The sequence below is a fragment of the Micrasema longulum genome, unplaced genomic scaffold (genome assembly GCF_059751315.1).
Source record: "Micrasema longulum isolate JH-2025_06_02 unplaced genomic scaffold, ASM5975131v1 h1tg001341l, whole genome shotgun sequence".
Classification (NCBI taxonomy): Eukaryota; Metazoa; Arthropoda; class Insecta; order Trichoptera; family Brachycentridae; genus Micrasema; species Micrasema longulum.
In genome coordinates, this window is record NW_028278527.1 from 1 (window position 1) to 144,179 (window position 144,179).

Sequence of the window (144,179 nt, forward strand, 5' to 3'; positions counted from 1 at the left end):
TGCATCATTTTCCAGTTGAAATAAGTAGAACCTTATTTATCTCTTCAATCAATATTAAGGTTAAGGTGCCTACAAACAAACTCGACATTCATCAAGCTGTGACTAATGTCGATTGTCAAATGTACTAATAAATACATTTGATGGTCATTTATGTCGCCATCAAATCGTGGGTAAATTACATCTAGGTAACTTAGAAATAGCATTTATGAGTTACCCATTAAAACATATATTTTTAGCTTCTTCCATAAAAACTACAAATTGGCAAGTTGTGATTAATAAAAATCATCAAGCTGTGACTAATGTCGATTGTCAAATTAATGTACTAATGAATACATTTGATGGTCATTTATGTAGCCATCAAATCGTGGGTAAATTACATCTAGGTAACTTAGAAATCAGCATTTATGAGTTACCCATTAAAAAAAATATTTTTAGCTTCTTCCATAAAAACTACAAATTGGCAAGTTGTGATTAATTAAAATCATATTTTGCTGATTTTAATGCATGACTTGTTTTTTACCTATAGTCCTTAAAATATAGCTTGATTAGAATGACAGTTGTCAGCAAAACTGACGACATAACTTGGTAGTGATGTCTAAGGAGTGATTTATATTGACACACGAAAAATCATTCGTACTGGCATGTTAATTGATTTTTTTTACACTATGCTTGACATATAAATCAACATAAATATATAAAAGCAGCTTTAAAACTAAAATGTTTCGGGTTGTGGTCTCGTGGCAGTGTTGCGGACTCACGGGCCGGAGGTCCGAGGTTCGAACCCCACTCTACCCCAACTAGATTCCCATTTTCTAATAGTGAGTTATTTACAACTCGTTGAAAATGGCCACCAAAATTGAAATATTAGGGTAAATTATAAGAACGCTAATATTTTTTTTTATTCATAATTTTTTTTAAAAAAAAACTTTAAAAAAACCTAATTATTAACGACGTTCTTACAAGGTTACATCATTTTGCAAAAAAACGTTAGAGATGGGACAAATTGATCAATGTAAATTAATTGAATAAAAAAATAATTCATTTGATGTTGTTCATGAAAAAAGTATATTTGTCTTATTTTTTGGTGAATAATTGTCTAAACACACTAGAATAGGATTGTTTTTGTGTTTTTATATCAATTTTCGTAAACAGAGTTTCACATTTGCATGAAAAAACTGATAAAATTGATTTGATCGGTACATGATCAGTGATCAGTAATTTCTCATCACTATCGACATTAGTTTGGCAGCTGTGATTTTAATCAAGCTAAATTTTAAGGACTATAGTTGTAGTAATTACCCCGCGAAATATTGATCATCAAATGTTACGAGTTGGTACCAGATATGTTTGATTTTTGATGATCGTCAAATGTCACAGGTATGCAAGGTGTAAAGATGTCAGAGGGCGAAGACATTTCGATTATTAAATATATTATACTAAATATTGCGGGGTTATTACTACAACCAGGTAACTTCAAAATCAGTTTTTTGAGTTACTTACTAAAACACATTTTTTATCCTCTATGAATGCTATAAATAAACATGTCATGCATTCAAATCATCATAATTGTAATGAATTACGACTTGGCTATTTGTAGCATTCGTGGGTAAAGATATAAAAATGTGTGTGAGCAACTAAAAAATTAACGTATCTAACTTTGTATTTGACCAATTTCAATGATTTTTAAAGTACTGTCAGATTTTCCTAGTGCTGTGGGTGTTTTTAGCAAATTAAAAAATGCCGTTTTTGTGATCTACACTATTTTCAGAAGGTGATTAGTACAGTTTTTTGTATGAAAGCGGTCTGGCTGTTTTTAGCAGAACAGAGAATTGACCTTACTGTATCCTATAACATCAATATCTCATTTATTCAAAATTGTGGACTGGCTGCTTTCTGCATAACTACGTTCAAATGCTGATTTGAGGTTACCTGGTGATAGTTGATTACCCCATGATATTGTCGGGTTACTGGCACACGTTGCTCACTACATTTTACTAGTTGTGAGAGATTGCACTTGTAAGTTAAAAGCTCATCCCAAATCAACAATTCAAATAAAAATATATTATTTTAATTTAATGACAATTCTTGATGGAATTGCATTGTAATGATGTAATAAGTAATAACTTATATTTACATATAAGTTATTAATTTAAAAATACTTGGTACGCTTCCACTGTTTATTTGACCAATTAGCGCTTTCACCCTCAATGGGCATCTCCAGACTGGTGAATATTATACAGTGTAAGGATAATTTATGTTAAACTAAATATTATCTTAAGTGTAGGTACATTTAAAAATAAGATGAAAAAGATACAATACGCAATATTTCAATGGAACAGAGTGAGATAAATTATTGAAACATGTGTTGGCGGTGTACTTTAAGAGAAGATTCTATTATATGAAAAACTTGTAAATATTTTTTTTGTTTTTACAAAATATGAAGTACTTTATTTGCTTATTAAATAAAGATTATTTAATGCCATTTATGAAGATGTCTCATTTTTTCGAAAATTTCTAGTTACTAACTTGTGCCAGAAACCTGACGGTATTATACACCGGAACCTCTTTCTATACAGTGGATACGCTCCACGCAGTACCGCCTATAAAAAAAATCTTAAAAAAGTATTAAAGAAGATCAATGGTAGATGGGTTTCCTTGTATAAAAATTAATCCGGGATTTAAAAAAAAAAACAATTGTTTACTATTTATTGTACCTTAATTTTATTGACATTTGTCATATTTATGCCAACAAAATACTTGACACAATGTAACAAAGATTATTCACTATAGCTCTTCCCTTGTGCGTACCTTTTTGTGCCTAGTAAGTAAAAGAGTGATGTAGGGAATTCCAAAAACAAATATGTAGTATATTACTGTTACGCATTGTTAAATTAATGTTATTTTTTTTCAATTTTTAAAACCAGTGAAAGTACTCCCAACACACAAAAAAATGTTTTAAAGACCGTGGGTCTTCCTATCCATTTTGCTAATACAAAAGCAATGATTTTTTGTCAGTAAACGAGTTAATCTTTTAAATTTTTTTCAATTTCATAAATCGCCATTTCAATTAAATTTAACTCTACTACTTTCACTACCTCTTTGGAGGGCGTGTGTCGGATATGAGCATTCTACCAGATGACCATATTGCACACATGAACCGTAATAAAAATTATGTCAACTTGTACTGATACACAAAATGTACAAAAGTCTACATCCATTATATATTAGTATTTTTGTAAATTTAAAAACATCAATTTATCTTATTATCTTCTCTTCAAGACCGTCCAAATAAATCCAACCTTCTAATCCTATTTAAAATTCTCAACTCACTCTTTGATGCGCCTTAACTATTGAGGTTAATAAAATTAAATATCCTAACTAGAAACCTCAGACACAACTTACTTTTTCATACCAATAACCATAGTGGTTTTCATTCCCCTATGCCCAGAATTCTTAGGTCTGCTAACAAACATACCAGTCTTGATTTCTTTGTTAAAAAGTTGTCTTCTTTCATAAGATCATTGAATCCAATTAAATTATAAACACCTCTCTCCCGCTTCCACTCCCACCAAGTCTACTATATACTATTGTGTCTTTCTACTTTCTTTTATAATAATTTTCTATACTTTCTATACCGTGCCGGTCGCACCGCTTACCACTGTGCCATTCAATACAATTCAGTGCCGTGCTATGCCATTTAGTGCATTGTATTGTTTATTTATTATATTTATTTGTTTCCTTCTTCTTTATCTTTATATATATAAAAGAAAATTAGAAGAAAATATATATTTTCTTCTAATTTTCTGGACTGTGTTAATCCTAATTTAATGTGTTTAAAAATGTTTTAGTTGTTTATGTATACAATTTCATCTTACCTTCATGTAACAAAAATGATCAAGATATGCTTCGATTTGTATACCAATGTAGTGCCCTATGCGCCATTAGCTGCGGTAAGAGAATGATGCTGATGAAATATAAAAATAAAATAATACTAACTTATCAAAAAAAAACTAACAATGCCTTTTAAAAAACTTCATTCTACTGTCAGTTTTTCAAGGCCGTTAACGCGTAGACAATACAATGTTGTTCTGTCCCAGGACTTGATTGTTGCCCACGTGTAAACGGCGATTTGTATGACAGAAAATTGTTCTGAGACAATGTCATGGAGATAGGCGGTCAGGTTATCTCTGCGAAACAATGATTACTCCTACCACCGCCCACGGCCGCATTGTCCTCGTGTGAATGCGTACGGACTGTACTTAATAACAGTAGCGGTTTGCTCGACGTGTACGTGTCGCTCCCCCGAATTTTTTCTTCCGAAAATAGTGGCAGAATTTTTTTTTTTATTATTTAGTTTGACCTTTAACAATTTCAGTACATTTTGGCATAAAATGAATAGTATTTTTCGCAAATTCGCTCTTAATAAACGCCATTGTGTATTCATTTTCACAGCGCTCACATGTGAACTGCGGCTGAATTTTAATTTTTATATTGTCCCAATGTTCTGTCCTGTGCGGTCGATGCTGTTAACGGAGCTGGGACAAGACAATATTGTCTAATCTTTTGTATTGTACACATGTAAATGATACTTTACTGTTATATATATATATATGTAAACATATTACAACAGAGATGAAGAACATTTAAGAGAAGGTAATATAGAAGTCCAGGCATCTACAGGGCTTATGACCTGTCAATGGCTGGTTTAAGTGGCTACTTTACACACTGTGTAACATTCACCATTCTGCCTATATTTGAACATCTATATTCCTTCAATTCTTTCATCTGTTGATGTTTGTGAAGTTAAAGAGCTGAAACCTCTGTTGTAATATGTTAATATAAACAGCTCCCCAGGGAGTTGAATCCAGTCCTTGTCTACAAAAATTTGGACAAACTCAAAATATTGTTGATATATGTAAAGTTCTTTCAAAACTTGAATAAATCTTTGCTTATGTGTGCGTGGTGGAACATTTTCAAATGAAATATTCTAGTGTGCCTACTAACACTAATTAAATTTGTATGTTTATTTGGTTCACCGATGGCACTAACACATTAACATTTAACCGCACTGTACATAAATTTGAGTATGTATTTTTTCTTTTAAATGCTGTTTCGGAGCACTAAACCTTCAGAGTATGCAATATGTATGCTAGCATACTAAAACAGAGATGAAGAACATTTTAGAGAAGGGAATATAGAAGTCTAAGCATCTACAGGGCTTATGACATGTCATTAGCTAGTTTAAGTGACCACTTAACACACTGTGAAACATTCACCATTCTGCCTATATTTGAACATTTATATTTCTTTAATTCTTCCATCTGTTGATGTTTGTGAAGTTAAAGAGCCTAAACCTTTATTTATGCGGGTGAGATTCAATAATTCAATCAGATTAATCTCAGATATGTAATATGTTAATATTAACAGCTCGCAGGGGGTTGAATCCAGCACTTGTTTACAAAAATTTGGACGTGTCAATATATATGTAATTACAGATATAAAAGGGCGGAGTAAAATACCAGTATTTTTACCCAGGAATATAAAGACTTATTTTTTTAACTCGCATTAGTTTCTAAAATATATTTTAAAAAATAAAAATATTTTCATCGATCAAAGGATCGACATTGAATCGTCTTGAAAAATCGGGTCAGCGGTGTATTGAGTAATGTCCTCGGTTGTTAGAATAATTTGGTTTTCCAACACTTTTTTGTACTGGATAGGGGGCCCAAACGGTACGCTGTCACGCACCCCCATATCATGAAGTAGGGTGAGTGTTTAACAGTTCGAGTGACGCACGACGGATGTTATCTTTCTCCAGGTCTTCGTCTATCTTTCTCCCGTCTGGACCAAAAAGGTTGAATTTTGATTTATCGGAGAAATTAACATATTACCAATCCTCCAAGGCCCAATTCTTGTGCTCCTTCGCCCAATCCAGTCTAGCCTTCTTTATTTTGTCTGTGAGTAATGGTTTCTTTGCAGGACTTCGTGCTTAGAAACAATGCTCCGACAGCCGTCTGGACACTGTCTTCACTGAAAACGTTGATGTGCTGGTAGACTGCACATCTGCATGTATTTCAGGTGCCGTTAAAAATCGATCGTGCATAACAATTTTTTTTATTAAGCGATCATCTCGGGCAGATGTCACTCGCCCCTGTCCGCTTCCCTTTTTCCGTTCTATGGAACCAGTTACTTGAAATTTTTTAATAAATTCCTCACCGCACCGCACCTTCTGAATACCCAACTCGACGAGATATTTCACAATTAGATAACTTTTCTTGCGACAATGTGATTATTTTGGATTTTATCGCAATCAACATTTGCTTTGCACTTTCCACGGTTGTTCTGTTATGTTCACTCAAACGCTGGTAAAACAAGACTGTTGGGACATTTTAAAATGTAAATATTGTAGAAAGGTGACACATAGTGTCCTTAATTTGTCGTACAAAAGAAAGAAGTATGAATAAAGGATTTCTTAGAAAAAGGGTTCAGTAAAGTCAAGGGATGCGGTAGCATAGCAATAACCAACCTCTCGGTGGTTTTTTTTAATAACCATTCAAGAGCTTCTCGTCTTGCGAGTAGTTCAGCCTGAAAAACTGAGCAGAAATTGTCTTATTTAAATGTTCTGCCTGGTAATTCTTTATCACCCTCAAAAGGAATGAATGCCGCTCCCACTTTGCCGTCGAGCAGGCTACCATCCGTAATAATTCTGATTTCATTGGGAGCATAAGGAGCATAGGAGGAGGAGAAGATATTCTTACAAAGCCGACTTTAAGACCTCAGGGAGCTGACGCTGCTAGGGTCCGAGTGACGCCGCCCGGATTTTTCTCGACCGCGGGCACTGGTGTAGATTCCTCCCAATCCCTGATTCTGGAGCTGGGTCACAGTCTCCTTCCACTCGGTTTCTCTTTTTTCTCACTTTTCACTCCCCGATTTCTCTGCCGCCGTTTTTCAAAGCCCCGAATCTCGCCATCGCAATCAACGCCTTAAAATACTTACAATAAATTTAGAAAAGAGTGAAATCCAGCCTGTTAATTTTACCCTTAATTATTTTATTGACAAAAATTTTAACATTTTTTATTTGTTGCTTTACAGTGAGAAAGGTGATTTTATCTTTTGTATTTAATACTTAATATGAAGGGTAGTATTTATAAAATATGTATTTTTTCTGTGTCCAGGCAGACAAAGAATACAGTTCTGTGAGTACAATAGAACCAGATCCCTGGACGAGTGTTTTTGACTCGATGGCTGCTCCCAGGTAAAAATCCTGAATAAGGAAATCGAGTGGAGATGAGTCCGCCTTGTTGTGCAGTGGTGCATTCGCCTACCATTCTCGAGGTCCTGGGTTCAATTCTTGGCACGGTGGGCATGAAATATTGATTAAAAAAGTTATTTAAACTTCAATATTTGATCGTTCCTGGACTGGCACCTGAAGCGTAGGACTGATCACATGAACCTTCATGTAACAAATGATCGAAATACGCTGCATTTGGTTTACAAATGCAATGGCGCACCACTGGGTGTGGCAAGGGGAATGATGATGATAATATAAAATGTTTAAAATATCAAAAGGCTTGAGAAGGTTGATGGCTTTACTATGAGCTTATAATGAATTTGTGATATAAATTTAAATTACTAGCATAGTAATCCAAAATTACTAAATTAAAATAATGTACTGACTGGTTTCGGAACATAACGGTTTCTTTGTTAAGGCGTAAATACACATTTTTTAAAAATTCCAGCTAGCTAGCGCTTACGAGGAAATGCAGTCTGACTTTTCTTCATACAAAACGGAGTTCCGTATATTTTCCCTGGGTTATGGCACTAGAGCAATGTTTTTTATACTTCTATTGTCTTGTGTTCCTATTGCTTTTTTTTGTTATTAATATGTTTATTGTGGGAGCTAGGACATTAAAAAAAAACTCTTAAAAGCGGTCAGTTTTATCTCCGTCTTCGGACGAACGGTATTTGAATATGATAAATATTTTTGAAAAATGCAAAAGGTACCGACAACGAAAATTTAATTCTGATACGCTTTCTTAAAAAATAGCAAAATCTATTCAGTTTCGGAGTGTGGAAATCAGGAATACGAGACTTCGATTTTGTCAATTTGGTTAGGCATAGTCAGTCTGACAGTATGGGGTATCGGCAGTATTTTTTACACGGTATTGGGATGTTCAAATACCTATTTATCAAACTGCTCTTCCACCGCATATCCTCTCAAGTGCTACATATAAGCGCCTTCTTTTTTTAAAACTATAAAATGTATGGAAAATGGATTATGTTCTCAGAGTAATAATGCGTGAACCTATAGAGAAGCCCTATCACTATGTTTCATAGGATGCAAGCGATGTTGGTTAGCAACCAATTGGTGGCCATTTTGTTTTGCTTGACAACATAAACATATCGGTTCGATCGGATGCTTTTGTAGCTGTGCTTGGCTTTGTTTGTAAATAACTTGGATATTTACATTATAATAAATAAAAATCGACTATGGTGAATCGCAGTATGTTTGGTTGCAGCAGTAGGAGCGTCAAAGGTGTTAAAGAAGACAGTTTTCACAGGTAATTGATTTAGAATATTTTCCCATGATTTACATTGATTTTTAGCATTAATTGTCCCGACACGTATATTATGTTGCTTATATCAACATATTTACTTCAGATACTATTTTTTCTCAATTTAGGAGATAAATTTGTGAATTAAAGTATGTTTACTGTTGAAGATGACAGTTGATTACGGGCAATATGTCAGGGCCGCACTAGCCATCCATATAAAGTTTGAGTTTTTATCGAGTAGAGGTTGATTCAAATTTTACTAAAAAAAGCAATGTTAACCTTGAAATCGCATCTAAAATGACGTGTCCAAATTTCAGGCCGCTACGACTCGCCGTTTCGGAGATGTGACAGACAAACAAACAAACTCAACACAGGACTTTGGTTCCATGGAGGTGGGATTTATGTCTCAGTAAATGTAACATAAGTATATTGTGAATAAAATGAATAAATAAATAAAAAAATAAACACACGCATGTATTTTCAGTTTTATAAAATAAATATAGGCGAATTATAGAAAAATAAATTGGAATAACCCTGCAATAATAAATAAACAGGTATATATATATTTTTTATTTATTTACAATTTTAAAAAACCCGTTAGGGTTACATTAGTTTAAAAGTATTTACAATGCAAATTAATATCCATTTGGAAATTCTCGACCTGAGTACGGCCCATTGTTTTTTTGCGAACTGTAGCTAACTTAATACCCAATAGTCATAGAATGGTTTTCCTACGTTTGGGCTCCTCTATAGCTTGGCGCATTATTACTCTGGGGTTATGTTTGAATTTCGAGTATAACAACATATTTGTATATTATTAGTTTATTAAGGAAATTGAAGAATATAGTGCTTCTAATATTTTTTGAAATTATAATGTTAATTGTTGATTTTGTTTTGTGTAATTTCTTTACGCGCATGTTTTAAATATAAGATATTTCAAAGTGCCTTTATTGTTAAAAAATGTGATAAATATCCTCAGTGCTTGCCCATAGTGTAGAGCGTTCGTGTTTGCAACGTGGGCAAGGAATGCTGTTAGCGGGGAAGACTTACCAGTTTGATCTTGACACGCGCGACACGACGCGGGCCAGGTGTCCACAGTATGATCAAACTGGTTAGACTTCCCCCAGACCGCATGGCCAAATCGCGGACACCCAGCCCACCCCGCTTATGCTCTGCACTATGCCCAAGCTCTTAGTGTTCTGCAAAAGTCCATTACAGTACGATTTTTCGAATGTGGAACAAAATGGTCGCCTGATGTCCCTACTTTCAATTTGAATTCCCGAAATGTACATTTTAGTTCCGTAAATTGACTTCTCATAAAAGACAAAAGACAAATTCTTGAACTTGGTTATTATGAGGAAGACAGGACCGACTGAATTTGCTCGTTATAAGCATTACTCGTAATACTTGAGAAAGGTTTTTAAAATCCAATCGCCATTGCATATTGTCACTATTGAAAAGTATAATAAATGCTTACAAACATACCAGTTTCTAAATTTCAAATTCTGATAAATAAACATTTGTATTTTTTCACAATTTTGACAATGTGATGAGGATAGGGAAAACTTTTTACACACTTCAACATATTTCGCGCCACATTCTATTTTGTAAATAATTGCCACTTTTTCGCAAATCGAAACACTTCTGCTTGTAAATAGTCATGTTTATAATTCAAGCGTTAGGTTTTTTTTGCTTATCTGACATCACCCACCCATAATGTTCATTATGCATTGACCATAGAACATTTAAAAAACATTGTAAAAACCCCCGAAACAAGGATGTCATTCATAAACTACAAAAGAGGTTGTAAATTGTAATGAGTTGCTGAGCCTGTGCTTACTAAGTTCACAAAGCTTTTTTCAAAGTTCAGAAATTTTTACACGCAATTTTAACCATATGTGTGATACTTTGTCAATGTTGTCGGCATAACACCAATTAGGTACTTAGACACTTATATAATATCATGAACATAAACTGATCCCATCGCCCAGCAGCATCAGTAATAAGTTAGTTTAGTTTTCCATTTGGATTTTATTACTTAGGTTCTTATTTCGACAATGATGTTTTCAAACAATTGAAGAGTTTTTGCTCAGCTGTTGACAATATTGTTGTTCGGTATGCCCGAGAAGAAGCTCGTTATAAAAGTGAATACATGTATGGAGAAAACTACAAAATAAAATGTCAACTAATGTTTCCTCATTATTTCCGTTATCTTTATAACCAAGTTTGACTGTATTATACTTTCTCTGTGTTTTTCTTGAGTTCCTGGGTTCAATTCCTGGCAGGGTGGATTTGAAATATTAATTTTATAGGCTGTGCAAACTCTGTTGGTTTATGTATAAGTCACTGCACAACTCTGCTCCGAAATATCTAAGGGAACTATGCATTCCAGATGAACTAGCTGACAGGCGTCTCACGCTTAGATCAGCTACGTCTACAGCGAGAGGAAAAGTTATACCCCTACGTAAACAGCGCACTAAATTTAGTGTACGCGCATTTGCGGTCGCAGGCCCTATGGCATGGATTGCTCTCCCAGCAGAGGTGTGAGGCTGTAAAAGTGAAGTGATGTTTCGGAAAAAATTTAAAACCCACTTGTTCTCTAAATCATTTGAATAAATCCGTAGCATGTGTCAACAAAATAAATTGTTTCGATTAAATTACAAATTTTAAAGCTTCAATAAAAAAAAAATAACTATAGAATCACTATGTAAAGCGCCCTTGAGGTATTATATTACAAAAATGGCGCTGTATAAGTTATCCATAATAATAATAATATTTCGTTATTTCTGGACTAGCACTTGAAATCTAAGACTGATCAAACTACAGTGGATTTGGTTTACCAATGCAGTGCCCTATGCACCAGCAAGTGTGGAAAGGGGGATGACGATTAAGAATATACTTAGAAAAATCGTACTGTAAAAAAGACGGTTGTCGAATGTTTAAGTAGGAACATAACCGTTTTATTTGTAATGGATTTAATATCTCTTTCGGGAGACTTGTGTCAAATATTTGTAACAGTCGGTTCTTTTAAATAAAATTAGTCCCGAGTCAGAGGCGTGAATGTCACTGGATCACATCCCTTTTGGCTGCCCAATTGTCGTAAGGTGCGATCTTTACCATATTATACCAAAAATAAAATTACTACCTAATGCAACTTCCTCTTTTATCGTCAGTCACTCCAGAGATGATCCACCATGTTGAAAAATTTCTGAGTGAGAATGACGTAAACTTTTAGGAACTAGCCCCTTAGCTCGCGCAATAAAAAAAAAACAGCAATGGCAGATATCATCTATCGTATTGGATCGATGATGCATCAATGATAAAGATAACCCTTTCAGCCCTGGTGTTCATTCAAATAAACACAAAATTTAAGATATATTTACTCACATACCCACTTAAATTAAAATGTGGTGAGCTTTCTCTTTAAATCACTAATCTTTTTTTAAACTACTAACTGGTATATTTGAGGCATGTTTAAAAAATTTTTTTAATTTCCGGCAGAGCAAAAAAAAAAAAAAGCACATCTTAAAACCATGTATTTTTCATTGAGTCTTAAAAAATGCTACAATATTTTTTTTTGATTTCTGAGCTTAGGCTCAGAAATCAAAAAAAAAAAAAATTCGCGAGTTCCTGAGGGGGAGTACCAGGAATACCCCAGCTAAAATGCTATAAATACAAATTAAAAATAAATCAAAAACTTTCAAACAACGATATACAGAATAAGAAATGTTTTTTGTTTTTTTGGTTCCAAAAGTTTTAAAGATATATTATCTTGTTTCATCATTTGGTGTAAATATGGGAAAGCCATCTTTACAATTGGGCAAGTTGAATCTATCAAATATATATTTTTATGTTAATGTTCTATGATTTCTTAATTTATATAATATTTTGTATTTATAATAACCGTAAACAATAGAATGGATATAATGAGACTGTATTTTTATATGGACACTGTGTGTGTATGTATATGTATTAAAAACTATACTAATTTATATTTTAAGATATCTAATTTGATAAAATAAATACTTGAATAAAAATTTTGCTTTTTACTTCAGAATATTCTAGACTAATAATGAGGAAGTTCATTGCTGTGGGAAACTGGATATGAAAAATGTTTTCTTACGGGCAGTAAAAATTAGAGCATTAAATTGTACGGTGAAATTTCTTGAAAATGTATGAAAAAAATAATAATAACGAATTTGAATTACGTTACTAGTTCTTCCGAATCTATCAATGATGAAGGATTGATAGGTTTCCAGTTAACGGGAAGCCAATTCATCAATCGGCTGAACTCACCGAAGAGAACTCGTGACGTCACACGTGGAGTAATTTCAAAATTACAAAACTTTGAAAAATCATAGCGCTGATGCATAAAATTATTTGAAAAAAAATAGAGTTATTTTAATAGTCTATAACAAATAATAAAAAAAAAACTGGAGCTCCTCTTTCTAATCATTCGAACTTGGTTCAGTTTTTACTATGCGCGTATCTTCCAGTTATAAAATAAATTATTCTGTAAGCTTATAAAACATCTATATATGTAATTATTATTTTATAAAATACAGGCCCTGTCATTGTCTACAATGGTGACATATTTAAACGGTCCATTTTCTAAGTGATTTCTCACAGTTTTAGCTTTCATTTGCTTATGCTGCCGATTATTACTGCTTCAGGATTTGACGTCTGTAAGATCAGGGCTAGTAAAACTAGGGAGACGAAAATTAGAAAAATTGTTAAGGTCTTCTATAGAGATGTGTTGACCATTTTTACTGATTAGTCATTTTATGTACCCACCCACCAGGCGCGAGGGAGCGGTGTCTATATAAAGAAAATAATGCCCGTATTCAGAGACAAAACTACCATGAGGGAAGTACAGTAAAACTCCAACTATCCAGATTAATGGGTGCCAGACATTATCCGGATAATTGGATTAACCATTAAATTAAGGCAATGTTTTGAAGATCACTTTTGAAATAATATAGTGAATTGAAATCACATTGAAAACTTACTAAAACATTTCCAGCAAAGTTAATAGCTTTGACGAAGAAACTCGTTTACGAGCAACGGGGTCCTTATGTCGAGGTTTTATTTTCTGAGAACGATCTGGATATTTCCATAATGCATCCAGATGACTGGAGTTTGGATAAACGGAGTTCTATTGTACATTCTAATCTTCGTATGCCTGAAGGGTCGAATTCTTTTAGCATGTAACAGCCGGCAATTGTTATTTACTAGATACAAATAGGTCAAAGTTGGGTCCTACTAAATACCTATGTGTATATTTAAAAAAAAAAACTCTTATTTCTTAAAATATAAAATAAAACATAAACCCTTGTTTTATATTTGGTTTAATTTTCATAACTGTAAAATCATTGGAAATTATTTACAAGTGAAAGATACCATTAATTGATAAGGTTTATTAAAACCAGTTGCTGTTTTTCTAATATTCTGAGTTGGAATTCATAAATTTATATTATATTTAGAAACACACAGATAACAATTTTATCTCTAAAAGAGGAATAAAGAAATTAAATTAGATTCAAGAAAACACACGTTTTGACATTTCTGGAATACAAATAGTTAAAAACGGTAAGGTTTTGATCTGAAAAACATAATTGGCTTTTATGTCTCTGGAAAATGACATATTTTAACTTTTTTACAAGTAGAGATAAATTATTAGAATGAAAATAATCAAACGCATTGTTATTATATAAAAAAATTATATTAAAAAAACGGTACGAAGTCGTACTGAGCAATGGAAGATATCCAATAAAATTGTTCTAACTTTAAACCAAATGAATAGAATTGTTATTATAAATTCATTAATTCCAACGAAAACAGCCAACTTCAATCTCATAATTAATTATTTCAAGAACTGCTCCACTTTCAAACCGAATGAATTTATTCAAATGAAAATAAAGCTTTAGACAAATTCATTAGATTCATTGAATCATTTCGATGCAATGAACATTAAATTCACTCTAATAATTTAGTCTCTAAAAGAAACCTTAATTTATATTTTAATCTTATAATTAACATACTTACTGTTTGGCTGTGAGCAAACTGCCTTTTGTCATTCACCAACATTCACAAAATATTCAGAACACAATGGTACAGAGATAGTCTTCAGTTTTTATGTTGCAAATGATGTTATAATTCACAATAGTTATTGATTGCCAATTCACCAACTTTATTGCTTCTAATTGGCTCCGGATAAGAGCAACTGCAGAAGAAGGTTGTCGGACATGCGTAGTAATTTGAGTTGGAAAAATAAATTAATGTTTTAAGGTTTCCATAACTTGAGAAGTCCATCTTCGCTGTAAGTTGCTAGAAGATTCTGATGCGGGTGATGAGACAAACCTATGACCGATTTCTCGTGAACCTGAAAAGTGAAAAAAAATATACATTCATAACTCATAAAAAAACACATTATTTTATTTTCAAATAGGTTTAAACTTATATAAAGTTAATATTTGAAGCACTAACTTTGTGGTTATTTATTTTATTATATTGTTTTTAACCACTGATTTGTGGTTAAAAACAAAGTTGTTTTATTTATTTTATTATAGGTTTAAACTTGTTGGTAATTGATAAATTACTGAAACTGAAAATAAGCATATTTTTATGATTGGAATAAATTATGAAAAACCTTTGAGTTCATTTAACAAATACTTAGTTCATTCAACAAATGCTTAGCCTAGCACTTAAGCCTTAAAAAATAATTGCCTGGCGCTATTAAGCCACTTTGTGTATCTAGCATAAAAATCAGTTGTTATTCTGATTTTACTGTTTGCTATTTTTTGAAAGGCTGTAAATGGCGGATTCGCACAATGGTAGATTTTCATATTTTTGTAACCGTTGGAGATTGCCGAGATCCGTACATTATGCAAGGCTGAGACAAGCATTATTGACAAAACCAAGAAATGAGAGCTGCATTGGTTTGGACACGCGGAGCAAATGTACAGTTAAAGAACGGCTAAAAAGATTTATGATGCGAATGTTGATGGATGCATAAATCAAGAAAGACCAAAAATACATGGCACGAGCTAATCCAACAAATACTTTAATATGGACATGTCGACTGTCGGGAAAATTGGCATAGGTGCATCAGAAGATGTATGAATGTAGAGAAAGCGGGGATAGTGGTATGGCGTTCTGCCTATACGAGTATAATTACGTACAGTAAGGGTCCTCTCCAACTTCCCAGAGCTGGTGGAGAAGCAGTAAAGAACGAGGTCCTCTCCAGCGCAGTAGATGAACTCTCCACGCGGGGACAAGCATGCGCACATCAGGGCTCCCCCCTCTCGCTTACCCGTGGAGAACGATCGCACTATCTGGAAAGATGAAGAAACATTAATTTATTAATTATCTGTCGATCAATAGCGTGTATGGAGTCCTTATTTTAGCAAAAATATGAGCTGCTGAAGAAAGTCCAAATGTTTGTATGAGAATGTGCGAAGAAAAATGGGACCTGAACATTTCTATGTAAAAAGTGGGAAAATGTAAAATTGAGGAACGTAAAAATGAGGTTTTACTGTATATGAAAAATAAAATATTTTTTTAGAAAAAATAATGACAATTAACAATTTGAACCGCGACTAATGCAGCATGATTTTAATTTCATTTTACTCAGTTTATTGTGATTATATTTAAATGACTAGTAATCGATTATTTATGATCTCATTATGTAGAGAAAGGTGAGTTCATTTTTGTCTATCTCAATATGTCGCACCCTGGGAATGATAGTGGCACAACTCAAAAAACCCATTTTTACAGGGGAGCAGTTACACTCAGACATGCGTTATCGGTAAACTAACATTCATTCGCAAAAACCAAGACACAACTCACTCTCTTTTACCATCTAGTTTTAAATGATTTTCAGAAATATGGAAGTCTGGAGATTTACAGGGCTTATGATATGTCAATTGCTGATTTAAAAGGCCACTTTAAGCACTAACATTCACCATTCTGCCTGTTTAAACATCCGCATTTCCTCAATTCTTCCATCTGTCGACTTTTAACCGGAAATATTTTGATTTAAACATAGGCAAATGGTAAATGTTGGCAAAATGGTAAATAGTGTGTAAAGTAGCCACTTAAACCACCCAATGACCGCCCTTGAAGTATTATATTACGAAAATGGCGCTATGTAAATTATCCATAATAATAATGACAGGTCATAAGCCCTGGGAATGCCTAGACTTCCATAATCCCTTGTCCAAGATGTTTTCCCTCACTGTTGTAGTAAATTTCAATCTCAATAACTCCCTGAAAGTGAGTGAAATCCTGATGAAAAATGTACAATACTAACATTAATGTTTTTAAGGCCACAAACATTTTAAAGAATTGTGTGGATTGCAAATATGTTCAGGAACATTTCTGCATACTTTATCACTCATGTGCCATTATTATCACGCAGGTGCGATGTATATATGATATTCAGCGTACCTGTCCTTGCATGTTCATGATGACGATGGTGTTACTCCGATTGCAGACCACAAAGTGGTCGGGATTCTTGGGGACCAGGTGGAGGGAGTTCACAGCCAGGTCTGTAGCGCCCAGCGGCCGGAATGTGCTTGTACACTCCGTACTCTTCACCGACCACACTTTCACCGTTCCATCAGAGGAGGCACTGAAATATACCATCAGGGCGATTACAATGGGATGATACAAAAATTGTACCTGTATATGATGGCATCATTCCCTATCCCAGTGATGGGTAACGTATGACATGCTTGTCAGAGGTGACACGCCAAAACATTTTGGGTGACTCACATCATTTACGGACGATCTTCGCCCAAGAACGAGAGATGCAAAAAAAGTCACTAATGAAAATATTGATTTGTTTTTGGTTTCTAATAATAATAATAAATCAATAGTTCAAATACAAGAATCTTTCCTTTTCTAGAAACATTGATTACAGCCCTAGGGCTGCAATTTTTTTTTAAATTCCTAGATGTGACATGCCACCTGGGTCAAGTCAGGTTTTTTCAGAATTTGGACACGCCGAGCTAAAAAGGTTACAATACACCAAGAAACGATGATGAGTCTTACATTCTAGATTCAGTATAGAGACTATGATAATACGAGTATATTAGAGTGAAAATCAACCTTTTTAACATATCAAAGTTTTATGGCAATCTTGCAGGGAATCAAACAAATGCTAAACTAGCATACTCCTTAATAAGTGCAAATTCTGGCACCTTATTAAAAAATTAAAACACTAGAATTCCGAGGTTTGAGAGTAAGCGGTTAAGGAGAAAATCAGCATAAGATGATTTGATTTTAAAACCAGCATCGAAGTCCAAGAAAGGACAGAGCTTCCTATAGCAAGCGTCTTAGTGCGGAGGTTGATCTAGCTTAGACATGTGCTGCGGATGCCTCAGGAGAGCCTGAACCCGAGTTGTGGAAGTATTGGAAGGCTGTCGATGACAATTTTCTCGCCCTATTTGGCAGAACATAGAGATGCGGGATTGACGTAGAAGGAGGCGAGAGTGTTGGCTGGCAATAGGGTCTCTAATTAGGAGGGGATGTGAAAAACAAGTAATCCTTGATTCAAAGATACTCGTCAAGGGTCTACACACAAAACAGTATTCTGAAAATTTTCACCGGGACACAAAAATAATATAATTACCTGAGTAAATTGTGGCCATCGGATGTAAAAACAACTTCATTTACAAAGGAAGTATGACCACGGAACTCCTTCAACGTCTTGCCAGACTTAAGGCCGTGGATTCTGGAATGAAGAAAACATATTATGTATTAGGGTCAAGTATACAATTCACCGGCACTGCCCAGTTTTTCGGCACGCATTAATTTGAATGTAAAAAATAAGATTGTTTTACATCTGATAGTTTTGTGTTAAGTATAATGCATGTAGCCTACCGCCAGAGTGCAGTATAATCGTACTATGGAGAGTTTTATTGCCTACTGCAGTGCTAATCTAGAATCCGATGGTGTTGGTTGTGTTTTTCGTAAGAAACGAGGAAAAGTTTTCTGTCATTATCTTCTAAATCAAAATTCAATATTTTGTTAGTATTTATTTCAATAGTTGTCAATTGTAGAAAATTAAATTACTATACGACTTTTGTTTAAATTTAGCATTTGAAAATGATACCGAATATCTGAAAACAAAATAATGCTGTGAGTCAGTTTATCGGCGTTGGGTGCCGATAATTTTCTTTAGAAATTGTTATACGAGCATTAAAATATATTCATGCAAGTTTTTTGAACCGTTTTTGATATAAAAATATTTTTTTAATTAAAATATCATAAACACCTAATTTAGTACTTTACCTAAACAATACATCATCTCTTAAAGCGCAGACAACTGCATTCTTTACCCTATATTCTAATTTGGAAGCATTGTTTCTGAAACTTGTGTGAATACAAGTTTTAAACAAGAATAATAAATTAATCTCAACACACTACATAACTAGGACAACTTCGCTTGGCAGCTCATCTTGCAAGGGTAGAGGACAACCGATCACCTAAAAGGTCATTTTATAACCAACCAATAGTACGACTGGTGTGTCAGGGGGGGTCTTAACTGAGGTAGTTGGACTACATTATCGTAATTTGCATTGATTAATTCAATTAAAATAGTTTCACATTACAAGTAAGATTTCGGAACAAATTATGCTTGCTAAGAGAGGTTCTACTGTACACAGGAGATACTGTACATCTATATATTGAGTGTATTTTAATAAGTCATTGTTATTACCTGATAGAGTGGTCGAAGGATGCGGAGAGTACTTGTGAGTTGTCTCGACTGAATTGTAAACACGTCACACCCTTAGTGTGGGCTTTCTCAAATTTGCGTTGGCATTGTCCCGTACTTACTTTCCAAACCTACATAGGAGTTGTATAAATAATAATTATTAGTAATTAAGATCTCATAATAAATTTATTTAATAAAATGACTAATATTATTGGATTGTAGGCAAGCAGTCTTTGCTAGTGTGTCTAAATATAGAACACATTATTTTTATTTTTTTATTGATTAATATAATTACATAATTGATACATGTTTTTTTTTCTATACTTACAATCTACTTTTATAATTTTTTTATGTTACAGCTGTAACTTTCCAAAAAAGAGAGTAGCTCTTGTGCTTGGAGAGCGACTTATACTTTTATATTTATTTTGTAATTTGAAGTTACATAATATCGAATATACATGAGAAAAAAAATTAAAATTATACAAAATAAAAAGAAAAACAGAAAATAATAATTATTATTTATTTATTTATTTAAATTTTTATTCCAGTAAAATGGCTATAAAGTGCAGAGCCAATTCTACCATATGAACATATAAACATGAACATAAATATAAATATAAACAAAAATATAACAATAAACATAAATATAACAATAAACATAAATATAACAATAAACATAGATATAAACATAAAATAAAATTTTATATTGCAGCACTTATGGTGGTCTTAACATATCGCGCCATCGCTTCAACAGCGGTGATTGGATCCACTCTGCAGTGGCTTGGAGAATTTCGTTATTAGATTTTTTTAGGCGTTCCCATAGGCTCCAGGCTCTTTGGCGAAGCAGGGCAGCGAAGGTGTTTATTCGTCCAGCTGTAAACATTTCAGAGGCACTGCAGTACCTGGGCAATCCGAATAATTGTCGGTATGAGTTGTTATATGTGATCCTTAATTTGTTCCACGCTCCTTGCGTATAGTTGTTCCAAAGTTCACCTGTATACATGGACGTCAAATACGAAGTAAATATGATTTTCTTCACTTCGTTACTGCATTGAAAGAAGCGTCTCGCTAGCATAGAGGCCCTGACATTAATGGCTCTTCTCTGTCTCTCTATGTCCTGATCGTCTTTACAATTATCAGTCAGTATGTGCCCTAGATATTTGACTTTTGCAGTTACCATTAAACTGTTGTTGTCTAGGAATACAGGTGGTGATGGGTTCACGAACTCAGAAAGTGACGTCTTGTGTTTAAATATAAGTACGGCAGATTTTTTTGCATTGTATATCATATTGTGGTCAATTGCATATTTTTCGCAAATATTGAGCAACAATCTCATACTATTAATAGATGGAGTCAATAATACCATATCATCTGCATAACTAATATTGTTAGCGCAGACGCCGTTAACATGACATCCGACTTTGGATAAATTAAGAAGCACGGTGAGATCATCCATATATAAATTAAAAAGTGCCGGAGACAGACAACCTCCTTGTCGGACTCCACATTTCAAATAAAAAGGCGAAGATGTAGCATCTCCCCATTTTACAATATTTTCCTGTTGTGTGTGCCAGGCTGCCAACGTATTAATAATACAAGATGGAATTCCTTTCTTCTCCATTTTATTCCATAATATTTTATGATTTACGCGGTCAAATGCTTTACTCAAATCCAGAAAGCATGCGTATGTATTTGTTTTTCTTGATTTATAGTAGGCCACTGTTTGTTTTAAGGCAAATATTGCCATATCTGTTGACAAAGCTGCTTTAAATCCGAATTGGTTTCCGCAAGTATTTAATTTCTCCGAAATAATTCTTAACACCAATTTTTCGAAGATTCTGGATATCATGGTTGTTAGTGATATTGGCCTGTAATTTTGTTTTTCCGACAAGTTTACCTGCCCAGATTTAACTAAAGGTATCACCAATGTTTTTGTCATATCTCTCGGTAGGTGTGTATGGTTTAGTATCGCCGTAAAAAGAACACAAAGATATTGTGATATGTTTGAGCCGGCGTAACGTATATGTTCTATTTTGATACCGTCGTGTCCAGCAGTTTTTCCTGGTGAAATTTGTTTTATGGCAACATCAATGTCTTTACTATTGATTGCAGCGAGGCTACCAAATTTAGCTGACAGATAAATCGAGTCTGGTTTTGTATTATCATTACAGCCGGAAGTTTCAGAGAAGTATTCTCTGAATAAACCGGCTATAATTCCATCACCAGTAGTTCCGTTAACACAAAGAGGCATTTTTGTTTTATTGTTAAGTATTGCTGATGATTTTCTCCAAAACTTTTTGAAATCTTTATTTTGTAAGGCAATTGTCATACTGTCCATTTGAATTTGATTAGAGTTACGTTGGCATTGTTTGAGAGATTTTTTAAATATTTTTTTTAATCTTTTTCTGGATTCGAAAATTTCTCCTGATCTTGGTTTTCCTGCTTCTATCCATTTAATAAATGCACTTCTAGATTCTGAGTAGTCATTTGAAACTCTGTCGTTCCATCCCGGGACTATGTACCTCGGTTGATTGACACGGTCCCTTTTGAATGCTGTTGTCGCCGCCTCGCGAACCGCTTTTATAATATTTGTATACAGTATATCAATATCATTTTTATGTGAAAAATCTTCACATTGATCACAACATAACGTGATCGAATGAGGGATTATAATATTTTTTATAGTAATATCTGCAAGACGTGTATAATTTTCAATGTTTTGAATTGATCTTGGATTCCAACTGGCAGGATCTCTCGGGTTTGTAGTTCTATCTTGTATACTAGGAAGCTTGCTTACGTCTAGACTAACCTCTATAGGCAGATGGTCCGACCAAACTACATCGTATATGACTTTAATTTCCCTTATTGGTATATTAAGACTTTCCTTTATAATACAATGATCAAGCCAACTGGTAGTTCCATGAGCATCACTCACATAGGTAAATGAATCCACAGGTAGACGTTGCATATCAAGGCATATAAAATGTTCATCTGAGCAGAATGCATTCAGTTCTCTCCCAAATAGTGTTCTCGGGTCTGCGTTGAAGTCCCCTAGAATCATAGTATTTGTAGCATTCTTTTCGTTCGTAATAGCATTGAGTTTTCCCAAGCATATTGAAAATTCTGGTAAATTGTCCGGGGAATTGGTAGGCATATATACTGTCATTACAAGTAGTGTCCCACTTATGGTTTCGATTTCTATCGCTGCTATTCTCGGGTCATCTGTATCTACAATTGAAACCTTTAAAAAATTATTCCAAAGGATCCCCACCCCACCATAGGGTCGTCCAACTAATGGTCCATTAGATAAGTCAACAGCTGATGTCCCAAAACTCGAAAATTTCGGATGAATATTTGACAGGTAATTGATATCAGAAGGAAGAAGCCAGGTTTCTTGTAGTAAAATAACATCGTATTCGTTGCAAATGTCTTTTATATATTTCTCAGAACGGCGTATTGAACGACAGTTAAATGATATTATTTTTAATGCTCTATTCATTACTATTTTTATGGTTTTCTTCAGTTTTCTGCGGAATACGGAAGAAATATAAATATATTATTCTTAATATATAAATAATAGAGTAATACACATTAAAATAGAAAGATGTTTTTACTCAGGTTCAAAAAATTTACTTTGAATTTATTTACTGATATATTAGTTTTAATCGTTTTTAGTTCATTAGGGAGATTATCGTAATTTTTTATTCCTTTGAAAGCAAAACTATTTTGACCATGATATTACTTATTTATCTCAAATTCGTTTATTTTTTCTTCTTTATAAAATAATTTATTTTGTAAATAGTGTCTACTGTATGAACTTTAAATAATTTATATAGATTTTCCGTGTTGAAGGTTTCTTTAAAATTACTTCGATAATTAATCTTTGTACTATTTTAAAAGGGTTTAATTTTTTGGCATATTAAGATTGTTGTTTTTCTTTAAGAATCATCCCAGCGGTTTTGAAGTAGAAGAAGAGATAACCATGTTTGTCTTTGAGAAAAAAATAAAACTTATTAATTTGAATATAGAATATACGAGGTACATATATCCAAAAAGTTCTGTTTGTATTACTTGACAGTTTTGCGCATGCGTGGTACTTACACTGACCTATTGAGTAGTAGTTGACGCCATTATGAGTTAGCTGACTGTTGTGTACGCTTCGTGGTACTTGTTTGAAATGTCAAATAAAGTTGGAAATCCCACAGCTCTTAAGCTAAGTTCTGTAATTCGTTCCCTTAATGCGAAGAACATTAAAGAAGTCCACATTCATCAACAGGTTAATTTTCATTAGTGATGAACAATTTACCAAAGATGGGGGCGTCCATCGTTTGTCATCATGCACATGCGTTTCCCCTCAGTCAGAAATGAGCTACAGAACAATAATAGAATACTTGGGGATAGTTTGTGTACCTTGATCTTCCCATGATGCGAGCCGCTGGCCAGAAGGTCAGAGTCCCGACTGAAGGTCACACTAAGGACGGCTTGCTCCATCATCATGAAGCTGTCCTGGGCCTGGTACTTGAGATCCTTACGTATCTTTCCGGTCGTAAAGTTCCACACCTCGATGAAGCCATCCACAGAACCGGTAACTAGGTACTGCCCATCGGGGGAAAATCTGATAGAAAAATTTCATGTTATTCAAGAAAAAGCAAGGATTGTATGCCAATAGATATTGATATGGTTTGGAGTTTTGTGTTTTTTAAAATACATGTGTTTATCAATTACTTGGCACATTCCACGTGAGATTTCTGGCCAAACTTGATGACCTTGGACTGCTGAGTTGGGAACTGTTCATCCTCCTGGTCCCTGATGGCCGCCTTACCTCTGAACAAATCAATAGTTGTGCCTGTAACAAGATGCTTATTTATTATTTGATATTCATTTCACACCACAACTTGTTTCCCATTTTTTCCTACATAAGTTACTCAAGACTTTTAGGAATGGTCTGCAAATTAAAAAATTTGGGTAAATAATGAAAACTCGTATTTAAAAATTTGAAAAATGTATTGATGCCCCAGCCACTGTGTTCACCGGACTTTGCCCCCTGTGACCTTTTCCTGTTTCCAAAGATGAAGAGGACTATGAAAGGACAATGTTTTGCGACCGAATCGCTGATGGAACTACGATAAGAAAAAATGCTGGCATTATCCAGAGATCAATATACGTATTATGAGTTGGAAACTAGCTTAAATATATCTTCTCTTCAAGACTGTCGAAATAAATCCGACCTTTTAGTCTTATTTAAAATTCTCAACTCACTCGCTTGATGCGCCTGAACTAGTGAGCTCAATAAAATTCAATATCCCAACTAGAAACCTCAGACAAAACTTATTCTTTTATACCGATAAGCATAGAACTAACTATGGTTTTCATTCCCCTATGCCCGGAATTCTTAGGTCTGCCAACAAACATACCAGTCTTGATTTCTTTGATAACAAGTTGTCTTCTTTCAAATGATCACTGAATCAGATTCAATTGTAAACACCTCTCTTCCGCTTCCACTCCCACAAAGTCTACTATATACCATTGTGTCTTTTTACTTTTCTTTATAATAATTTTCTATGTACCCTTAAAAATCCTTAAAAATGCCCATTGGGCGTATATATAAATAAATAAGTGTATTAAATCCAATAGCGATTACTTTGATTAGATAATAGTAATATTGAGGAATAGATTTTTCAAAAATATATACACATTCCGTGTATTTTTTCATCAAACTTTATATATTTTGTTTTATTTAGTTCACGGGTTTTCCCAGTGAGGAATACACTGTTCATTCAATTATATAATGTATTCCTATGAAGTGTTAAATAAATAAATATTAAATTACAAATACTAAGTTGACAACATTCACACAGGATTGATTGGCAGAAGCTAGAGTTAGAGTACTATTGATATAGTATGTGCATTACCCGGTGGCAATAATCCTTGATGCTGTTGCCACTTGAGGGCTTGTCCCAGCAGCGCCAGGAGACGGGAAGAGGGCACCACTGACACCTCCCCGGCCAGCGCGGCTGCTATGGCAGCCCTGCGACGCTCCTTGGTGGCCCCCTCTGGGTACGCCTCGCGCGGGTCCCAGTACGACCGAGCCAGCAGGTTCTCTGTGGAAGATTAAAGGATTAGAGACCGGTCATTTAGTAGTTAGTCAAAAATGTTATCTCCAACTCATTGCATATATTGACATATTTTTATTGATTTATTTGAATACATATACTTAATTTTATTAGAACAATTTACACACAAAAAAAAAAGAGATTAAATATTTAATAATGAGCAAATAACAAAACAATAGGGAAGTATCACATACTACAGATACCAATAAAAATATATGAAATGGATTTAGAACAATTCATTGTATTTTCAAAATCAATATGGATATTTTGGAGAATATACATGTATGTATGTCGGCCTCGTGGTGTAGTGGTACGCGCGTTTGCCTACCATACAAGAGGTCTTGGGATCGATTCCCGAGATGGAAGATATGAAATATTTGATTAAAAGGGTGTTTTCACACCAGAATATTTCATAGCCTGGACTGGCACCTGAACCGTAAGACTGATCATCTTGCCTTCATGTAAGAAAAATGATCAAGATTGCTGCAATTGGTGTACCGATGCAGTGCCCTATGCATCATTAGGTGCGAAGAGGGAATGATGATGTATGTCAGCATACAAAATATATAAAAAAGTCGGTATATATAAATATAAAATGAGTTAACACCAGATCACTAGCATAGGTAGCTTTTGCAAATAATTCGTTAATCTTTACTATATAGAACATCATAAAATATTTATAAAGAGATGATTTGAATTCACAGAGACTTCGAAAAATCTCGATGTGAGAGGTACATTAATTTCCTAGTCTGTGTATATGCGGTATAAGTGAGTGACAAAGATAGTTGGTTTGAGAAGGGTGACAACAATATAGAGTATTTTGTCTAGTTCTACATGGTGGTATATTAATATTTATTAAATCCAGGAGTTCACAACAATCGAATTTAGAATTAATGATTTTATAAAAAAATATAGCAAAGATGTGTAGTTAATTTGTTCTATAGGAATATGCAGTTTGAAATTAATGAATCTAAAAATTTTCATTGGACTCTTTCAACATTATTTATGTGAATTTTGTAAAAAGTGGGCCATATAGTAGAGTTGTACTCTAATTGGCTTCTAACCAAGGATATATACAAGAGTTTTATTATTTTAACTGATTAAAAAACCTTTATGGTTTTAAGAATGGAACCCAAAATTTTCATACTTTTAGAAATTGTAAAAAATGAGCAAGCAATAATTAGCAATGCGCATTAGATTGCTAAAATATGTAGTTATACCTCCAGAGAAGTTATATTCTAAGATACAAATACAGAACTAGTGTTTTAGACTCAATGACTTTTCTCAGGTAAAAATCCGGGAAAAGGAAATCGAATGAAGATTAGTAATCTGCATCGTGGTCTAATAGTAAGAGCGTTTGTCTATGAACATGCTCATTTAGGATTCTTCTTTTTTATGAAACACATAACTGTATTCTTTATCTGCCTGGACAAGAACGATTCGTCACAATCTAATTTTAACAGTTTTATTATTACCTAGGTGAATATATCTTTCGGCTTCCTGCTGCTTCAGCATAATCATAGGATCTGTCTGCCGCAAGAGGGATCTTGCGGCACCCAGTTCTCTCAGTTCAATTAACTCCAAGACAACTTGTTCATAAAGGTCTATTAACTTCTTATCTGGCAGTTTTAAGGATTGGATAGCCTTGAGGACCGTGTCCCAGTGGCCATTATTAATGTCCGCACAGAACCCATCCACACTGTCTACTGTGTTCAAAGAAACACCCGTCTCCTCCTGAAAGAGTAATGTTGAGGTTATGTTTGGTCAAGTTTAATACCACAACCAAGCGAAATAACACTTACTTGCAATGTTTGGAGGGTCTTGGTTAAATTGGATTCTTTTAAATACTGCTGAATGAGACGTATAACGCTGTAAAGATAAAATAAAATAAGATGCCGCCGGTTTACATATTTCTTTTACAAATGAAAACGCTACTTTACAGGTAAATAAAACTACCAAACTTACTCGGCGGATTCAATTTCAATAGCCATTTTTAATTATTCAAAAGTTTCTCGTTTTGATTTGAGACTAATTTTAGGAAATTATATATTTTAATTTAAAAACTATTAACCTAGCATCGAAAATGACATACACCATAGATATTTGTAATTCTGATTTCGGCTTGTCAATGACAAGGATAAAGCAGATAAAATACTGTAAGTCCATAGACTTATAAAGTAGTGTAATCGTAGTCTATTATTATTTATTGATATGTTTCTTTTCCCTTTAATTCTTTCACCAAAACATGATAATATCGGCCTAAAGCAAGTAACATGCATTTACAAATTAAAATAAGCATATAAACTACAAAAAACAGAAAGGTTTAAGTAAAACAAAATGTACGCAAACTAACATAAAAATAATCAGAATATTCAAAAAATATATAAAATAAATGGTATTTGTTGATGCAATAAATATTATAATAACGTTTAGCGCCATAATTTCAAACATAATGTAAATACGCTTCATGGTAGGTCTAGCGTAGTAAAATATTATTTAGATAGTCAGGCGTCGTGGCGCAACTGATTAGACAGCCGACTGTAAAACTGGCGTCATGAGTTCGATTCTCGCCAGTTGCAAGAAAAAAAATCCATGAAAGATTTTTTCTCAATTGGTCTGGGTGAATTTTTCATTACCTCCTTCCATATCCCCTCTATCCCACCTGCTGACAAGCCTCTAAAATCTCTATTTTTAGCCTCTGCTTTGCGGGTTGAAAAAAAAATTGCTTTTTATAGTCACCTTGGCAACATCAATAAACGGATAGCAGTCGTCAATAATATTAGTTGTACTAACAGCTGCCAAATGATTTAGTTGTTTATGCCCATTGTTAATAATATTAATATTAATATAATAAACCAATAATATTTATACCAGTTTTGCGGAATAAAGAATACCTACAGTTTTGTGTGTGAAATAGAACAAGAACCCTGGACAAGTGTTTTCGATTTGATATCCATAATATACCTAATCAATAAAAAAACCCTTAAAAATATACTAAATATTATACGGAACGTGCCTATGAGCCAGTGGAGTGGCTACAGCCACAAAAATATGGTTTTAAAACCTTGAATCTATTATATTTGTATATTTTGGAAGCTTTGTAAATACTTGTATTTATTTTGTTGGATAATTGAAATAATAAAAAAAAGAATGTGGTATAATTGGATAGGGATGAGTCAATAGCACAGTACTCAAGTAAATAACCATGCACAAAAAACTAAAGTGAAAATTATTTATTTATTATTATAACTAACGGCCGTGGCCAATTTATACAAAATTAAATTTAAATACAAAGTCAAATATAATAGAAAGAAAACATAGTTTATTGTTATGGTTAAACTCAATAAAAGTAATGTATGGTAAAAAAATATTTATAGTACAACAGTGAAGTATAGAAGAAAGGTACTAAATAAGAGATGCATTTTAGATATGTAAATCTTATATAGGCACACATTATTAGGAACATAAATTCAGCAAAAATAAAAATAAATAGACCTTTATATGAGTATATTATACAAACAGACTGCATCTCTGGTTCATCGGCTATTGTTGCAAAGTCAGTAGTACCCACTTTCTATGTACAACCGAATGAGCATGAAGCTATCTAGGTAGCAAGTATGACTGCCTGTATAGAATTATAATGTTCATTCCGAAAGTCCCAATCAGAACAACTCCCCTCTACATAATATATGAAAAAAAAATGTTACAAATTATGTTAAACAAATCTATCTAAAAATTCTACCCTTCTTGATGCATTAAATTAATATGCACTACCTCCCAAGACACGAAATAAATTAATAGTAGAGTTATTTTTAAAAAATCTATTTTTTTCGTATTTTTCTAGATTTAACGATACAATTACCCTTTACATACCTCCATAAACATAGTAAATAATGTAACTGTAGATAATGTAAAATAAACTTAAATTTACAAAATGCTACATAAAACTAAAATTTACAAAATGCTACATAAAACTAAAATTCCAAAACTTAGGTATCTTTTAAGAACGAGAAAATAAAACACATAATATTATGTAGTCACGATACAAAATGAGTAATGTAATAATAATGGTCAATAAAAATAGGGAATACATTCTGTTAATATAAAAACGAAGAATTTACGAAAAATTTCATAAACCCAAAATTACGAAATATAGGTATTTAAATAAAGAATAATTAAGAGAAAATAGAAACAAAAATAACAATACAATTTGGTTCATCAATATCATCATTTCCTTTCCGCACCTAATGGTACATAGGGTACTACATTGGTATACCAGTCGCAGCGTATCTTAATTTCTTTTGTTACATGAAGCTAAGATGATAAGCCTTACGCTTCAGGTGCCTGTCTAGGGACTATTAAATATTCCAGTGAGAAAACACCTTTCTCAATAAGTATTTTCATGTCAACCATGTCGGGAATCGAACCCGATACCCCTTGAATTGCAGGCTAACGCGCTGACCACTACACCACTATACGCTATACTATAATATACACTATAGTATGTTTTTTTTAACAAAAATATTTACACAAGTCTTAAAAGTAAAGTCCTGCAGAATATGTTGCTTCGGTTTTTATACTTAACCTACATTAATCATAAATTTGTTTGAAAAACATTGCATAGTATACCATATTCTATTACATTAATAAAGATTAAAAACTATCATTAGTAAAACAATATTTTTTCCATTAGCCATAATTTGAGTATACGCCTCACTTCTGTATTTAACTCACTATTTTTAATATTGTTTGGTAACATGTTAAATATTTTAAGTATACTGTATTTTTTTATTTATTTTTTTTTGTTTTCTTACAATAAACATAATAATAAAACAGAGTATTAAAAAATTAAGCATAATTACATTTCAACGAAATACATATTAATAGAAAAATAGTAAACAAAAAAATCCCACAAAGGCATGGCCTGTTCGTGGGTATACAAGAAAATGTTAATGAATTTTTGCTCCTATAATAAACAATGGACAGTTATAATATTTTTGTATAACATGAGAAATAAAAAAATAAAATATTCTGTAAAAGATAATGTGGTATTTTTTTATAGTGATTAAAAAAGGAAATAAAAAATATTTTTAAAAAACACATAAATATTCCTTATTATTAAAGGGCAACAAAATAAATCATTTGAATATTGAAGTGTCATTTTGCTATATTTATTACAGCTAGCCCTTCCATATTAGTAAACCTGGTGTTGTAATCATGTACCAATTTGTGTTTATACTCGGAGTGCGACGCATGCTGACAAATTAAGTTGTTCCAAAGTAGAGCCCAAACTGATAATTTATTTACAGATTTATACATGAACGATATTGAAACATTGTGTCTCTGGCTGTATACATTTTTGCGTAGTAGCAATTTGATCATAGAATTTTGCAATGTTTGAATAAAATTAATATTAGTTTCACTTGATAACCCCCTGTAGCTCAATCACAAATAATTATCGACGTGATAACAATTTCTCACCATGGTTGCTTATCGTATTCGCGATCACAATGGAACATCCGTGAACACCTAATATTAAATGTCAAAATATTTACGTTTCACGACGTATAATCCTGCTACGCAATCACATATTTGAATTTCACCGGTGTAAATATGGAAAATATTCCAAAACTGCTATTTTTATTTATTATTTATCATGCTATTCATTACGGTTCATTACGATTGGCAGGCCGAATGTCAAAAAAAGCAGTCGCCATAGTAATTGTAATTTATTTTTCACTTTTTTATTTTGCAAATGCAATATATTTTATTATCTTTTAAAAGTAAACACCGATTTTTCGCCAGTGAACTGTATTTATTTACGAGGAAAACAAAAAACAAACAAAAGAAACAAAACAACTCTGTTGTAATATGTTAATACAAACAGCTTCCCAGGGAGTTGAATCCAGTCGTTGTCTACAAAAATTTGGACAACACAAAATATTGTTGATAGATCCACCTGGTCTATGAAGAAGTATAGAAATTGAAAAAATAACATTTTCAGGCGTTGCCTAGTATGCAGGTGAAATAATTAAATTAGACGAATCTCACCCGTATAAATAAAGTTTTCAGCTATTTAACTTCACAAACATCAACAGATGAAATAATTGAAGGAATATTGATGTTCAAATATGGGCAGAATGGTGAATGTTACACTGTGTGTAAAGTGGCCACTTAAACCAGCCATTGACAGGTCACAAGCCCCGTAGATGCCTGGACTTCTATATTACCTTCTCTTAAATGTTCCTCATTTCTGTTGTAATATGTTAAAACAAAACAAACTTAGAGATTACACGCGCGTTGACTTATGACTGCGATAACTTAAGAAAGTTCGTTATTGTTATTTGCGATCGCTCAAATGCTTAGCGTGTTTTTAAACACGTCGATAGTTATTAGTGATTGAGCTACAGGAAGTTATAGCGTATCGTATTATTATTATTATTATTATACAGAATTAGTAATGTAATAATAATATAAACTACATTCTGTTAACACTTTGTATCCCGGAGCCGTGTAAACACGTGATTATATAACCATACGTTGTGTCCCGGTCCGGTGTTTTTACGTGGTTCACCAGCTGTCTAAAAAGTGCATTTTATTGACATCTAGTGAATTTATTTAGTACTTTTTCGCTGCTGGTAAACCACGTGAAAACACGGGACCGGCACACAACGCATGGTTATTATAATCACGTGTTTACACGGCTCCGGGATGCAAAGCACAAAAAAAACGATTGAGACCATGTATATGTGCGAACATTGCAATGCGCAATGTGGCTCTCCATAATGACCAATGTTGGCAAAACTATCATAAAAAATGACCTTTTTAGTTGTCTCTAATAAATATAAGAAGTTTGAATTGATTTAACTCAGTATTTTCAAAATTATGACCCTTCACAAAGCAAATTTCACAAAAATGCGCCGGGCACAGGGTAAATTCTATGTGTATTCGGCCGGTGCTCAAAGTGTTAATAGACAGTAACATCATTTTCAGTGCTTACTAAGAGTGTAAAAAGATTGATTCTACACTGAAATGTTTTAGAAGCAATAGTTTGTAAGCTGGAAATTTCATTAGAAATACGTCACCTAAATCAAAATCTAAATCGATTTCAGGGTGAACGTGAAATATTCAACAATGTTGGAGAGTGTCTAAATGCTTGCAGACTGGCTGGATTTCCTCCCTAGGGAGTTATTCATATTTAAATTTATTTTAACAGAGAGGGAAAACATTTTTGAGAAGGGAATATGGAAGTCTAGGCATTTACAGGGCTTATGACTTGTCATTGGTCAGTTTAAGTGGCCACTTCACACACACACACACACTGTGTAACATTCACCATTCTGCCTATGTTTGAAGATCCACATTTCCTCAACTCTTCCATCTGTTGACTTTTGTGAAGTAAAAGTGCTGAAACCTTTATCAAGTGGGTGGGATTCATCCGGCTGAATCAATTCACCCACTAGGCAACGCCTGAAATTTTTTTTCTAAATTTTATACTTCTTCTTTTACCAGGTAGTTAATTCAACAATGTTTTGAGTAAGTCCAAATGCTTCCAGACTGGCTGGATTTCCTCCCTAGGGAGTTATTTATATTTAAATTTCCCTTCTCAAAAATGTTTTCCCTCTCTGTTGCAACAAATTGAAATATAAATACCTCCCTAGGGAGGAAATCCAGCCACTCTGATTGAACATACTCAAAACATTCTTAAATTATAAGATCGCTAATACTTTTTAAAAAAAAACTTGTTACGTCACACGCAGAGTAATTTACAAATTACAAAACTTGAAAAAAATAATAGCGCTGATAATGCGATGCATAAAAATATTAAAGATTTTAAATATAACTGCTGAACTTCTTAATTGGTAGTACTTAATGAGTATGTTTCAAAATAATGTCAACTGCTTCCTTGTAAAAAATAGATAAATACAAAAATTATAAAATAACAAATAAATGAGCATACATTAGTGTACATACACAGCAGATGATGTATGTGTGAAGAAAGAAGCTATGCCAAGATAGACGCACGTGGCGTTCTATTTTCTCTAGTTTTAATTTTGCAGTTTTTAAGACAGAAACGGCATGTTTATTTTTTCAAAAGAAATCAATTTTAAAACTCCGAAAGCAGAACTCGCTCACAGAATAAAGTACTTGGCACGGCACTATAAACATATCTCGAATTAGGAAACATGCATGGCCCATAATATCCATATAAATAAATGTTTTATTTGTTTTTATAATATCCAATTAATAAATGTTTTTTTAGTGAAACACATGGAACTGGCAGAGGAAAAATGAAGGCGGAGTGAACGCGGTTGAAATCCGATCTCTTAGACCAGTGGTCGGAAAACTCATTAGTCAAAAGAGCCAAAGATTAGCATTACGACGATTAAGAGAGAGAGTCAAATTTCTTTTCGTTAAACTCTTTCCTCTTCAAAGCCAACGAACCTTATTATGCAGTGAAAATCTCCGTATTTACTGTGTTATTGAGTAAACATTATTTAAATTAGCGATGTAAAGGAGATTTAACTACAATTGTGTTGACAATCTTGATCACCAAATCCATACAATTAAAAAAATTTCGCTTCTTGATAAATGACGCATGGTAAAAAAGTATCTCGTGATTAATTTTTGCTTCGAAAATAGAAAAAAAACCGTTCTCACCTCGGTCATAATTTTAGCTCCATATATTGAAATTGAAATAATTTCATAAAGTTTAATAAGATGGTTCTCCATGCATTCGATTGCAATATTTGCAATATCCTCAATAATTCAAAAGGCAATAGTCCTAGAAGTACTTCTGTGGAACCTGTAGACTAAATAATTTAAACAAAAAGTGTAACTTGCGCTGAGCCGCAATCGAGTGGCTCGCGAGCCGCGGTTTGCCGACCACTGTCTTAGACGAATCTGTTGGAAATCAATGTATGCTGGGTTACGAATGATGAAATCAGGCGAGAGTGCAAATCTGAGACAAGAATATTGAATAAGATAGCCCCAATGTCCAGAATGTGTAGATTAGTCAATTCGTCCCAAAACTTTGAACTTTTGGGATAGATCTTCTTGCTTTTCGTAAATATCTTCGCCATTAAAACAGTGTGGGTTGAAGATGAAATGGCATGGTTTAGCTCGAAGTCTTATATTTTTATGAATATATTGTATACCATTATTTTATTGCCCTGTTTGTCTTTGCTACATAATTTTGTGTTATTTTTGTTCAGTTTCTTGTATGCATTTTTCTTCATGTAACTGTTGTAATTGGCTTAGGCCGTATATTTAATGAATATATAGTGCAATAACAATAAATAAATAAGATTACGAAAGGGTCCACTGAGATGGTTTGGTCGTGAAGAACAAATGCATGCCGACATAATGGTATAATAGATATACATGGTTTTTGTAATAAAATAGTTCATGCAGTAAATAAATCACATCATAGCATACTGTTAATTAAACTTTTTACTTAAATGAATACAAAACATACCTAAAACATAACTATACCCATATCACCAAACAAAGATAATAACGTGACAATTTGCCGATACCTAGGACAAATTCGAGAAATAATGTTTTTTTTCTATAGAGCATGTCATTATTATAATACCATTCTCTGTGGAGACATTTTTATCTTTGAGGAATCTGGAAATGTTTATTTATTTATTTTACATAAACGGCAGAAATTGCCTTTAACATATATTGAACATAAATATGAAAAAAAAATTTAAAAATACATATATAGAAACATAACAAAAAATTATAAAAATTGCATAACTATAACAATAGTAACAAGCAGGTAAATACATAAAAGCAACCAAAAATAATAACGAAATAAATACATAAATATGAAAAAAAAAAAAAAGGTAAAAACATTTTTAAATAAAAAGAAAAGTTTAAGAATAATATTGCGAGAGAAAAAAAGAAATCAGACTCGTTTTATAACTATCAAGTCCAGAACCAAATATATCAGCCTTGTCCTCATACTGATTGCCATATCTATGGAGCCTAGGGATAGGCGAGTGCATGTGATAGTTGGTTCTAGAACTATTGTTGTTCATGTAAAAAGTATAAATGTCTTATTTTTTGGTGAATAATTGTCTTAAACACACTATAATAGAACAATGTTTGAGAGTGTTCAAATGCTTGCAGACTGGCTGAAAATTCTCCCTAGAGAGTTATTAATATTTAAATTTATTTCAACAGAGAGGGAAAACATTTTTGAGAAGGGACTATGGAAGTCTAGGCTTTTACAGGGCATATGACCTGTCATTGGTATTTGGACAAACTCAAATATTGTAATGAAACCAACTGGTCAAAGAAGAAGTTTAAAAATTGAAAAATTGTTTTCAGGCGTTGCCTAGTATGGTTAGGTTAGGTTAGGTTAGGTTAGGTTAGGTGGTGTGGTGAATTTAGTATGGTGAATGTTACACAGTGTGTAAAGTGGCCACTTAAACCAGCCAATGATAGGTCATAAGCCCTGTAAATGCCTAGACTTCCATATTCCCTTATTTAAGGTATTCTCCATCCCTGTTGTAATTTGTTAACCATATACGGAGTTTTGATATAAATTTTATATACAAGTGTTCTTTAAACCCTGTCACATCCGAAACCACGAAGATCAGTATACGCAAGAAGACATATAATAAAATATTTTTTTTGGAATGAATAAAATTAAAAAAAAATAAATATAAAAAAAACAAATGGTTGCTAACTTCTGCAGTGGAGAAACGAGGAGGGGCGAGGGGGGAGTCTGACACACCGTTAACTGCGCGGCCGCGCCCCCCTCGCTTCTCCCCTGCAGAAGTAAGCAACCATTTGTTCTTTTTAATATTTTATTTTTACAAATTTTCTTTGTTTTAAATATTTTTTAAAATATGCTAATATGTCTTCTTGCCCATACTGATCATCGTGGTTTTGGATGTGACAGGGTTTAAAGAACACCCTGTATATTTATCAAGTCAAAATATTCATTAAAATTTTGTTTACAGGAAAATCAAACGATAATAATAATATATCATGAGTTGGTACTTAGTTAGATAGCTTAAGAAGTTTATGTTGAAGAAGATTTAATGAAAAACCAGTGAAATAAGTTCTTCATTCTCGGAATAAAATATTTGTCAAGGTAAAAATGGTAAAAATCGCAGTAATCTCAACTGGTTCAACGCGCCCGCAGTTCTTAAAATAAAAACTGGGTAAATGAAAACGTCCATTGAGTCTACAGAAGGGGATATGTTCAGATTGCTCAGTATAGCGTCCGGCGTCGCGACGGAGACGCTCTCGCGAGATTCACTTGGACGCCGGCGTCGGAATCCAGTTCAAATCTCTTATCCTAACAACCGGCAATCACTTCGCCGCCAACTGTCCTGCGATCTTGCAAAGTTTTACGAATCTTTTTAGCCTTATTATGAAAACACGGGAGTGATTTGAGGATATTGTGAAATACGTGGTTACCGAGTGTGGCGATTATGAAGATCCGCTTTTATTTCTAACTCTCCGTAACACGGTGCAGTGATTTGATGGTTTTCGCAAGGGAAATCGCTTACAAGTGCCACTACATGAAATTAATAATAGCAAGAATGATGTCAGTATTCTGGTCTCAGATCGTTGTGTTGTGTAGTGTATAGACCGTTCGACATGTACGTAATATAGAGCCCCGTGTACACGTGCGTCTCTCTCTACAGGTCTTCGATATTTCGACTGGGCTTCAACATCACCGCGCAATATTGTTGGACTTTTATTTTCTTCTCATTTTTTACGAGATTTACGACACAATTTACGAGATCAATTAAGATTTTAGAAGAATTTAGACACAATTTATGAAAGCATTTTGTTTATGTTGAGCGCGCAACAGTAGGAGAAACTAATCGGTACCCATATAGAATACAGCAACGTCAGTGGAAACAATACCAAATGATCTTTGATAAACGCCGTGTGTTCAGATATGTTGCACACTAAGTTTGTGAGGATTAATTAGTTTTCAATATTTATCGATGAAGGCGTTTGGGCAACAATATAATAACTTACGATTTCTGAATTCATTCTGAAAATGGATAAACAATCCACATCTAAAAGCGATCATCAAGAACACGTGAAAAGTAGAAAGAAATCATCAGATGTTACGGGCGAGACCGCTAAAGCCGAAAGACACGCTGAAGTTGTCCCTCTTCATAGACGAAGATTTGATGCGAAACACAAGGAGTTACCTCGCGGTCTCACCGCATTACCCCGATCTGATCCTACCAAGAAACAGGATGACCCTAGACGGTTTTGCGAAGACCTGTCTGAGAGGCTTCGGCTCGAAGGGCCCGCCTTACCGGAACTTCGCCCGCTTTCGGAAAGATCAGCTTCGACCGCCGTTGCCATCGTAGCTACGGAAGAAGCTTTCGATCACCTGGACAAGCTCTACAAGCTAATGGACCAACTTCTAGCCCTCAAAGATCAAAATTCGAAACTACAAAGGCGAGTCAGAGATCTGGAGTACTTGAAAAACCTACAAGACATGCACAAGCAGATCGAGAAGGAGATACAGAGAGCTAAGACGACAGACATTAGTGTCTTATTCGGCGACGAGGCAACGTGCATGGATCTCGAGGAAGAATACGAATATACGGAAGCGTTGTTGGATAGCATGTTGGCAGCGGGTAGAAACGCGAGCCTTAAGAGGGCGAAGTGGAAGAGTCCTTCTCGATCGAAGATCAGGCAGTCCATAGTAGGGAAGCAGAGGAGCAGGTCCATGGGAGGGGAAGAGCTAGAAGAAGCGGAGTATTGCAGCAAGTTGGAAGTTCCCCGAGGAAGGCGCAGAGGTTCCGAAATGAAGGGAGATGACAAAGCCAAGATATCTAAATGGACGAGGGTGAAGGCAGCCTTCAAGTGGGAGAAAGCGCACACTGGAGTGGCGGTGGAGGTGCCTCCGGTGTCTCCAGCTCTTCCCGCTACTCCTCAGCTATCTCCTACCCCAGGGTCAGTTTCATCTGCTTCCTCAATAGAGGAATTAGCGGACGGAGCATCATGTACAAGACGTAAGTATTACATAAAATATAATGCCTTTTCTGTATAATCCTCTCTTTGCCAGTTTTAGATGGTTTAATTACCATATTATTAACTGATTGAATCTTAAGTACTAAGTTTTTTGATTCAGCTGAAATTTCTGTCATGGTAATATCGTTGATAAACATGTTTTTTCAGCATATAAATTTAATAAATTAGTTTTAGGATTTGAGTTTTTATCGTATATTTTAAATGATTTTTTATTACACGAAGACATTTCAGACAATTTATAATATTATGTTGACGTTTGCCATAGAGTTCATTATCGGAGATAGTTAGAATGAGGTAAGAATCGTCCATGACGTGTTAACGTTGTAGACGATTCTTATTCTCGTTAGAGAAGAACATAACTTGGATGGAAAAAAATACGGAAAATATAGAAAAGATTTGATCTTATGCATTCACCCCATAAATCTTATTTACAGCTGAGTAAAAAATATCTTCAAGTTGTTTTTTTTCACCGCTTTCATCTTTCATCAGAAGTTCATCTTTTATATTTATGAAACAATTGTAAAAACACAAGAGTCTGCAAGAAATTACCACATTTCATAAATTAACTGAATAACTTTACAACTGTAAATAAATAAACGGAAGCGAAGAAACAAATTAAAACACAGCTTATTTAAAAATACAAGTCAAATTTCTTCGCTTTGGTCCCCCCGATTTCATTATTATTTATTACCCTTAAAGTAGGCCAATTTAAATGAATTTTCAAATCGGGTTTTCAATCTGCCACGAGTAAACAAAACCAGATTTGTTTTTCTAAGAAAGCGAGGAGAAAACTGGAGCAACATACTTTACTCACAAAACATGTCAAAATGAAGAACCTCTTGCGTCCGGAGTGCTTATAAATTAATACGGGTAAATAAATACACACCACATTAATATCGTGAGCATACAAGGAAAACTAGCCAAGTCAGAATTCTTTTTTGTTGGCAAATTAAGACTGAAATTTTTACATAGCCACAGACTAATAGTTTAACTTTTTAGTACACTTTAGATTTTAAGTTTTTTTTGCTTTACATAGACCGAGGATAAGCAATCTATTGTGTATAGTATAGTATGGAAGTGTTTTGATTTTGTCCATGTTTCCTGTAGCGGATGTTTATAGACTTACCTCACCAATATCTATTTATCAATTTTGTAAAAATAAAAGATAACACAAAAGATATGTGTGTAAAATAAACGTGTTAAAAAAATATGTCCTACCGAAAAGTCTCTAGACTTGATAACAAGAACTATAATAAGTTACTAAATATAATGAAAAAATGCTGTAAACTAAATGTATATTATTAGAGTTGTATAAGTACTTCAATGTTTTTATTCCAAGCATCTTCAATACAACATAACTATGGACATAACACTTAAATTAGCAACTGTGAAATTATAATGGGTAACATATTGATATTATAGTTTACTCAAACTTTTCACAAGAAAATAATGTAAACGTGATACTTTGGAATTTTTACTTAACACAAAATATGATATTGATATTTTTTAGAAAGCGTTCTAATTTACTAATGAAAAAATCGATTTAACTATTGTGATTCGTCTATCAAGTTATTTATGATCGCCCATGTGACAGAATTTAATTTAGATACAATGTATAAATGTATGCATATAACTATTAAATGTAGTTCCATATTACATACTTCAGTTTAAAGGGTTCATAAAATAATTACGTTTGTTATCCCAGCCGAAAAAACACGCCTAAGTCTGGCGGGGATGAAATGTGACAAACATTAGGTTATGTATTGCATTTGTCTTTTCGCATTATATAATAATTCATGTGTTAATAAGTGTTTGGCATGCATAATTTGCCAATATTACTAAAGTGAGTGTGCATTTATGTGCGAGATATTTATTTATAGCAAGAATAATGGGTTCGATATGAATATTTTGGCATCCACTTCGTCGTATTTTTAAACTCTTCAAATCGTGGGTGTCAAGTGACTTACACATACCTATTAACATAACAAGTGTGCAATATAAAATATCGTTATGGCATAGTAAAAATATTTTAACTGCAAACAGTTAAAATATTTACAAAACATAACTTTCAAATTTAAAAATAACTTTTCAAAATTCAGAATTTCTCAATCAGTATTTTTTAAACAAATCAACATTAAAAGCATCCACCGCATACCCGAATTCGTTTAATCAGATTCACTCATACAAGCAAGCAATTTGTTTTTTTTTTCATTATGAATTAATTATAAATATTTCTTCCTCCACTAACCAAATTCAGTAAAAAAATATCTTCATCATCATTCCCTTTCCGCACCTAATGGTGCATAGGGCACTGCACTGGTACACGGTACACCAATCGCACTGTATCTTGATATTTTTTTGTTACATGAAGGTAAGTCCAGGGACTATGAAATATTCTAGTGTAAAAACACTCTTTTAAATAAATGTTAACCATGTCGGGAATCGAACTCGAGACCTCTTACATGGTAGGCAAACGCGCTGACCACTACACCACGAGGCCGAAGGAAATATAAGGTTTATTATATTTTTAAAACGTATTGGTGCATCACTGTAACTAAAATGAGCTTTGCAATTGCGTCGCTAGAGCGTAGTTTAACGTTTACAAAAAAATAAAATGTTTTAAGCGTAGAATTAAGAATTCTTAATTCTATGGTTTTAAGCTTTGTTCATTATTCATGAACAATTTTTTTCTAATGAAAAGTTACACAATCCCTTTTACAATGTTTATCCGAAAGGTTTTTATACGATTTCGTGACACAAGTAGGTATTTTTGTTTCGATTCTGAAAGTCATGCCTGGCTGGCGGTTGAAGAACGACTAAATACGCGTTGGGCATGACTGAGCGTTTGGACATGAGTTAAGTGTCATCATTTTTGAGGGCTCCGGGCATGTCATGTATTAATATGTCAATGATTTGAACTGGTTGTTAGTGCTGATGAGATTATTTTTTAATACATCTGCTAAATTTAATGTGGTATTTTTTTATTTTTTCATCTTTAAAAATGCTCTTGCCAAAATTTTCCTTACAGATATGATCAAGGAAATGGGCAAAATTTGTCTGGTAACACTTATATGAAGCGTTTACGTTCTGTGGAATACGTAATATGAAATTTTACTGGTAAATGTGTGGGTGTCATAATCTAATAATTCTTCTTATGAAGTTTTATAATAAGTTTTCATAAGTTGTGCTGCTAATTTTTGGTTTTAATCTTAGAGCAATAATCTAATAGAGTCGCCAATAAGGAGAAAATCCAATCTATGATTATTGACCATGAAGTTAGCTACATATTACAGCAATACACTGGGCCGTAGGTACTTGGGTTGAGAATTGCAAGCGCAAACCGAAATTGTTCATTGCACGTTTGTTGTTAAACTAAAGACCAAACTAAAACCAAACCAAAAAATTGAAACTGCAATAGAGCTTATGGCTTCTCTAGAGAATTGTTACTCTGAAGTTATAATACTTGTGTCTCCAAAGACAATACACAATTCATGAAAAAAAAATATACCCTAAAAAAAGTGCTATCTCTAAATTTGTTGCAACATAGAAGGAAAATATTTTTGAGTAGGGAATATGGATGTCTAGGCGTATACAGGTTTTATGACCTGTTGTTGGCTGGTTTCAGTGGCCACTTTACACACTGTAACATTCTAAGTTTAAACATCCACATTTCCTCAACTCTTCCACCTTTTTTTTTTTTTAGATCCTCAAGCCCACCATCCACCCGCAGCTGTTATAGAGTCCTGGGGGACTCTCTTTCAGCTGCGCATAGAGGAAAGTTATTATAAATATTCCTAAGGAACACAAACTCTATGCAGATTAAGGAGGGGGGAGGAGAATGTATGAACAGAGGCCAACACGTCCCGCTCCCCCTCAGGATTCCCTCAATGCCTCTGTTTTTTTTATTCAAAAAATATGTATTTACACAAACAATTTACATGTATCCAAATATACAAAAACAAATTCTTAAAACTATAGTAACACAAAAAACATAAGTAAAAAAGGGATTTTTACAATGAGAGAACGCCTTCGAATAAAGGACTCCCTGGGTGGTCAGAGGCAGAGGATCCGAATACCACTCTCGTAAGGGGAGGACAAAACAAAAGAACGTGTGCGTTCCGCGGAAGGAAGCACAGTCCCAACTGAATGAGCATCCCACAGAAACAGTAGCCTGTCCCACCATATTTTACCTACCTAGGCGTCCGCGCATCTGAGGAGCTCCCAACGCGATACCCAAGTCCGGACAAACTGACGGAAGAGTGCAAAATTCGTACTGTTGGCCATCAGATCTACATTCCTCGCTGGTCGCATGACCCCTGTCAGACCATTCAGCATCTCATCTCTGGCATCATCAACTCTTCCATATGTTGACATTTGTGAAGTAAAAGAGCTGAAACCTTTATCACGTAGGTGAGATTTATCCAGCTAAACCAGTTCACCTACTAGGCAACGCCTGAAAACAATTTTACATTTTTTAAACTTCTTCGTTTACCAGTTAGTTGCTTCAACAATGTTTTGAGTGTGTCTAAAAGTTTGTAGTCACGCAGGATTTCCTCTCTAGTGAGTTATTTAGATAAAAAATTGTGATCTAAAAATGTCGGCCTCGTGCTGTAGTAGTCAGCGCGTTTACCTACCATACAAAAGGTCTCGGGGTCGATTTCCGGTAAGGTTAACACTAAATATTTGTTTTAAAAGGTGTTTTTACACTAGCATAGTCCCTGGACTGGTACCTGAAGCGTAGAACCGATCATATTACCTTCATGTATAAAAAAATAATCAAGATACACTAAGATTGGTGTACCAATGCAGTGTCCTATGCACCATTAGGTGCGAAAATTGAATGATGATGATGCCCGCATGTGTCGGGAATATAATATATATTGTCGAAATAGTCTTTTAAATTGTCATTTTTAAATATGTATTTCGTGTCAACCATATCGGGAATCGAACCCGAGACCTCTTGCATGGTAGACAAATGCGTTGACCACTGCATCACGAGGCCGACATGCAAGCAAAAAAAATGCGACGTTGACTTTATTTTATATTTGATCTAAAAATGTTATAATAATGGATTTTTATTCCAGGTTTGAAATATACAAATATATTTATATATATTATATTTTTTAAGATCCTTATGACTTTTTATTTTATTTGTACTATGTTTTTAAAATTTTTTATTACTTCTTTAACTTTATTTTTAATATGGTTTTTTTTTCTCTTTCTACTCGGTATTTTGCTATGTTTTTTTAAATATGCTTTTTGCTATACACATACATTCATTTTATTTTATTATGACTTTAAATATGTTTTTTACTATGTATTCTGTTTTTATTTCGCATTTTATTGAGTTTGAAAATATTTTCAAATACATATTTATGTATTTTTAATGTTTTTTACTATGTTTTCTTTACATTTATAACTTTGTTTTTAATATATTTTGCTTCGTTTTTTTACTACATTTTTACTATGTCTTTACTACATATTTTACCATGTTTTTACTCCATTCTTTACATTGTTTTTCACTTTGTCCTCTATCTTTCTAACTGTTTCTATATATTGACTACTGTTTTTTTAATATTTTTTGACTGTCATAAAACGGAGTAAATAACCCTAGTTAGGCAGTCAAAGCAACTTAGTATAAATTGTAATTTTGTGTATGTAATATAATACGATAATAAATAAATAAATATATATATATAACTAATTCAAGTACCAAATGATCTACTTTTGTTCTTATTAAGTCGTCACATAAAGCGTCAATAAAAATTGTAAACCGCTCTCATGTAAAGTTGAAAAAAATCACAAGCGTCGTTGTTTTACGATCAAATGTTCTGTGACCAAATATTTCATGTCAGCCTTAGCAGAAATTAAATCCGGAATCGCAAGCATTATAAACAAACGCGCTAACCACTACTCACGACGTAATCTCAACTCAGTTTCCTTTTACAGGATTTTTATCTGAGAGACGAGAGATTCGTCTGCGTCTAGTCTAGGGCCAGATACTATTCCATACATATCATCCCCCTTTCCGCATCCGTGGTGCACAGGGCACTGCATCAGTTTACCAAACGTAGCGTATTTCGATCAGTCTTAAGCTTAAGATGCCAGTCCAGGAACAATAAAATATTGCAGTTTAAACAAACCTTAAAATCAATATTTCCCGTCCACCTTGCCAGGAATCAAACCTAGAACCTCAATAATGGTAGGTGATCGCGCCAACCACTTCACAACGAGTCAGATTTATCTCTACTTACTCTATTTCCTTGATTGATCAATTTGTCCCATCTTTAATGTTTTTGCAAAATGATGTAACCTTGTAAGAACGTCGTTAATAATTAGGTTTAATTTAGTTTTCTTTTAGTTTTAAAGCTGATTTTATAAATTAATGTTGATTTATGTTTCAAGCATTGTATTAAAAAAATAAATTAACAATCCAGATACAAATGATTTCTCGTGTGTCAATATAAATAACTCCTTTGACGTTACTGCAAAGTTATGTCACCACTTTTTCTGACAACTGTCATTTTAACCATGTTACATTTTAAGGACTATAATAATTGGAAGCTTAACTTTTATGATTCCGAAGTCTCTTTAGAGTTTTATTTATAGTTCTTTTGGAGTGTTTTTTAAAAACAAATATTATTTACCACGTCGTTAAACCAGATCAAAGAAAAAAGATTTTCAGGATTATGTCCAGAATTGAGAGGCTTGTATACCATTGTGCGGAGAATTTAAGTATGTCGAATTTAATTACTCGATAAATATAAATATTTGGTGGCTTTGGGCCAAGTATTTGGATGTTTATGACTTCTCTATTATTTAGTAGATACAATGTCCAAAATTTCGAGTTAGGCCGTTAAATAATCGCCATCTTGACGCGTGTCGCACTCACGGAAAATAGCGTTCGAGAAAAGGATATAATTAGAATGCAGTTATCAAATAATGAGCCAATAATCTGATTTATTTTGAAAACATGTTTTCGACATCAAATCTCCTAGATCATGTTCAATTAGTGATGGAATTTTATTGAATTATTTAGCGATTCAATATAGATACGATATTGAAATTAATATAACATAAGAAGCGAATTGTGGTCCCGTGGTTTAAATGATTTTTTAATTGAAAACGAAATTGTTTAGTGGCAAATTATTATTTTTAAAGACTAAGTCTGCGTTCGAAAGAAAATAATATTATTCATTCGAATCACTCCATATACATTTATATTTAATTCGCGTAGGTACGGTAAACTTGCTTAGACGCCCTTGAAAAACTTCTGTTGCACAACACCCACTCAAAGCATGATTTTTTTTTTTTTTTTAATAAGTGTAGCAATAATAGTTTTGCATTTCCTGGCTTGCCCTCTAAAATAATATTTTTATTAAAATTTTAATTACATCTCTGTATTAAATTTAAAAGTGATGAAATTGTTTAGGCGGAGGTACTAAATAAATCAACTTAAGATTTGTTTTTCCAACCCACACTATTCTATTTGCTATTTTTTTTCCTACAAAATTCATTCAGTATATTAAGGCGTTATCGTCATAATGACGTTATGTTGTAACGAATGACAATAGTATTGTACTCAATATGGTGTTTCTGTCAGTAGGCCAAATTTTCTTTTTCTAATGACGTCAACAGGGTTTTTTATATTACTGCTAAAAGAAAGTAAACGGCAGTTTTCTTAACGTGTAAATACATAAAAGTGTCCTGTGTTTGTCACATTACTTTTATACCAATGCACTTTTATGACATTATTGCGTTTTAAGCTGTCAAAAATACGAAGAATTTTGTTTTGGATACAACCATTTTAATATGCCATTAAAATGAAAAATTCTTCTCAAAAAAAATCCGCAAAGATAAAACTAAATGGCTAAAAGAACGCTTTTTATAAATGTGAATATTAAATTGCAAAATACGTTAATTTTCATCAGTGGTACAAATTTGAATAATTGTGTTTTTCGGTGCTAATAAATCGGCATTGAAGACTTCTTTCGTCTAGATGATAGTTATTTTAAACTGTTATTAACGGATTAGGGATTAGGGGTTTACGATTATGATATTTCACAATCTTCCTTGCCTTATTAGGTTATCTTAGTAAAGAGGACTCTAAAAAACCAATGTTATTTACCATGTGGTCAGTAAAGAATAAAACCCAACGAAACATTTATTTATTCATTATCTATATATGCCCAGAGGGCTTTTAAATGACAGGTAGGTATAACATTAAATGAAAAAGTAAAAAAGTTTAATAGAATAACAAGTAACATGTAGGTCACTTATCTAATTTATTTATTTATTTTATTTTATAAGGTTATTCAACAAAGATTCATATTAAAAAACATAAAATTGTAAGGTATTCATCTCATATTCATTTCAAAAAAACAAATGGTTGCTTACTTCTGCAGGGAAAAAGCGAGGGGGGCGCGGCCGCGCGGTTCAGACTTCCCCTTACCCCTTTCTCGTTTCTCCCCTGCAGAAGTAAGCAACCATTTGTTTTTTTCTATATTTTATTTTTTTAGATTTTAGTCGTTCTAGAAAAATATTTTAATGTGCCAATATGTCTTTTTGCTCATACTGATCATCGTGGTTTCGGATGTGACAGGGTTTAAAGAACACCTGTATATGTTCAATTATAGAATAACATTTCACGAAATTTGTTGTATTTTTAATATTTTTAAAATTTCAACAAATTTCAACTTCTTCTTCATTCTCTTTCCGCACCTAATGGTGCATTGGTACAGAAATCGCAGCGTATTTAGATCGATTTTCGTTATAGAATCTGAGAGTAGACCTAAAGAAAGCAGCTAAAGAAGAAGAAGAAAAAGTGGATCAGTTAAGAAAGTACTACACCGTTTTATGAAGAGGGATGGATAACTATCTGGTCCCGCACCTTTATTTGGATCCAGCTTACTTATCCCAATCGTCAAGTTGACATCAGTAAACGTATACAATGAAAGCATCCACCCTTTTCCCGAAACTGTTCATAAAGACTTGAGTCTTTCTTCAGTTTCGCATATCAATATCATTTTTTTAAAACTAATTAAGCGAAAATTTAATATTTCTTTACAATCAAACCGCGGAAAAAACAAAACAAAGAAACTTTAAAAGCTTTCATTGTACCCCTCACTGCAGTATTGTCAATTCGTTATCGATCAAATACACATGGTCAGCACAATCACTTTTTTCTAATTTCCCAGTAAGACAGTGAAAGAATACAGTGTTAGTTCCAAATTGAGACCGCGGCCGCACGCTCCAGAACCCGCCTCGGAAAGGAAGAAGAACGTAGTAACACAAACAAATCAAACAACGACACAAAACCCAAATACATATAGGAAACATTAGAATAATTTGCCCTTTACAACATGCACTAAGCAACAGAAAAAAAACAATACGTATCTTTACCAAATCACAGAGGAACATCAAATTATCAAAACACTACTGGCAAAATCCTAACACAGATACTAACATGATCCCTATCGAACTCAGGCGAAATTACTTCTCGTCATAATACTGAATTTCTCACAAAAACCATTATCCTAATACCAAAAGTAGAAACAATCCTATTCAAAGACCCTAATCGTCCTAACAATCTTTCAGCCCTTAGAGCAGACGAAACGGGTCCTAGAGCATAGTCGGCGCGTGGTTCTCTTGAGTTAGTCTACTATTTAGATTTGTAATTTACCACTTCCCTTCCATGGGACAAGAACAACACAGACGGACAAGAGTTCAGTTCAGACAACCGATGCTAGTACCCAACGTAAACGTAAAGTAACTAAAATGAATTACATTGGTACAGGTAATATCATGGAGCTCAGAATCAATCACTGAACTATATACATTACCAAAGTAGTCAGCAAACAAATCAACAACATCCTGAGACGTATCGGCCATTTTTCGGTCGTACAGTAGACTCGATTATCCGACCTAAACCGGCCGCGGCAAGGTCGGAAAGGCGAACAGGTCGGATAGCACGGAAAATGATAAAAACAACATTGAAAATGAGTTGTATAATTTTATTTGCACATCGAAAACTTTTCAAATATGTACATGTAACATAATTGAATGTAACGAACTAAAACATCAAAATGCACTTACGGCAAAGTAATAAGTCGCCTGGCGCGCTAATATAATGCGTGCAGTTGGATAGAGGAAAGGGGCATTGGTCCGGTAGGTCGGATAACCGAGACTCTACTGTAGTACATAGAAGATGGGATTCAAGACTCCTACTGTTGAGAGTGTTAGAAAATTTTAAAATATCTTTGGGGTTAGTTAAGGCTTCTTGTTCAAATTTTTGGACTTGTTTTGACAAAGTTGGCAATTCTGAGAATTCAATGTAATCAATAATGTCACGAGATCTTTTATTATAGTTTGCGTGGACAATCTTCTTGTGTCGTATAACTTTAATAAGTTGTTTACTGAAGCATTTAGGATAATCACTTATAACCTCAGAGTAATAATGCGTAACCTAGAGAGACGCCCTATCACTATGTTTTATAGAATGCAAGCGATGTTGGTTTGTTGGTTAGCAACCAATTGGTGGCCATTTTGTTTTATTTGACAACATAAACATAACAGTTCGATCGGATGCTTTTGTAGCCGTGCTTGGCTTTGTTTGTAAATAACTTGTATATTTACATTATAATAAATAAATGTCGACTATGGTGAATTGCAGTATGTTTGGTTGCAGCAGTAAGAGCGTCAAAGGTGTTAAAGGAGACAGTTTTCACAGGTAATTGATTCCGAATATGTTCCCATAATTTACATTGATTTTTGGCATTTATTGTCCCGACACGTGTATTATGTTGCTTAAAAACAATCCTTATATCAACATATTTACTGCAGATACTATTTTTTTCTCAATTTAGGAGATAACTTTGTGAATTAAAGTATGTTTATTGTTGATAATGACAGTTGATTATGGGCAATATGTCAAGGCCGCACTAGGCATCCATATAAAGTTTGAGTTTTTTTTTAGTAGAGTTCGAATTAAATTTTGCTCGAAAAAAGCAACGATTACCTTGAAATCACATCTAAAATGACGTGTCCAAATTTCAGGCAGCTACGACTCGCCATTTCGGAGATGTGACGGACAAACAAACAAACTCAACACAGGACTTTGGTTTAATGGAGTTGGGATTTATGTCTCAATAAATATAACATAAATAGATTGTGAATAAAATGAATAAAAAAGTAAACACAAACATGTATTTTCAGTTTTATAAAATAAATATAGGCGAATTATAGAAAAATAGATTGGAATAACCCTGCAATGATAAATATACAGGTACATATTTAGAAGTAATTACAATGCAAATTAATATCCATTTGGCAATTCTCGACATGAGTACGGCCCATTGTTTCGCTGCAAACTGTAGCTAACTTAATACCCAATAGTTATAAAATGGTTTTTCTACGTTTGGGCTCCTCTCTAGGTTACGTATTATTACTCTGAGCTTATAACACATTTTGTTTTAGGAACAAATGAATCAATGGCGGTGCCAAGAGTGATGTAAAATTGACATGTCACTGACTGACTTGAGCTTTGATTTATATAATCCCAGTCAATAATCGAAAGAAATGAATTTATTGCAGAATAATAAGCTTTGGAAAACAATTATGTGGTATATGAAATTTTATACTTTGATGTAGTTAAGGTATTAAATTGAATGTACAAAGGTGGGTAGTAGTAAACTATTATGTATGAGCATTACCGTGTTTCACATAAACACCATCAGAATTTGAGAACACAAGATCTCAAAGTCGATAAATACTATTATGATCGAAATTAGATTAGATTGACGAAAATTAAAAAAAAAATGACAAAAAAAAATGACAATAACAAATCATAGTGAAACGAGCATTTACTTTAGAGTACCTAATAACAGAACTGTCTTTTTCAGAGACATTTTACAGTATTGGGCACCAGGTTTTTTAACATGTTGGACCCTGACATAAAGATGTCTGTCAGATTCAATGCATTTAAAAAAAAAAAACTATTTATTTTCCGTAAACTGTTTCTTCGGTTAAAAGTTTTGATTGAGTCAATTTTCAAATATTTCTTTATTTTTTAATTTACATCTGTTGTTTGGATTTTTTGTTATTATCAGTATTTGTTTATTAGTGTTTTAAAATGATTATTGGTACATTTTGTAATTTACATTTGTTTTGTTTTTTTGATCAATACTATTGATATTTATTTGAATCTTTTAAGCATCATTTAATGAAAAAAACACATGTAACAAAAAAGTTCCCTCTTTTTACAAAGGGAAATTCCTTTATAGTTTATTTATTTATTTGACACTTTATATACATATACAATATATATACATATAAGGGCAGGCATATTGCCTTAAGGCAATTTCTTCCTACCTACCCAAACCGTTCAGTTTGATAAAATTATAAATACATGGACATATTGAATCTTACAATTTTATACAAAAATTAAAAGCAAAGAATAACAAAAATAAATATAAATAAAAAAAATTACACTATACTATGAAGAGAGGAGAGGGGATGGGAAGGAAAGAAGAAGGATAAAGGAACAATTGAAATATTTAGATAGTGACATTTCAATCTTGACTTAAATGTAAATAAAGAAGGGGCGTCTCTAACATTAGTGGGTAGATTATTCCACAATCGAGCGGCTACTACTGTGAAAAAGGAGGCAAGAAAATTAGAGCGATGACAGGATATTAAAAGGGTTCTCTCGTTACTAAAACTTAGAGATAGTCCGTGTTGTGAAAGATGGGCTCTCTCAGATAAACAGGCGAAGAGGTATTATTTAAAATATTGTGAAGAAGTGATAGAATGTGAATGTTTCTTCTATGCCTGATACTGAGCCAGTTGTTGCGTGCGATACTCGATTATGTGGTCAAATTTGCGAAGATTAAAGATATAACGAATACAAATATTCTGCAATCGTTCTAACTTATCAAGCAATTCAGAGCTAGCATCTGGATAACATACATCAGCGTAGTCAAGGAGCGGAAGAAGTAAGCTCTGGACTAATGTTTGCTTAACATTAATTGGCAAGAAATTCTTACTAAGTACGACTTAAGACGACTTCATTATGTCACTGCCATGTATTGACATATTAATACATAGGCGCGCAAGATAGAGTAAAATATTAAAAAAAGTAGTGACACGAAAACGTACCTATGGTTACTGAGTTTGTTTATTTATACCAGGGCTGCATTCAACGATTATGTATGAGCTATTAAACATTGGAGAACACTCATTTTTGGTATGTGAATAATGTTTGTATGATATTTTAATGTTAACAATTAACATTCGTTTTTGGTGGATCCCAATAAGATTTATTCTTTAAATTCCTTATAATTTCGACCCATTTATTTTCCACTGGATTTTGGGGAATGCAAAAAAAAAAAATTAACTCGAAATTATTATATTTTTAAAACGTATTCCTATCAGTGCAGCCCTGTAAGTTAGAAGAGCTTCGCAATTGCGCCGCTAGGGGTAGTTTGACGTTTACAAAAAAAAAATCTGAATTGTTTTAAGCTTTGTTAATCACGCGTGAGCAAATATTGACCAAGGAAAATTCTTTTAACAACGTTTATACGAAAGATTTTTTCACGCTTTCATGACACAAGCAGGTATTTTGGTTTCGATTCTAAACGTCAAGCCTGGCAACGGCCGAAAAATGACTAAATAAGCGTTAGACATGACTGAGCTTTTGGGCATGAGTTAAGTGTCATCATTTTTGAGGGCTCAGGGCGTGTCCATATGTATTAACATGTCATGTCAATGCCGCCATGAATTGGTGTTAATAAGAAGTGGATTCAGGTAAAAATTACTAATAGAACCAGAAAACATTTATATTTTCCACTGAATTCCACGGTGAAATATTTCCGATTCCTAAAATCATTACGCTAACCAAAATCCATGAAAGTAAATTCAATTTTTTTATTGCGCCATCTGTCTTCTCTGACAGTAAAACACGTGCATACAAAATACCGATGGCGTAACGTCTTAGGACTTCGAATATTTCTGGAATTTTATGGTTTATCCAAAGGCAATGATATATTTGCGTCTTAAAAGCTGTAAAAATATTTAGAAAATAACGTTTGAGTTTACAGATTTACGTCATTAAACACTAATCTTAGATTTAACATGGCTTTTCATTTCAATAACTCAATTCAAGTTTTCCGTACCTGTCTGTCGTTTTCTCTGCCTAGGCGGGTAAAAAATACAGCTTTAACATGATCAAAATACGCGGCATTTCAATTTCATTTGTTATCATAAATATTATTTTAACATCTTTATGTCTTATATTGATTGAATTGTTGCTTTATATGATTAAATTTAAGGTAATACATCTCCGAACCTGATGTACGGGAGCGAAGTATGGACTTGGAAAAAACAGGGATGAAAGTAGGCTGAATGCTGTCGAAATGCGATATCTCAGGCAAATGTGTGGAAAAACTATCTACGATTGATGCATAAATGTAGAGATCCGTACATTTTGTAAGGCTGAGATAAGCATGTAGAGCGAATGGACAGCGAAAGAACGGCTAAGAAAATTTTTGCAATGCGAATGTTGATGGATGCAGAAATAGAGGAAAACCGAAAAAGACATGGCAATAAATATTAAAAAATAAGATGGACGTCAAAAGTCGGAATAATCGGCGCGCGTGCGTGAGAAGATGTATGAATGTAGAAGCGAGATCTGTATGAAAAGTTTGTTCCTCCCTTGATATATTTGATTCAAAACTTTCTCATTTAAAAATATAAATTAAAACTACTTTTATTAAATATGTATCACTATCGCGTCATAATCATGTCTCAATGAGAAACTTCAGCCCTACCGTAAATTGGATAGAAAAAATGTTTTCTTGGGCGCGGTAAAAATTTGAGGATTAAATTTTACTTCAAATTTTCTTTAAAATGTACGAAAAAAATGATAAAAAATATTTTAATATGAACGCACTATTTCGTTTGACGTCACTGGTTCATATGAACCAACCAATGATGAGCTGTGAAGGATATCCGGTTGGCTTACCGTAAACGAACCAATGGGAAGAACTAACATATAACAACCTCTGACGTCACACGTGGAGTTATTTCAGAAATACAAAACATTAAAAAATCAAAGCGCTGATAATACGATATGCAAAACAAAAAAATAATTTTTGGCATACTTTTTTAAAAATTGCACAAAATATTTTTTTTTTAAATGGCACTACACTTCCTCATTCTTTATTGGCATTTTAAGGGTAATCTTCTCAACAAAATCCCTCCTTTTTCCTATTTTATCTTAATCTTTTCTTATTTTTTTCATCCCTCCTAACGCTTTGGGAACGAAATCATTATTGATTAAACTCTCTCTGTGATATTTAAAAAAAAAAACTATTTACTCGTACATATTTTTAATCTGTTCATTAGTATGTCTTTAAAAAGTATAATATAGCCGTGAAAAACTTTAATTTGACTCATAGATTATAATATATTATAATATAAATTGTCTATAAATTTTCTGTTGTTTTTCCAAATAAATAAATTGAAAAAAGAAAAAAAAGATAGATTAAAAGCGTGATGGTTTGTTTGTTTGTTTAATACATCTTATTTTATAGCAAGCTTTATTATGTAGGTATTCTCTTTTTTTCGCTGTATATATAAAACAGATGATCGAAATACGCTGCTTATAGTACCTATGCAGTGCCCTATGTATCACTGAGTGTGAAAAAGGAATCATGATGTACTTACAGAAATAATAAAGACGAAAAATATTTATTTTGATAAATCCAATTTTTTATTTGAGAGATACAGGTCCAATCGCTGGTCTCCATATTGAGAAAGCTGTCATGTATATCATTGGTTGGTTCATATGGACCAGTGACGTCGTTCAAAGTAGTGTAATTTTATTGAAATATTTTTTATTATTTTTATGGTACATTTTCAAGAATCTTTGCCTTACAATTTGATGCTCTAATTTTTACCGCGCGCAAGAAAACGTTTTTTGTATCCAGTTTCCCTTAGGGCTGAAGTTCCTCATAAGAAAATATCCATTTACCGCACACAAGTATACAAAAAAGTAAATAAATGAATAAGAAAAATATGTTTTTGTTCTTAATAATGAAACCATTGAGTTTTTCAAACAACTTTCCCAAATATGCTGACCCAGTGTAACAATTTTAGAAGAATAAACTATTTGACCTTAGAAAATTAGAAAATGGTAACTTAAGCAGATGTGTGATGGTTCATTAACTGTTCAGTATTTAATTTATAACGGTATTATCGTAATGAAATACCAACCAACTTATTCTGAAAGCAATGGAATAGGTATTATTTTATAATTAAAATAAAAAAAGCTATTTATCACTTATTATTAATTTAAATACCGACTGCATACGAAGCTATACAAGCTCCCTTATCAAGGTATAATAATAAGGAAATGAACATTATCAAAATTTATACTTTTAACAGTGTCTACTTAACACTAAATCTATTATATATGGAGGTAATAAGTCAAGGCCACAAGCCAAGGGAGTATATGTTACAGAAAATGGCAGTTTTCAAAAAGAACTGGAAGTGCGGTTAGGAGTAGCAGGCGCCACTTTCATCGGTATGAAGGCTGTCTGGAGATCAGATACCTACTCAGTGAAAACCAAATGCCACCTATATAACGCCTGCATGACAACTATTCTCCTCTACAGATGCGATCCGTGGCACCTCGTTAGGGTTCAAAACAGCAAAATTCTAAATATTGAGAATAGGTGTCTTATAAGAATCTTGGGTGTGCGGTGGTTTGACTTTGTGAGGAATGAAGTAATAAGAGAACGGACGCAGCCGTTTATTCAAATGATTAAGAAACAAGTGAGTTTTAGGATTCTTCCGAAACATTTTTATTTATAAAACTTTTTGTACATAATGTTATTTGTACATTGGCGGGCTTATTGCCAAATGGCAATTTCTTCCAACCAACCAATAAAATACAAGTTTTATTTTTATAATTCAAGTTACATAACATATTCAATTGGAAAAAAAAGATTAAAAAGCTGAAAGTGGCTAAATTATTACTGTTAAACAACAAAACTAATTAATCTACTCATTTCTCCCTAACACCACGCATGCGAAGGTGCGGGAAAAGCAAGTATATATTTATAATCGTAACTAACATAGGTTAGGTAACATAATTCTAAGCAAGAATAAAATAAATATGTGTACCAATTATATAAAGATAAACACTTTGATAGGAAGGAAATGATTTTAAATATACCTATTATAAAGTAATTAAAGAGCTATAGGCGGCGGTAGAGTCACAAATGCGTATTTCATTGTTTTCCTCGTGACAGGTTTTCCGGCATGGCGCCAGACATTAATAGATACCTAACCTCAAACTTAAAATGCATTATAGCGTTGAATCGTCCCATTTTCCGGACCGCCTTCTCGGGTCGGGGCCGGGCATGGGCCATAAGGCATCAGACAGTTTGTCTGCCCGAAGATCGCTTCTATTATGAACGCCATATGCCATATCTATTGGAAAGGCGGGCATTTGTGAGAGCGCCGCCATCTTGGTTTGTTTATTTTCGAGCGACACAGAAATAGCGCGCTATTTTCAGCGCCAACTGGCGGCAGCCGAGAGCACTACGCGCGTATAACTGATAATATCGCACACCCGATAAAATATAGTCATAATTTCAATTATTTTATTTCCTTTTTATTTTATTTTGTTTTTTAGGAAATATAACAGCGTTACAAAATATGTAAAACGTAATATAAAAGTGCAGGGTGTAAAATTTAGTTTGTGGTTTATGTAAAAATAGGATTAAATAAATTTAACCTCAAGGTATAAGTAAAAAAAGATTTAAAGTTACTTACAATTTAGGTTTATTGAACACATGAAAATGCAGTGGTTTTACAAATAAAATAAAGACTACTATGTAGTAGATCTGAATGCTGGTGAAGGAAGACAAGGGCGAGTGATGTGTTGCACGCCCATATATAAGTCCATTGGGCACTGCGCGCATAGACAACAATACATCCTCGTCGTTTACTCTCTGGTTTCCACAAAAGCATTGAATAAAGTCAATTAAGCGTTCCACGAGTATATGACACATTAGCATTGCTTTAATGGGTGAAAAAAAAACAAGAACCAAGGGCCTTACTCATAAACTCGGCGTAAAGTTACGCCTAAGTATAGTGGTATAATTCAGATGGGAATACCATCTTTATTCTACCACTATAATAAGGATGGTATTCACATCCAAATTATACCACAATACCATATTGAAACATTATGCCAAGTTTATGAGTAAGGCTCCTAATGAAAAATAAAAGGTTTTAAATTTACGCGATTATTTAGATTTCAGGCTCTACTCGAAAATTTGTTTTTTTTTGGGTTATGACTCTATTTGATCAAATGTGCGATATGTACATGCTAACTCATTTGAAAACGTAAATTTGGGTATGTCCAAATATAAAGATAGACAATAATACTGCCCTCATAAGCAAAAAGGCAGGTTTTCGACAAAAATCACAAAATGAATTAAATTAGGTGATGTTTTATTGTCGGCCTCGTGGTGTAATGAGAGGTCTCGGGTTCGATTCCCGACATGGTTGATATGAAATATTAAATCAAAAGGGTGTTTCCGCACTAGAATATTTCATCGTCCCTGGACTGGTACTTGAAGCGTGAGACTGATCATCTTACCGTCATGTAACATAAATGATCAAGATACGCTGCGAATGGTGTACCAATGCAGTGCCCTATGCACCATTAGGTGCGGAAAGGTAATAACGATAGTTAATGTTTAATAAGAATTATCGAACCGTTCGATTGATATAATGCAAAAAGCAGTAAAAAAATATTTCAGTACCAAAAACGGCATAGTGTTTTTTTAAGCAATAAACACAGTGTATGTATGACACATACAGGTTTAGTGCTAAGAAACAATAATTGTCAATTATTGACGTACCGTTTTTACTTATGATTACTAACAATATTTTGAGTTTGTCCAAATTTTTGTAGACAAGGACTGGATTCAACTCCCTGGGGAGCTGTTTATATTCAAATATAGGCAGAATGGTGAATGTTACACAGTGTGTAAAGTGGCCACTTAAACCAGCCATTGACAGGTCATAAGCCCTGTAGATGCCTAGACTTCCATATTACCTTCTCTTAAATGTTCTTCATCTCTGTTGTAATATATTAATATAAACAGCTCCCCAGGGAGTTGAATCCAGTCCTTGTCGACAAAAATTTGGACAAACTCAAAATATTGTTGATAAATTACTCTGTCCATGAAGAAGTATAAAAATTAAAAAAATAATATTTTCAGGCGTTGCCTAGTATGTAGGTGAAATAATTCATTCGATGAATCTCACCCGCATAAATAAAGGTTTCAGCTCTTTTACTTCACAAACATCAACAGATGAAAGAATTGAAGGAATATGGATGTTCAAATATAGGCAGAATGGTGAATGTTACACAGTGTGTAAAGTGGCCACTTAAACCAGCCATTGACAGGTCATAAGCCCTGTAGATGCCTAGACTTCTATATTACCTTCTCTTAAATGTTCTTCATCTCTGTTGTAATATATTAATTATGATTACTAATTTATTGTTGTTTTTTTTTTTATTTGCTTTAAGTTGATAAATACTAAAAAGCTTTATATCTCAAAATATTACTTTTGCAAATAGCTGCGTTTTTGCTTATGAGGGCAGAATACTGATAGGGTGACCAGCAATGTACACAAATGGGCTCATATCGACGTTGGACAGGACAAAAAAACCAAGCGACAGCGACGTGTAGTAACTTTACAAAATAGGTAATTATTATTATTGTTTTCATTAATAAAAAAATCGCATACGTACGTATTATTTTGGCTTGGTTCCTACATAATTTAAACAAAAATTTTAAATAAGAAATTCTTTATTAAATTTTTTAATTGGATCTTCTGTAAAGTGATTTTTTAAAGTTAAAGAACTGAAACCTTAATCGATGTGTGCGAAGTTCATCTCTTCACCCGACTAAATTCAGTGTGTTAATTTTAATGCTTTGAACATTAGTAATATATATGTGTATTGTTTAAGAAATATTAGAGAAAAGGTAAAAAACAGACTCCTATTTAGAAAAAAGGCAAAGTCACAAAATCAGATTTTATATAAGGCATTAAAAAAATATTATGAAATGGGAAAAGACATTTATAAAAAAAAAAAAAATTCAAATAGAAAGTAAAGAAATATGTGATACACAACGTATAAATTAAACATATATTATGTACAATATTTTGAGTTTGTCCAAATTTTTGTAGACAAGGAATGGATTCAACTCCCCGGGGAGCTGTTTATATTAACATATTACAACAGAGATGAAGAACATTTCAGAGAAGTAATATAGAAGTCTAGGCATCTACGGGGCTTATGACCTGTCATTGGCTAGTTTAAGTAGCCACTTTACACACTGTGTAACATTCACCATTCTGCCTATATTTGAACATCCATATTCCTTCAATTCTTTCATCTGTTGATGTTTGTGAAGTAAAAGAGCTGAAACCTTTATTTATGCGGGTGAGATTCATCGAATGAATTATTTCACCTACATACTAGGCAACGCCTGAAAATATTATTTTTTTAATTTTTATACTTCTTCATGGACAGAGTAATTTATCAACAATATTTTGAGTTTGTCCAAATTTTTGTCGACAAGGACTGGATTCATATTATTGCATTATTTCACCCACATACTAGGCTACGCCTAAGGAAAAGTAGATTCATTATTTTTCCGACCGCTGGAAACCTGCGGATCCCTCATTTCAAAAAAGAATAGATCTTTACTGCCACGAAGCATCTTTTTTGCACTACAGCAGAATTTCTTAAAGTTTAGCAGCAACAAGACACTCTTATTAAAATATTGATTATTTATTCAGAAATTAAAACAATTCAAATCAAATATGACTGAACAAAATTCTCGATGGCTCGGATGATTTTGAGTTCGTAATTTTTTTTATTTATTTGGAAGTTCAACAAGAATACATAAAAAACATACATTTTTCAAGTAAGCATTACTAACGTTCTTTATATATATTCTCAATTATAGAACTCCACCATCTTTCATAAATTATATAAAAAAAGTGTGTAAAATCAATTTAAGTAATAATAAAGATTGAGTTTATTGAAAGATAAGAATAAAGATTGAATTAAAGAAATAAAATTGAGTTAAACATAAGAAACTATATTTTTTTTTTTTAAAGAAAAGTAAAGAGAAATTAAAAACATATAAGATATAACAAAATAGACTAAAATTAATTTACATACACAAAAATAAGGATTAGTCATTTGTTTTTTTAAAATTTTTTTTTTTTTAAATTGAATCGGCATTCACTTCGTAACACTTCATTATAAATTATTATGAAAATAAAACTTTGTTATCAGTGTTACACAATTTTATTCTTTTACAAGAACACAACTATTAGTACAACACTAACTAGTTTTATATCACCCGTCGATGGGAGGAGTGCTCTCCCGAAACTATAGTTGTGTTCTTGTAAAAGAATAAAATTGTGTAACACTGATAACAAAGTTTTATTTTCATAATAATTTATTAGTCATTTGATTTAAGATACATAGTAATCTTTTTTTTATAATCATTTGCTCTATCATGATAAATGTCAATGTTAACTTTTTTTCCATTTTGTGTCTTAACATACTTGCAAGAGGGTTAAAATGTGCCATATTGTTTAAATTGCAAATCTTTTTGATGTCAAGCACTTGGTGAATTGAATTCTTACATGGCATCGAGCCAGTTTCTGCAATTCGACCTTGTTTTAGCATAATGAAAAAATCCCACTTAACTTAAATAAGTTGTCAAAATGGGAGTAAAACAATGATAGCTTGTTTAGACACATAAACTCGTCCCGATGTCTTTAAACCTTTGAATTTTCGTTTCAAATCATAGTCGCTGATTATATCAAATTGATTTTAATAATCAATTGCGCCTACTTTATCTGTCACGGGAAATGTATAACAAACGTAGGAATCGTCCTTACTAGTTTTGGGAAAATATTGCAAAAGAACTGTTCTTGTATGGAATTACTCCAATTTTTTGCGAAACACCTATTTAGACTCCAAACACAGATTTTCCGTGACTGTAGTATCTAGAAAGTTTGAAGAGTTGTCAATATGCGTTGTTAGTCACTTTCTATTGTGCGTATTACATAATATTCATTCTAAAAAATATTCTTATAAAAGAAAGTGAGACAGTTAATTGTTGCAAAAGCGAAAAATTGCACCACGCTAATTAAAAAAAACAAGATTTTAGTACTTATTTTATTTCAACAATAAAAAATAAAAAAACGTTAACAAGAATTTTTTTAACGGAAAAAATTCCAATAACTTATTAGGCTAACGTTATAATGAACAAACTGAATAATAATAAATAAAGTATCAAAATATTATGAATAAAATGAAAATTTTAACCCTTTCTTTCAGATGAAAGTGCTAGAAGGAGTCGTTCTCTGGATAGTTCCGTAACATTAGACCCGATGTCCTCACAAGCTCAAAATGTACGTATTTTTTATTATAATTTAAAGACTCGATTTATATTTTATTAGAATTCGGGCAGTTTTAACGTAACAAATAAATGTGATTTTTAAATTTCCAAAATTTTAATCAAATGTTACGCCTGCATTTTAAAAAAAAAAGACGCCATCTCGTATTCATCAATACTGTAAAATATATTTGCCAAAGTAAAATAGCATATTAAGGATTTTATCCGTCAAGTTTTACTTAGTACAGTATTTATAAGTTTAAATATGCAGTTTAACAAAATAAACACCAAATCAATCAATTTGTACAGTAATTATTATTATCATTATGATTATTTTAATATTATGATTGTGTATGAATATACGTAAGTATGATAAATTTCCAAATAATTAATGATGATACTACCATGTAAATAAATAAGCTTAAAGTTATTTTTTCAATTAAAATAAGATCATCGAATTTGAAAAAAAAATCACCAGAATCATATAGGACATCACAGGCTAAGTATATTAATGACAAAAAAAAAACATTCAACTAACGTTGAAAAAACTTCTCGTCTAACCTATATATTTAATGTAACCTTCATATCTGTATGTGAATCATAATGTTATATTATCAAAGTCTTCCTTGATTAACAGGATGATGAAATATCAAGTCCGTCATGCAGCAAATTACATAAAACGCCTTGGGGAAAAATGAAGGATATAATACAAACAAGAAAGGAATCTGTAAAAAAGAAACAGAATAGAAACAGTATAAAATCAAACTCTGATGGAAAAACTAGCGAGAATCATTCTCTGTCAGACGGAGGCTGTATCTCTCATTCCGAATCAGCTGAAATCTTACACGATTTCGGCGCGAAACCCCCGAAAAGGAAGACATCTAGTCAAGAGAAGTCAGAAAGTTCCCCTCACCAAGAGTCTGAAGTAATGAAGAGAACAACACCAACCCTAACTGTAACAATGCCATCATCGGAAGAGCTGACCAAGGCGAGCAAATCAGCTGAAATCAAAAGCAAAACTGATCTCGTAAAATGTACGAGCCAGTCTTATGTAGGAACACAAAACCAACACTTAGCGCTGAGGAAACAGAAGAGCCTCGACATGGTGAAAAAGCCAGGTCCTAAATCACAGTGCAGTGGGATACAAGACTCGAGTGATGCAGATACCGGATCACCTGTTGCACAAAGGAGGGACTCAAAGTGGAAGAAGGTGAAAAAGGCATTCCTGACGTCTGCTTCCATGTCAACTCCGTCCAGTCCTTCGAGGCATTCAGCATTCTTCGCGGACTGTGGTAAGAAATATTTTCCAGTAACATATATTGACCCGATTGTTTGTGAGGTAATTGAAATATATGTGCTAGTGTAAAAGCGTTGCGTTGGTGTTAGTTTAAAGGCTGTCAGTAGCTTCACACATTTAAAATAGTTTCCTATTTTCTGATTAAAAATACTTTGGAAATTGTATCTCATATGAGCGGGTATTCGTTATTAGAGTAGCTATATCAGGTATAATGTTCCCTAAGAAACAGGGAACCAGAATCCTAACCGGTGTGTAACTTTAAGTGTTAGATATTAATTTATTGTTTTGCGACCTTAAGGTTATTTTCACAAAAATGATCTGATGATTTGAAGTTTAGTTTGAATAGATTACGGTTAAATAAGTTACAATTATACATTTTAAACCATTATACTCTCGATCAAAGTTCTTCGCAAGCCACCTTCTGCACAGACGTAACAAGAGAACTTCAGGTAATTTCAGTAGTAAAATCTAGGGAGCTTTAACGAAAAAAAATGTTCAGGACCGACTGTAGATCACTCTTTTTCAAAGGGCTGTAAGCTGTAATTTTGTAATGGTTTGAACATGAAAGCGCTTAATTATTATATTTACTAACTCTATAAACGGTTACAAAGATTTCATTTTAAAAATGTGAAAAAATCCACTATGTGCTCTAGGTCAGGTACAGTGGATTACAAATAAATCAACTGTTGCTCATTCTAATACACGGCAAATAAATATGTATTTAGAGTTTATTAAATATGATGGTTAGCTTAGAAATACTTCTTATAGTTTAGGCACACAGTGGATTCACTGTATACTACGGTATTAGATCCACTTGTATCCTATGCGGCCATTTTGATTTTCTAGTCAAACAAACACAAATAACTAAGTTTGTTTATGATAGTGATACTGTTATATGTCACTAGAATACACGTAGTTTACAGTAAAATCAATGCCATATGAAAATGTTACATGCAAATCAGAGAAGAAACAGCTTGTCCACCACATACCGCACACCGCATCTGAGGACATAAGTCTCCTTAGCGGCGCCCAAATACATGGAAACGTGAAACGAGAAAAGCTGGTCAAAGGAGCTCTCCGTAATCTGGTAGCCTTATCATCTTTGTGCTGAAATAAAGTAATCCAGAATTCATTGGATTGAGAAAAGAGGAAAGTGAATTCTTCACTGACTGGGATTAAATTGATTGGACATGATTTTGGAAGCCACCAGATTTTTATATCCATCAGGACCTATAACAGGACCACGGATAGTAGCAAGTAGCTCTATTCAGTTATTGTAGAGAGGGGAAGAAACAAAGAAAACTTACCATTAAATTCAGTTTTTAGAAACAAAAAAAATAAATGGACGCACACCGTGTACAGACTGTCATAGCTACCAGCTGGCTATAGGTTATGTGAGACTTTCTTATTGTGAGCAATTATACTTTTACGTGTAGGGTTGACTGTTTCTTAGCTTATTTACTATACTCACCTGAGCCACCGTCGGCACATTAACCCTACTCGTAATTCCGCATACGGACAGCTATTTTAATATGCAAACATACATATTTTCACTATGTTTTTACGAACAGTAATCACGCGGTGTTACGAAACATTTCAAACGAATATCAAGTTACCGAACAATCCAAGGATCTCGCCAATGAGTCAAGTGTCTCGACCCAAAATAGTATTGTTTCAGATTTATGTTACTAGGATATTGCACATCAATGAGTCTGAGTCGTTCCCTGCTATACTCCCTCATCGTCCGAAGAATGCACCGATTCCTGACTCACGGGCGTATTTTCATCTCCAGACATTTGAGACTAATTTCTGGTGACATCTACATCCGCCGATTGCGGCTGATCAAACATTTTCTCTATTTTTTCCCGTTCATTATTTTGACGAGTACATGGAACAAGATGTTCGAGCATTTAGTTTATTACACTTGAGTTTATTTTCATACGACGCAAAAAGATGAATTTATATCTTAGCTCGCTGTTTTCATTTTTTGATTTAACTGCCTCGTTGTCGTATTTAAATTACTCAAAATTCTTTCTGAGAAAGAGAGAAGACTTTTCTTTTTAATTATTTATGAACCAATTACATATTAAGTACCTAAAAAAATCGTCATTTATAGAATTACGATATAAAATTTTGTTACAGTAAACCTACATATGTGACCTTTTTTTATTATTTATTTTTATTTTATTCAGAAAACATACAGTCATACATAAAAAGTATCAAAAACGAGTTTCTAACAAAAAGACCAATTAAGTTTTCATAAATTATGCAAAAGATTCAAACACTAAATGTGACAAATAAATTAAAATTAAATTAAAGAATAAATAAATAAATATAATTAAGTATACTTACAAAAACTTTACTTAAAAATGTTTAGTAAAAACCGTTCGGACAAACGTGAAAAAGATGTTGTAACTTTTAATTGTTAAGTAGGTACCTGGATACTTGTTTATAATTGAATTCCAGAACTTGAAATAATTCATTTTCAAATACTCAATTTAAGTAGGTAGCTTCTAGTTATTAAGTTCTATCTTCCTTCTAATTTTACTGTAAGTTTCTATTTTCTGTTAAATAGGCACTATCAGGTTTTGGTGGGTTTTTCTGTTAGTGCCTATTTCAATTTATATTGAAATTTTTATTGGTTTGGATATGTGTTTATAATTACAATTGATATTTTGATGTTATTCTTATACTTATATTTTTCTTGTCTTTTGTTTGTATCTATATTGTTATGCCTGTCTGTTTATGTTTTTCTTATGTTTATAAATGTAACTTGTTTTTGGCCGATGTTATCAAGTTTTGGTAGTAGGCCCTAATAAAGAAAAAAAAGTACTTGTTTATGTTTGAATTCCAAAATGTAAAATAATTAATTATTTTCAAATATAGAATTCTTTTAGCAAATGTCGAGCTCTGTTCAACGATGGACTTTAGTCAGGAATGCGATTTTCAAAAATGTAAAGAATGTCTGTTGATATTGTTTTAGTATTACCAAAAATCCAGTAAAAAGAAATAAATGGATATAAATTATAAGGAATTTAAAGAAATAATCTGATTGTGATCCATAAAAAAATAATGTTGTTTGTAAACATAAAAAAAACAGCTTTTTTATCCACAAAAAAATAACTTCTATCCATTTTTTTTGTATCCGCATTCTCGGCGAATGCAACCCTGGGGATGGATAAAAAAACATTCACGCTCCTAACTTTTTTGTACTTAATAAATTAAAGATTTTATGAGCTTTAAACCTTCTCGTGGCAAAGATGTACATTTATCTGAAAACCACACGTAAATCGGTCCGGTAGTTATCGAGTCCATCGAGGGGAACCATTCGAACATTGCCTTTTATATATATATAGATTGAGATTTTTCCAAAATTTTACCTTTAAGTATTCAGAACTTTTTTTTTTCATTATTTTCATAAGAAATAAGATATTACGATTACGAAAAATAAGATATAACGCTTAAAAAAAAATATTTCCCCTTTTAAAAAAATACTCAAAAAAAAACTTTATGATCAAATTCAACCTGAAATATAAAGAAAGCTACCGTGTTTAAATAATTTATTCTACTCGAAGTTAGTTCTATGTAAGCATCAATTTTATGTTATTTTTTACCGGATTTAAATGATATAATAATATTTTAAAAAATCATTAAGTGTAAGGTTTATCTTTTATTTGATATTAATAATCAATTAATCCTTCGCGATTATCAGTTTTTGAAAGATATTTTAAACAGTCAGTTACAGCTGATATGGTAGAGAAAAATTCAGTTTCATGTTTCTGTATGCCTTTTGTGACACACGTGCGTCCCTTGTCTTCTGATTGTTTGAATAAATTTTTCATCTTGTCAATGTCCTTCGTCAGGTCGGATAACAGTTTTATATATCCAGTAGTCGCCTTTTTCTGGAAAAAAAAGTAAAAAAGTTTTAAGCCAACAATACGTTCATGACCTCTTTTAAGTTATTATGATCGATACTGAAGTTTTCCGGTGGTACGTCACTATTGCGGGGACTCAACAATAAAGTATGGCATTTGTTTCCTACACTTATCTGTCAATATTTACGGAACTTCATGAGCTCGCAAAATTCAAATATTCTCTTTAATTGCCTGTAGAATAGTAAATATGCAAAACATCATACACATAGTAAATGTGGCGCAACCAATGGCGAATGTCATGTTGTGAAGTGATCACCTATACCAGCCAATTACAGGTGATAAGATTAATAATGCCTAGATTTCCATATTCCTCAATAATTTGATATACTGATCTTATAAAAAATATGTACCGTTGAATAATTATTTACTTACGTAAGATTTTAGGCAGTGTAGAGTATCAGCCATTGTTTCCATATCTCGAGAAAAGCACATAACAATGACGGACTTCACAGATTCTGCCGTTTTGAACAACTGAAAAAAATAAACTATGAAATTGATATTTTTGAGGTCTCTGTGGAAGAGTTTTTTAATTGAATAAAATATCTGCACCTTAAAAGATAAACCACGGGGGTCATATTTCAATGAACTTCTTTCAAGAAATGTTCAGAAATCAATGGTTTGTGATTGTGCAATTTTCAAAACGTGGTAACTTTTGAATCAAATGAGATAATTTCAATCTGTAAAGAACTTTTAATGATGCCAAGAGCGCGTGTAGCGGTGTTTCAAAGATCTTTTATTTTTACGGGACCAAAGAAGCTATATAACTTAGTGCCTTACATCCGGAAAAAACGAAAGTACAACATGTTTTGGGAAAAAAATTGGCAAATGGTTGATAGACATGGGAAGCAAGAAGTCAGAAAATTTGTTGACAATTATAACTTAATTTGTACCTATATGTTATATACATACTTATATATTATGTACATATTTATTATATTTATATTTATTTATTTATGTATTTCACAGTTTTAAAATGTACAGAGTTTACGGTTAATTTAGGTTAGGACCTGAAACAAAGTTTCAGGTCCCGACTAGCTAGGAAATTCCTGTGTTTAGGAAGGACCTTATTTTTTTCATGTGTTTTTTTTGTATTTTTAATATCATTAAATGATGCTTAATAAATTCAAAGAATAATAATAACATTAGAAAAAATCAATATAAATATAAATTAGAAAACATGCAAGTAATAATAATAAAAATTGAATCATAAAAATAAATTAGAAAATATACCATTAATAGTAAATAAAGGAGACATAATTATTATAAATTATAAAACATACCGGTAATAATAAAAATTGAACCACAAATACACATTATAAAATATAAAATGAGTAATAAAGAAATTAAACAAAAATATAAATTGGAAAACATACCGATAATAGCTTACCCACCACATACCGCACACCGCATCTGAGGACATAAGTCTCCTTGGCGGTGCCCACATACACGGAAAATTTGCTCGTTGTCAAACGAGAAAAGCTGCCCGAAGGAGCTCTCTGAAATCTGGTAGCCTTAGCATCTTTGTGCTGAAAGAAAGTAATCCAGAAGTACATAATATGTATTTCATTGGATTGAGAAGAGAGGGAAGTGAATTCTTCACTGACTGGGATTAAATTGATTGGACATGATCAATTCGCCGAAATGATTACAAAACTTTTTAAAAGCCTTGAAATTCTTTTTAGAAGCCACCAGATCTGTATATCCGACAGGACCTATAACAGGGCCACGGATAGTAGCGAGAAGCTCCATTCGGTAATCATAGAGAAGGGGAAAGGGACAAGACCACAGGATGTGTTCAGAAGATTGGTTAGGATATCCGCAGCAGCACGAAGGAGAGTCAACAATATTAAAAACAAATAATTTTTGATTAAATTTACCATGACCTGATAAAAACTGCGTAGTCCAGTGATCGGGGATAACCCAAGAAGATTCTAGGCGCTGACGGATCGAAGGAAAAAAAAGAAAGGTAACCCTCCCTGAAGAGGAAGATTCCCACCGCGATTGCCAAGCATTAAGAAGAGCATTTAAAGTCATTTTTTTAATATTTGATTGAGACATTCGTTCAGTTGGGAGTAGACGGACGCCACCAATAACAGAGGAACGCCTTCTTTTTAGGTGGAAATTTGCAGATCGTCGCTGAACCTCCAGATCTAAAGGAAACAAGCCCGTTAAAACCGGGAGTGCATCCGTTGAGCATGTCCTATATGCTCTAGAAAGAGCCAGAAGAGGTTGCCTTTGTCCGCTTAAAATAATTCGCCTGAAATATTGCAACTCACATCGGTGTGCCCAACAGCCAGCTGCATAGCAAACGATACCTAGGAAAATGGATTTATAATAGACCGTTGAAGTTTCAAAAGACAATCCCCAGCTGGCTCTGGCCAAGCGTGCAACTTTGTGGAAAGCCATCTTTCCCAAATTTACGGCTTTCCTAGCATGGGAAGTGTAAGATAAATTTCTTTCAAGGATTACACCAAGGTTTGAAACCGAATTTGACGCTCGAATAGAAGTGCCCATAAATTTGATTGAAGGAGGACACACAAAATTACCTTTTAAAAGTGAGAATTGAGTTTTTTGAGGAGCAAAACTTAGTTTATTTCGAATACCCCAATCGGATACTTTATTTAATGCATTAGCTGCGTCACCCTCCAGAGATCTGCGGCTATTGCCCTCAATCAAAATACATCCATCATCGGCAAAAGCCTGAATCATACATGATGAAGGAAGGGGAAGTTCGAGAAAATCATCAAACAATATATTCCACAAAAGTGGTCCCAAAACAGAGCCTTGAGGACAGCCACATGAAATCTCACGGGATAAAAGTGAACTGCCACCGGGATACACAACGTTTCGATTTGAAAAATAGCTTATTATAATTTTAAACAAGTTTGCAGGTATTTGTCGAAGACGTAGCTTGGAAAGAATCATTGGCCACCAAGCATGGTCGAAGGCACCTGAGATATCAAGTAAAATAATGAGAACATATTTTTTGTTTGAATTATTAACAAAATTGCTTATCGAAATTATAGCATCTTCAGTAGAAATATTGGATCTGAACCCAAATTGCTTAGCGTTTATCGGTTGAGTTACATTTAAGTGAGACTCAAGTCTGTTACATATTAGCCGTTCCAGTATTTTTCCCAGAATAGGCAAAAGGGTGATTGGTCTGTACGCTTTAGGATCAGTACTTGGCCGATCGCAGCGCTTAGGAATAATTTTCATCAATCCTGTTTTCCAGCAATCTGGGAAGACACCTTCGGAAAGGCAAATATTAAACATGGTAAGGAGTTCAAATGGGGCCAAGGACCAGCACCTTTTTACAAGCGCGGGATCAATTCGATCTAGACCAGATGCTTTATTTAGATTGAGATTGGAGACGATTTTTCCAACTTCTAATGAAGAGATAGGTAGTGACGATGAAGTGAGCGGAATTGTTAATGCATGTTCTCTAATCTGTGCATGATGAAGAGAATCTGAAGCTATGTCATCAGAAGGGATAAGTGCATCAAGCAGAGCTGAAGCCGTGTCTACTGCAGTGAGTGTAATGACACCGGTCAAAGGATGTTTAATACCAGTAATGGGCTTATCTTGCAATTTATTAGAGGAAATAAATTTGTATAGAGCACCCCAGGGATCAGATTTTGAAAGTTGATTTACTAGGTGGCGCCAACATAGTCTTTTGGCTTTATCTATTGCAGTTTTGTATTGATTGTCTGCCATTCTAAAATTAGCATGTAGTAAAGACAATGTTAAAGGATTACAACCAGTTCGGCGACCCCTACCGAGAGCTCTTCGTGCACGATTTGAAAGTGTTTTTAATGCCGAAAGATTGGGATTCCACCATTTGTGGCGAGTCAAAGGAGGAAGGGAAGTTCGTCCTAGCGCATTATCTGCACAATCAATTATCGCTTGAGTTATACAAGACGCCACTTCCTGAACTCCAATGTCCATTCTAGCTATTCGATCCATTTGATTCGTGAACTGAGCGTCGAAGTTTGACCAGTTTTCAGTTTTTGATCGAAAACGCGATGGGATTGGTGTTGTAAAAGAATTAGAAACGTCACAATAATCAAAAGTGATTAGGTTGTGATCACTGCAAGATACTCCATCATGCACAGTCCAATTGGAGAACTTTGAGCGAAGATTTCCAGATACCAGAGTAATGTCAATATATGAAAATCCCATAACAAAAGAGAAAGTAGGAGGACAAGACGGATCATTTAAAACACTTAGGTCGAATCGGGATATGAAATCCTCACAAACTTCTCCTCGCTTTGACTTAAGGTCCATGCCAACTCTAGGGCTCCAAATGGCTGACTCTGCATTGACATCGGCACCGAAAATTATAGATTTCCCTGATAAGGCCATTAAAATTTTCTCTAACTGGTCCAGATAGGGTTCAATTGGGTCACTGTATTTAAAGTATGCTGATATAATATAAAAAGATATGTCTCGAAAGGATATTTCGACAACAGAAAATGTTTGTGATGACAGATGGTTTAAAAATAAATATGATATTTGTGGATTGAAAAATATAATCGAAGCTAATGGAGGATTCAGTGGGGAAATGCATTCAGCAAAACGCGTATTTGGACCGAGTCCTTTAGTAGACCCACCAAATGCATATGGTTCTTGTAAAATAATTAAATCCAGTTTATAAGTAACCGCAAGTTCTCTCACTTCAGCGGTAGCGGCTTTGGCACGTCCAACGTTCAGCTGTCCAAATTTAACAGCCATAGTCGATTGTGGCTAAGTCCCTTAGTAAGGCCGCTTTGTATGCTGGACAGTCTTTATCTCCAGTCGGGTGATTTGCAGGTCGATTAAATTTTGTGCATGTAGCGCAAATCGGAATGTCATTATTTTTAGGACAATCAACACGACTGTGTCCTTCTGTGGCGCAGTGGGAACATCGATTTGCTTCTTTACAGAACTTAAAGGAGTGTCCGATCATTTGACACTTTGAACATATTGTGAGCCCCAAGAAGTCACGTACACGGCAAACAGATACCGATAATAATAAAAATTGAAGCTTAAATACAAATTTGAAAATATATCGTTAGTAATTAAGAATTGAAGAACTAAAATAAATTACAGAATATACCATTTATAATTTTAAAAAATTAAGATACGTGTAAAATACTAGTATTAAAAAGAAAAATAAAACATATGTAAATGAATAAACATAGAAAGTAAAAAAGTAAATACATACTTATTTTATTATTTACATACTTATATGTAGATTACATTCATACTTATTATATCCGTGTACACTTTTGCAAATACGACCCTAAATGATTATATAGAATCCATCGGTTCCTATATGCCTATATAGAACCGAAAGATCCTCTTAAGTATTCCGCTATACCGCACTCCTTCACTTGCTTGATTTATCCTTAGTATTTTAAGTAGAATATTTGTTTGTAATTTGGCTTTTGTGATTTTTCTAATATATAAATAAATAAAATAACATTTTTTTACATTGAAAGAACGTATAATTAAATATGTGACTATTGTTATTTTAGCGTCAAAACAAAGTGGACTTTGAATGAGAATTTTTGTTAAACTTCATTTTTATGACGAAAGTTGCCTTCGGTTTTTTATTCACGCTCACGTATAAAATAGCTTATTGAGATAATTTCTGCATTTTTAACATTAAAACGGCAAATAGTGTACTACCGTGTTTTATCCTCTAAGGTACGGTTTATTGAAACAGCAAGAATATTATGTTTTATTATAATATTCTATAGAATACAATTTTATTATACTTGGCAAAAAGTAAACAAAAGTATTTTATATCGAATTTCTCCCATCTCCTGAGATGTTTGTCAATCTTAAAATAAAGCACATTATAAATATAGTGAAAAGTTGTTTGTACTTTTTTGACGACGCCAAGTATGTTATTTTTCACGACAGCCACGTCTTTAGTTGTTTTTTCATTACACTTATCAAATTCTCTTGCTGTATTCTGTCCCCAAGCGTTTATCGTGGGATAGTAATCTTCAAAACAGTCAGAAATCTACAAAACAAAAACATTTTTATATTTGAAACATTTACACCAGTCTTTTAAAAAAAATCTGGTCTCCCCCGAGGACCATAATTTTATTTTACTACTCGTATGTTAATAATTTCAATGATGGAAATTTTAATTTTCTTTCTGTAATACCATTTTTTATTTATTTTATTTTATTTTATTTGGGAAATCAACAGTTCTCCATACATATTTATAGTAAACAAACAGATATAGTGTATAAACTCAGAACTAATAACAGATTTCCTCGTAGTATACAAAGTTAGTAAAGAAAATATATTACATATCAAAGAAATACATATAAAAATGTTATTTTCATGAACTCGTAAATATTTTTCAATAATCAAATAATTTTTTTATATTTATTTTAAGAACATTAAGTTACTGTAAATTGGGCGGGATTAGGACAAGAATGCTTGAAGCGAGGATAAGGAGGTGAAGGGAGATGTACATATTTATTATTATAATGTCTACTAAGTTACATAATGCATTTTTAGTGTAAATTTCAAATCTGACAGAGTGATGTTTGTGTAATCTATATTTTTAAATTTTGTATTGTACACTGAAAAAGTCCTACGAAAAAAAGCATTTTTAACATACGATGTTTTACGATATTTTATTATAAATCTAAAAATCAAGTGTAACGTGGAAGAAGCAGCATTATCTATCTAGTATTCCTCCTTAAACCCGAACCCAATTTAAAGACCGTGGGTCTTCCTTCCGGTCTCGCTCAATCAAAAAAGCATTTTTTTTTGTCAATAAACGAATTTTCTCTTTTAAAATGTTTAATTTAATATATCGCAAATTTTATTGAATTTAACTCTACGACTTTCACAGACTCTTTTACTGTGAGTTTGGCAAATTATATGAATTTTGTTTGTTTTTACTTACATTGTAGTGACCTAGGGCGGTATGAACGGCTTCATCTAATGTTCCAAATGCTAAAGCGGCCTTTAGGGAAAAGGCGTCAATAACCGTCCCGTCATCCAATACATTCTGAGATGCAGCTTGAAGATTTTTCAGAATAGCAATCAAAGTCTCTTTTCCATGGGCTGAATTGGCACTGCACTAAATGGAAAAACAGCGTAATTACTTAATTAACAAAAATATTATTTATTGGGTTGTAAAAACATTTTAGTTAATTTGAAACCTGAACTAAGCGGAAATGTATGATAAATATAAAAATAATATATGTACAATGATTTGATACTAACATATAACAACAGAGATGAAGAACATTTAAGAGAAGGGAATGTAGAAGTTTAGGCATCCACAGAGCTTATGACCTGTCATTGGCTGGTTTAAGTGGCCACTTTACACACTGTGTAACATTTACCATTCTGTCTTTATTTGAGCATACATTCCTTCGATTCTTCCACCTGTAGACGCTTGTGAATTTAAAGAGCTGAAACCTTTATTGTTGTGGGTGAGATTTTATTTTTGTCTTTTTTTATTTTATTTGATTTATTTGAGATTTTTACAGCTATCAAGGTAGGCGTGCGTTTGTTCATATGATTGAATTATTTAGCCCACATACTAGGCAACTCCTGAAAATATTTTTCAATTCAATTTTTATACTTTTTCTTGGACCAGATGGGATTTATCAACAGTTTTTTGAGTTTGTACATTTTTTTTTTTTGAATGGTGAATGTTATACAATGTGTAAAGTGGCTACTTAAACCGGCCACTAACAGGTCAAAAGCCCTGTGGATGCCTAGAGTTATACATTACCTTCTCTTAAATGTTATTCATCTCTGTTGTACTTTGTTAGTACTAGCAGCTCCCTTAGGGGTGGAATCCCATCCCTTTGTACAAAAATTTAAACAATCTCCAAAACATTGTCAATGACTTAATGTTTATTGATTAGTAATTGTATGACAAAATGTACTTTTCACATGTGATTTGAATTTATTAAGGCATGCCGCGTCTTCCGTGGTCATCCGCGTCCGACGTTATCATTCCTTCTCGCCATATACTCGTATATCTGTTTTACAATTCTTTCGTCATCCATTCGTTCTACATGTCGAACTATCTTCGTGTAATAATCCTATATTAATCTTATCAATTACACTGTACAATAAACACACAAATATAGTAAGGTTGGCTTATGTATAAGTCACTGCACAACTCTGCTCCGGAATATCTAAGGGAACTCTGCATTCCAGATGAACTAGCTGACAGACGTCTTACGCTTAGATCAGCTACATCTACGTTTAAAGGAAAAGTTATTGCACCTCTACGCAAAACAGCGCACTAAATTCGGCGAACGCGCATTTGCAGTCGAAGGCCCTACAGCATAGAATGCTGTCCCAGCAGAGGTCCGAAACTGTGAGAGTGAAGTGATGTTTCGGAAGAAACTTAAAACCCACTTGTTCTCTAAATCATTTGAATAAATCCTTAGCATGTGCTGACAAAGTACATTATTTTCCTTAAATTAAAAATCTAAAATTAAATTTATATCTTTATATAATCACTTTGTAAAGCGCCCTTAAGATATTATACTACGAAAATGGCGCTATATAAGTTATCCATAATATTAATAATACAAAATTATTTTATTATATTTAAGCTTGATTTTTGAATTATTTTATTTATATTTATTTTTCATATTTTGTTTCTTTTAAATACTATATGATAATATTTAAATTGCTTAGGCATCATTTTATAAACGTGTAAAAAAGAAAATCTTGCCTAAACACATGAATTCCCTAGCTAGTCGGGACCTGAAACAATGAACCTCTGTATATTTTAAAACTGTGAAGTAAATATTAGTATTAAACAACTAACCTTAGAGGCAGAAATAAAATATATCACACAAAACACAAAAATGTTCACTCTTAGCATGTTTGTTTTAACAACAAATTATTTATGAACTAAGGTGAACCTTACTCATTTCGACATTTCGTTTCGCAAAAGCGATAAAACAATTAATTAGTTATATCAAATGTTAATTAAACTCCGAGGTTTTCTTGAGTAAACACAATACTTTTCTCTGTAGAGTAAAAATGGGTCTAAAGTCAGTAAAAAAAACCTAAGCAGTCTAAATTTGTTGCAACAGAGAGGCAAAACATTTTTGAGAAGGGAATATGAAGTAATGATAATCTTAATATGATAGAAAATTATTTTGTATTTTGCTTACTATTATTATTTTAATTTTTGAGAAACAAATTAAAACACCCAACAATGAAATTTTTAAAACCATTTTGGGAATGATGTAAATAACTTGTGCTGGAAAAATGTAAATTGAGTTGTGGTTGATTAAGATTTAAACCTCGGACTTTTAGTCACTGAGTCCACAATACTACTTTTTTGTTTTTTTTGTGTTTAACAATACTACTTCGGAACCATTACACGGGTCATAAAAATAAAAGAGCTGAAACGTTTTTGATGTGGGTGTTATCACATCTTTTTGTCTGTGCAGATAAAGAATACAGTTTTGTGTGTGAAATATAATCAGAATCCTCAAGTAAAAAAAAATCGCAAAAATTATTATGTCTTTGTAAAATGCCTCAGTTAAGGGGTTTTTTTTAATGAAAAAAAAAAGAGCTGAAACATTTATTGACGTGGGTGTACACTAAAGATGGGCGTTTCAGTTATTTATAAGAAGTAGTAAAAGTAGTTTCGTGAAACTGTTTCTAAATAACAGCTTAGAGCAGCGTAGGTATTAAACTGCTAAAAAAGATCCCCAAAAAATTAAATTAAATTAATTAAACTGTTACGTAACAAGCTACGCTGCTCTAAACTGTTATTTAAGAAACAGTTTAACTATTTCTAATTTTAGTAAAGAAGGAAGTGACTACGATTTTGCCCACGCACCTTTAAATTGTTATTTATAAAAAACAGTTTGATAAATAATTTAAAAATAATGTAAATGAATGCCTCGACACGGCTTATGTCCAGTCAGATGTTCATATAGAAAATTTAAAAAATAAAAAGGTTTTTGTGAAATAAATAAATCACAAAGTTTCCTGAGATTATTAAAGCTGTTTCTGAAAAAAATATTTTTTACCCAGTAACAGTTTAATTTTTGATGTAAATGTTTCAGTTGTTTCTTAAGAATAATTGTTTTAAAATAACAGTTTAATTTTTTTACTATCTATAGTGTACATTTACACCCAGTTTGAAACGCCCGAAAATGCTTTCGGTTTTTTTTCTCTACCAGTTGATTTTATAAATGTTTTTAATGTAAATATTTTTTTATTTAAGGGCATAGGGACATCGTTTTAAAAAATAATATAAACAGGAAATTTCAAAAGTTGATAAAACATGCAATTTATAAATCACGTACGATGGTTGCTAAATATTTTTTAACAAATTTAATTTTTCTTTTTTTTTTATCCAATAATCACAAACTTAAATGTAGTTATTCCGTTTCTTTTCACACATTAATTAAAAATTCAATCATTATTATTTTGTATTTACTGTTTATTATTTATCCGATTACTTTGTTAATTAATGCTATTGATAAGCAATTTTTAGTTAATGTGATCCGTAATTACAAATGATTTAATACTCAGTCGATAAGGTTTTAATTCATTAGCCGTTTATACGATGCTGAAAGAAGCGAGAACCAAAAAATATAAAGAAATAACACGTATGATATTATGTATTTGAACATCTTAAAATGCAATTAAAATGAATTCATAAATTTAAATTGTATCGTTTATTTAATATGTTTTATAAACAAATATAATTTTTAAAGCCTTAAAAGCCTTGGCAAACGGTACAAAAGAAAAAACGAAACGAAATATCACACAAAAGAGACAACGTTTTGTGCTGGGATTATAGCTAAGCATTTACTTTTCCTGTCTTATTTTTATGAAATAATATGATTGAATAATAACATATTACAACACAGATGAACAGCATTTTAGAGAAAGTAATATAGAAGTATAGGTATCTACAGGGCTTATGACTTGTCATTAGCTAGTTTAAGTGTCCACTTTATACACTGTGTAACATTCACCATTCCGCCTATATTTAAACATCTATATTCTTTCATCTGTTGATGTTTGTGAAGTAGAGCTGAAAACTGTATTTTTTTATGCGGGTGAGATTCATCTAATTGAATTATTTCACTTACAAATTAGGCAACGCCTGAAAAATTTTGAATTTCTATACTTCTTATTCTTCTTCTATACTTCCGCCCGTATGTCTTTGGGAATACTAAACAATCAATCAATGCATCGTCTTGTCATTCAATTAGCTTCAATTTGGCAATCTTTAAGAACCTTTTATAGCATGATTAAGATTCATTAAATGTGTATCCCGAGTTTCCTATGATAATTTACGTATATATAAATTAATAATTAATATAAATTAGAAACGAATTTAGTGTTGAAATATAATCAACACCGACTGACATACTCAAACTGTGCTAGATCTAGATCGAGGAAAAAAGACCTCAAATCGATCTGACTAATATTTTGACAATATATTACATGTTTAAATTGATGAAATGTATTAATTACGAGTACTTACCTGTATTTACTCCGTTATTTTTGACAAAGACGAAAAATGTCCCGACAAATTAAAAAAAAATTACGAACCTCCAACTTATGAGCACAAATGGATTTGTCGTAATTTGTATAATGGCGCCTTTTGAGTTTTTACGGATAACGCAATACATTTAATTGCCAATTTAGTAGCTTCACAATAAAAAATAAACATACATTTTTAAAAACAAAACATCTCGCGCGTCGCATGTTTGACGTTTGTCAGATTTACAAGGTTAGTTTATTCGTATGCTGTGCGCATGCGTGTTTTTAACGATACCTATTACGAGATTCGTTCAGGATACCAAAATGATTTTAACGTGGTAGAGGCCCACGGGAGCGGTTCAGAATACCACCCCAGGTGGATTTATCAACAATATTCTGAGTTTGTCCAAATTTTCGTTTTCATTTCACATAAAACATTATATTTTTTCCTTATTTATTTATTTATTTTAAAGAAACAAACAGTCGACACTGATATTATAACATTTACGGTTTAAAGATAGACCAGCGACGTTTCTATATAAGAATCATACAAATTATTAAATTGTGTTACAACAAAAGGGTGTGTTTATGTGTATTTGTATGAGAGTAAGTGTAGATGTGTGTTTATGTGTATTAGTGTGGGAGTAAGTGTTCACGTGTGTGTAAGTTTGAGCATCATAAAATAGTAAGTGGGATCGTATCGCAGCCAGAAATAATAAGTCTTAATTTATTTTTAGATAAATTAAGGGGAATGTAAAATATATCAACAGATGAAAAAAAAACATTATAGTTAGAGCAAGAACGATAGAGGAAAGAGTGTTGTGCATAGTTAGTGCTACAGACTGGCAGATGGAATAAATACTTATCTCTTGTCAGGTGAAAGGGGACATTAAAATTAATTTTGGAGAGTAGGTTAAAAGAGTCTACTTTATTATTTAATAATTTATGTAAATAGCATAATTCAGATACAGTGCGTCTATTTTCAAGGGTAAAAAATCCATTTTTTTCTTTTCTTTTCTTTTCCATATGAACACCTCACTGGGCATAACCCGTGTCGAGGCATTCATTTACATTATTTTTATTTTATGTTCTAGTACATGAGATAAATGTAATATAAAACACTGTATTGATTTAAACATAAAACATAAATAGCAGACATGCAACAATAATTCCGAGTTTTGGTGGGGTAACCCCTCTCAAGGCAGTTTTCAGGACCCAAATCCAGAAGCCATTTTTTAACAAACAAATTGAATTTCTGTTATTTGTATTTAATTTTAAATCAAGAGGTGAAGTGTTGAAAATTTCGGGAGCAAGTTACATGTGACTCCTCTGACCAAACGATGTTGTAATTTTAGGTGGCACAAATAGTTGTCTCTTTTATCTTGTTTCATAAATTGTATTATATTTATTGCCACCATTTTTATGTGTGTGAACGAGAAGTGCCCTAGCCTGACGTCCAGAACACCTACTCCTTCAAACACCTCCGTTGTAGGTGTTCTGATAGGGACCCCAAGCAGAGACTTGGTATACCCATAAAGTCATGTTCTCTCCAAGTTCTTAATATAGTGCCATAAAAAAAATATTTTTACTAAAATACATTTTTAACAAAATTTATATTAATTAGTTTTTTTTTATTAATATAACCTTTGCTTCGTATATGTGTATAGTAAAAATAACAAAAACATATGTTTTTAATTACAAATATCCACCTCTAAAATTGTTCGTCGAATCGACAAATGGCTAGCCACGTTTAATGGGGTACGCAAGAACGTTAGGTGTCCAGGGTAAAATAAAAAGAAAATAATAAAATAACTATTTGCATTACAAATTTAAACAAAACATTTCATTTTAAGAAGTTGAAGGGTAGACATTGAGTAAACTGTGAGCTATCTATGTGTTTAACGAGAATTAAGAAATTAGATGACTCAGATTAGTAAAAATAATAGTATTAAATCTTCTAGATGTTTCCATTAGCGATACACTTCTTTATAACTTCAACAACTTTAAGGATCTCCTCTCTGGCCTTCAGAGCAGCATCATGAATGCATGACCTAGTGTCCGCGATGATAGAAATCAATTCTTTTTCCCCTTCATGTACAGCTTCTCTCATTTTCTGAATCAAAGCTATTAAGGCATCGCGAATTGGCCCACCCTGTAAGGAAACAATAGATATGTTACTATACGATTATGATATATTTGAATTTCCCCATTTTATTTCGTTGTTTATGACTTGTTAATAATTGATATGAACACGGGTAGCTTAACATATAAAGGGTATTTATATGTTATGAAAAAATATCTAGAAAGTAATAAAATATTATTGGATAAAATTAATGTCAAGCACTCATTTTGAGTCTACTAATAAAAAAAAACATATATTGCGCCTCTAACAAGGGGAAACACATACTGAATATTTTCATACAAAACTTTAAAAAATATCTCCCCAAAAAACCTGACATGTTCGGCCTGATAATTGTGACGTCAAGATTCGTGAAGATGTTTTATTTAAACAGTCACAAACAAAACTCAAAATTTACATGAATCGTGGCGTATTAGAGGCGTGGCCAATGCAATGGACCGTTTTCACGGGAATTTAAAAATATTTTTTTGCTTCTAATAAGTATAATTTTTTTTTTACTCGACAGTATTTCATAGATCCTTATTAATTTAAAACTGTAAAAATAATATCGTGATATTTCCCTATTGTCCGATTAAAAAAACTAGAAGAAATTTATTGCGTAAACCTTTTCATTAGTGCAGTTGATAATGGCTACCACATCTCCAGGAGTAGCTTCGGCACATTCTGCAACTATCTGTTTCCCTTCTTCTATCTTTTCTTGAATCTGAAAACAAAATAATCATTTTTCATTTTCGAAAGAGTAAGTTGATATTTTATTAGTATTATTATCACTTCTTAGAATGAAAAAATAAAGATAGTTTTCTGTCGGTAATTTTAATGTCTATCTTAACTACTGAAATTTACCATCAAACAAAATCGTGTTTTATGTGTAATATATTACATATGCAAAAATTTTCTAGACGCGTAGAAAAATATTCACGTTAAAAAGTTAATATTGGTTTCTACTTAAAATTTACTGTATAAAACTTAAGTCAGTAATATGTTACTGACGATAAACAAAATAATATGTACCATCCAATAACAAAGGAAGTCAAACATTGACAGAGTTATCTTCAATTGTGTGTAAAGTAAAACAAAATTTTCTGTACACGTGTATATTTAAAAAAAAAAAAATTAAAATATTTTAAACGCGTTTAATACATTTAACTGATAAAGGTGTTTCAATTTTTGATTCAAATATTCACATTTTTGCTTGAAAAACGATTTTACTTTAAAGACAATTTTCTGTACGAAAATGAATGTATTTGTGAGAATTTATTCAGAAACTTATTTTATTACAGGGTACCGACAAAAATATTTCAAATTTTCATACAAATTAATATATTTTTTAACATCAAACTCGATTTTACTTTGTAAACCATTGAATATTTCGAAAATTTATACCTTTTGACAAATTTATCGTGAATATTTCTGGTCGTTCTTTCATCGCGTCGTTCATTATTTACAATTATATTAAGTATACCTAACCTGTTCTTTGATAGCATCTATTTTCTGCACAAGTTTAGCGTATCGGTTTTTTCCATTTTCGATGCAGACTTCTATCGCCTTTTTACCTCCTTCTATTATTTGTTTAATGGGTCCAGCGTTATCAATTATGCATTGGATGGTCTAAAAACAAAACAAAATAAAATAAAAATATAAAATAATTGAAAGAATTAACCGTTAATCAAATTTATTATTTTGAAAAAGTAAGACAGGCCCCGATTGCAATGCCAATTTAACAAAGTTTTTTTCAATTGTCTTCAAAATAAAATTGAATTTTGTGCACAAAAAGGTGGATATTTTTATGATTTTTTTAACACGTGTTCAATTACATGTTTTTGACAAAGATATATCAATTTTTGAATGAGAAAATCCAAATTTGCGTTAAAAAAAATACTTCACAGACAATTGAAAATAACTCCTTTGATTTCCCACTACAATTGTAATACTTAGGACCGTTTTCCATAGGACGATAATTTGCTATGAAATAATGTCGATTTTTTTAAACGAATGTTTGTTTGGCAAATTTTATGTTCGAAGTTCCAACTCTAAAGCTCGTATTATATGGATCAGAAAATGGAACAAGATCTTGTGCAGTTTCTTGTACAATCATTCTTGCAACAAATCTTGGGCTGTTTTACACGGCGCAGTTTCTGGGAATAAAAATTACGCCTAAGTATGCGTAGTACGTAGATGTAGACGGCGCCATGAAAAATGACGGGCAGTTTAAGAATGAGGATGTTTAGTTCTATGGGAAATTGGATGTAAATAATGTTTTCTTACACGCGGTAAAAATTAGAGCATTTAATAGTACGTTAGGGTTTATCAAAAACGTAGGAAAAAATAATAACAATGATTTTAATAAAAATGAAATATTTTGAATCACGTCACAAGTTCTTAAGAATCAACCAATCGTAAAGTGTTGTGAAGCTAACTCAGCAAGAGAACGCGAATTATAACGGACTCAGTATTGATGTAGACATTTTTAACTGCACGTTGCATTTGTACAGACAATTTCTTCATGGGGTCGATTATTTGGGATAGTGCTGAATGTGCATCTGAGTCGTTTATGCTATGTATATGTGCCGCATGTAATGTATATGTTTGTGTATGTTTTATATGTGCGTTCATGTGTGTGCGTGGATGGCTCGGAGTGTACATTAGGTATTTTTATTTATTTTAATTTATTACCTCCATGGAAAACGCAAATGCCAACAATTATTCTTTTCTCACTTAAAATTCTTATTTATTTTTTATTTCTTTGTCACATTTAATGTTTATATCTTTTTAATTTTTGAAAACTTAATCGGTCTTTTATGTTAAAAAATGTGGTTTTTAATACTTATTTTGTATGACTGTATGTTTTCTGAATAAAATAAAATAAATAAATAAATAAACTCTTTGACTAGAACATATAACGTCACAGGTGGAGTAATTTAAAAATTACAAAACTTTCATAAAACCATAGTGACCACACATAAAAATAAAAAAATAACTTTTTGTCTTAGTTTGAAAGTCCATTAAAAAGTTTTAAAAACCACTGAACTTACTCTTTGACAAACCAATACATATCTTGTGACAACGCAATTATTCGCAATTAACGATATATTGTGAACCTTATTAAAAATTAGTATTTTCAGAAAAGAAAAGGAATCGTGAAGTAGAAAAGTACAGTGAAATAAATAAGACTAAGGATAAATAAAGTGACACAAGCAACAAAAAATATGCGTTGACAGTTGAAGTTGACAATTAACAGTAACAGGCGTGGGATGAGAGCTCAGATCTTGAATGAAATATTTGTTGAAAATTAAAAAGCGTTTTAAATAATTTGAATTTGACTAAAGATTTCATTTACTTTGTGCATCATGATACATTATTCATTGAGTCGAATTTCGCACAAGATCTTGTACTATTTTCTAATAAATGTAATACGAATTTAATCGTTTTGTTATTTCAATATTAAACTATTTTCATACAAAATGAAATGATCTTACATGATTGTCTAGTCTGCCAGCGCCAATATTATCTAATTTTTCATATAATGTATCCACTAAGTAAAACGACTTGCTTTGTAAGGATGTCATATAGTCAAACCTATCAAACAGAAGATCTGAGCTAATAATGGACTCTGCAATATCTTCCTCCAGCTTCTCGAATATGTCATTTTGAATATGGTTCGCAGGGAAAGCATTTAATCCCTGTAAAAGAAAGATATATAATTATTATATATTCGTGCGATATTTAGCGATGATTCATCAGATTCTTAAGTTTGCAAGGAGCATGCATGTATTTTTTTTGATTTTTTTGCACCACAAACCATGAGGCAACTACAGTGGTGAATTACAGCACAAAACAGAAAGGCTTGAGAAAACTCTCATAGTTTTTTATGTTCTCACCGGGAACCGAACCGTGTGTCTTAGCAATTACGCCACGGAGGCCATTGCTGAAATAAATTTCTATACTTATGATTAATTCAAATTCCTCAAGCCCATAAAAAATATTGACGCTGGAAAGGCAAAATTTACTGAGCCAATTAAAGTTTAAAAATAAAATTAATACATATATATTATATAGACGTGATTCCTAAATTAATTAAATGAAAAAATAAAATTTCTTCGTTAATTAAGAAAAGGCTCTTCTGTACACGTCGCTTAGCAAATTTCGCCTTTCCAGTGTCGATATTAATTTTAAGAGAATGGTGTTTTAAATGCCGTCAATATTTATTTATTACAACAAACCTGTAGCACCGATACCAGTAAAAACGCAGAAAGTAATTTATACATTTTTGTTGACTCGGTTGAAAAAAAAAGATCAAAGGAACTTAACACATGAACTGATAGTTCTAATGGGTTTCTTCACTAAGTGAATCAATAGTCGGTGAAAAGTGGATGTTGTTTTTCCTTTTATACCATTCTCTTTGATGTGTGTTGATATTTTATCTTTACCTGGATACTTATATCTAACTAGAAAATAGATTAGTTAATCATACCCTTAACCTAAGTGGTTTATTTCAAGAGCAGATTTCAGTCGTGTCATTTTTTCTAGATTTTCCAGAAAAAATGTAGCATGTGTTTTTTATGTATTTTTTATTAATTTATTTATTCGTACAAAAACATATATATTACCAAAATATAAAAATAACGTATCCCAAACTCTATGGGGCCAAGAGCCATGTGTTGAGTTGGGATACAACATTATGGAAAGTGGAAGCATGTATTTTAGGGCGGGCCAATATTTTTTTTGTCCGAATTTTTAAATAAAAGGGGTCTAAACAGTTGCCTTTTGGATGACTCAAAATGCAAAAAATATTTGATACTACTTTTGCCCTCAACCAGAGCTTGAAGTTTTCGAAAAAGTAAATTTTTGAGCTAAACCGGCTGTTATTTCGTATTTAAGTAAGAAAATAGGTCTAATTAAATTTTGTAATGCGATTTAAACCTTATTAAATAAGCATCTAAGAGCGTGAGTTGTACTTCGTTTTGTAATAAATGGGTAGCATTGTTTTAATGAGTCATTGTTTTCGTCAATATTACCCAGGCGTTCGACGGAATCAGTTCCACGGAGTGTAAACTTTTTGCATTTCGGTAGTTTTAAAACGTGTTTGAATTTGTAATGTGATTAAGTTATATCTTTACTGATAATTTTTTTTTATCAATAAAGATAATTCACAAAATGTTCAGACAGTTGTAAACTTATTAATAATTTTTACGTTCAATATGATCCAAAATGCAACTTTTTAGACATCTTTCACTTTGAAGTCTAAAAAAAAACTTTATGCATCATCGGCCCACTCTAATGTGCATTATTAAATAAAAGCAAAAACTGAAATTAAAAAAAATAGAGTGAAAAGGGTTTTAGCTCTTTTACTTTACAAAAGTCAACAGATGGAAGAGTTCAGGAAATGTGGATGTTCAAACATGGGCAGAATGGTAAAATGTTACACAGTGTATAAAAAAGCCACTTAAACCAGTTAATGACAGGTCATAAGCCCTGTAAATGCCTAGACTTCCATATTCCCTTCTCAAAAATGTTTTCCCTATCTGTTGAAAAAAATTTAAAAGGGTAAATAAACACTTAAAGATTTGGACTTAATTTAATTTCATTGTTTAATTGATAAATATTTAGTTATTAGCGTGTTAGCCTCGAACTTTGTTTTGAAAACCTCAAATGCCACAAGCCAACAACTTTTAAGTTAAAAAAGGAAAAAGTGAAATACATTTTCTTCTTTTTCTTCATCATCTCGTTGTAGATCCGAATCTGTTATTACAAAGAGGTCTCCTAGGATAACGAGTTCCAACTGACTACCCTCTGGCACGTCGATTGCTACCACGAGTGGAAGTCTGGTTCTTTCCACTTGATTTTCTCCACTTGGTTGCGCCAGAATCGTCGCCTTTTCCTGCCATATCTCACGATATCTTGCATTTTGATATGTTGCAGGCTTCACGTATGACAGTATTTCTGATCCTGTCCCTCAACGTCTTTTCCAGAATAGTGTGCAATGTCTTCGTTTCGGGAGTTTTAAGCATATATAGATAAATGTTTTTAATTTCAGCTTGAATTTTGTAAAGATCTTAATGATTTTAAGGAAAAAAAAGGATAAAAGTAAGAAAATCGTCAGTAAAGATTTCGTCATTTTAAAACGCCGTTTTATTAAAATTGCGTAATTAAATAAATATATTGCACAAAAAAACAAACACTTTTTAAGGTATTTCTGATAAAAAATATACTTAAATTTACAAAATTTCAGTTGTAAATATTTAAACTGTACAGTATGTTCTGAGCAAAAATTTCATATTTATATCGGCCATTCGACGTCTTTGACATATATTACGTTACATAACATTACAAAAAATACTAATATTGAAAATTGTTGTATCTGTGATGAAGAACCTTTTTGAGAAGAGAATATGAATATGTGGGCATGTTTGTTGAACATTTATTATATAAATAAGTAAAATTAGAAACAAAGAAAATAAATAACAACCATGCAAACAAAAGTACAAAAAAATTCGTAAATAAAATGTGTTTCTTTTTCTCTCTTAGATGCTGAAGAACTAAGCAGCGGAGACTTTAGCCAAAATTCCACAGCGTATAGTGGTTCTCCATTCGGTTTAAGTGGAATATCTGAGAATACCACCCAAAGACTTGCAGACGGAGCTAAAGGTGCTCTTGAAGAAGAAATCAGAAGAGACTATGAGGCCCTTCAAAATAGACTTAGCAGGGAATTTAGTGACAGAGCTTTGGGGTGGGCTGGCACCAACCAACCAAGTCCAACGGGTGGGTTTGGGAGAATCCAAGAATGGGATAAACCAAGAACTCAAGGAGGTAAAATCTTTAAACCACTAGATTGATTAGTATTATTTGTCATGATGTGCACCTTTGGAAGTAATCTATTCCTCTTCTACTTTGATCACGCCATTTTCCTCTAGATGAGCTTAATTTATGGGCCAGGAAGTAACACGTAATGCTTTGGCATTAAGTACCTGGTCAGCACCATGCGTAGGAACTGATAAAAAGGTTTTCGGCAAGGTTTGCCTTCGACCTAATAAAACTCAGTCGAAATCAAGTGAGGGTTATCACTTGAGCTCTTTTAGGGCACTTATTTGAAAATTATAGATATAGGTTCTGCAAAAGAACTCGTCCCCTACTAAACAACCCGACACTTTACGGATCTGGGTTTGCAGGGGGACCATTTAGCGGAAGGATGGTTGCGAGGGGAATCATTTAGCATTTAGGGAGGATTTAGCAAAATGAGAACTCTCGCCTTCCACACAGTAGCCAGGCTCTTTATAGACCTGGGCTTGGAGAGCAAGAACTATATAGGGGGAGCCATCACAACAGATCTTCACAGGTCGCAGTGACGTCAGGAACTTGGAAAGCACTGACCCCCACCTCTAAGAATAAAGATAATAATAATCGTGCTATTTACCGGATGAAAGGTAGACGCACGATTGATAGGTTGCTGGTTCGCGGATTTTCATAATGGTTACAAATTGCGTTGTTATGATTAGCGCTTTGAACTCTAATACAAAATCAATACAAGTACTCACCTTGTACTAGGGTTAAAACTTTTTTGTCCGAACTTCTCCTAGTAAGAATGTTTTATGGGATGCAATGTTAAATAGTCGTGCGCGATGACACAATGGGTTTAAAAACTTAAAACCTAATAGAATTGCGGGGTGCAAGGATCTAAAATTTACAATGAAGACCACTCAAATAACTTATCAGTGGTCGTGTGTATACCCAATGAGGAACTTAAGCCCTACGAGAAATTGGATACAAAAAACGTTTTCTTACGCGCGGCAAGAATTAAAGCATTAAATTATGAATGGTCTATTCACAAACAAACAAAACATCCTCTGAACTTCCTCATTAATGCGCTCGCATTGGCAGTCAATACCTAATTGCCGTAGAAAAAAGAATGGCTACCCACAGGAAGATGATGACATTTTGATCAGAATTTATGAAATAAATTCAAAGTATAGCAATATTCATAGTTAATGTAGCTCGACCAACTATTAAAACAAACTCATTATTTCTATCTCAAATATTCTTGTCTTTTAAGGTCCAAGGCATCCTTCAGTGGGGTCTAGCCCACCTACTCCAGGGATGACTCCTGGTGGATCCAGCTTGCACACACAGGAGCGCCTGGAAGCGGACTTCCGTGGGAGGTTGGGGACCAGCGGCCGCGTGGCTCCGTGGCTCCAGTCTTGTCACACGCCCAACTTTCGGAGGACTTCAGGAAGAAACTAGGTAAGAGATATAGATTGATTTTTCATTTATCTTTGCTTAGATAATATAGCTGTACAAAGGTTGCTCCGTATGAGCTAGTGTAGGATGGCCGGTAGGGGGTGGTAACGTCTCAGGTTTTACCGAGTTCCGGTCGGACTTTGCTTTATCGGTCTACTAACAAGCTAAAGAACTAACATATCCTACCAGCGTTATGATTGAGAAACATAAGATTGATACGACTGATATGACCTTGATATGTTGGGGGTAGTATCCCAACGCTCTCGCGGCCGTATTATCTTGTGTATTTACATACAAAATACACTAGAAAAACGGTTTTCTCGTGCCTCGAGAGCGGTTTAGAATAGCACCCCAGATATGACATTGGTATGACAGATATGACATTGATATGACAGATATGACATTGGTATGTCAGATATGACATTGGTATGACCGATATGACAGATATGACAATATGACAGATATGACATTGATATGACAGATATGACATTGGTATGTCAGATATGACATTGGTATGACTGATATGACACTGATATGACAGATATGACAATATGACAGATATGACATTGATATGACAGATATGACAGATATGACATTGATATGACGACAGATATGACATTGAAATAACAGATATGACATTGATATGACAGATATGACACTGATAGACAGGCAAAAGTCACTCACTGGATTATTTAGAACATTAATCATAGTTTGTTTGAGAATGCGAAAGTATAAATCTAAATAATTCATTCTGTAAAATAATTTATGCGCGTCATATTCACTTGCGAGTCAGGACATGAACATTAAAATAAGATCGTAGGAAATAGGGGCATTAAAAGCAGTAAACGCAAATAAAAAAACGCGAATTATTGTTTTAAGAATAAAACTTTTTTTTAAAGCACCTTTAATGAGAAAAGTTAGTGTTTTTTTTTATTTCTATCAAAATAAGCTAGTAAAAAAATAATTGTATAATAAGTTTTTTTATTTTTTAATTACTCCGCGCGTGACGTCACTAGTTCACTTTAGTGGGTTGTCCTGATTGGTGGGCTGGCTTACCGGATTTCAAAAATTCATCACAATACTCAATCATCGGTTGATTTAAAAGAACTTGTAACGTCATTTAAAGCATTTAATTTGTATGATTTTTTTCATGCATTTTAGAGAAACTTCGCCGTACGAAAATGCTCCAATTTATACCGGGTAGAAAAATATTATTTATTTCCAATTTCTATGTACTTTCAAGCACTAAAGTATCCATTCATTATCCTCTTAAAACCTGAAAAACCGAGTAATAAGAAAAAAATATTTGTTATTATTATCAAGGTAGTAAAGAAAACGATTAATTAAAAAAATATGTTATTCACGAAATTTTAAATTCATTTTTCATGTTTTAATTTTATTAATTAAATGAAAGATTTCTAAGACATAAAGTGAAAGTCAATTTAATATCGGGTTGTAGTCCTTTGGCTAGTGTCTCGGACTTACGGCTCAAAGGTTCGTGGTTCGAATCCCATTCTACCCCAACTTGATTCCCATTTTCTAATAATGAGTTATTTACAACTCGTTGAAAATGGCCCTCAAAATATAATATTTGGGTAAATCATAAGTACGCAAATATTATAATAAAAAAGGCTTATCGTATAGGTTTTTTTACTTAAATATTGTTTATAAAACCGCGTTATTTAACTATAAAAAGTAGCAGAATAAGGCCATCGCATCGCGACTATCGCCATTTTGAATAATTCACACATGAGGATTTTGGCTCGGAACAAAAACCATTAAAACCTACCGAAAGAATGCTATGTGGTGTGGCAATAGAAAAATTCATTACAGAGTTCTTGAAAATTATTGCCAGTGTAAAACCAATCATTCCCGATAAGACCACGAGGTCCCTAAAACGACCCGGGTGTAGGGGAGCTTTAAATATTAATCAATTTTGAAAGCAATCAGGCAAAATATAAAATGTATATTTTTGTAAACGAAGAAGACTCAATCAATAAATAGTTTAGTAGCATTCTGTTACTTATCCTTCAGATAAACTTAGTCGGCCTATTCCAGTATTGTTTAATTTTATTCTACATCGAAACGAAAATATCGCTAAGTGTAAATAATTCCACCTCAAAATACTTTAAATAAACTAACAATTCGTCAAAAGAGTTTGATATTGCAACATGTGCCGATGTAAACATCGGCCGACGTCTGGTTAATTTTTATAAACAAGTGGAATCGATTTCTGTTTTTGCATACTTTCATACGTGCTGTGATATCTCTACGATTTGCGTTTTTATTAGATTTTTCATTAAGTTATTTTTAATCTTTGTTCTCAAAGAAACAAAGTTATTTGTGTATATTAAATTATATTGAATTTACGTACCAGCTGAAAGGTAGGTGCTCGAATATTTGGTCGCTGGTTCGCAAATTTTAAATGTGCAAATTTCGTTATTTGTATTCGCGCTGAACCCTAATACAAATGAATACAAATACTCACCTTATATTGGGTACTCCATACCCTATTCCTCGAACTTCTCTTACGGCAGGTTCTATGGGATGATAAGGCATTTGATCTCGATCAAATTATGCGCACGACGACACTTAGGGTTTAATAAACTAAAAGAGTTAACGTTTATTTTCCCATGGCAAGAATCCAAATTACTTATTGGGAACACTGAACTATCGTTTGTTTGAATTGCTTCCACAGAGTTACTAAAAATCTCCATTTGCGCATGCGTGGACTTGTGAATTCAGTACTGGGCGACCGCCTTATAGGAACTAACAGACTTACGCAGTTCCTTATTTCAGAATTAAATGGAGCGCAGTAAATTATATTTCGGTTCGTGAATAACTGTGCAAGCAAAAGTTTGTGTGTGGGCTTGTCGCAATTTTTTAGACATTATTGACGAATTTACATCAAACCAATCTCATATCGCTGCGATTAACAACAAACTAATGAAATGTTCTAGTTACTAAAACTATTAGTTAACTTATAGCTGATTTTATTGCATAATAAAATATCTTTTAGGGAAGCAGTGGTCTCATACCTTCCATGGACGGACTACGTTTGCAACCCATATCGCAAATGTGATGAAACCAATATTTATTTTAATCCTCAACTACGAAGAATAATTACTTTGGCGGACTTATTGCTGAATTATTACTTATAAATAAATACAAGACCTCAAAAGCATGGTAACGAATTAATCGTTGCGTCACTGCACAAATTTACGAATTATCCGAAAAAATTAGGAAAATATAATATGGTAATCAGTGTGTTGTGGAGAGTTTCAAATTGAGAAAAATGACACAATTTGCATTTTAACTTTTGCATACGTATATTTTCTTTGTTTTAAAAATGTTTTTTTTCAGAGGAATGGAAAAAATTAAAAGCTACAAATTCAGTTCCGGCCTACACAGGGGAAGAATCAGACCGACCTCCAAGGGATCACGAAAGGGATGAAAAGTAAGACAAATTTTTATTATGCATATATTTTAAGTTACTGGTACGTCGAACCTGAATGTTAAGTAATATGATGTAATACATTATTTAATTACTTTTTGTACCTATTATTTTACAATTTTATTATCTACGTATAAATTGATTTTATTTTGAAAATTTACAAATTGTGTTAGAGTAAGATGGATATATGACGAATGAACGAACTTGAATGAATCGAAATTGTGACGGAATAAGTCTGCAGAACGTTTATTCTGCCACAATTTTGTTGCGTAAGTTTATAAAATATTTATTTTTTTAAAGTAAAATTATCAATATATTTTATTATGATGAAAAATTTTGGGTAGCTAAAACAAAAAAAAATGTAATGAAATCTTCATGTTCTAAATCATACGTGAAAAATACCTTGGGATTTATGTGCAATATGAATCCCTAAATTACAAAAAGTTAATTGCCGTTTGAAATAAATAAAACTTGTCTGCAATTCTGGCAAAAAAAGCGTCTTTCGCAGGGTTAACGTATTTTAGCAATGTTGTTATCATGCTGGCCCCATATGATCTTAATTCGCAAGAATACATCTTAAAGCAGTGTTACATTGTTTTTAGCCCAGTTGCATGGTTTTTGGTTAACTTATCGAGGTATGAAAGAGAATTTGTAAGTGGAAACTCATCAAACTATTTTTTCAAAGTAAGTCACTTTTGGATCGTGATTCTGACACTATCTGAATTTTTTCGATTTTGTGGCTTGACGAATTTTTACACAACACAATACAAAATAGTGATTATAACTAAACGAAAAAAGACATAAGTTCAGCAAGTAAATTTGTTAAGTAAAGATATGTATTTTTTTAAATTATTTTATTTTATTAACATATACTGTAAAATTGCATTTTACATAATATAAACAAATATTGTTTAATTTTTTTAAAAAAAACATACATTACTTACTAAAAATTATATAACGCATTTAGTAAAAGTTAAAAAATAAATGAATACTTCAAATGAAATAATAAAGTATTTTAAAGAGTAAATATAACAGGAATATCACAAAGCACTGTTTCATATAACAGTTATCTCTTTAATCCGTGCCTCATGTCTGAGGGTGGTGATTACGGCTGACTCCAGGCATGGCTCGTCTGTGGACAGTCAATCAACTGTTAAACTAAAGGCTTAATTACCATTTTTGGTAGGTTTGATCTATAAGAACAATATCCTACACTAAATATATCCGATACATAGGAATAACTATTGCCAAGTTCCTGCAGTCTATTTCATACAGCATTACAAGTATACACTGTCCGTGAATTGTTGCTATAAAACGGTGGTACCTGTCTACTAATTCTTCCAGCCACCCTGAAGTTGATGAAAAATAACAGTTCTGGGCAATCCCATATTAAATTTACGTCTATAATTTACGTTAATAATAAGTCTATAATTTTTCTTCGATCGTTAAGTTTTAACAAATTTAATGTTTTTAATAAAAAATCGTAATTCGATAATTTATGGCTAATTCCAAGTTTAAAATCTATATTCCTTAAGATTTTTTTTGGACTCTTTCCAGAGAACTTTGGTGATAATTGTAGTAAGGAGTCTATATTGAAGAGTTGTACTCTAACTGGCTTCTCACTAATGAAGTATACATCAACTTCAAGGTGCCTTTGTTTTTGAATTCCCTAGTCACACGTAACACGAAGCCCAAAATTTTCAGAGATTTACTAGTTATGCTGTTTATGTGACTAATAAAGAATAGTTTTTGATCATAAATGACACCCAAGTCTCTAAGTTAGTATATTACCCATCAGACAATAAAGAAGTATTGGATTTTTTATTTTAAAATGTCTCATTATCTGGCATTTTTTAGTATTAAGTTGTAGTTTATTAGCGGAGCGGAGCACAACTGGAACATTTGATCTAAATTACGATTGATTAATTATTTTGATTTAATTCAGATTTAAGACTAACGTCAGTAACCTTATTTCAAGTTTCATTAGTCTAAACTGGGTCATTATTACGGTGTTAATCAGCTCTAGTTTGACTTCGTCTATTTATATTTATATTGACGTTGAATTAGACAACCTTGGCGCAGGATGGCTATCGATTTACAGGAAATGGTCCGAGGAAAATAAACACTAGTTAAACGCCTGGCCAAAATATTCCTACAGCTAAATCTCATTGACTTCCCGTATTTTGAAAGCGTTACATACATAATATGGGTATATTTAGCGATGAAATGTTTGTATACAATCCACGTGTTTTGTATTGCGCTTAAGACTCACAATTTTGCGCCAAGTAAAATGACAGAGCCGGTTGAACACAATATATTAATAAAAGTATAAGATTTTAAGTAAACGTCTTAAACATAAATACGCCGCGCTGTAAATTAAATTCTGTAGAAGATCCGAACGAAAGATTTAAAAAGGAAAAACGAATATTACAGATTAATTTCTTTTTTACCTCCTCAGCCTGTTTCCTTTCACTCCTGGGCAAAGGCCGCCTCCATGTCGCCATGTTCCGCGCAGACTCCATCCAGGTCACACCGACATGGCGGTCTAGGTTACCTCTCCACCTTAGTTGTGGTCATCCTGCACTTCTTTTTGTTGTTCGAGGTCTCCAAGTCAACTGGCTTTTTGCTCATCTCTCATCCGAGATTCTGACGCGGCCTGCCCATTGCCATTTTAGGGTCGCTATGCGGAGAGTAATGTCAGAAACTTTTGGTCTTCTTCTCAAGTCTCCATTTCTGACTATCTCTCAAGCTTATCCTTAACATGGGCCTTTCTGTGGCATTCTGTGTCACTTGTAGTTTCTCGGCGCTGTGGACAGTGTAACCGTTAGTGACTAATCGAAACAAGGTTTTCAGTTGAAACCGAATCAAAAATAGAATTTCGACTTCTGTTCTAGTTTCGGCAGAAACCAAAACCGAGAATTATTCGAATATGTTAAAAATCACTTTAAAACGGCCAAAATTAGGCGATTTTGTTGTTAAACTTTACAAATTCATTACAATAAGTGTTAAATAACTACTCAACGAAATAAAAGGCATAAAATTAATGGTTCGTTGTTATGTTATATATGTAGGATTTGATGGTTGAGAGTTGGAGCTCCTACCCCAGTTGAAGATTGACAAAATTTAATGCGTATTTATTACATGGCAAATAAAATACAGCTCTTGGTTGTGTAGTATGGGTTGAAGAGACTGCACTTGAACTACATGCTGAAAGTGAGTGACTGCGTTGAGCTGAGTTTTCGGACTGACTAAGCTGACTGATGCTGAACTGAACTGGGCGTTGGATGCGCCCTGCGGTCTCTTTATAGACCACGTTTCTTTGTTTTCTCCATGGTAAAGACGATGTTAATGTACTGCAGGACGATGCTTTCGTCTTTCTGTGCAATACTGTTAGAGTTGCATAATATGTTGTATTGGATTCTGTAGAAAACAATAACTTGCTTCATCAGTCGTTGCTCTATTTCAGCCGAAATGTGTTAACACGTGTGTGTGTCATCGATCATGGACTATAACCACACATATATATATATATATATAACTTATATGTAACAGTTCTTCAGTGTACGCTTTAGGAACTTGAACTTATTAACTAGAAAGGAATAATTACAAAAACATGAACATAAAAGATCTTGGATCAAAAGCTGTAAACCGGACATGCATCACAAAGCTCTATCATTAGTTTATTTGGATGAACTTGTGACGTTTAAAGTAGTTGATTTTATGAAAATCATTTTTATTATTTTTTTGTTTCACTTTCCAGAATCTTACAATTGAATGCTATATAATTTTGCCCCGTGTAAGAAAATATTAAAAAAAAAACATTTCTCGTCGCACTAAACTTCCTCATTGTTGTACAAAATCAGTGTCCTATGACCACTGGATGGGCAATGAAAAAATTTAGTTTTTTATTTATTTAATTTTATTTATTAACTTTTATGTACCTATAATATTATCCGCGTTATGATTTTTTAAAGTTTTGTACGATTACTCGTATTACTCAAGTTCTCTTCAGCTTCTTCTCGGTCAGTTCAGAAAATTGTTCCGTTTAAGTACCGCAAACCGGAAATCTTTCACAACTCTCTTATCATTGGTTGATTCTTGATGGGTGGTTAAAGTAGTTCGTTTTTATATAAACAATTTTTTTTTCTTTATTTCAAGAAACTCTGCCGCACAATTTAATGCTCAAATTTTTACCGGGCGTAAGAAGACATTTTTAATATCCAATTTCCCGCAGGGCTGAACTTCCTCATTGATAATGAAATCATGAGACAAAAACTACCATAGGGAAAGTGGACCAGAAATATTACAATCATTAATCTGTAGATACTTCTTCCTTTTCAGAAATATACGGGGACAAGCATTTAGCGGACGATTAAGCTTGAGAAAATATGTCGCCCTACTGTCGACATTTAAATATTACAAATGATTTAATGAAACAGGTTGATTCACGTCTGAATTCTCACAACTTGCCAAAAGAAATGAAGATAAATTGAACGGCAAGAAAGATTTTACACAATATATGATTTTTATAGTCGCTGTTGCGACTTGTGTCGAAAGAAAGTAAAAAAAATAACAAATTGCGGGTCGTTGCTTACAGATTTTTTTAACAATAAGGAAATTTAGTGTTTTTTTTAATTTTCACTATCGAATTTAGCCAATTTTCTGATATTTTATTTTTACGTATCGTATTATCATCGCTACGATTTTTCCGCGTGACGTCTCTCGTTCTCTTCGGTAGGTTATCCTGATTGGTGGGTTAGTTACCAGAAATCTATCATAAATATAATATCTATTTTCTTCATTTTTAATATTATTTCCATTTGTAAATAAACTACAAACTACAAACTTTAAAATAACTTTTTTAATTTTTAAACAACTTCCATTATAAGTTATTGCATCATGACAATGGAATTTCATCAAGAATTATCAATATATAATTTGAATAAAATAACTTTCATTATGTTTTCTTTTACCTTCTCTTTTTTGTACTTTCATTAATAACCTTACATATAATTACTTTATAATATGGGAACTTCACTGGTCCATTAGAGTTAAGTTTAACTGTGTAAAATATAAAACTATGTAACCGTACTGTATGTCTCCTAAAAAAAATAAAAAAATAACCCACTTTCATTGGTTGATTTGGAAGTCAGACTTATTTTTATCAAAATATTTATTATTATTTTTACATACATTTTCCAGATGCTTAGCTGTACAATTAAATGGTCTAATTTTAACTGCGTGGAAGAAAACGTTTTTTATATCCAATTTCTCGTAGCACAATACTTCCTCATTGAAAGAGTGAAATTTTAATTTTGTATTTTCCGTTTAAATGCTTATGCTAAACTTATGTTAAATTAATGAAACCTCTTCTTCCATGTTTGTTGGTTAAAGTCTTTGTCCTGAACGCAGTCGAATCGTCAAATGCGTATTGTGAATCTAATTCTTGTCTTCCTTGCAACAAAACAGAAGTAGCAAATAATCCTCTGAATTAATATGAAATTAGTTTTATTAAAAATTATACCTGTGGCTCTGTGTATCGGTGGATAAAGAATACAGTTCTGTTTGAGAAATAGACCTGGGACAATTATTTTCAGATCGATGGCTGCTCTCAGATAAAAATCCTGCATACAAAAATCGAGAGGAACCAAGTCCGTCTCGTTGAGGAGAGGTAGGGGTGTTCGCCCATCACTCTTGAGGTTCTGGGTTCGATTCTTGGCGGGGGGGATGTGAAGTATTGCTTGTAAAGGTTTTTTAAACAGCAATATTTCGTTGCTCCTGGACTGGCCTCAGCACATAAGAATGCTACATGATTCATTGTTCACTATAACCTGTGACATTTCAGTATGGTCTATTTTTAATAAAACCATTTTTATGAATTTTTCCATACATTTTCGACAAACATCGCCGTGCTATTAAATGCTCAAAATTTTACCGCGTCTAAGAAAAATAGTTTATATCCAATTTCTTGTAGCACTGAAGTTTTTTTTATTTTTTATTTATTTATTTACACCTTTTATCGAAATACAATTTTACGTTCACTTTGCCCAGATAACAAGGGTACATGCTCCGTTCCAAGCAAGGCAATTACATTCTAATATATAATAATAGTTAACAAATTAATAGAGAGCACAGACAAATGAAATATAAACTTATTCGTATACACATTTTGATACATATACATACACACATACACATATATACACATATATATATATATATATACACACACATACATACACCCATGCGCATACGCATATTAATGTTTACTTTTATGTTTTTGTTTATGTTTATATTTATGTTTATTGTTATATTTTTGTTTATATTTATAATGAAGGGCTATCTCTATGTTGAACAATATCACTTTGGACATTGACATTTTTCACGTCTCTAAGGGAGTTTTTCGTTACAAGATTCTCTTACTTTTTTAACATATTATTCTTTGGATATTATGTATACTAATGTGTTTTTTTTACATATACCTAATTTTACCTAATTATTTCTATATGTATGAATTAAGATATTTTATTTTGTAATGTACATATATATGAATAAATAAATGATAAAATGATAAAATAAAAATAAATATGTTCATGTTTATATGGTAGAATTGGCTCTGCACTATATAGCCATTTTACTGGAATAAAATAAAATAATAATAATATCAATAATAATAATACACATACATACATTCAAAAAAACATAGACAATTTATTTATGCGAAACTTCATGGTTGCCATCTATAAATATATATTTTTCAAATTATTCCTTATTTTAATATTTTACTTTCGACATCCAGTAAAAATCTCCAATCTATAAGCATGCATCAACTTTTCTTCTTTTTTTTATTGATGCATTTTCGTCAAAGTGGATCAAATCTTTATTTTATTCCACTTTTTTTTTATTTTCTCGAAAACGAAACAACTACGCAACTTTGTTTTTTTTTGGCGCAACTGGCCTTTAGTGGATTTAAAAAAACATTTAATCCGAGTCTGAACTAGATACAAGCAAGTAATTATCGTTTCGCACTACATTTAATACATTGTTTGTCGCGATTAGTGCTCAGAAATTTCCCGGTAACTATCTTTAAATACATTTACATTGTGAACAGCGCTGTTGAGAATAGGAAATTCCTCATTCCTTCAAATATTATAAATACAGTAAGTACGTTCAATAAAGATGAATAATACAAAGCCACTAAAGTTAAAACTTTCAATCAAAACAATTTCAATTTCAAATTAAAATACATTGTAAATTCCAGGCTATCATTTCATCCTTCACTAACCAATTTAGGGTGGGTCGATATTATTTTCCGAATTTTGAAACGAAAATGGTTCAATTGCCCTTTGGATTACTCGGAATGCAAAAAATATTCGATACTACTTGTGGCCCTCAACCAGAGCTTTAAGTTTATCGAAAAAGTCGATTTTTTGCGCTAAACCGGCTTACATTTCGTATTTAAGTAAGAGAATCAGTCTAATTTAATTTTATGATGTGCATTAAGGACGTGAGTTGCACTTTGTTTAGCAATAGATGGGAAGCATTGTTTTAATGAGCCATTGTTTTCGTCAATATTAGCCAGGCGCTCAACGGAATCAGTTCCGCAGAGTGTAAACTTTTTGCATTTCGGTAGTTTTAAAACGTGTTCGCATATGTAATATGATTAAGTTATATCTTTAATAATAATAATAATTATTATAATATTTGACTGATTTATAAAGCACTATTTTTGTGAAAAATCACCGTAAAGGCGCTTTACAATTGTATAACTATAACTTACATTCTAACTAAGCTTAAGTTACATATTATACGCGTATTTTCCGATTTAAAAGTGAGGGTATGACAAATTTAAAAAATGAGATTTTAGTTGGGATCTGAACTGACTGGGACTGTCGATGATTTGTAAGCTTGAAGGCAATTGGTTTCAGGCTGATAGGCTGATCTCCAAATCTAGTATTTGGGGAGCGCCGGATTTCGACAAGTTTTCCTCTGCCTGAATCAAATGCTGACCTAAGAGTAGATTTTCTAGGCTTCTATATTCCCTTCCTAAAAATTTTCCTCATTTCTCTTGTAATATATCAATATTAATAACTTCTAAGGAGATTAAATCCAGTTCTCGTCTGCGATAAATTGGATAGACTCAAAATATTTCGATATTACTTTTTTCTTCGAAATCTAAATAAATATTATACATTTCGTGCATAATTTTGTACATATGGCCAAGAAACGGTCAATCTGTCCAAACAAAGAGCCGAGAAACTACAAATGACAAAACGAATCATGGAAAGCCCATATTAGGGGTAAGCTTAAAAATAGAGTCAGAAATAAAAAGATGAGAAGAAAAACAATAGTCACTGACTAACAAAAAAATAATTTTATCAATGTAGATAATTAACAAAATGTTCAGACAGTGATAAACTTCAAACCTCGGTTGAGGGCCAAAAGTAGTATGGAATATTTAAAAAAATAATTTTTACGTTCAATGTGATCCAAAATGCAACTTTTTAGTTTCTTTCACTTTAATGTCTAAAATGAAAAACTTCATCCATCATCGGCCCGCTCTATTAACCATACCTCGAAGGTATATATTTATACGAGTCTACACGCTCCAATCTTGTACCATTTACAACAACATACAAATCAGCACTCGTCATTTTACTAACGGTCGTTATCTTGGCTTTTTTTACATTAAAATTTAAAACAAATTGGCTACTGATAGTGTAAACTTTATCTATAAGAGTCTAGATCCCTTTAACTGTTAGCTAAGAGTACTGAATACTAAAATGCATACCATATTTTATATAATTTTAGGCACACCAAATTAAAGAAATTGGCCACTCCGAAGAAGGAAGTCTTGGTTCAAACTGGAGCAGGGTTTTTTAGATTTGAAGGTAAACCACCATGGAACATTAATTCACATTTTATAACAAAGGATTGTAAATAAAGATAACATGATTCAATTTGTTTTGTTAAAGGTATTTCTCGGTCCTTTACAAGGAAGCTGCATGAATGGGAGAAATCAAGAGGAATAGCGCCGGAAGTATCAACTTCTGCACTTTTGAGAGAGTCATTAGCAAGGCCTCCTTTGCCTGGTTTGAGGACTTCAGGTAAAGTCCTTGTCATCGCTTATTGTTACAGAACAGTAAAAGGTTTTTTTGTTATTGTTGACGTTTTAGACATTTTTTTTATTCTGTAAAACTGCGTCTTTACTGAAATTAAGAGTAATTTTTGCATGTTTTAATTGTTAAATTTTTGTGTAGTATTCTGATTTTTGAAGAAAATGTTTAAATAGTCATTTGTTTATACTACAAACTGTTGAATTGAAATGAGAATGTAGTTTCAAACAAAGAATGTTAATAGCCCAGTAGCCAGCCAGGTCGTAAAGGGGGATTAGCTTGCAAAAAGACATGCTGTTTTAGATTCTGGGTACGTTTTATAAAAATAAAGTAAAAACCCCAGTTTTTTAATTTGGCATGCCTGTTCGCGCGTCAGTATGACCAATTTAGTAACTTTTCGAGATTTTTCCAAGGAGAACTCTCTTTATCAAGAGTGAACGTTGATGTCACCGGTAGCAAAATTGATCAATATTTAGTGTTCAATCATGTCAATAAGGTTCAAATTGCTTTTTGATTAATGACACCAACAGTACCAACACCACCAACGTTAGAGAAATGGGTTTATTTTATGATTATATGAAGATACTCCTAAAAGTGAGGTGATAATGCCAATAACAGTAATGGTAACAACGTTAATAAACAAGATAATGACGAAATGTACAAATAAACATTATTTTAGGTTCTGGTCCATGGCCTCCTGGTCACGAGAGGTTGGAGTGTCGGCTGCAAAGGTCACAGTCCGTTGGAAGTGTTAGGGAAGATGCTGCCCTGCCTTCCGATACATTGTCTCCAGGCCAGGCTTCTAGTCTGTCACTGAACCGGCTGGATGAGTGCAAGGATGATCAGGTTTGTAAAATACCCACACGTGCTTTGTTGATAACCTGGTGTTTGCTTGAATTCGTTTTTTTCTTCTATATTTTGTTTTTAATGTTCTGAATATCACCATCGTAATCATTCCTATTTTTGCACCCAGTGGTGCGCAGTGTATTTTAATCATATTTTACTTACAAATAAGTGAGGTGTTTAGTTTTACTCTTTAGGCACCAGTCCAGGAAAAATTAAATACTGCAGTTTAAACAACCTTTAAAATCAATGTTTTACGTCCACCCTGCCAGGAATCAATCACAGTACCTTAAGAATGGTAAGAGAACGCATCAACCACTTCACAACGAGGCAAACTTGTTTCTTTTCAATTTGATCATCAAGTATTTTTACCGGAGAGTTGCCACCGAGTCGAATACACTTGCTCAGGGTTCTGGTTCAATTTCACAGACATAACTGTATTTTTGTTGGAACAACTTCCATATAATTAATCTTAACAACTCCTTAGGGATTAGGTCTTCAAAAAATGACGTAGAAAATGACTATGAAAATTCAAGAAATTATGGTACATGTATCTTCCATGTATTTACGCACATACATACATTTTTATCCTATATTTTTTATTTTATTTTATTTTATTTATTTGGATAACCAACAGCTATAATTATATCATATTTATATAACAAAACAAATAACAAATAAGCCAATTACAGGTTTTCACAAGTAGCATCACAGTAAGTTAAAAAAGATTCTCGAACATAAAATGAATAGTAATTAAATGTAAATTTAAAAGAAAAGAAAAAAAATACTACGAGTTATTTTGAAAGCAAACGCCGCACGTTATTAAGATTATTTTCAAATAACTCTATGTTAAATGATTTATTTAGTACATTAAAATTATTAAAAGTTCGCCATAAATATGAATTTTGCCTATAATTAGATGAAACAAGAGGTACGTGAAGAAGAGGGTTATTTCTTAAAACTTTGGAAGGAACATTGATAGAAAGTTTGCAAAGTAGTTCAGGACAGTCAATTGAACCAGAGGCAATTTTAAGTAAATACATTATATCCGCTATTTCACGACGTTTTTGCAGAGGCAGTAGGTGATGTTTTTTACATATATGAATATACTGGTCAGATTTAAACTCAAGTTTCAACCGGAAACACATGAACTTTACGAATTTTTTTTGAATATTTTCAATGCGTGATATCTGCACATTGTACATAGGATTCCATATTTGTGATGCATATTCTAAGTTGCTTCGCACTAATGTACAGTAAAGGATTTTAAGTGTCTTTGCCATAGTGAACGACGTAGAGCTACGCATAACAAAGCCAAGCGCACGCGATGACTTTTTTATGATGCTGTCAACATGGGCGTCAAAAAGTAATTTACTATCATGGAAGACACCTAGATCCTTTACACATAATGAGCGATGGAGGTTTTGACCCTTAAGCACATAGTTAGTACGTAAAAATTTTACTTTGCGACTAAATGTAATAACTGAACACTTAGAAGGATTAAGGTCCAAGCAGTTGGAGTTGCAGTAATCCTCTAGACGGTCGAGATCTGACTGCAGATCAAAGACGTCAGCTGGGGTCTTGATTGTTGCAAAAATTTTCATGTCGTCAGCAAAACAAAGCAAACGCGAAGAGGTAAAGCATTTATCAATGTCGTTAACAAAAATTATGAAGAGCAAAGGTCCCAGAAGAGACCCTTGAGGCACCCCGCTGGGGACCCGTACCCAACTAGAAATAAAATTATTAACCACTACCGCTTGCGACCTGTTGTCTATATAAGATGAAAACCATCTGAAGAGGTCACCTCTAATACCGATTTTAGTTAATTTTTTAATAGTAATTTGTGATCGATTCGGTCGAAGCATTTACTGTAATCGGTGTAAATAACGTCTACCTGATGACCACCGTCCATTGAATCAGTAACGTAATCATTAAGTAAGATTAAATTTGAAACAGTAGATCTCCCTTTTAGAAAGCCATGTTGAGATGGACTCAGTGAGTTTTTAATGGCGGAATATAGTTGGTTATAGATTATTCTTTCAAATACTTTAGACACTATACACAGTTTAGAAATTGGTCTATAATTGACAATATCGGTTTTAGGCCCTTTCTTGTGGACTGGTGTTATAAAAGCGGATTTCCAAATATGTGGGATTGTGCATTCTTTGAGAGATCTTTTGAATAGCAAAGTGATTGGTACACATATATACCTTACATATAGTTCGCACGAGGCGAGATATTCCCTCACGTTGGCGAGGGTTCAGAAAAAAAATGTGAAGTATCTACACGGGGGAGTAAGGTAGTTATCCGTGGCTCTATCCCATTGCAATCCTTTTGGGCATGCTTGGGACCAACAGTTTGCAACTTCACACTGATCCATTTTTAAAGAGTGATAAGAGGATTTGTCGAGAACTCTGCCATTTTAGAGAGTATAATTTCCTAATAGTTATCTTTGACAGCATCAGCACTGACTGTTTTACCTCCCGGCTTCCAGAACCAACCTGCCTCTGGCGATTGAAAAAGCAGTCAGGCAGCTGAAATCTTCACGTCAGTGAAACTTTGCTTACGAGGCAAATACTCTTGCTGTGGGAGAATATTATACTTTAATAAAGTCAAATCATTGCTCAAGGGTTCCTTATTTGATATATAACGGCTAAAATATTTTAAGTTATTTGTAAAGTTATTTTGGTAAATAAATCAATTTAAATTTGAAAGATTGACAGAGCTTTGATTTTTTTTACCTAGGTGTCTGATGGGGATTCCAGTCGCCTACACTCTGGCCGAGCAGGCACCGAGTCTGACTCGGACGGGGGCCCCGCAGCGCTCCTGGTGGAGGTAGAAGACGAAGAGGAAGAGACCGCAGCCCCCTTGGTGGCGTGCATTCCCCGCCCTGCGCCCCAGACACCGGTGTACCGGTATGGACAGGCGCAAGAGAGGCATCGCGCCTGGTAAGCAAAAAAACAACTCCTTACTCTTTCACAAATTGAAAGTAGTTTAAATTACATTTTTCCCAGTAGGCGAAAGATTTTCGAAAAATTTCACCTGCATTAGAATATTCTGTACATTATTTGTTTTATAATAAAGGTATTGGCGTCACTTTGATTTCACATCATTCGTCATTCCTGTCGAGAGCGCTTCTAATGAATATATTGCGTACAAGTATGGCGCGGTAACGCAATACGTGCCATTTGTCCCATAGGGCGCGAAACGCTCCGTTTTTAGGTCATTCAAAATATGCGTATTTTAACCACATTAGAAAATTTATCGGACGAAAAAATAGTAGGCAACACCGTTTTGTTTTTTGAAAAATCATAATAAAAAAACGGTGAAAAAACCGCAATATGGTAAATTAAACTTGGGCCGGTATTATAAAGTTAACATTGTTATCTTAGTAAAAGTGATATTAAAATTTCCGCATGAAAAATGAAATATTTACGTACATATTTTTTTAAACAAATGTTAAACTACAGGTCACAGGTGAAGATATATATATTGTTTCTATACAAATACTACACATTTTTGTACAGAAAATTCAATTTTACTTCAAATACAATAATTAAAGATAATTTTATCTTGTAATCCGCGTCCTGGGGATTCTAGGTACAGAAGAGTAAAAACTGCAATTATAGTCCTTAAAATATAGCTTGGTTAGAATGATAGTTGTCAGCAAAAGTGACGATATAACCTTGTAGTAACGTCTAAGGAGTGATTTATATTGACACACGAAAAATGCTTCGTATCTGGCATGTTAATTAATTTTTTTAATAAAATGCTTGACATATAAATCAACATAATTATATAAAATCCGCTTTAAAACTACAAAAAACTAAAATAAACCTTATTATTAACGACGTTCTTACAAGGTTACAACATTTTGCAAAAATGTTAGAGATGGGACAAATTGATCAATGTAAATCAATTGAAAAAAAATTAAATAATTTGATGTTGTTCATAAAAAAAATTATAAATGTCTTATTTTTTGTGAATAATTGTCTTAAACACACTAGGCTAGTTTTTGCGTTTTTATATCAATTTTCGGAAACAGAGTTTTATGTTTGCATAAAAAAACAGATAAAATCGATTTGATCGGTACATGGTCAGTGGTCAGTACTTTCCATTACCAGTCATATTAGTTTGGCAGCTGTCAAAATGACAGCAAGTTAATGAAATAATCAAGCTATATTTTAAGGACTATAGTTACTTTAATTGATTTACTATTGTTTATGCTTAAACTGATATATTCCAGTGAAAACACCGAGGGAAAGTTGTCTCCCATAGCCCATGCTGTACCCGTACCTCCCCACCCGGCCACGGAGCACATTGCAGCCCTGGTGACGGCTGCAGCCAGGTTACTCCAAGAAGAAGAGGCCCTGCAGAAACTGGTACAGGGGCACAGAAACATCTCAGAGAGGTGCGATGACGTCACAAGGCAAATACAGGACCTGAAAGGTAGTGGCAAAAAACACATTTAGTAGAAGTCCAATCATCCGAATCAATTGGGACCGGACCCCATCCGGATGATAAAAAATTCGGATAATAGATTTTTTCCGAAAAAAACGGTCCATTTTAATTAATGTATGTTTGTTGAAAACGAAAATGAATGATTGAAAATGAAAAATTAGCTTTGAATTAATTACATGAAAAGGCAACACTTTTACATGTTAAGCGTAGTTACAAGTGCTGCACAGTATGTACGTACCGTACTGTAAATGAAGTCATTGCTTGTTGAACATCTCGGTCAAAGTAAGCTGTTTGACTGTCATCATTCGTTTTCGGGCAGCCTAGTCGTTATTTTGCACGTTTCCGTTTTAATTTTTTTTCTGAAATTCTGAAAGCGATTCGGATAGTCGGTGTTAGGATAGTTGGAGTTCTACTGTACAAACATTTATTTAGTTATTTAATAAAAAAAAGTTTTACAATTATTTTAAAAAAATATTAACATTCGACATTTATACACTTAACGTTACTACCTCTCTTATTAAGTAGGTTGCTTGTGTTTAAAGAGGAAGTTCCCTTTACAATTTTTATTACCGTTTTTTTTATTATTTTGATTTGAGCCGGGTTGTGGTCTTGTGGTTAGTGTCGCAGACTCATGGGTCAGAGGTCCGAGGTTCTCTACCACAACTTGATTCCCATTTTTAAATAGTGAGTTATTTAGAACTCGTTGGAAACGGCCCCCAAAATATAAATAAATATTTGGGTCAATCATAAGAACGCACATATTTTATTTTTAAAAAAAAGGAATAATATTTTTAATTCTTTATGATAACGTTAAATGAAATTTTCAGTTATCATATACCTTAGGTGTTTGCGGTTTAAATGTTTATGCTAGACTACGTATAAGACCCACGTAAAAACACGTTTAAATTAATGAAAGCGCTTCTTCCATTTTTTTTGTTCAAAGCCTTTGTCTTAAACGCAGTCGAATCGTCAAATGCGTACTGTATATCTATTTTTTGTCTTTTTGGAACGAAACAAGTAGTAACTAATCCTCTTAATTAATATGAAATTAGTTTTACTAAAAAATATATCTGTGACTGTGTCGCGGTAGATAAAGTATACAGTTCTGTTTGTGAAATGGAACAGGGACAAGTATTTTCGGATCGATGGCTGCTCTCAGATAAAAATCCTGAATAAAAAATCGAGACGAGTTAAGTCCGCCTCGTTGAGAGGAGGTTGGTGCATTCGCCCATCATTCTTGAGGTTCTTAGTTCGATTCCTGGCAGGGAGGATGTGAACTATTGATTGTAAAGGCTTTTAAACTGCAATATTTCATTGCTCCTGGACTGGAACCTGAAGCGAAAGATTGATCACTTTACCTTCATGTAACAGATGATCAAAATACGCTGCATTTAGTTTACCTATTAACTGCTATATGCACTTCTGGGTGCGGAAAGGAGAATGATATTATATCTCAAAACTTCAAGGATCAGTTTTACCAAAAAACGTTAGGTAAAAAGAAAGTTATAAAAGTATCTATTTCGTTTTTATTAAAACCATTTTCATAATTTCTTTAATTTATTTTCGAGAAATTTCAGAGTACAATTAAATGCTCTAGTTTTTACAGCGTGTAAGAAAACCTTTTTGTATCCAATTTCCCCTAACACTAAATATCCTCATTCCGTGAATAAAATGAATCGCACGTTTTTACGTTCACTGTTTTTTTTTGTATTATTGCGATCATTTCATCTTCTTGGGTCACTATTAAACTTGAAGATAATGATTTCGTTTTGCAGCATCACCCTCAAAATCTGTGGCAAGACTGGGGGAGTTGGACAGAAGAGTATTAAGGCTCATCAAAGAAAAAGGAATTATACAAGTAAGATTTCGCCAGTACCATTTAATATTAGAATATTTATTTATTTATTTTAAATATACAGGTTGCGGGCCAAAGGATCATAGTATATTGCATTACTTGAAAATAAAAGCAATTGAGGGCATTGGAAGCAAAGATAGCAAACTCCCGTTTTGGTGTTTTCGAGAAAAATCACAAAAACTGCTACACTGAAGCCAAAGAGAGTTTTCATTTTAGAAATGTTATTTTCACTGAACTCAAACTTTAAGATACTAATAAATTAGCTTTAATAGAAACACAAATTCAAAAAACTTACTTAAAATTTGTATGGCACGGCCACTTTGAAAATTTAAATCTCAAGCCTGTCATTGGTCGAATAAATGACTGATGGATATTGCTATGCTTCCAAACACTATTTTTGAACTATCAGAAGTATGATTTTAAACTACATTTGCAACTCAACTCATGATTTTTATAAAAATAAAGTTGATAAACTACAGAATGACATCAAAACAAAAAAATTTTTTTTTGGAGGTTGCTATCTTTGCTTCCAATGCCCTCAATTTTAATATTAATACTATTTGTATTTTATTGAGAAGGTTGATATCTTATTCATAGTTTATTAATATGTAAATAAATTTTATTTATTAAGGAAATCATACAATCTTTTTCATAAATATAAGGTACAAAAGACCAATTTTAAAAAGTAAGACGAATTACAGATTTCACATTAATTTGTTATGAATGCAGAAGAAGAAGGAAAAAAAACAATTAAATTAAAATAAATATATATATTAATATAGAAAAATTAAATAAAAAGTCCATAAAAGGGAGAATACATTGTATAGCTCCAACTCTACTTTCCTCCCCTCTCTGTCTGCTTCCATGAACATATACGAGTTTATTTCTTAGTAAAAATTCACAACCAACTATAATTAATTATATGCAGGTAGTAAATGAACATTTGAATAAGTAAAAATTAATAGTTGAAATTAAAAGTTAAAATTAAAAGTTAAGTAGGAAATTTAAATCTGATAAAAATAAAAAATCTGATCTGATAAAAAAATGGAATTTACAGTCTAATATGTCGATGTCACTAAAACTGTCATTAAAGGTAATATGTATTCTTCGAAGAGTGCTATTTTTCATATAATTAGTGATTGAGTTAGGAATGTCGAAGAGTACAGATTGACGAGTTCTACGGACAGGGACTTGATATGAAGTCCTAACAATTTTCGGGCTATCAATAAGGTTATTAACAATTTTATAGATAAAGCTTATATCCAACATGATACGCAGAGTGGCAAGATTTTGAACCTTTTAAAAAAAAAATGAATTTATAAAGAAAACAACACAGCTTTTCGTAAGGGAATCAAAATGAAAAAGAATTGCTCGTCATATGGATGTGGGATAGAAATCTGAGACTTAAATGCAGGGTATTTTAAGAAATTTTTGGGATCGAAGAATGGTGAATGTTACACAGTGATCACTTAAACAAACCAATGACATATCATAAGCCTTGTATATGCCCAAAATTCCGCATTTCGAAAAAATTCAAGATTTCTGTCAAAGTAAATTTCGTCGTCTTTTGTTTGTTTTCAAAAAACTCTTCGGCGTATAATATATCATCATCATTCATCATTCCATGTCCGCTCCCTAGTTGGAGCATATGGTATCCACAAAGATCCTCCAGTCATCTTTTTTGGCTGCCCGCTCATTTGCGTCCTCCCAAGTTCTCGTCCCGAAGTCCTGACATACACTGCCGACGAACTGTCAGCAGTGGACGCCCAGGACATCGAGAACGTCATGCCTTGTAAAGTAGGCAAGCGCGGTTAAGGCTCTCAGGAGGCATCCGCAGTATATTGCCTAGCCAACCGTATCGCCTCCGCTTGGCGACAGTTGTCATCGGAGTTTGCTGCGTCCGTTCTCTCATTACCTTATTCCGCACAAAGCTAATCTACCGCACAACCAAGATTCTTTTCTGAGACACCTATTCTCAAAACTCTGAATTTTGGGCCCTAGTTAGGTGCCACGATTCGCATCCGTAGAGCAGAATAGGTGATATGTAGGCGTTATATAGGCGGCATTTGGTTTTCACTGAGTAAATATCATGGGTGCGTTTTATGTTATATAATTTATGCAAATAATATAAATATTTCAATTGCTTTCATTTTTAAGCAATGCAACCTACTACGGTCCTTTGGCCCGCATATGTTGGAAATATAACATATACTGCCAAAATAACAAGGTAGACATTTTTCATGATCCTTTTCCATCTTTTGCATTGGCTTTATTGGATTTGGATTATTGAATCTCTTTAAAAAAAGCGCAAAACTTATCTTGTACAATAAAATTTATACAACCCTTAAAATATGAATGTAATTTTATCCTGAGTAATTTATTTAAAATCTATGCATTTGATGATGTGTTATGCATGTGAAATAAGGGAGTTCAGGAGTTTTTTTTTACATATTTAAATTTTTGACTATCAAACCAAGTCAACTTATTTTATATTTTATTTTGGATATCGTATTATTAAAGCATGTTTGCTTTTTTAAAAGTTTTGTAATTTTAAATTGTTCCCACTATGACGTCACTGGTTGGTGAGTTGACTTCCCGGAGACTGGAAATCACAATCACAATACTCTATCATTGGTTTACCTCGGTGAACATGTGACGTAGTTTATTTTCTTCATACATTTTCGATAAACTCTAATTTTTACTCAGTGTAAGAAAACATTTTTCGTATCCAACTTTTCGTAGCACTAAACTTCCTTTTGGTGTCGATAAATAATATATACAAATAAGTATGTATAGCTGCTAAATAAAATAAGATAAAAATAAATAAATACTTTTTCACATATAAAGCTGTTGAGAGTATGTTATGTTCTGTCATTAGCTGGGTAAAGTGATAACTTTATATACACTATGTAATATTCACCATTCTGTCTGTCTATAGGTAGTTATTTTCCATATTCGCGTATGTCATTTTTAGATTCTCTATCTCTCGATGACAGATCTTATTTATTTATTTATTTATTGTGGATAACTTATATAGCGCCATTTTCGTAATAAAATACCTCAAGGGCGCTTTACATAGTGATTCTATTGTTAAGTGAATTTAATTGAAGCTTTTAAATTTGTAATTTAATTAAAATAATTTATTTTGTTGTCACGTGCTACGGATTTATTCAAATGATTTAGAGAACAAGTGGGTTAAGCTTTATAAATGCCTAAACTTCCATATTCTTAACAGCTTCATCTCAGCAGAAAAACTATACTATGCTGATATTAATCTTGTCAGGGAAAACATCCAGAATTTGTCTATAAAGATTTAGACTTCATTGAGATTATATTTTCAGAATTCAGTCAAAGAAAGAGCAAATAATTTCACAAATTCTGTTACTGACATGAAGAGGCGTATTAATATATTCAAATCAAAATGCGAAGAATCGAAGGATTCCCTACTGGTTATTGCTGGTGATTTCATTGAAAAGGTAAGTGAAATTACAAAGATAATTTTTCTATTAATGTGCTTAATTTGTGCTATTTCTACTTAAAATTTGTGCTTTTTCTGTCACGTTTAATGTAAAGTTATAAACATTACGCCATAAAGCCTTTTTTCTTCTTCTTTTCCACATCCGCTCCTAAGTGGAGCATGTGGACATCACCAGTTGCCTCCAGGAGACCCCAGCCATCACTCTCATTTCTCTACCCACGTCAATCCAGCGCCTCTTAGTTCGGCCGAATAAAGACGAAAGATCGTCATCGACGGCCTCCCAGGACGGCACAAGCCCGCAGGTTCAAAGAAGAGGCAATTTAAGTTAAGGCTTCCCTGAGGCATGCGCAGCACGTGTCTAAACCAGGCCTACCGCCGCATCCTCAAGATGCTCGTTATAGGAGGCTGCTGCGTCCGTTCTCGGACTTCAATGTTAGTTATAAAATCGAACCACCTCATACCTAGTATTCTCCTCAAGCACTTAACCTCAAAACTAAGAAGTTTGGTGTTCTAAACTTTGGTAAGGTGCCAAGATTCGCACCCATAAAAGAGTTCTGACACTATACAAGAGTTGAATAATCGGCATTTCGTCTTGATCGAGTATAGTCTAGAGTTCCAGACAACACGCATCATATTAAAAATTGCTCCAGCAATTTCTAGGCGGGTTGCGAGCTCTTTGTGCATGGTTCCATCCTTATTTATGTGAACTCCCAAGTATTTAAAGCCGTCAACTACCTCGATCCTCTGTCCATTATTATAAAGGCTGATCTGGGTCAGGACAGGATTTGCTACACATAATATTTTTGTTATTTATATTAAGAACATACGAGTAGAGTTTTCCTGCAGTTTGTCAACAATTTCCCGAAAATCACCAAATGATTTTTTAAGAAGAACCGCATCGTTTGCATACCCCATTTAAATAATTTATGTAATATATGCATTTCTTAATATAATTATGTTTACGAATATGGTCTGTATTTTCATGATTCGTGTTTTCATTTTAGTTTGATCGTTTTTGCCGGCAAAGCTTCAAGAGGGCAAAAAATTTGAGCACTACACAAACTGATTGTGATGATTTTTCAAACGATTTAAGAAATATTCAACGCAGTATTGAAAGTCTCCAAGCGGAATGTCAACGGTGCAATATCAAAAGAAGAGATAACAATTTATGCGTATCCTACAAATTGAACAATAATAATAAATCAAGGCTAAAAGAGCCCACTGAGAAAAATAGCGTTGATACTCCAGTAAAACCAATAATTCAAGAAGATAAGAAATTAATAGATAAATCCACTTCAGCCATATCACATACACAAAGTGAAATTGCGATTAATGTTTTAAGTAAAAATGAAGAACAAAACGGGAATGACGAAAAAGTCGTTCAAGTTAGTAAAAGAAATTCAGAAGAAGAATTAGAAGAAACTTCGAAAGGCGCAAGAAAAAAAACAAAAGAGATTATTGAAAAGGGGGCAACAAATAGCGCCAAGCGAAAGGCGAAAGCGCGACAGAGACTCGAAAAAGAAAAATCACTTCAGTCTGAAAGCGATTCTGAAGAAGAAGTTAGCACTGTTACCATAGAGTTTCCGAGAAGAAGAAAACTCATGCGAACGCGACGGACTTCGGATACGCATGTGGCGTATCCCCGACAAAACAGCTTTGAGAAGCAATCCAACACTGACTCCGGAGACAATGTCATTGTTCTGAAACTTAAATCTACAATGGATCTCACAGTAAACGAGGCCGAATTTCCTTTAATCGAAAAGGAAACCAAACGATCGATACATCCGAAGAAACGATCGTTAGACAGTGCATTATCTGGTTCCAAATCAGACAAGAGCGTAGATGAAGATCCAGTTCAAATATTAATATCTCCCGATCAGTTTTCCATAGACATTCCTCCTGAAGGTATTGAAATACAAGCATCCGAAAGTTCTGTTGTACCCGATATCTTTGTCAAGACCACTAGAAAAATATTCTCTCCCGTAAGACGAGATAGTAAAGGAAAACCAAAGGCTGTCATAGGCTTCGATCTGGAAGAAATAGCTAATTCTATTGAGAAAAGAAGAGCGGATATGACTATCTGTACTGATGATGGCAACCAAGAAAATTTACCTGATATTATTTTTAATAATGAAGTTAAAAAGGCTGATACTGAGGCTGCTGACCAGATTTCTATTAAATCAATTAATGACTCCCCGTCTACTTTATCGGAACCGAAAGAATTCAATCGGTTTGATGAAAACAGACGACAATTTTCAATTACAAATAGTGAATCCTTAAGTAGTATAAGATCACACACGCCATCACCTCTGTTTACTCGTAAATACGCTGTACAAAACAGCTCCTCAAGAACACTTTTAGGGAGCAGAAACGCATCAGAAGAGTCAATATACCAATCCAGAGATGTTTTTCCAATTAGACGAGGATCTGGAGAAAGGTTTTTAGCTGGTTGTAAGGTCAGTCCAGTGCTATCTAGATCAAGCACACCTGGAACCACTTCAGCATCTAGTTCATTACCTCCTTTACCCGCTTCTCCACCATCATCCAGACGAGATAAAAACAAAGACACTGCTCCGTCGATTCGTATTATGATACAAAAATACAATATGCGGTTAAACGAAGAAGGTAACATCTATAAACGTACACGTTAATAAAATAAAATTGTTTTTTTATCTTACCACCACTTTAATATTATTTTGAATTAATCACAGGTGCTGATACAAAACCACCTCCTGGTTCAAACACACCCCCGTGGAGATCTCCCCGTTCTCAAGAACGCTTTCCTCATGATGTTCAAAGAGTACTTCATCATTCCACCGTTAGGTGCGTTCACTCTTAAGCATAACATATTGTCGATTCCGTTTGAGTAATGTTATTTGTTTTGCAAGACACCATGTTTGTACTAAGCGGAAACATTAAAAAAAAAAACTTTATTCATTTAAATATGATGACTTAATACGGGCACAGCCTTAAAAGCCATAATAAGTTCCTGAATTTGTGAACAAATGTAATTATAAATTATTTAATAAATAAATGAATATATTTTGTCCCAATAAACGCGAAAATTGTATGCAAGTTCCGATATAACATGTTTTTTTTTTCTAACAAATTGGGAGAAGGAAGTGACAATTTTATACATACGTATTTAAAATAATAAATTTTAGCAAATACGCCCAAATGTTTATTGTCAAATATAAATTCGGCCATTCAATGAAAATGCTTCAATGTGAGTCACGTCATACAATGTTTAAATAATCAAAAATAACAAAAGTATAAAAAACATAATTTTTTAAAACAAATATATTTTATTTCAGGAACAATCCATTTTTCAACCGTGAAGTTCAAAAGTCAGCGAGTGCATCTCAAATAACGAAGAAAAATATTCACTCTGATAGTGAGCAGAAACCACCTAGGGTAGGAAGTCAAGGATTGTCAAGGGACAATATAAGTGATAGTTCAGAAATGACGCCACCAATGCCTAAGAAACTGTTAAAGGGAATTTTGAAAAGCTCAAGTGCAGGTTCTTTGAAAACTACATCACCCATTTGTCCACGAAAAGATTTTCCAAATGCAAACCACAGAGGAGACGTATTTTCAGTATCGGAAGAAACGACGAGAAACCTCGAAGATCGTTTAAATAAAAAAAGCACAAATAATAACGATGATAAAACTGAAATAAATACAAATGATAACAAACTGAGCGAGAAACATACAAGAGAAGAAAACCACCCGAAAATACAAGATCAAAAATCAAATAATAATGACATTGATGCAAGATCTACAGAGAATGTTACGAAAACAGCACAAATTTCAAGAGTTCATAATTTGAACGATTTCGAAGACATTCGACATAGAAGAAAAATAGATTCAGAACTTTTACAGAGAGCCATGTCTACTCCATGCGCTCCAATGCAACTTATGGAAGTTCAAAAAGTTACTTCTATAAATCGTTCCGGAAGCCGAGCAATGCGCCTTAAAAAGGCGAAAGAACAGTTCTTAGCGTCAGATCCCAAATATGATGATAATAATAGCCCAGCATTAAGAAGAGACAGGACAACGTCAAGTAATGTTGACTTAGTAGAAAATAGGTAGGCATCAAAAACAAAATTAAATAAGACTGCATAAAATAAATAATTTATTAGAACATGTTAAATAATATTTGATGTTTTGAAGATAATGTCGGTCAAATGTCCACCACAGAGTTGTTTAATCCGAGGTCTAATTTTATTTCGTTCTCTCATTAGATGAGCAAAGTAGGGTAAACAAATTTACTACCCTGGCAACACTAACAACATTTTCATTTTGTTTCTTCGCCAATCTGACAGATGGAAGAATAATTTAATATTTAAGTAATGCATTTGCTACTTACACATTCATAAGCTAATTACACATGAAATGTGATACCATCCTGTTTCTTTAAGATCCTAGCAGTATTTCTACACTTTAAAAGGACACAACACGACATAGTTGAATTTAAATCAGGAATTGCGTACAGAGCGATGTCTACAAAGAATTTAATTGGTCAAAACGTAAACCTACTCATTTATGAGTAGTTTAGTCGCCTTTTGTTTAAAGTGCGTATACGGTTTCTGGACTATTTTTAATTCTATGATAATTACATTTGATGCACAATATGTTCCAAGTGGATAATTTAGCGCGGTAACAGAATCTATTAAGATTACTCCATTAGTAAACCAATTAGATTATTTTAATGTCTATAAGTTTACTAAAATATGATCGGTCGTCGGATTCATTAATTTTCTGCCCTACATTATTCATTCCAGCATTTGATTGTTTGTTTTTTTTTCAGGCTCAGTCAAATAAGTTGTGGGAGCGATACAAGCTATGAAGGAAATTCTCTCGTTTTACCTGTAAAACAGTCACCCAGAGACCAAGACGGTGTAATGTTAATGAAATCAGCCTCCGTGGGTATGATCAATATGGAAAGGGATGCGTTTGATAAATTAAATATGGAAAAAGGTTATGAATCTCTACCTCGCAACCAATCAATCTTCGGAGACAACAAAGATACATCTTCTAAATCGGGAAGCAAATTTGGATTGTCAAACATTGCCTCTAAATTTAGAAAGGTTCGAATGAGAAAAGGAAAACAGGTCAAAAATACAGAAAAGAACGAAGAAAAAGAAAAGTTGAATACCATTACGAAACTTTGTCGTCAGAGCTTGCTAGTAAATCTTCACTCAAATCCTTCGCCAAGTAATATTCAAAAGTCAAGAGACAACGGATCTCAAACGAATATGTCTATTGTATCGGCCGGTCAAACAGGTGGCGCGGTAGCAGCCGGTAATGCAGGTTTCTTCAGTACCCTCGATAAAGGAGTTTGTCGCAGTCAATCAATGCCAGATGGCAGTAGTAGTAGCGACAAAAACTTGCCTTGAAGTACGCTTTTTTACAACGCAAAAACACAGATTTTCACGATTGTATTAAATCAAATAAAGTACCCGCTTGAATGTAATGAAAATCTGACGTGTGTTTAATATAATGCACTTGTCGGGTACGCTAAATCGAGAGAACATTTGGCGGGTGGCGAATACGAAGCGCCTAACGTTTTTTTCAAATTCACCGCAAGTAGTGGTATTTTCAATTATAATAATGAAAAATCGCCTTTAATTCGCGTGAATATAATATTTTATAATGCGCGGACGGTACGGAAAGCATATGGTACCATTTGACCCGAGCTTAATGAATCATAACGGAGGCAGAAATGGTAGAGCCGATTGAAATCCTATTTTAATTGCAACGAGAGTTTTTTGTTACTATATTAATTCAAAGTAGTCAATGTACCCCTAGCACTTCGCAGATTTCACATGTAATAATAGAACATATTAAATTATAACCAGTTTGAGCCGTGGAATTGAACTAGCTTGTAGTTACGGAAATTATCAAGTGACAATTAAAAATTTGTTTTACCGAAGTGAAATATTGGCTAAAAGTTTTAAAGAAGTCATTACATTGCCGCCAAAGGAATTTGAAACAAATTCAATAGCAATTCAATATAAACACATTGATTTTTACGTCTTGTGTTGAATTTTTTTGTTTGTCTATTTTTACACCCGTAAATGAATTAAACAAACAATAATATATTGGGGGCGTTGAACAATAAACTGTGATTGATTACACTCAATATTTGTTGTTCTACGCCAAATTTCTACATGATGTAAATCTTTGTATTTATTTTCATTTCAATATAATAGAATACTGATAAAAATAATGGTGAAATAAAAGAACGGATGCAGGTAAGTCTGGTGACAACAGTCATCAAGCGGAGGCCGTACGGTTAATCCTCATTTGAAAATAGTTTTTGTTCTATGCCCTTCCAAAATATTGAACACTCTTAGTTCGATAAAGGTGTCTGAGTAAAAGTCGTGCGGGATTTGGATATAACATGATTCTTTATCTGGGAAAACCTCTTACGAACATTTTGCTGAGATCTCTCATTATTGTTGGACCAGAAGTGTCTACGTGCTACTTTTAGGTACAGTTGTCTCATATCCAACACCTTCATGCATTGGAACAACTGTCCTGACGGGTACGTTGGAGGGCGCCGGAATATTATTCTCAATAATATTTTTTGTAAAATAATGAGAGACTTCAAGATGGATGCCGCACAACCCCCCCAGCCAACTATTCCATGGGTTGCAGTGGATTGAAACAGAGCAAAGTACACACTTCTGAGAGTGCCTATATTTATAGGTAGAATGCCTCTAAGAGAGCTTTCTCAACCTAGAATTTAGTGACTGGTCCTGAGTCTCTCATTGCAAATTTCTATCAATGATAACACAAAGGTATTTTATGGAACTTACCCGTTGCAGAAGTTGATATGTTTTATCAGAGTAAATTCCTAGATTAAGCGTATAGCTTGATAGTGTACTGTGTACTATTATTTATAAATTCGATGCATTACATCCAATATTATAATTAAAAAAATGTGTCATCACCCGGGCCGAGGACATTTAACTTAGGACACTTACGTATGAATATATATTTTTTTAAATGTTGGTTTATTTAATGAGTGGTTTATAAATTATAAAAATATAATTTTTAGTGATGCATTTATTAATTATTTCTAATAGTGTTTTATATACTAAAAACAATATTTAAACACATTTGTTAATAATTTTCAACACACATGTTTTTAAAAAATGGATTTATAATTTAAAAGTTATTTTCACTTTGAATATGTGTAATTATTGTAATGTGTTAATCGTAATAACTTCCTAATGGATGAAATCCAGTTCTTGTCTACAATCGTTTGGGCAAACTGAATGAAATATATATAAAATGTTTTAATTGATGTTTTAATAAATTATTGAATATTTCGATATGCCTAGATTTTGTATTTTATGTTATAAGGAATTCATGTACCTTAAATAATATTTTTAATGTATTTTTACAGTTTTTATATTTTACTTATTTTTTGAGCGGTAGTTATGAATGGTATATAATAATTGTTTATGATTTTATTATCTTAAGTGCCTATTTAGTAAGATGAAATATGTTTGTATATTGATATGTATTTTTTAATGATAAGGAATAAAATAAATGAGCAATTTGAGTGGTTTGTACTTAATTATTAAACCTTTTGATAGAAAAGAATGATTATTTATTATATTAAAACATATTACAACAGAGATGGGGTACATTTGGAGAGCATTTAAGGGGCTTATGACCTATCGTTAGCTGGTTTGAGTGGCCACTTTTAACACCGTATTACATTCATAATTCTGCCTATTTTTGAACATCCATATTTCTTCTATCTGTTAATTTTGTAATGTTTATAAGCGTTTTATCTTGATAACTCTATTGGGAGTGAAATTAAGTCTCCGCCAGCATTCAGATATACTTTATAGTATTCTTTGATTAAATAAATTGTCGTTTAGGTTTAGATTAATCCTTGTGTGGCGATGATGTAACACGAGTCTGCATAGGATACAAGACTTGATATATTTATTTTAATGATGAAGTCGTATATTTTAAAATGGGCATTTTTACATCGAACTCGGAAAGCTAAATTTGTATAAATATGCTGGATTTCAATACAAAAAAAACTTTCTAAGCGAAGAATAATTATACGAATGAAAGTGATACCAAATACCACAATAAATCTGTTTTATTCTATAAAAAAGAGCACGAGAGTAGAATTTATAATAAGGAAGACAGAGACGCTGTTCTCTATGGCCAGTGTTTGTGTGAAAGAGACAAAAACAAAAAAGGAAATTCGTTTTATCAGTCGGTTATTGGCGCCGCTAAGCGGGAGTGCACGCTAGCTATATGACCGGCGTAGTTATTTTTTTATTTTTATTTTGCTATCAGAGGCCTAAATTACATTATAATTTTTACAAATTATGGAAAAAGAAAAATTTAACAGTATATCTCTATATTTTTTTATAAATGTCTGAGCGTCAGAATATTCTGTTTTTTGCTTGAGGTAACACGATGTTACATCACCGAATGTAAAATAATTTTCTAACACAGTCTTTAGTGTTAAAATCTGGTTATGGTATTTATCCTTAAAAGCCCTTTTAATTTTACATAATATTGGTCTGATTTATTTTGATTTAAAATTTATTCAATATGTTAAAAAAAGTATATAAACTCGTTTCTTACTTTTAAAAAATCTTTGATTGACTCAGTGTTGTTTCGCTGTTTACATTATTAGATACCCTGACTGCGGGGCAAACATTTAACTATACACTCCCAAGAAGCGATGAAATTATATTTAATAAAATAATACTACCTACTTCTAAATCGTAAAATAACATCCTTTTGAAAATTTTTAAAGCTTTTGGTTTGGGGGAGTTTGAAACTTTTTATTTAGTTGTGGAATATTAAAAAGCAGAGTTAAATCAAAATGCGAAGACTCAATATTTTCATGTAAAATAAGTGTTAGAGAGAGGCTATGAAGAAAGTTGGATCAATATGTGTAAAAAGATAGGAAACCAATTTTTTGCAACGCCAGAAGAGAGTGGTATGGCGGTGCGATGTAAACCTTTTTTTTAAAAAAAAATTGCGTTTTTTGATTTACATAATTATGGGCGGCTATTTTCAAAAAGATTTTAATGTAATTTTTTTGTTTGATTGATATATTTACATATTAATGATACATATTTATTTTTTTCTATTACAATCCATTTTTACGTTTGCTTAGTAATCCTTAAGCTGTAACTTTCAAAAAAAGAGACTAGCTCTTGTGCTTAGAAAGTGGCTAACTTACTATTTAAAAAATGGAAATCAAGCTGAGGCATCTTCTGTGTCTTCTTTTACGTAGTATAAATTGATATCTGGGTTATTATCTGCTGATTGGTTAACTTACAATGTAAACAGAAATTCGCCTTATGGCGCATAAGTCATATAATAGTCTGTTTATAGTCGTTGAGTAAATTTAGAAATAATACACCCCTACAGATGAATATAAAAAATGATATAAAAATATGTAACACAAATAAGTGTCTTCAGATATTTATATAATGGCTGGAAGCATAAAGAAAAAAAAGAAAAACGATTCATCAGTATTAAGACATAAGAACACAAAGATGTTTCACACTTTTTGCCGACTTAAAATTGAATGAACTAATTTAGCTTGAACTAATTCTAACTAAGCAATATACTATGTTTCGTATATTACCTACAGATCCGGTCATTGATTTAAACTAATTACCGCGTAATAATATTGTACATTAATCTATTCAACGTGCCGTGAATAATCTGCTCTAAATTCATACATTAATAGATATTCAATAACGAATATTTAACTATCTATAGTATTATAAAATCTGCCCGTAAAAAATATTCGATTTCAATAATCCAATGGATAATCTATGTATTTATTTTGAGTAGATCAATTTGCTTGTATTTTTTTGTTTGTTTATTTAATTAATCGAATCCATAGCGCTGCGTATGAATCAATAAGTAATTTTAATGTTTTAATTTTGTTACGATTGAGATAACTCAATTTTTTTAATTATAAAAGTAAGTACCTAATTAAATAAAATTCTTCTGAAGCACTTATTCTCGAAACTCAATATTAACGATGGGGAGTAAAAATTAAGACCACGGACGCAGAAACCTCCGATGACTACCGGCAATACGGTATCCGCTTGATAACTTGATGATCATCAGGTTCTCGCGGTCCTGGGCGTCCACGGCTGACAGATTGTCGGTAGTTCACGTCTAAACTACGAGACGTGAACCTGGGCCCGTATTAAAATGGTAAGTTAACATTTATATACATTTTTTAAATTTCTTCAACTTTTTTTCTAAACATGTTCATTTACAAGTTACTGACGAAGATGCTTTAAATTTTCATACGAACATATACATTTTTGTACACAAATATAGATTTTACTTTATTCCGCCTCGATATGTAGCGATCACGGTAGTGTTTGTAATCGCGGCCCTGACTCGGGAGGACATATGGGAGTTGGACTCAGTCAGAGGCCTGGAGAGTTCTTGGAAACCATATGCTCCACCAAGGGAGTGGATGTGTAGGTAAAACTAACATACCTATGTATTTTTATGTCCAGGCGAAAATAGTTCTGTACGTGGAATATAACCAGAGTCCTGGACGAGTGCTTTCAACTCGGTGGCTGGTATCAGGTAAAAATCCTGAAAAAGAAAATCGAGTGGAGATAAGTCCACTTCGTAGTGTGGCGGTCAGTGTGTTTGCCTTCCATGTTTAAGGTCCTTGGTTCGAAGCTGGGAAGGTCAAAACGAAATATTTGTTTTAAAGATGATTTACACTGTTCATTGTCTCTGGAGAGGCATCTGAAGTATAAGACTGATCATCTTACGCTTACTAACTCAGTACCCTATGCACCATCAGGTGTGGATTAGGGTTTGATAATGATGATGAGTTCAAAAAGGTTTTTTTATTAATAACCCTCAAGATCCCTTCATTTAATATATTTAAAAAATATTCGTCCCATTTTAAGAAAACTGGAATTATTCAATTAGCGAAAACCCTTTATAAGTGTAAACGGCTTATCAAAGTTGATGCCTATTATCTTCTATTAAATTGTTTATTTTGGAAAACCTAATGACAAAATAATGACAATATGATAATGTCTTGATAAATTATCTAAAAATCCCATTATGAATCATTTTACTGTTTATTATAACATTTAAATTGGTTTCAAAAACCCTTTTAAAAATTTACCAATAACGAAATTTTATGCTAATTTTATCGTAGACAAACACTATTAACTGGAAGTCCGTTGTGTTTTTTATTACAAACTGCTGACTTATTTCATTTAAAATTTGTAGATGTTTCTCGAAAAACTCCATATTAAACGATTTTGATCCATACTTAGAGATGGCTCCCTGCTCATGCAAAAGCACTAGATGTTCAGTAAAAAAAAGATATCTAAACTAAGAATTTGAAGTCATTCGTTGTATCCAACCATCGCGCCGTTCATATATTATTACCGTCTCATGCACGCACGACGATTATTGCGATTTCGACGTGTCCATCTTCAAGTATTTGTTGAATTTGGTAATACCATGTCTTTCAAGGTCTTCCTCGTTTTTCACTTCCGTCAACATTCGCCTTGTAATTCATTAGCGCCATTCTTTCGCTGTCCCTTCGCTCTACATGTCCAAACCAAGGCAACACTCCTTTCTTGATTTTGTTGATAAGGCTCGTCTCCACGTTACATACCATATTTTGATGTGTTTCTTTTTTAACGCTTTTTCTTTCTGTATTTTAATTTTCATTTAGTATATTCTCTTTGCATATTACAATAGATATATATCTATATATATAAGTCACAAATACAAAAAAAAACCGGTTAAATAAACACAATAAATAAATAAATTTTTAAATCTGCTTTTTTTATCCATAATTTTAACAAAAATTTAAACCGAAACCAATGAGGAAGTTCAGTGTCTTTTTTTTATTTGTTAAAAGACTATGAAAACTAAGTACCTGATACCGTCATTTTGGAAATCTGATAAACCATCAGTATTGAAAAAAAAATTAAAAATTTGGTTGACAGACATTGGAAGTAAGGAATCGGAGAATTTATTGAGGATGGTAATCTAAATATTATGCTATCCCATTGAATCATATATAAATTTATTGTATTTTCGCATGTGCATATATATTGTGTATGTATGTGTGTATATATATGTATATGTGTGTATATATGTATGTATGTGTATATGTATGCATGTAGTATGTATGCTTTATATTTATATATTTAATTGTATTTTTGCATTTACTGTAAACTGTATTTTTTTTTCTTTTCTTCTCTTTTGGGCTATAACTGTTTTTCTATTTCTTCAATATTGTTTTTATTTATAGGAAACATATTAGAAAACCATATTTGCCGCAACAAATCGGTTTCTTAGAACAGGCATTTGCCCATATAGAAACCGATTGCAACATTAGGCAAATCAATATTTCTGGCCTGCCGACTCTTCATATACTGAGCCCACTCCTAGTACAAGTAGAATTTACCAGAGTGTTTTTTGTGCCATTTTTGTAACAATGTATGTGTAAACTAATAAATGAATAAATGAATAAAAAAAGTTTTTTTTTTTTACATACTGTATTATCAGCGCTATGATTTTTTAAAGTTTTGTATTTCTGAAAAAACTCCACGTGTGACGTCAGAGGTTGTTCTCTGTTAGTTCTTCCCATTGATTCGTTTACGGTAAGCCAACTAGACATCCTTTACAGCTCTCACATCATTGGTTGGTTGATATAAACCAGTGACGTCAATCATAAATATTAAAATATTTTTTTCGTACATTTTCAAGAAACTTTGCTGTACAATTTAGGCTCTAATTTTTACCGCACGTAAAAAAACATATTTTGTATCAAATTTACCGTAGAACAGCCCTTCGGAACTTTAGTTCCTCATTCAAATAATTCATCTCTATCATATTGTTCTTATGAAATGCACTGAACAGTTTTGGAGCTATGTAAAACGAATATCTTTGCCCGAGTCTGGATTTACAATAAGGGATTTCAAGTAAACTATTCAATCTTTTATTTTTTTTAGGAAATAAATGCTGGTATTGGTGATAATAACATAATGTTGATATTGCTGGCAATAGATTTCTCGTAGCTTCAAAAGTTCAACTTCTTGAAATAGCTGGTTGTAGGAAAAAGTTGAATTTTTATGAAGAATAATTTTAATAGTTAGTTTTTGTACGGTTTCTAAAGACTTAATATGATTTTTATAGGCTTCCCCCTATTACACAAAGAAGAAAAGACAGACTTCTTCTTTCTTTTTCCATATCGGCTTCTAAGTGAATCAGGTGGACATCATCAGACCCTATCGCTAACCAGCGCTTTCGCTTCCTCCCGCGTTCATTTTGCGTCCCTTAGTTCCACCGAATAAAACCGAATGATCGTCACTGACGACAGCCTTTGAGGACGGTGCGAGACTGCAGGTGTGAAGAAGTGGCAACTCTGGTTAAGGATCTATTGCGGTATCCGCAGCACGTACCCAATCCAGGGACATCGTCGCTCCCTCAATCTGATGCGTCCGTTTTTGGACTTCAATTAGTAATAAAATTCACCTCAAGCAGCTACTCTCAGATTCAGAAGTCTGGTGTTTTGAGTTTTGGTAAGATTAATTTATTTCATTGTTACCTATTTATTACAGTAATTTACGTTTAATGTATGTATGTATTTTTTATTTTTGCTGGTGAGTCATCTAAACTGCCTAGTTAGGGATAGCTTCCCCGTTCTAAGGCAGTAAATAATGTATTTTTTAAAGTTATTTTTATCATAAATATCATTTACTTAAATAAGAAATTTTTATCCATTGCCTACTAATTTTATTAATTATTCATACCCAGTCACATATGACAACGCCTTTGTCTATCTAAGATATTGAGATAGAATAGAGGACAGGCAGCTGTGGGTGGTATTTTAAGTTGCAATTTTAATAATTGAAAAGTCTTATTTATTCGGGTAAATCCGCGTAATTAAAAATATAATTATTTTACTAAAACGAAATCAATTTATCTTGCAAAATAGCATGTTAGGAAGATGCACAAAAAGCGGTTATCAAATTATAAGGTTGCTTATGAATTTGCTTCAATTTGTGAATGTTATTGAATCGAAAGCCATTAAAAATAAATATTTTGGTGTATCGGATCCGTCTCAGATAGACGTGAAGTCGGCTATATATAAATCGGGTGTGATAGAATAAATATTTTGACGTTTAATTGCTTGGTTCCAGATCCGTCGCGAAATGGTTTACTTTAAAAAACAGAGGCGGATGAAGATAATTTTTCACTATGATCATCATCACCTAATGGTGCATAGGGCATTGCATAGGGCATTGCATAGGGCATTGCATAGGGCATTGCATAGGGCATTGCATAGGGAATTGCATAGGGCATTGCATAGGGCATTGCATAGGGCATTGCATAGGGCATTGCATAGGGCATTGCATAGGGCATTGCATTGGTGCACCAATCGTAGCGTATCTTGATCATTTTTGTTACATGAAGGCTAGATGATCAGTCTTACGCTTCAGGTACCAGTCCAGGGACTATGAAATATTCTTGTATGAAAACACCATTTTAAATTAATATTTCATATCAATTTTCAATAATAATATTTCATATATTGGCGGCCTCCGTGGTGTAGTGGTCAAGACGCTTGACTCACGCTCGGAAGGTTCCGGGTTCGATTCCCGGTGAGAACACAAAAATCAAAATGAATTCTTCTCAAGCCTGGGTGTTCTGTGATGTAATTCACCACTGTAATTGGGCCTACTGGCCTGTAGTGGTGCAAAAATAAAAATAAATTAAATAAATAAATGAAAATATCAACTACGTCGGGAATCGAACCCGGGACCTCTTGCATGGTAGGCAAATGCGCTGACCATTACACCACGAGACCGACTGTAAAGATAATTTTTACTAATATTTAAATCGTTATTTTTTAATTATTTCGGAAACCAACTGTTCTAGATATTTAAAGTTAACATTTACAAATATTACATCAAACAACCAATTTTTCCACAAATTGTACAAAGTAAAAAAATAGTTTTTTTTTTAATTTTGCATTTTTTCTTTGCATTTTACAATAGGTATACATAAGTAACAAATACGAAATACACTATTACATAAACACAAAAAAAACAACATTTTAATTGCCGAATAAAAATGAAAAAATTCTAATAAAAGTATATATTACATATTTTTTTAATTATTTTTTTATTAATATCCCTACAGAGATGAGGTAGAATTTTTTCAAATTCAGGATTATGGATATTCGAGCGTTTACAGGGCTTATGACCTGAGGAGATAGGAGAAATCCAGATTTGTATATGTACAAAATACACGTACCAAAAATAATGTTGTATATATTACAAATTAAAAAAAGTTACTTAAATTAAGTTACTTAAATCTCCTTTTAATAACCTTAATTTCAACAAAAAATTAAATTGTTAAAAAAAAACAAATAATTAATTTCTATCATATTGTCCTTATGAAATGCATTGAACAGTTTTGGAGTTGAAAAATGAGTATCTTTGCCCGAGTTTTGATATACATACAATAAGGGATTTCAAGTAAATTATTAAATCGTTGACTATTAGATTTGAAGAAAATAAATGTTAGCAAATAAAAACATATTTTAGACATTACGGGAATTATATTTTTCGTAGTTTCAAAGGTTCAGCTTCCTAAAATAATTGGTTGGACGGAAAAGTGAAATTTTTATAAAGTATAATTGTAATCTATATTTTTTTGCAACAAAGAGGGAAAGCATTTTTAAGAAAGGGATACGTAAAAAAATAAATAATTTTTTATAATTTCTTTTTGCATTTACAATAGGTATATATTAGATACAAATACAAAAAAAACTATTTCATTAACACAAAAAAACCCACAAAGGCACGGCCTGTGTGTGGGTATAAATTTTATTTTTAATTGAAATACAGGCCACTGGAAGAATACAATAGATATCAATAAGGTCGGGTTGTTGTCCGGTGGCTAGTGTCTCGGACTCACGAACCAAAGGTCCGTGGTTTGAATCTCACTCAATCCCAACTTGATTCCCATTTTCTAATAGACAGTTATTTACAGCTCGTTAAAAATGGCACTCAAAATTAAATATTTGGGTAAATCATAAGAACGCAAATATTTCTTTAATATAAAAAAAAAGTAAAAAAATGAGTGGTGATATTAGAACACAATTTTATTGTCACTAAAAATGATAAAATTATAGAAGTATCTATTCATTAGATATTGGTTTCTGACCATTTTGAAGCGATAAGCAGGTGTAATAGATTTGCATTAATTGTACTCACGTCTTCATTGACGCTTCCATTCTTGATCGATTACATTTTTCTGGGCGGGCGATCACGGACTTTTTAAAATGGGATTTCAATGTGCCTTCCCCGTTATATTTTGAACAAATGATCGGCATGATCGGTTTCAAACATTTTTGTTGCCAGATTACAGACCGATGTTTACCGACATTACAAAATATATTGTCGGAAATGTAAGTATTTGCGCGGTGCTTAAAAACGGGGCAAGATGAAATATAAACGTTACAATATCCCTTCTGTCAATAAAAAGTGGTATGGACGTCTAAGTATTTACAGGGCCTACGACCTGTCATTGGGTAGTTAAAGTGGCCACTTTACCCACTGTGTAATATTCACCATTCTGCTCATGTTTAAACATTTCATTTCATCCACATTTCTCTAACTCGTTCATGAAGAAGTGTAAAAATGAAAAATATTTTCAGGCGTTGGCTAGTGTGTAGGTGAAACAATTTAATTAGACGAATCTCACCCGCATCGATATAGGTTTCAGGACTATAACTTCATAAAAATCAATGGTGAAAGCACCCCCTTTAACCAGCAGAAGACAGGTCATAACCCCTTTAAATGCCTAGACTTCCATATTACCTTCTCTGAAATGTTCATCATCTTTGTTGTAATTTGTTATGGCGCTTACTGAGTTTTGATAATAAAATAATTTATTGCTTTGATAATTGTAATTTGAAAATTTGTGTCATAACAAATTTAACAATACCTTCACATAATGGAACGGAAGGTTTCAAGTTCGATTCCCGTTGAGAACTCAAACATTATTTTTTTTTCTTAAGCCTGGGTGTTTGTGTAATTCACCACAGTAATTGGGCCTCCTGGCCTGTTATGGTGCCAAAAAATGTGTATTTAAGCTTTTTTTTGCCAAAAACGTCGTGAAAGTCAAAATAGTGTATCAGTTCATTAGATTCAGTAATTTAACTGCTTAAATTTTTATTTTTGCCTTCTTATTTTTCCAACCAATTTTAATTCAAATTTATTGTTTTTTATTTCTAAAATATCTCACCTAATCCAACCCTGCCACCGTTTTGACGTCACGCCCCTCCGATATTTTCCGAAGACGTATTTGTAGTTATTTTTAGCGCGGTTTGGTGTATAGAGCGCTTTGTAATACGCAACTCCTCTATAATTATGGGGTTGGTACGTAATATTTGATGATATAATGACATAAAATATTATTACGTCGATACAACAAAGCCTTTATCATTCTTAAGAAGGAAATTTCTATAGACGTATTTTACATCAATAAAAAATAATAATGATTTTTTAATATTTTTATATATTTATTTTAACACAATACAATTAAGGTCCGAATTTGTTGCAACAGAGAAGGAAAACATTTTTGAGAAGAGAATATGGAAATATATTTAAAATATCACTAAGATAGACCGGATCTCGTCTTGAGGTAGTAATTTTTATTTTTTTTGTCTTAGCTTTAGTTTTATTTTGATTTTTTATTTGTTAATATATTGAATTTTTCTACTGACATTTCTTGGTGGAACTGCATTTTAATAATAATAATAAAAATACGTATATAGTTTTATTCCTCTTTTATTTATATATTTTTTAAATATTTTTTTTTACTGTGTTTGTTTTACGGTGTCTGTGACCAGTCTGACGATGTAGGTCTTGACGAAACCCGGTCACTGGTAAAAAAATTATATTAAAAAAAATATAAACAAAAGTGGAATAAAACTATATACGTATTTTTATTGTTAAAAGTATTTTATTTTATTAGTGCCTGTATTAATTATAAGAAATTGTATTTACCATCGTTACAATGAACTGCATAAGTCCGTCAAATAAATAAATAAAAACGAAAAAATCAGATGTAGGTATTCAAATAAATTAAATACGAGTATCAATATAATTTACAGAATAAAAAATATGATATATGAACATTTTTTAATATTTCTTCATCTATGATTTAGTCAATGATTCCTATAAATATATAAAAAAATATGAGGTAAAGTTTTACATTGTTTAAGAAATAATTTACTATGCACCTTTTCAAGAAATATATACAAAAAGCACAAGTATCTATTATTATCTATTTTTTTATAGTGTTCCTTTGATTAAACGAGTATAAATATATTATTTTCTTAATATCAGTAGGGGAGCTATTAAAGTTTTCTAGGCCTAAATAAACGTAATTTTAATTTTAATAATTAAAAACTAATTTTACAATTCGTCCACCTCGCGGCGTAATGGTCAGCGCGTGTAAGGGGTCTTGGGTTTAATTCTCGACATTATTAACATGAAATATTTATTAAAAAATGTGATCATACGAATTGAGTTGTAGCCCCGTGGCTAGTGTCGTGGACTCACGGATCAAAGGTCTCTACTCCAACTCAATTCACATTTTTTAACTGTATATTTTTTCTTTTCTAAAAAAATACCTCACTGGGCATATCCCGTGTTGAGGCATTCATTTACATAATTTTTATATTATGTTCTAGTACATAATAAATAAATAGAATATAATAGAAAACACTGTATTTATATGAACATAAAACATAAATAGAAGACATGCAACAATTTTATATTTTTTCCTACTGAGTAATAGTATTTATTAGAGGTAATTTATATACAAATACATTGTTTTCTATTTTTATAAATCTTTAGTTTTTTTTATCTTTATTTTCTATTAAATATGTTTTAACTTGAATTATAAAAATAAAACTTTTATTTTATTGGATGGTTGGAAGAAATTGCTGTTTGGCAATAAGCCTATCAATGTACAATTAAAATTATGAACAAAAAGTTAAATAAATGAACAATAATTCCGTGTTCAAATAGACTACTGTTTTGGTGGGGTGACCATCTCAATTAGCTGGTTTAAGTGGCCACTTTACACACTATGTAACATTCACCATTCTGCTTATATTTGAACATCTATATTCCTTCGATTCTTCCATCTGTTGACGTTTGTGAAGTTAAAGAGCTGAAACATTTATTGTTGCGGGTGAGATTCGTATGATTGAATTATATCACCTACATAATAGGCAACGCCTGAAAATATTTTTGAATTTTTGTACTTCTTGCACCAGTTGGATTTATCGACAATATTTTTGTAACAGCCCTGTAGATGCATAGACTTTCCTTCTCTAAAAAGTTCTTCAAATCTGCGGTAATATTTTAATATAAACAGCTCCCTAGGGGGTTGAATCCAGTCCTTGTCTACAAAAATTGGAACAAATTCAAAACATTGTTGATATTTCATTTTTGTTAAAAAAAAAATCTAAAAATTGTTTGTGAACTGGCACCTCGGGCGGATGAGTGATTATTTTATTTTCGTAATAAAAAAAACCGAATAAGATGCGTTTCGGTTAGTGTACCGATGCAGTGCCCTATGCACTATTAGGTGCGAAAAATGAACAATAAATGATTTTTTTAAATTAATATTATGTGTTTTTGCAATAAACTATATAAAATTTATTTACTCAAATTTGTAGGAAGGCGCCTGATGATTGTAGGAAGGCGGCTTATGAAAACAAACAAAATAAAAAAGCAATTGGTCTAAACCACTTTAATATTTTTTTAAAAAACAAAAAATTAAAATTTGGCCTAGGCCACTTTTATGTTAAATGTATTATCTTCAAATTATTACAAAAATTTTTTGTTCAATACTTAGTCTTTATTGAGATCGCAGATACTTAAGTTTAGTCTAAATTTGAAATGGCGTAATCTGCCTGTCTAAACGTAATTATATTTTAGTTAAATAAAACTTTTAAGTTTATTTTTTAACAGAAATACCTTTAAAAAATATTGATTTTATCTAATTTATGTTTTTTTTATTTTTGCCCGATTAAAAAAACATTCGTTTAACAATGGCAAAGTCGTATGATTTCCTTATTTTGCGTTCGTTTTACCCGACTATAGCCTTATCCAGTTGGTACGTATTTACAAAGGTTCTGACATCCGCAAAATACTATTTACCAGACGCGTGCGGTAAATATTATCAGTAGGGAAAAAATAATCGTGTGCTTACATTTATTTATTTATATATACGCCCAATGGGCATTTTTATGAACACATTTATTCATAGAAAATTATTATAAAAAAAGGAGAATGACTCAATGGTTTATAGAGTAGACTTTGTGGGAGTGGAAGCGGGAGAGAGGTGTTAATAATTTAATTTGATTCAGTGATCGTTTGAAAGAAGACAACTTGTTATCAAAGAAATCAAGACTGGTATGTTTGTTGGCAGACCTAAGAATTCCGGGCATAGGGGAATGAAAACAATAAATAGTTCTATGGTTATCGGTATGAAAGAGTAAGTTTTGTCTGAGATTTCTAGTTGGGATATTGAATTTTATTGAGCTCAGTAGTTCAGGCGCATCAAAGAGTGAGTTGAGAATTTTAAATAGGACTATAAGGTCGGATTTATTTCGACGGTCTTGAAGAGAAGATATATTCAAGGTAGTTTCTTACTCAATATGCGTTATATAGGTCTCTGGATAAGCCCAACCTCCAGCCTATTTTTTTTAAAAACCGATGTTGAGCTGATTCAATATTTTTTATGTAAACATCATAACATGGAGACCAGATAACAGAGGAGTACTCTAGGTGCGGGCGAACTAGGGAACAGAAGAGAGTTTTAAGGGTATTGATATTATTGAAGTCAGCTGTGCTTCTGTTAATAAATCCAAGAAGTTTTGAGGATTTATTGATAACATGTTTAATATAAATTATAAAAGAAAATTAAGTGTCAAGTATAATACCTAAATCTCGTATACTAGACACAGATGATAATATTTCATCGTTCAGTGAGTAGTCGTATATGATAAGATTTTCCAGACGAAAAAATCTCATAACCTTGCCCTTACTTAAGTTGAGATGTAGATTATTGGATGAGCACTAGGTGCTAAAAGATTTAGTAGGTATGATACAAGATATGGGTAGATATCTAAATAAAATCAATATCGCATAGAATCACGAAATATTATTACGAAAATGATGCCATATAAGTTTTCCATTATAATAACAATAATAATAGTTGATCATATATAAATTAACGCTGTACATTAGCAGTTGCGTCTAAAGGTGAACCTGTAAACATTAGGACAGGACCTAAAACTCGAGATGTTCTTAAATTTTTGCCAAATTTCAATAATACGCTATTTTAAACATTACGCTATACATTATTAGAGTAGTTTTTTCGTTGCATTACACGAGTTGAATGCTCTTATCTCTATGAGTCTCGTAGAACAATATGACAACGTTATGAATCTTATTAAGCGTGCGCGGAAATTCGAACATGTGTCACAGCAATGGACTCAAAACGAAGAGGAGAATTCAGATTCCATCGTATCTAATGAACACTATCAATGTCAAGGTACCTTGATATTCAGTTTGTTGATATAGGAAATCTGCATACGTAAGTAGGCTCGAAAATTTTCTGCGATAATTTTAGAGATATTTGTAGATTTTTTTTCGTATTTATAATTTTCAATAATGAAATAAATATCATTATTTTTAAATATTAAGGGATGCGCTGCAACCACAGTATGCAACACGCCTGCTATTTACGTAAATTATCTCTTCTTGCATTTACTACAACGATCACATTAAATTTTCGAACGTCCTTCTCGCGATGTTTCCATAAATATATTAAATGTGATATACCGAATGCCTGCCAATACAAGAGCTTGTGAATCTATCCAAAAATTAATAATCAGGACATTCGCGCTAGATATCTACGTAAAAAGAGATTAATGATGATAAATGACTTGTATATATTGGGAATTTGTCAAAACAGAACTCCATGAGTTGGGATATTATAGAGACGTAAGGCAACTTGCTAAGTTATGTGAAAAATGTTATGAAAGTCGACCATTTTTTGCGGAAATGATTTATCGCCTAGACGGGGCATTATTTGTTTTTTTAACCCGAAGATTGGATGCCACAAGAACGGGTAAAAATAAAATGTAAAAGTATGATGTGTTAGCGGTTTTATAAATTTAAAATAAAACATGAATTATTTATTTATTTAATTATTTGACGGACTTACGCAGTCGTAAATGGTAAATACAAATTCTTATAATAAATAAAGGTACTTATAAAATAAAATAAACTAAATACAATTAAAGCTAGGACAAAAAACAAATTACTACCTCAAGACAAGATCCGGTCTGTCTTAGTGATTTTTTTAAATCCATAAAGACTTACACCAAAAAAGTCCATATCTTGTCTAGAGTTTACAATGTGACACAATCGGGACATTGGTGCATGCAAGCCATATTTTGTGCTGTGTTAATCAAGGAACAGCACATTATTATTTCGCAACCGGCGGATTGGAACATTGAATGCCACTTGTTCGAGTAACGATGGTAAATCAATTAAGGCAATCAGTAAATTAAACATAAATACGGAGTCCATGTTATTTTTACATTTTTGTAGACTTGAGATTCTTAACATTGACTCCATTTCTCCGTAAATGTAGTCTCCCCTCTCGAGGCCAATCATCCATGCTACTTTTCTTAGCAAACGATGTTGCACCGAGTCGATATGATTTATCCGGCCTACATAGAAAGGAGACCAGACCACGGATGCATATTCTGAAAGAGGACGAACAAGTAAGCAAAATAGTGTTTTTACCGTGAACATATTAGTAAAGTCACTAGATATCCTGCTAACAAAACCCAAGAGTTTTAGTGACTTGTTAATCATAGTATCAATATGTTCACTAAAGGTATGTTTACAGTTCATGATAACTCCGAGGTCCTTAATAGACTTGAATACAACTAAATTAGTATTTTCTATTTTGTAATCAAAGGAATCAAAGGGCTTTTTAATTCTATAAAAATATATTATTTTCCTTTTTTTTATATTTAATTCTAGGTAGCTGGCTTTGCACCACATTATATTAATTATATTTTAGGTATAAATTAATAACATAATAACAATAACAATAAAACGCTTTGCACTTACGGCCAATCTGCTAAACAAAATGGAATTTTTACCCTTGAAAATAGACGCACTATATCTGTATCTAAACTATATCTAAATTATTTCATTATAAAGTAGACTCTTTTAACCCACTCTCCAAAATTAAACGTAATGTCCCCTTTCGCGTGACAAGAAATAAAAATTTATTCCATCCGCCAGCCTGTAGCACTAACTATGCACAACACTCTTTCCTCTATCGTTCTTGCTCAAACCATAATGCTTTTTTTTCTTCTATTGATATATTTAACATGCCCCTTAATTTATTTAAAAATAAATTAAGACTTATTCTTTCTGGCTGCGATATGCTCCCACTTTCTTTTTAATGATGCTCACGCTTACACACAATGGAACACTTACTGTCATATTTAAATGATATTTTGGCGTTTTCTGTTAAGTATATGGTCACAGTGGAGAGCGTTTTGCGGCGCTGCGCGGTTACGGTACACTGCGCTATGGACACTTCACTTGTATCCGTACGTTTGAGTTCACTGCGCCCGCGCCGCGCTGCAAAACGCTCGCCACTATGGCCACGCACTGAGACTTCAAATAATTTGTATATTTGTAAAAGATTCATATTCGTAGTGTTTCATTGTATTGAATAAAAACTTTGCTACCATTCGCTACTGAAATGAAAACTGTTTTTACTCTCCCACGAACAAAAGTAAATTTGGGTTGGTCAACATATTTATTAAGTGTCAAAATTAACAATTAACGATATTTTTCATTAAATGTGTTAACTGTTTTTAATAAATTTATTATTATATTACAGTATGATTATACTGAGTACATCGTTTCATATTGCACTGTGGTCAAAACTTACGAATGCCGAAATCTTCAATGTCGATTTTCTCAGTTTGACGCATTTAGACTTGTGGTACTCTAGATAGGGTGAGGTACGAAATAACCATGTTAGAAAATGGGAAACAAATGTTGGCAGGACAGGGTTCGAACCTCGGACCTCTTGACCTGGAATCCGCGATACTACCCACTCTAAGACGCACATTCTTGAGTGAATACATAAATGAATTCGATAATGAATAAATGATAGCGCACATTCGATAGTGAATAAATTGATATTGAAACTTATTCATTTTTAACAAATTACAACAGGGATAGAGAATACCTTAAATAAGGAAATATGGAAGTCTAGGCATTTACAGGGCTTTAATTTTTATTTATTGCATATATTTTTAAAGAGTCCATGATTTTATGTGGCGGCTTTTGTAAAGTTGGCACAAGCTTCAAATACTGACCAGTGTTTAACGGTAACTTAATAAACAGAAAAAAAACAAAAAATAGCTGAAAAGTTAACACATTAAGCGTGAAACGGAATTATTATTAAGTTGTTGAACATAACACGCAAACGAAACATTAGCGAGAAAGAAAGATGAGTTTATAATATTGTATTTTGTTTTCTCCTTTACAAATTTTCACCTTCACTTTTTTGCATCATAATTAAGTCTGCAAATATGATAAAAACATTATTTTGAAAATGCTTAGTGACCTGTTAATTTCAAATAAGAAGGCGTAAAAAAATAAAGGTCTGGAGGGTAGTGGATAAAACTATACAACCCTAAAAACTGCTGGCGTGATAACTCTTTTCATCAGGGGTGGGATCTTTCTAAAGCTGTCAATTTAAAATTGTTCCACAAGTGCATACAAAAAGAATTGTAAATAAGTACTGTAAGTATAATACATTATTATACTTACAAAGGAATATTTTTCTTTGATGAAATGAACAAAGATAATAAAAAGTACAGCCAGGAATATAATATATTTAAGAAAGAAGTGAAAAGCAACAATTATAATTCTTCCATGTAACACTGATTTTATATATTTTTTGGAAATTTATATATCCTAAAAAAATTATTAATCAAAATAAAATAAACTATTGTAAGACGTCACTCCCCATTATGTACACAATAATTGTTTATTTCCTTTCCGTAATGGGAAACGTTAATGTAAATATATGTATTTAATTAATGTAAAAAAATATATTTAGTTATAGCATTGTATTTTCATTTGTTATCTGAATAAAAAAAAATTAAAAGAAGAAAAAAAAAGTATAACAAAATTATAATAATTAGAACAAAGAGATTTGATAGTTACAAGCTGTTTAATTACGGAAGTACATCCTAAGATAAACTTTAAATAAAAAAGTCTTGAAACCATTTTACTAGACGCGATGATGTGACGATGGATAAATGGTGTTTATGATTGAAGAGGTTACCTTGGGCTGGTCTTTAATCACTCGACAAATAAGGATGATCTGCTACACGTGGCGCCTGTCTATTATTCCATTCACACGGAACGTCAGAAACGGGAAGAAAGGGAACGTCCACAGACATGACGCGCCCTGTCATAACACGTACCGGCGGACATCATAAAAGGTGCAGGTGAAAACGCATCCAGGAGTTGAACTGCACAGGACCCGCAGACATCAACCGAGGGTCATAGGAAAGCACGGTTTACTGCAGTAGATCTCCAGGGAACTCTAAAGACCTATACCTAAGGTGTTGCGCATTTTTACTTAGCGTGAAACAATTATTAATCATTGACTCACTACACTGTGGACAGCGCGTGTGTATATACACACAATATACACATCACAGCACTCAAGGCAATATCTTATGAAACAAATTTATTGCTTTAAAATACAAAATTTCTCCATTAAGTCTATGGAGTTTGAAATCATCAATTTTGTTGGACAAACTCGGACGTTCACATAGTGTTACTCACGTGAACGTTCCGAGAAGTGTGTGGGCGCTGACTCCTGAAGGATTATATGAAGTTAGGCTGTAAATAATTTTCGTTTTTTTGTGACAAAGACAAAGCCATTGTTTGTAGCAAGTTAAGGGGAGAGATATAAGAAAAGTATGTTAGTTATTAGCACGTGTAATCAAGGACTTTGCAACTGGTGACTGGAATATGAGATGTTTGTTTGTCCAGAAATTTTAATGTATAACGGAAAGTTATCAAATGAACCCTTGCACTAACTTCAACGAATTTTACCCGTACTAAGGTAGTTCAAAAATGTGTTGCTTTACAAAAAACAGGGAGGTTTAAGTATAATTATTATTTAATTATAAAAATAATTTCGCAGCAGACCACAACATTTTAAAATAATTGCAGTAGGCAATAGATTATTAAATTTTACGAAGCTCATATTGTTTGAGTAGTATCAAAATAGTTTTTTCTATTGGTCATAACTTTAGGAACCCAGAAAAAAATATAACATCGATTAGTTATTTTTTTTTTTATCGTTTTTCAATTTTCTGTCAAGAATGTGTACATTTTACGTGAGAGTGGGAGAAGAATCAGACCTGTACGGTAATGGAACACATATTAGTTTACGCACTTCTAGGAACGTGCTGAAAAAAAAAACATCTTGAGCTTACATCGCGACTCGTCAGCAGCTGACTACGATCCGCGTCAGTTCAGCCAAAGAAGACTTTTACCAAGTGAGCATTCTGGTAGTGCGATTGATTCGTGCAATATTTCTTCATCTTCCATCATCAAAACTTTGTTATTCAAACTTTCAAGTAAAAAATAGAAAAATATTATTGTGTTTTTTTTTTTTTTTAAACCAACTTAACTTCTAAATACAGTTCTATATTTTATTACTTTGTGTTGTATTTTTAAAAATTTATGTTGTTTATATACTCATCTTCTTTTTTTACACAAACTTTACTTCTAAACACTGTTCTATCTTTTGTTGCTTTATATTGTATTTTTTAAATTTAATGTTGTTTATATACTCATATTTTATAAAACTTTCATGTATGTAAAAGCCTTATGGGCGTGAAAAATTAATAAAATAAAATAAAACAAAATAAATAAAATATTTAAGAAAAAAACATTTAAAATATAAACTATCAAATAACAGTGGGACTTCAATGTTTTTTGTTGCCCCACCCGGGCCTTAATTCCTCTTTGGATTTAAGTATAAAAAGTAATGTAGAATATTGAATGGAAAACAATGTATGTATAAAACTTTCTTAAGGCAAAAACGTTAAATTACGTGACATGAATTATTTATGAAAATAACGGGTAAATTTAAATTTAATGATATGATATTGATATCAATAAAACACCATGTGAAAAAAAAACAAAGTAAAATAATGAAATTAACGGCAAAAAAAATGACATAATAGTTAAGTATGTTTGATTATGATAATAAGATTTAATCTTATGCAAAATCCCTTGCTGCGTCAGAGGTAGTTTGTTATAAAAATTGTGGAGTTTATTCGGTATCCACAGCTTTAATACCAGCAAACCGTTGAATTTTGTTGAAAGCATTAGTATTATTACTGCACTACTGGTGTTTTAGAACAAGCTATTTCAGTAGTGGTATACCGCAGGACTCCAATGTTTTTAGCATTAACAGAATCCGAATATATGAGCAAAATGACATTCATAACTCAATTTCGCAAAAAGTGTGACTTCCAGCCTTTCAGCGTTAAGGTACGGATATATTATTTAAACACATAACACACTTTGATCGTTGACATTTTCAAAAAGATTTTTAGCAACACATTCGCAGGATCACTTTTTGATATTAATATGTTTTCTTTTAAATAGGGATCTATTAACAACATATTATCCCTAATTAAAATCAAACAACTATATTTTCTATTATATAACTCAATTATAACTTATGGCATAATAGGATGGGGACGCACTAATAAATCAATATGAAAACCTCTCGAATCTGCCCAAAAATAAATAGTTAAAATAATTTTTAAAAAGCCCTTTAGGTATAAAGCCCCGCATCAAGTAATTTGAGGAATTTGAGATCTTAGATATAAGACAATTATATTTTTTTAGAATAATAATGTTTTTGAAAGAAAATTATTCTACCAAATCCCAAAAAGAACACTCCCACACAACCAGAAGTCAAACTAGAGGATTGGTCATGGGGTCTATCACAAACTCTGAATTCAGGCATCGAAATTTTAGGTTTCTGGGCACCAAAATATTCAACATTGCAAAACCATGACCCGGATTCAATTTAATACATTTGTAAAAAAATGGTTACTGGGTTTAGGTTGAGAAAAATCGGAAAATTTACTCAAAATACATTTTTAAATAATAAATTAATTTTGTATAACTGTATAGTAAATTAACTAGTAGGTAGAAATATTAATTTTTATTTTTGAATAACAATGTCTGCCTTTAAAAAGGTTGTACCTAGTTAGGCAGACTAGACACGATCCAGATAAATCTATTACCTAAGTGCGTATGTAGTGGATAAAGTAATTGTTATTTTTCTTAATAAACTATGATTGGTATTATTAACATTATTGCTGTTGTGAAACTTGTGGATTCGGTTAAAAAATATGTTTGACTGTATTTACATAAAATAAAATATTCAAAAAAATTGTTATAACAAGATGTCCATTATACTTTTGCGTGCTGCAATAATAACAAATTTAAATCATGAGACTTTGAACGATGTTACTTGATATCTTCGATAATTTTTCAACATATTTTTCGGTAATTGTGACAGATCACCATTTAGAGTAAGTAAGTTTAAACAAGGCGTCGGCGACGGTATTTTCAGGTTAAAATTATAAGCTTCGCCTCATGATATAACTCAGAGCTTGCTCAAATACCAACTGCTCGTGACTTAGTCGAGTATGAAAATGATATTATAGTAATCAGATATCATGCTATTACGGAAGGCGTTGAGAATGTGCTTGGTTATGCAAACACTGTCTTGTTCGACAATTAATTGAAGGAGATTCCTAAACCCTTGATCGATATTTAAACGCCTTTAAATAAAGGCATTTTAAAATTACGACTAAGGATTCTTCATTTCGTATTTCACTTTTTTTCAACGGGAAAGTAAGTGCTGTTTAAATGTACCGAAACACATTTTTGTTACTCACTCACTTTTATTTTAATGCTGTTTAGGGCCATTATTTACAAATTTTAATGGTGTAAGGGTTGCTGCAATATAACTTATCCCTGATCACTGTCGTATAATAAATACTAGTGATGCAACGAATAGTAATTTGGCTGAATACCGAATATTCGGTCATGCTCTCAGCCAAAGGTGTGTGCATTTCGCGCGTGACAGGTTAAGATCTGTCTCATTGCGGTGCGTGCGGGGGTGACGGGCGGGCGTACTCGTATTTGTTTCATTTGTGAGTAGATCATATCGTGCCACGCGTTTTTTGTTCACTATTACATCACAAAGTGTTACTTATAGTTCTTATTATAAATAATTATTAGTAATTAGTAATTATTTGTTAATTGTATATCATGGCAACATTTAATAAAAAATCTTCTCTTTGGGAATATTATGAGATTTGTAGTGATATTATAAACTGACTGTGTTTTCTGTGTAATAACAAGATATCGCGAGGTATTTTTTTATGAGGAATAGCGCAATTGTTTGCTACCAACAAATGCTGAAAAAAATGTTTACATTCATCAAAACTCAACACTGGTGGATTTTAAGTATTAAACTAATAATTTGTTATTAAAAAGATACATTTTTGAGTTATGGATGTATGTTTGTTTTTCTTTTTCGTGATCTGGAACTCTAATCTGTTCTCGGCCAGTTCTTGTATAATATTATTCTTGTATTGTATTATCTATTTATTGCCAAATGGCAACTTCTTCCAACCAACTGATGATGATGATTTCACTAAATAGAGGTATTATTATTTAGTAATTTAACTAATTTTATTTTTATTTTATTGCTCAAAAAACTTTTATTTTTTTAAGTACTTATGTTGTTTTAATTTTTTTTTATTATTATCTAGTTATTCTCAACTTTACTGTGTTATATTTATATTTAGTACATTAGATTTTATCATAATTATTGCTTTCTTTTATTAAGAAATGTTAGTTTCTTTTTAACTTTTTTAATTATATGTTTACTAAATTGTTTAATTTTCATTATTCTATTATTTTATACTATGTACTACATGATTATTGTGCACTGCTGTGATTATTTCTGTAAATTATTATTTTTTTGTAAAAGGTTCTTTGAACCGTTGATGTATAAATAAATAAATAAATAATGCCGGTACTCCTATATAGGTGCGAATCCTGGTACCATACTACGAGCTCTAAACTCCAGTAAAGCTCTAAACTCCAGTAAAGCTCTAAACTCCAAACTTCTGAGTTGTGAGAGTAAGTTGCTTAGGAGAGTATTAGGGATAATGTGGTTCGATTTCATATCTAACATAAAATTCTAAGAACGGACGCTACAACCTCCTATAAGGAGCGTTTTGAGGGTGTGGCGGTGGACCTGGCTTGGACACGTGCTGCGGATGGTCCAGGAGAGCCTTAACTTATGCTGCCTCCTTCACACCTACGGGCTCTCGTCGTCCCGCAAGACCGCCGATGACGATCTTTCTTGATCTTTCCTTTGGAGTATATTTTTGTTCATTTCGTTTATTCACAAGGGTGTTTTTGATGTTGTTTTTATGATTATTATTTTATTTTAAAGGCGTAAGCCGTTGAATAAATTAATAAATATCTACCTTACGCTCAAAATAAATATCGGAAAAACATGCAAAAAATTTAATCGCGTGAATTTGCTAGAGGTGTCAAATTTTATCTTCATTTTAACCGAAATGAATCAATATTCGTAGAATTATAAAATAATATTTACACGGAAGCCGCGAGAAAAAAATGTTTGCCATGTGATATTTATCTCGTGCCCATTGTCAAGAAACATGTTTCTAAATACTATCTTCAGATCTCCGTTTTTTTCCAAACTCGATCCGTCTTCAAAATTCTTAAAAAAGGGTAAAATTGGAAATCAATCTTACGGCTGTCATCGGCCAGATTTACGAAAAAGGTTTGAGGCTAAAAGGAATGTTGAAAAAATCCACCAATGACAAACAATTCAACCAAAAAAAGGACTCCTATAAACGCCAATTTGATAGCATGAAAGGAAATGAGGACCGGAGGAATTAATCGATTTGAAATTCAGAAAAGAATGGAATTAAGAAAAAAGGCACTCACCCGGCGGTGGTTTTGCTAAATTATTATCTTATTATATACTTTAATCTCTGGTGATTTGCCTTCACTAGGGGAGGTCTGTTAAACTATGTTTTTTAAATACTTTATAGCGAATATGAGAACCACCCAAAAAGCGAGCATTTGTATAGAAATATTATCGTAAACGTCAAATGGGTGCCACTCTATCGGACGTTTCTGAAGTGATTTTTTCCCTTTTGAATTTGGATTCCCACGGAGAGGCGCGAACCAAAAAGAACTCGAATTCAAAACACAATAGACGTCATGCGCGCGCAGAAATAATCGCCATAGATTATTTAAAAATGGGTGAGCATCATAAAGTCGGTTTTTTTTTTGAGAAAAATTAAGACAATATTTTATTGTATGTGTATACATCGTGAATAATTGGACGTGTTATGAAAAAATATTTTAAATTACAAAGCCCCGTGGTTTTTATTATTGTAATATTTGTGCTGCACGCGCCTAATTCTGCCTAATGATCAAATTTAATAAATGGCTACTGAGTATTTCTGATTCCACAAATGTCTAGGGCCATTATGTCTATCGACCCTTATTATAATTATATCTCGAAATAAATCAACTTTTTTAGTATGTCTGACTTATTAGTTTATGATAGAACTTCAATAATTAAATAACAAATGTTTTATTTCTTTTGAAATGATATTTGAATTTGATAAGGAATAAATGTAACTATCATTAACGCACTCATTTTTTATTTTAAAAAAATTGTATACCCTGTCATCGCTCTAATTTTCTTGCCTCCTTTTTCACAGTATTAGTCGCTCGATAGTGGAATAATCTACCCACTAATGTTAGAGACGCCCCTTCTTTATTTACATTTAAGTCAAGATTAAAATGTCACTATTTAAATATTTAAAATATTCCTTTATCCTTCTTCTTTCTTTCCCATCCCCTCTCCTCTTTTCATTGTATAGTGTTAATTTTAAATTCTTTAATTAATCTTTGTTTTTAACTTTTGTATACAATTGTAAGATTCAATATGTCCATGTATTTATAATTTTCTCAAACTGAACGGTTTGGGTAGGTAGGAAGAAATTGCCTTAAGGCAATATGCCCGCCCTTATATGTATATATATATTTATACAAAGCGTCAAATAAATCAAATAAAAAAATAAATACAGGTAACAACAAAAAACCTACATAATTTTTCAGTACCTACTTAAAAATTACATTACTTAAAAAAACAATTATTATGTTTCGCTTATGTCTCAAATTCAAAATCATCGTCATTATTCCCTATCCGCAACTAAAACAAAACGCTTGATCATTTTTTGTTATATGAATGTAAGATAATTAGTCATACGCTTCAGGTGTCAGTCTAAGACTATGAAATGAGCTAGTGTGAAAACAGAAAACATATTATGTATTTCTAATAATTCATATTCATAAAAAAGAAAACATATATGTAAATGCAAATTATGTTTTGTGAAACGCAAAATTGTTTATTGTAATATGCGTATCTGCACATTGATAAATGCATATTTGCATATTGTAATACGCATAGTTGCACACTGTAATTGCTTATTATAATACGCATAATAATATACTGTAAAACGCACCATTCCATATTGTAACAAGCATAATTGCTTTACGTAATACGCACAAACGCATAATATAATATCGATAATCAAATATTGTAA

The 144,179-nt window shown here is 32.6% G+C and overlaps 4 protein-coding genes and 1 long non-coding RNA gene across 6 annotated transcripts; 1 reads left to right on the forward strand and 4 right to left on the reverse strand.

Annotated features, from left to right (window-relative positions):
- Positions 1-13,887: 13,887 nt before the first annotated feature.
- On the reverse strand, positions 13,888-27,504 carry Smu1 (Smu1 spliceosomal factor). Its single transcript, XM_088235169.1, has 11 exons — positions 27,354-27,504; positions 27,191-27,257; positions 26,864-27,122; positions 25,188-25,376; positions 24,001-24,121; positions 23,686-23,890; positions 19,279-19,406; positions 18,190-18,291; positions 17,004-17,187; positions 15,737-15,889; positions 13,888-14,937 (listed from the first exon to the last, which is right to left on the reverse strand). Exons 1-11 carry the CDS (start codon positions 27,377-27,379, stop codon positions 14,839-14,841), a joined length of 1,533 nt encoding a protein of 510 aa, XP_088091295.1. The 5' UTR covers positions 27,380-27,504; the 3' UTR covers positions 13,888-14,838.
- Positions 27,505-36,621: 9,117 nt separating this feature from the next.
- LOC148275804 (uncharacterized) lies at positions 36,622-118,735 on the forward strand. The gene is made up of 18 exons (XM_088235172.1): positions 36,622-38,398; positions 60,868-60,941; positions 61,563-62,217; positions 86,328-86,609; positions 87,850-87,974; positions 88,016-88,037; positions 91,398-91,491; positions 100,300-100,379; positions 100,464-100,595; positions 101,284-101,450; positions 104,193-104,395; positions 105,694-105,896; positions 107,684-107,766; positions 111,105-111,239; positions 112,246-113,866; positions 113,953-114,064; positions 114,556-115,329; positions 116,052-118,735. The coding sequence occupies exons 1-18, from the start codon at positions 37,426-37,428 to the stop codon at positions 116,638-116,640; spliced, it is 6,324 nt and encodes a 2,107-aa protein (XP_088091298.1). The 5' UTR covers positions 36,622-37,425; the 3' UTR covers positions 116,641-118,735.
- Positions 65,889-76,695, reverse strand: LOC148275805 (uncharacterized). Of its 2 annotated transcripts, XM_088235173.1 has the most exons (5): positions 74,970-76,695; positions 73,074-73,250; positions 72,030-72,170; positions 66,530-66,628; positions 65,889-66,124 (listed from the first exon to the last, which is right to left on the reverse strand). In XM_088235173.1, exons 1-5 carry the CDS (start codon positions 75,024-75,026, stop codon positions 65,903-65,905), a joined length of 696 nt encoding a protein of 231 aa, XP_088091299.1. In that variant the 5' UTR covers positions 75,027-76,695; the 3' UTR covers positions 65,889-65,902. The 2 variants fall into 2 exon arrangements, with proteins under 2 accessions (XP_088091299.1, XP_088091300.1); XM_088235174.1 differs by lacking the exons at positions 66,530-66,628; positions 72,030-72,170.
- On the reverse strand, positions 79,467-84,181 carry LOC148275806 (uncharacterized). The gene is made up of 5 exons (XM_088235175.1): positions 84,023-84,181; positions 83,279-83,482; positions 81,270-81,410; positions 80,407-80,505; positions 79,467-79,814 (listed from the first exon to the last, which is right to left on the reverse strand). The coding sequence occupies exons 1-5, from the start codon at positions 84,065-84,067 to the stop codon at positions 79,620-79,622; spliced, it is 684 nt and encodes a 227-aa protein (XP_088091301.1). The 5' UTR covers positions 84,068-84,181; the 3' UTR covers positions 79,467-79,619.
- Positions 92,589-96,279, reverse strand: LOC148275807 (uncharacterized). Its single transcript, XR_015823934.1, has 2 exons — positions 93,939-96,279; positions 92,589-92,620 (listed from the first exon to the last, which is right to left on the reverse strand). It is a non-coding gene; the product is annotated as an uncharacterized LOC148275807 (long non-coding RNA).
- Positions 118,736-144,179: the final 25,444 nt, after the last annotated feature.

Coding starts and splice junctions, on each gene's coding strand:
- LOC148275804 (XM_088235172.1), top strand. CDS start 37,426: ATGGATAAACAATCCACATCTAAAAGCGATCATCAAGAACACGTGAAA. Junction 87,975..88,015: donor GGTTGGGGACCAGCGGCCGC/GTGGCTCCGTGG, acceptor GCCCAACTTTCG/GAGGACTTCAGGAAGAAACT. Junction 111,240..112,245: donor CTGGTGATTTCATTGAAAAG/GTAAGTGAAATT, acceptor TTTTCATTTTAG/TTTGATCGTTTTTGCCGGCA.
- Smu1 (XM_088235169.1), bottom strand. CDS start 27,379: ATGGCTATTGAAATTGAATCCGCCGA. Junction 19,407..23,685: donor CGCATCATGGGAAGATCAAG/GTACACAAACTA, acceptor ACTCCTATGTAG/GTTTGGAAAGTAAGTACGGG. Junction 18,292..19,278: donor TCCTTCGACCACTCTATCAG/GTAATAACAATG, acceptor TCTTCATTCCAG/AATCCACGGCCTTAAGTCTG.
- LOC148275805 (XM_088235173.1), bottom strand. CDS start 75,026: ATGCTAAGAGTGAACATTTTTGTGTTTTGTGTGATATATTTTATTTCT. Junction 72,171..73,073: donor CCGCCCTAGGTCACTACAAT/GTAAGTAAAAAC, acceptor TTTGTTTTGTAG/ATTTCTGACTGTTTTGAAGA. Junction 66,125..66,529: donor TACACTGCCTAAAATCTTAC/GTAAGTAAATAA, acceptor TTTTTTTTCCAG/AAAAAGGCGACTACTGGATA.
- LOC148275806 (XM_088235175.1), bottom strand. CDS start 84,067: ATGTATAAATTACTTTCTGCGTTTTTACTGGTATCGGTGCTACAG. Junction 83,483..84,022: donor TACTGGTATCGGTGCTACAG/GTTTGTTGTAAT, acceptor TTTCTTTTACAG/GGATTAAATGCTTTCCCTGC. Junction 79,815..80,406: donor TCAACTGCACTAATGAAAAG/GTTTACGCAATA, acceptor GTTTCCTTACAG/GGTGGGCCAATTCGCGATGC.